General features: G+C 54.7%; 2 protein-coding genes, 1 long non-coding RNA gene and 1 other non-coding gene across 10 annotated transcripts; 1 reads left to right on the forward strand and 3 right to left on the reverse strand.

Annotated features, from left to right (window-relative positions):
* The first annotated feature begins 3,200 nt into the window (after window positions 1–3,200).
* On the forward strand, window positions 3,201–21,997 carry NELFA (negative elongation factor complex member A). Its single transcript, XM_055589280.1, has 11 exons — window positions 3,201–3,510; window positions 16,123–16,294; window positions 17,392–17,553; window positions 18,376–18,465; window positions 19,081–19,211; window positions 19,290–19,359; window positions 19,492–19,580; window positions 20,097–20,208; window positions 20,358–20,638; window positions 20,712–20,811; window positions 21,342–21,997. The coding sequence occupies exons 1-11, from the start codon at window positions 3,301–3,303 to the stop codon at window positions 21,524–21,526; spliced, it is 1,602 nt and encodes a 533-aa protein (XP_055445255.1). The 5' UTR covers window positions 3,201–3,300; the 3' UTR covers window positions 21,527–21,997.
* A 2,641-nt stretch (window positions 21,998–24,638) lies between these two features.
* On the reverse strand, window positions 24,639–101,598 carry NSD2 (nuclear receptor binding SET domain protein 2). Of its 6 annotated transcripts, XM_055589273.1 has the most exons (24): window positions 101,474–101,566; window positions 100,237–100,276; window positions 86,888–87,006; window positions 66,481–67,105; window positions 64,489–64,651; window positions 56,213–56,379; window positions 55,233–55,715; window positions 49,212–49,356; window positions 46,973–47,091; window positions 44,898–44,979; window positions 43,717–43,841; window positions 34,780–34,911; window positions 34,569–34,692; window positions 33,946–34,146; window positions 33,035–33,214; window positions 32,596–32,752; window positions 32,263–32,468; window positions 31,373–31,476; window positions 30,258–30,527; window positions 29,302–29,418; window positions 27,252–27,393; window positions 26,931–27,037; window positions 26,111–26,315; window positions 24,639–25,678 (listed from the first exon to the last, which is right to left on the reverse strand). In XM_055589273.1, exons 4-24 carry the CDS (start codon window positions 67,075–67,077, stop codon window positions 25,407–25,409), a joined length of 4,098 nt encoding a protein of 1,365 aa, XP_055445248.1. In that variant the 5' UTR covers window positions 67,078–67,105; window positions 86,888–87,006; window positions 100,237–100,276; window positions 101,474–101,566; the 3' UTR covers window positions 24,639–25,406. The 6 variants fall into 6 exon arrangements, with proteins under 6 accessions (XP_055445248.1, XP_055445250.1, XP_055445249.1 ...); XM_055589275.1 differs by lacking the exon at window positions 86,888–87,006 and having other exon boundaries at window positions 101,474–101,522; XM_055589274.1 differs by lacking the exons at window positions 86,888–87,006; window positions 100,237–100,276 and having other exon boundaries at window positions 101,474–101,598.
* Window positions 27,472–27,595, reverse strand: LOC129658216 (small Cajal body-specific RNA 23). Its single transcript, XR_008717316.1, has one exon. It is a non-coding gene; the product is annotated as a small Cajal body-specific RNA 23 (non-coding RNA).
* A 611-nt stretch (window positions 101,599–102,209) lies between the features above and the next one.
* Window positions 102,210–105,009, reverse strand: LOC129657342 (uncharacterized). 2 transcript variants are annotated; one of them, XR_008716693.1, is made up of 3 exons: window positions 104,833–105,009; window positions 103,055–103,288; window positions 102,210–102,900 (listed from the first exon to the last, which is right to left on the reverse strand). It is a non-coding gene; the product is annotated as an uncharacterized LOC129657342 (long non-coding RNA). The 2 variants fall into 2 exon arrangements; XR_008716694.1 differs by lacking the exon at window positions 104,833–105,009 and adding an exon at window positions 104,566–104,720.
* Between the last annotated feature and the right edge of the window lie 8,134 nt (window positions 105,010–113,143).

Raw genomic sequence — 113,143 nt, forward strand, 5'->3', positions numbered from 1 at the left:
TGAGGCAACCTGTAGTCAAGGGGACACAGGAAGGTTGTGTGTCCAGGAGCCCACAGGGCCCTGTTTGGTTTCAGAAGTACAGGATCTCTGTGGTATGAATCCACGTGTGTGTGTGCACTGCAGGCATGTGGTCCTGCCAAAATTAATTGGTAAAAGAGCTCTAATTGGCTAATACTGAAATGAACTTCAGGATCACATGATCCAGGATTTACTTCTGTTCTTGGCTGCCCCGGGTCTTTGTTGCCGCGTGTGGGTTTTCTCTGGCTGCGGTCACCGCGGCGCGCAGGCTTCTCACCACACTGCTGGTGCCTTACTCGCTCAGGCATGTCCAGCTCTTTGTGACCCTATGAACTGTTGCCCACCAGCCTCCTCTGTCCACGGGATTCTCCAGGCAAGAACACTGGAGTGGGTTGCCATTTCCTTTCCAAGGGATCTACCCGACCCAGGAATTGAACTTGAGTCTTCTGCCTTTCGGGCAGATTCTTTACCCACTGAGTTTCTCATCACACGAAGTTTCTCCTGTTGTGAAGCGCAGGCTCTAGGGCGTGCATGGGCTCAGCAGTCCTGGCACACCGGCTTAGTTACCCTGCAGCCTGTGGAATCTTCCCAAACCAGGGCTTGAATCCATGATCCCCCCGTTAGCTGGCAGATTCTTAACCACTGGGATCACTAGGGAAGTCCCTGGGATTAATTTTTAATGAATGAAAACAAACTTGGTTTAATCACTGTATCTCTAGACTCATTAACATTAATATTTTCATTGTACTTAGGTTTCAGTTCAGTTCAGTCGCTCAGTCGTGTCTGACTCTTTGCGACCCCATGAATTGAAGTACGCCAGGCTTCCCTGTCCATCACCAACTCCTGGAGTTCACCCAAATTCATGTCCATCGAGTCGATGATACCATCCAGCCATCTCATCCTCTGTTGTCCCCTTCTCCTCCTGCCCCCAATCCCTCCCAGCATTAGAGTATTTTCCAATGAGTCAACTCTTCGCATGAGGTGGCCAAAGTATTGGAGTTTCAGCTTCAGCATCAGTCCTTCCAAAGAACACCCAGGACCAATCTCCTTTAGAATGGACCGGTTGTATCTCCTTGCAGTCCAAGGGACTCTCAAGAGTCTTCTCCAACACCACAGTTCCAAAGCATCAACTCTTTGGTGCTCAGCTTTCTTCACAGTCCAACTCTCACATCCATACATGACCACTGGAAAAACCATAGCCTTGACTAGACGGCCCTTTGTTGGCAAAGTAATGTCTCTGCTTTTTACTATGCTATCTAGGTTGGTCATACCTTTCCTTCCAAGGAGTAAGTATCTTTTAATTTCATGGTTGGAGTCCCCATCTGTAGTGATTTTAGAGCCCCCAAAAATAAAGTCAGCCACTGTTTCCCCATCTAATTCCCATGAAATGATAGGACCAGATGCCATGATCTTAGTTTTCTGAATGTTGAGCTTTAAGCCAACTTTTTCACTCTCCTCTTTCACTCTCATCAAGAGACTTTTTAAGTTCTTCTTCACTTTCTGCCATAAGGACTTAGGTAGGTTTACTAGAAGTCAAATTTTAAGATCTGATAATTCCTGTTACAAAATTTGTCAGCAACAAAGATAACTTGAGATGATAAAACTCAAACTCAAATAGGGCAGGACCCATGCAAACTTCTCTTCTGGTGCGCAGAGGCAGAGTCAAAGCTTGTAAGTAAATGTCAATGAAGTAAGAGCTTTTAGATGAACTCTTTAGGAGTAATCGGCTTCCCTTGTGGCTCAGCTGGTAAAGAATCTGCCCGCCAAGGCGGGAGACCTGGGTTCGATCCCTGGGTTGGGAAGATCCCCTGGAGAAAGGAAAGGCTACCCACTCTAGTATTCTGGTCTGGAGAATTCCATATAGTTCATGAGGTTGCAAAGAGTCGGACACGACCCAGCGACTTTCACACACACACACTTTACGAGTAATTATGTTTTAGGACTGCCTACTTGAAATGGTTTCTCCAGATTTTTGGTAACTTGAAACAGCGCAAATAAGATGCAGGTGTGGAGTGGAGAAAAAAAAAAGTACAACTTGAAAGTTATGTTTTATTTGGTAGACAAAACTGAGGACTTAAGTCCAGGACACAGCATCTCAGCTAACCCTGAGACTGCTCTCAAGAGGTAAGGGAGGAGCCAGGATATACAGCAAGTTTTGTAACAGAGACTAGGTAGTTGGGACATCTGGTGACTCAGCGGCAGTCCGCCCGCAATGCAGGCGACCCGGAGGCCAGCTGGCCCTGATGGGAAGGGTGTGATGGGCCCGCTGCCCTCCCCACAGCCCGGGCTCCCTGACCCTCTGCCCCCAGGGGTCTGGGTGAAGGGGCAAGGCTGGAGCCTGTGGCCCAGAGGGGAGAGCTGGGGCGCTTGGGCCACAGGTTCCGGCGGGGCGGGGCAGACGGAAGGCAAGTCTGCGCGGTGAGGAGCTCTCCCCTACAGCAGCGCCCTCCCTCCCCGGGCCGTGGGCTGGAGCCCCAGGTCCGCCCAGCCCGAGGTCAGGCCCGAGGCTGGCTGGAGCCTAAGGGCGCTAAGAACCGCCCCCCTCAGCACCCACCAAGCAGGGCCGACTCCCTTTCAGATGGGGCTCCCACCGCCCGGAAGGGCACTTACGCTCGGGCCCCGGGGGTGCTCCCTGAGACTGGCCAGGAGCCCGCAGGCTGGACGTGTGGCGCGCAGGGCCCTGCGCACTGGGCCCCGCGCCGGCTCTCCGTCCGCAGCGCGCGCCCGGCGCAGCGCGACCCCCCACCCGAGGCCGCCAGGGCGAAGGCTCGGGCAGGACAAGCTCCCCCCGTGTCCCCAGCAGCTGGGGCAGCGCCAGGCCCGCGGCGGGGGGCGCGCGCGGACGCGCTGGACGGGCGCGGGCTGGACCCCAGCCGCCCTAGCTTGGCGAAGACTCCCGACCAGCACAGCCTGAGGGACCCGGGTCGCGGCCGCCCTCGGGCGCGCGTCCCGCGGGGAAGGGGCCGGTTCGCGCGGCCGCGCCCGCCGGCCACTCCACACCCTGGACTAGCGGCGCCGACGCCAGGCCGCCGTGCCCACGCCCCCATGACGTCATCTTCCGCGACCCGGGAGGCCGGGCCGCAGGCGCCGCCATGTTACCTTACGGCCGCCGCCGAGAGGACCTCGCACCGCCACGAAGCCACTCACCGAGGCCCCGCCCCCTCCGGTGACGTCACCGCGGCGCGCCGGGCGGGCGCCGCCATGTTGGGGGTCCTCGCCGCGGGCGCGTAGGTGTCCTCATAAGATGCCGGCTCGGCAGCGCTCAGCTTTTTTCCCCCCAAGATGGCGTCCATGCGGGAGAGCGACACAGGCCTGTGGCTGCACAACAAGCTGGGGGCCACGGACGAGCTGTGGGCGCCGCCCAGCATCGCGTCCCTGCTTACGGCCGCGGTCATCGACAACATCCGCCTCTGCTTCCACGGCCTCTCGTCGGCCGTGAAGCTCAAGCTGCTGCTCGGGACGCTGCACCTCCCGCGCCGCACGGTGGACGAGGTGAGGCGGGCGGCGGTGCGGACGCGAGAGCGCGGCGCTCGCGGCCCCCTCGCGCGCAGCCGCCTCTCCCCTCCGCTCGCGCCCCTCGTACCCTCTGCCGCCCGGGCCGCGCCCCCTCCTCGGCCCTCCCCGCGCTGGAGGGGCTCGGGCACCGGCCTCGCTCCCTCAGCTTCTGGGGTCTCCGCCCGGTTGGGTCACCTGGCGCTCCGGGGTCTTGCCACGCGCTCGCGTTTTTCGCCTCGTTCTCGTCAGTGGGTCTGTCCTCTTTTTTTTTTTTCTCCTTAACGGTACATTATGTCACTTTTTGCGCAAAATAAGGAGTTTTTCAACACGGTGAGGCACTGTCCTCGTTCACACGCGCTCCGGCTCCCGGCTCCGCGCCTCTGCCGCTCTCGTAGTTCGCGGGGGTTTCCTGCCCCGTCGTGTGCGGGACGTCTGACGCGTCCAGTCACTGCAGTCGCTCAGGCGTGTCCGGCTCTTGGCGACCCCATGGACTGCAGCACCCAGGCCTCCCCGGCCATCACCAGCTCCGGGAGTTTACTCGGACTCGTAGGTGATGCCATCCAGCCGTCTCGTCCTCTGTCGTCCCCTCTCCTCCTGCCCCCGGTCCCTCCCAGCATCAGGGGCTCTTCCCGAGAGTCAGGTCTTCGCATGAGGTGGCCACAGTATCGGAGCCTCAGCATCTGCCGTGCGCAGGAGTGCACAGTGGTCGGCTGACCGAGCCGCACGGCAACCCGCCCGTGCCCCTCACGCTGCTTAGGGAGCAGCAGGCTGCGTCCGGAGCCCCCGCCCCTGCGCCCGCTGCCGGGGGAGGGGACCGCCTCCCCGCCCCGCTTTGCGACGTGTCAGTCGGCTGTGCCTTTTCCAGCCGTCCACTGGGGTTTCCCCTGCTTTGAGCTGGACGTCACGGTGTGGTGTCGGGTGTTTTGTGTGAGGGGTGTGGGTGTGTCTGTCTGCTTCCGGGGACACCTTTGACAAAGGCATCCGGCAGGCGGCCCCCGCCGTGGTTTAATTTTCACCGCCGGATGGCATTCCGTTCCCTTAGTATGCGTGTGGTTGAGCACCTTTTCCCATGTTGGTTCAGTGTTCTTTTTTGTGAATTGTCCGTCCAAAAGTTGTTTTCCTCATTGTGGTTTTTTTTTCATTGTCTTGTAGGAGCTTTTGAAAGTTTATTTATGCGTTGGTGCAGCAGGTAGCTGGTAGGATCTTAGTTCCCTTCTTCCTGCAGTGGAAGCTTGGAGTCCTAACCACACCCACAGGGAGTCCCACTTTGTAGGAGTTTTTTTAAAACATAAATTTTGAATAGTAATCTTTTTTCCCACTTATTTATCTTACAAATGTCTTCCAGTTGTGTCTTGACCTAGCTTTCTTCGCAGAGTCTTTGGATCCTAGAAGCTCTTAGCTGTAACTAGGCAGCTGTACTTCTCCTAGGATATGCTTGTGGGGGGGGGCTCCCTGATGTCTGGTTTTGCCTTTCACTTCTGCAAAGCATTTCTTTGGTGCAGAGCCCTCCAGGAACCTGGCCTAGGGTGGGTGGAAGTTTGCACCACCACCCCACCCTCCACCAACCTATTTATTAACCATACTTGTCCTGAGTTCATGGCCAAACTTTAAGAAAAAGCGATTTGGGGCTTAGGCCATTTTGCCATCTAAGCCTGGCCACAAAGTTTGCCCTTGAGCAGGTCTTAGTAATTAATGATCTTGAGGGAAGTGACAGAAGGCAGGAGCAAAGGAAAAGCAGTCAAGGGACTGTTGTTCAGTCACGCAGTTGTATCCAACTTTTTGCAACCCCATGGACTGCAGCACACCAGGCCTCCCTGTTCCTCACTATCTCCCAGAGCTTGCTCAAACTCATGACCATGGAGTCTGTGATGCCATCCAACCATCATCCTCTGTCATCCTCTTCTCCCGCCTTCAGTCCTTCCCAGCATTAGGGTCTTTTCCAATGAGTCAGTTCTTCACATCAGATGGCCAAAGTATTGGAGTTTCAGCTTCATCATCAATCCTTCCAATGAATATTCAGGACTGATTTCCTTTAGGATGGACTGATTTGATCTTCTTGCTGTCCAAGGGACTCTCAAGAGTCTGGTCCAGCACCACAGTTCAAAAGCATCAATTCTTTGTTACTCAGCTTTCTTTATGATCCAACTCTCACATCCATACATGACCACTGGGAAAACCATAGCCTTGACTGTATGGACCTTTGTCAGCAAAGTAATGTCTCTGCAGTCGAGAAAGCGTAGTTGCCATAAAACACACTCCTAGTTCTTCCTCAAGGGCTATTCATAACAATCTGATACCTGTCTTTGAGTTCTGCAAGAACTAAGGCCCCCACCCAGGTAGAGGATGGAGTGGTAATCTTGACACCTGGGACTCAGTCAGCTAAAGGTTGCCCTTTCATGAATATGCAGGCAGCCTCGCTTAGGGTAGCTTTCTCCTCACTTGCTGCAAGTGATGAATCCCTCCTTTCCCACCGTTTAGCTTGGTTGTGTCTTTTGGCTCAGTGCCAACCAGGAAGTGACCCGGTTTTGTTAGCAGTTGTGGGAAGGGTGAACGTGAACGAATGTTGAATTTACCGAATGTTTTTAATGTCTGTTGGCATATTGGTCGCCACATTTACAAAGTAGCATTAATTGCTAGCCAGCCTAGCTTCCGTGAGGTAAACCTAACTTGGTCATTTTATGTGTAGGACTGTGTCATCCTGATGGGCTTCCCAGGTGGTGCAGTGGTGAAGAACCCGCCTGCCAGAACAGGAGACACTAGAGATGTGGGTTTGATCCCTGGGTCGGGAAGATCCCCTGGAGAAGGAAACGGCAACCCACTCCAGTGTTTTTGCCTGGAGAACCCCATGGGCAGAGGAGCCTGGCGGGCTGCAGTCCACGGGGTTGCAAAGAGTCAGACGTGACTGAGCGCACGTGCAGCGCAGTGCTTGTTGTCCTGACGTTTCGTGTAGGGATTTTGTGTCTGTGTTCATGAGTGAGATTAACTCTAGTTTTACTTGCCTGGGCGGTCTTCGTTAGATACTGGTATTGAATTTCTTTATAAACGCGGTGGTAATACGGCTTCTGTTTTCCTCTCTTTTAGAAATTTTGTTTAATAGTGGAATTATTTCTTCCTAAATGTTTGGTAGAACTTAAGTAATAAGCCAGCTAGGGGACTGGATTTTCCCTGTGGGAAGATATTTGAGTATTGATGTTTGGTTTGATGTTCTTCTTAACTTTTCTGGGTGCTGTATATTTTCTAGTGGTTTGGCAGTTTGTATTGAAACTGCAGCCTTGTTAGCATACAGTGGATGACAGCCCTTTTTCATCTTGGAATGTGAGAAGCATGCGCCCTGGGGTTTCCTCCCCCTGGTTTCCCCCGGGATTCATCTCAGCAGATGTTTGTCAGCCTCAGGAGACTTTGCCAAGTATCACCTTTTGACTTTGTTCATTGTTCTGTTATCTGTTCATTTTCTGTTCGCTCATCTTGGTTATTTCTTTATTTTTAAGGTTTAGTTTACTTACGCATTTTATTTTTCGGCTGTGGTGGGTCTTGTTGCTGCGCTCGGGCTTTTTCTGGCTGCGTGGAGAGGCGGCTCCTCTCCAGTGTGGCGCGTGGGCGCCCACTGCAGGGCCCTTCTCTTGTGTGGCCCACGGGCTCCGTCACCCTTCAGCGTGAGGGGTCTTCCTGGACCAGGGATCAAGCTGGTGTCCGCTGTGTTGCAAGGTGGGTTCTTAACCACTCGACCCCAGAGGAGCCCATGTTCACTAATTCTTGTACTTTAATTATTTTCTTCCTTTGTTTGGTATTTATGTTGTTCCTTTTCTGATCTCTTAATGTAGATATTGATCTCATTTTCCTTTTCTAAAATATTCATATTAAGTCAGGTTTTCTTCTCTTACGTCTTTAGCTGTGTCCTACAAATGTTGATAGTGTTATCATTACCAAGGCACACTATTTTGTAATTTCTATAATGATTTCCTCACTGACGTCTTTGTAATTTAAAATGTTTTTTAATTTTTGTACATTAGAGGGAGAGAGGTTTTACTTATGTTTTTACTAGTAATTTCTAGCTGGGATGAGTGCTTGTCAGAGAATATAGTCTGTTATTTCAGTCATTTGAAATGTAAGAGTTGCTTAATGGCAAAATATACGGTCAGTTTTCATAAGCATGGCAAGTGAGTTTGAGAAGCATTTTTTTCATCTAGTGTTGCAACCCATTGCCCAGTATATATTCAGTAGGTCAAATTTGTTTAATCGTCTGTATCAATGTGTATGCTTATCTCTGTTACGATTATACCTTTGTTTTTTTATCAGCTTCTGCTTTCTGCACTGTGAAGCCGTGTTACTAGGTGTGCACAAGTTGAGCACTGTAACTCTTGCCTTGTGAATGGACTACAGATCCTTGTGTGAAGGTCTCTGTAGCTGGCAATGTAGTGTCTGTGTTTTTTGGTCCAGCATTGATAGAAGTATACCAGCTTTCTTTGGTTGATTCCTCTGTAGTTTATTCTTGGAGTTTGCCTGTCATTACGAGAAATTATAATGAAAAATTTACTTAGCTAGATTGAAAGAACTAGGCCTTTCTGGATAATTTACTTTTCTGAAAGGCATTTTTATTTATATATTTAGTGTTAAACTTTTTATTCCAAAACATCCTAATTTACTTAGCTATCTTAGTTACTTTTCTTCAGTTATGTGAGGGTCTGATACCTTAGGGGACAGCTTTCTGTTCTTTTTTATGTGGGACCATAGATGAAGGGACACCAGGTAGCTGGGCTGCGTGTGCTCCACCCTGATGGCAGAAAGGGAAGAGACACTGAAGAGCCTCTTGATGAATGTGGAAGAGGAAACTGAAAAGGCTGGCTTAAAACTCGGCATTCAAAACGCCAAGATCATGGTATCTGATCCCATCATTTCCTGACAGATGGATGGGGGAACATTGGAAACAGTGATAGATTCTACTTTCCTGGGTTCCAGACTCAGTGTGGACTATGATTACAGTCATGAAATTAAAAGACACTTGCTCCTTGGAAGGAAAGCAATGACAAACCTAGACAACGTATTAAAAAGAAAAGACATCACTTTGCTAAGAAAGGTCCCTCTAGTCAAGGCTATGGCTTTCCCAGTGGTCATGTATGGATGTGAGAGTTGGACTATAAAGAAAGCTGAGCGCAAAAGAATTGATGCTTTTGAACTGTGGTGCTGGAGAAGACTCTTGAGAGTCCCTTGGACTGCAAGGAGATCCAACCAGTCCATCCTAAAGGAGATCAGTCCTGGGTGTTCACTGGAAAGATTGATGCTGAAGCTCCAATACTTTGGCCACCTGGTGTGAAGAGCCGATTCACTGGAAAAGACTGATGCTAGGAAAGACTGAAAGAGAAGGAAGAAGCAGGCGGCAGAGATGAGATGGTTCAATAGCATCACCACCTCAGTGGACATGGGTTTGAGCAAACTCTGGGACATGGTGAGGGACAGGGAGGCCTGGCGTGCTGCAGTCCTTGAGTTTGCCAAGAGTCAGACATGACTGAGCCCCTGAACAGCAGCATGTGTCCCACGCTGGGTCAGGGTTCTCCAGAGAAACAGGGCCGACAGGACGCCCGTGTGCGCCGTGTGTGCGCTCTGTGCTCAGCTCAGTGTCCGACTCCCTGCGGCCCCACCGACTGCAGCCCGCCAGGCTCCTCTGTCCGTGGGATTCTCCAGCAAGAATCCTGGAGTGGGTTGCCATGCCCCACTCCAGGGGATCTTCCCAACCCAGAGATTGAACCCTGAGTTTCCTGCCTCTCTTGCATTGCAGGCAGATTCTTTACCATGGATCCATCAGGGAAGCCTTATGTGTACCTATATATGCCACGTAGAGGGGGAGAGAGAAAGAGGTCCTGGCTTTATTAAAAGGAATTGGCTTATGACAGCCTCCTGAAAAGGCCCAGGATCTGCAGCCAGCAAGTTTGAGACCAGTCTGAAAAACCAGCAGGCCAGAGAAGGGCCAGTATCTCAGTAAAGTCCCAGGGTTGGGAAAGATCAGTCTCAGCTTAGTAGTCAGGCTGGAGGAGTTCGATCTACTAGCCTGTCTGCTCTGTTCAGGTCTTCAGTTGATTGAATGAGGGGCAGCCACGTGGGGAGGGCGGTCCGCCTCACTCCCTGCAATTCCGGGGTTGATCTGATATAGGCACACCCTCAGACACATCCAGAACAGCTTTGGACCCCTTGGCCCAGGCCTGTGAGTGTAAACATTATATGCAGCATCTGCTCCAGCTTGTGTTTCTTAATGAAATCTTCAAACCATTCCACGTGTTTTGTGATGTATCTGTTTCTCTTTAAAGCTAAGTAAACCAAATAGGAAAAGGAGTATGTCAAGGCTATATATTGTCACCCTGCTTATTTAACTTCTATGCAGAGTACATCATGAGAAACGCTGGGCTGGAAGAAGCACAAGCTGGAATCAAAATTGCTGGGAGAAATATCAATAACCTCAGATATGCAGATGACACCACCCTTATGGCAGAAAGTGAAGAGGAACTAAAAAGCCTCTTGATGAAAGTGAAAGAGGAGAGAGAAAAAGTTGGCTTAAAGCTCAACATTCACAAAACTAAGATCATGGCATCTGGTCCCATCACTTCGTGGGAAATAGATGGGGAAACAGTGGAAACAGTGTCAGACTTTATTTTGGGGGTTCCAAAATCACTGCAGATGGTGACTGCAGCCATGAAATTAAAAGACGCTTACTCCTTGGAAGAAAAATTATGACCAACCTAGATAGCATATTCAAAAGCAGACATTACTGTGCCAACAAAGGTCCATCTAGTCAAGGCTATGGTTTCTCCTGTGGTCATGTATGGATGTGAGAGTTGGACTGTGAAGAAGGCTGAGCGCCGAAGAATTGATGCTTTTGAACTGTGGTGTTGGAGGAGACTCTTGAGAGTCCCTTGGACTGCAAGGAGATCCAACCAGTCCATCCTAAAGGAGACCAGTCCTGGGATTTCTTTGGAAGGACTGATGCTGAAGCTGAAACTCCAATACTTAGGCCACCTCATGCAAAGAGTTGACTCATTGGAAAAGACTCTGATGCTGGGAGGGATTGGAGGCAGGAGGAGAAGGGGACGCCAGAGGATGAGATGGCTGGATGGCATCACCGACTCGATGGACATGAGTTTGGGTGAACTCTGGGAGTTGGTGATGGACAGGGAGGCCTGGCGTGCTGCGATTCATGGGGTCATGAAGAATCAGACACGACTGAGTGACTGAACTGAACTGAATCAAGAGTTCTTAACTAATGCCAGGGAGGTAGAAAAGGTAGTCTGATAACCCAGTATTTTAGGTTTATTCATTGAAGTGGGTACAGAAGTGATTTAGGGCCCCTTCCTCTAAGAATTTTGAAATTGGTTCAGGAAGTCAGAAAGACGTCAGGAGGCAGTGTCCATAGGTGTCTGGCTAACTGCCAAGTGTCAAAAAGCATAAATACTGACTTCATGATGTTTTAGCTGAATTTGAAAGGGCTTTGAGGAAACGAGATGCTCTGCTAATAAAACCAGGGATGGCTCTTGTCTGAGCCCTTATCATTGCCACCATAGGAGATTTGAGGGATGGTTTTAGGGATGACTGATATAATGCTTTAAATCGTAAAGTTATCCCGCTTGCAAGACTTCCGTGGGATCCCTGTAATCCCCGACAGGGTCAGCTGTGGTTCGTCGCCTGGGAAACCAGGCCAGACGCCCAGTGAAGGAGAGACTGTTCTGCCCACACGCGCACCACCGCTGACTGCAGCCAGGATGCGTTTTGGGGAAGACGTTTTGTAAAAGGGATCCTCCAGAGTCCGCTGGGCTTCCTGAAACTGCGCTTGTCTTTCCCCTGATGATCGGGAGCAGGTGTCGCTCCGGACCTGGCCTGTCGCCCGGGGCCTGTCCTTGCTGTGGCCGCAGTCGGCTGTGAGGCTCCCCTCCGTGTGCTCTGCAGCCACTTCGGTGTTTTCTGACGGCTTCTTCCTCTCTTGGGATCTGGGCAGCCTCTGAGTTACCGTCTCTTCCTTCTCCTATTGTTAAGCTGATATACTGCCAAAAATAAATAAGTTAAGAAGATTTTTTAACTTTACATTCCCATTTCCCTCCATAGTCTCATCAGTTCACTTCTCTCTCACCCCCATTCCTACTCGCACTTCCCCCACAGGCAGCAGCTTTCCCTGTTCTTCTTGTGCAGACATTTTAAAAAATTGATCCTGCAAAGTCTGTTGGGCTTCCTGAAATTATGTCTTTCAACATGTGTATTGTTTTTAGGGACTTTTTCGCAGTCTAAGTGCAGCTGATGTAAACGTGGTTTTTGATCTGGCTTTCACTCGGCAGCAGCGTTGCAGACCCACGTGTGTGTGATGTGTGTGAGCGGCTCGTAACTTTCTGCTGACGGGCGTCCTCCGGAGCGGACACGTTCCACGTGTGCACTGTGGCCGACTCTAGAGGCAGAGCCCGGGGCGGACGGCCAGGTTTGGTGGCAGAAACCGCCAGACTGCTTTCCGAGGCATTGGTCTCATTTATTTCACTGTCCCGCTTGGCGCGTGAAGGCCGTGAGTAGATTTCAGATTCAGTTTTTCTGTCGTCCCTAACGATGTTGAGCATGTCTGGCAGAGTGTTCAAACTGAAGAGAGGTGGCATCTATTTTTAAATGATTTAAATTAATTGTCTTCTGTAGCTCGCTCAGCTTTTTTGCACAAAACCTATTTTTAATATTCATCCATGTTGCTGTTCATCTAATCCAGGGGTTGACAGACTGAGGCCTGCGACTTGTTTTCTGTGTGATCTTTGAACAGACTGTTTTGAACCTTATTAAAGGGTTGGTTAAAAAAGACAGCAGAGCCTGGGTGGCCCCAAGGCCTCAGGCAGTCCCTGTCCAGCTGGCCACTGTCACCGCTGTGCGTCGCCCTCCAGCCCAGGTGGCGACAGGCCGAGACCCGGGGCTCCTTAGTTACCATGCATGCCTGGCTGCAGCCGCAGAGGCGGCGAGGTGCACCTCTGCTCGGTGCCCCACCCAGCTGTGCGCCGAGCCTGCCTCTGGAAAGCTGCTGGCGGGAGGCGCCGCCTTGTGTGCCTTTGCGGGCCTCTGGCCACATGTGCCCCCTTCTCTGGTGTCTGCTTTGTTCGTTGCCCCTTAGTAACGCCCGCCTGTGTTTCTGCCGTCCTGTTGTGGGTCGGCGGGGGCTCTTTGTGCATTTTGACGTTAAACGCTGCTGGGTTTGAACGTTACAAATCTGCCATCTTGCTACCGCCTGCTACATTTTCCTTTTGCTCATCACTTAGGCACCCGAATTAAAAGACGCTTACTCCTTGGAAGGAAAGTTATGACCAACCTAGATAGCATATTGAAAAGCAGAGACATTACTTTGCCAACAAAGGTCCATCTAGTCAAGGCTATGGTTTTTCCTGTGGTCATGTATGGATGTGAGAGTTGGACTGTGAAGAAGGCTGAGCACTGAAGAATTGATGCTCCGGCGAGGGCCGCGGGCCTGTGCCGCCAGCCCTTCTCCGCCCGCCTGTGCTCCTGGGGCCGAAGTGGCCCCTGCCCCGCCCTCCCCCACGGGGAACTGTCTGCTTCTGCGTTTATTTTACACTTCTTTTATGTTGAATGAGGGCGAGTATCCTTTGCAATTTTAAGAGTTTTAAATCATTTTTCTAATGGTAAAGTTTTAAAAATTGGCATGTAGAATCAGTCTCTTTGTTTGTTCTTTATGTATAGTAGAGACATCTATACAATATAATACGTGTGTGTGTGTTTAATTAATTGCCTGTGATAGGAGTTACAAATTTTTTCCACTCAGTGTGACATTCCTCTTGATTTCATTTATGGGATTGGATTTTTTTGTGTAATATTTCATAGAAAAAATACTTAAGTGGTAAACTTCAAGCTCTTGTCTTTTATGGCTCCTCAGTTTAGAATCGTAACTCCAGAGGACTTGCCCTCACCAGTCACACAAAAGAGAGACTTCTATGGTCCTTCCAGGGCCTTTATGTCTCATTTCTGAAATTGAAATGCGATTCGTTTGAAGTTTATCTGGGAATGCAGTGAGAGGTGAGGGCCGTGTCTAGCCCACGTGGCATTTGTAACTGCGGCGTCTGGCAGGACCGACCTTTCTCGCCTTAGCTGCTTTTACAACTTCTTACTTGTACTGCTTTTCTCACAGGAAGGTAGAATCAGACTGTAGTTTTGTGAAGGAAATATTCCTGCAGCTTGAGTGGGGCCCCCCGGACTTAGAGGTTACTGAAGGACAGCGCCCATCCATACGGTACTGGGGGCACCACGCACTTCGTCTCTGTTGTCCATTCCGGCTCTGGGGGCTCCTGGCCATTGGAGGGTGTTCTTAGACATTGCGTGATGCCTTAAGTCTATTTCTTGGTACGGTCTTCTTATTGCTTTTGTTACCTCCTGTTGTCTTGCTGTGTCTAAACTCATTTCTCTGCTTTATCTCCTCATTTTGTAGAGTTTAAAAGTTCTTGGCACTGTAAGCAGTCAGAGACGCTGTGTGCTCGGTGGGGGCGCACCCCGTGGACACTGGTGTTTTCCGCCCTTTGCTCTTCCCGTGTGACTCTGGCTGCCCCTCTCCTGGTTCCTCCCTGACTGTGACTCCGCTCGACTGAAGCAGGCGCTCGCGAGTGTGGCTCTTCCAGGAGCTCCGTGTCGGGGGGCCGGGCCGAGGACCGTCCTTGCCCCTGCCGGCTTCCTCTCCACAGAGCCCAGCTCTGTCGCCCAGAACTGACACCTGGGCACGTGACGCGCAGCCAGGCCGGGGACATGCCGCCTCCAGGCGGGAGCCCAGGTGTGCCGCCAGTTTTGGGGACGGCTGCGGGCTCTGGCTCCGCTGCAGCCCCCTGTTCTTTGCTCATAGTTTTTCAGACTGAGATACTCAGGTTAGATTCACTCTTGAAACGCATAGACCAGTGGTTCGGGCGCCTCACAACGCTGTCTGAGACCAGAACACTTGTGCCGCCTGGAGGAGCGACGCCGAGCTCGCCGGCAGTCTGTCCCCGCGCCACCTGCAGCCCTGGGACTGCCGTCCGCCGCCCGCGCCTGCGGGGTAACCTGTCCTGGTGCGTCACCTGCGCAGAGCCGCGCGGCGTGTGCGCTCAAGTCTGGCTGCCTTCACAGAGCTTCCGTGGCTCGCCCGTGTTACCATGTGTGTCCTTGAGCTGCCAGGCCAGTGTTCCCTTGTGCGGATGAAGCTTTCGTCAGATGATGGCCTTGGAGTTGCTGCTGCTCTGGGGGTGCTATGAATACAGCTGTCTGCCTGCAAACTTGGGAGGACGGGTGCTCCAGTCTCCGGGTCTGGGCCCCAGCATGGAGCTGCTGGCCCTCGTGCTCCACGGGGTCTGTCTTTTTCTTTAATTTTGGTTGTGCCTTGCAGCCTGTGGGATCTTGGTTCCCCGGGCAGGGGTGAACCCGGCCCTCCACAGTGAGAGCACGGCCTCCTCGCGGGAGGCCTCCAAGGGGCCCTGTGTCGGTCTTCTTGAGGAGCGGCCAGGTGGTTCTCCAAACGCTGCGCCATGTGCCTGGCCCGCCGCCCCGGCCCCCTCTTGTGATCCTGGGCCTGGGCGCGGGGCGGCCGCCCTGCCATCCGCCCGCCTGGGTTCCGCGGTCCCGACGGTGCCCAGGGCCCAGCCTGCCTATGGAGCCCCTGGTGAGCCAGGGTGTGAGGCGGGGCGTTCTTGTTCTGCGTTTTCTAGATTTAGTTTGTCGCGGACACGTTCTTACCGTCTAACTCATTCTAGTAAGTGACAGATGAAAGTGTTTTTCATTTCATAGCTTTTGTTTTTAACGGAGGAAAGAGTGAAGCTCAGCTAAATCAAAGGGGCAGGGTAGCAGACGCCGTAATAGCCCCACCACCAGCATTAAATGAAAAAAAGGACGCTTACCGTTTAGTCACATGGTGAGAGAACACGTTTCCGGGTATTTCAGGGTGCAGCCCTTGAGAGCTGGGTCAGCTGGCCCTCGACCCTGCCCGCGGCCAGCAGGAGGGACCGGTGTCGGGCACCAAGGCCGGGCCTCGTGCTCTGAGCCCTGGACACCGGCAGGCAGCCAGGCGTGCTGAACAGGGGCTGGGCCCAGGTGGGAGGGCCCCCTGTTCCCGAGGGCCGTGCTGGGGGGTTTGGTCTGCGGGGTGGGGCCAGGGGTCGGGCGAGTCTGGCTCTGTCTGGGCCCCAAGCTGCAGGGAGTGGGGACACTCAGCCGCTGGCGGCCTGGGGAGGTGGCTGGGGCCTCAGCAGACGCAGCCACAGCCCAGGCCCAGGACCCTGTCACCGGGGCCTCGGGAGGCCGGCCTCCCCAGGTACTGCTCCGTCCCAGGAGCCCAGTTGTGGCCTCGGCCCGGGCCTCCCGGCAGCCCCTGCCCGCTCCCTGCCCGCCAGGACCGCGCTCCACTGCCTACCCTGGCCAGCTCCCGCACCTGCTGCCCCATCTGCCGGCTCCCGTTCTGCCTGCCGCGCGCTGGGAGGCCCCCTTGAGACTGGCCCCTCAGCGCCCCCTGGAGCCCCGCAGGTCTGACGCGGGCCCACGTGTGAGACGGCCAGGCGCTCAGAGGCCCAGCTCGGCGCCTGCCCTCAGACCCGCGCGGGCAGCACGGGGTGGGCCCAGACACGCGCCTGTGCTCTCTCGCAGATGAAGGGCGCGCTCACGGAGATCATCCAGCTCGCCACCCTGGACTCGGACCCCTGGGTGCTCATGGTGGCTGACATCCTGAAGTCCTTTCCTGACACCGGGGCCCTTAACCTGGATCTGGAGGAGCAGAACCCCAACGTCCAAGACATCTTAGGAGAGCTCAGAGAGAAGGGTAGGTCGGGTGTGTGGTCTGCGGGGGAGGGGGGCCTGCCCTGACAGCGCTCCTGAGGTGATTGTCGGTCTCCCCCTCCCCGGCTTGGGCGCCGTGGTGACCTGTCCTCGCCCCACACAGCCCTCCCCTCAGCTCCGGGCGGGCTGTACCCCGGAGCCTGGGTGCTCCCTGGCACCGGCTGGCCGCTTCTGAGCGCGTGCTGAAAACACCTGCAACGCATCTGTTTAGAACACGAACTCCAAACCACTTATGCACTGCTTGCAAACAGACAGGGGAGCACGTGGAGGCGGGAGGCCTGTCCCTCCCCGAAGCCTCTAGTTTGGAGAACTAGCACCGCAGCCCCGGGAAGGCAGGCCCGCGCCCCGGGGCTGCTGCAGGGCCGGCAGCCTGGGCGTCCGGGGTGGCTGCCCGCGCCTGCTCCCAGCCCTGAGGTGGCCGCTCCCACTCTGCAGCCTTGCGCTTGCTCAGTGGCCGCCCCAGAGCACCGGAGCCCACACCCGGGTGTCTGTGTCCCAGGGACCAGCTCGTCCAGGCCTCCCGGGTGTGCGCCCGGGGGGGAGGGGCCCACTCTGTCTGTAGCCCTGGGGAGATTTGGAGTGCTCCCCCGGGGCCGGGAGCATGGGGCCGTCTGCTTTCTGCTTTCCCCGGGCCTTGCTCTTGAGCTCTCGGCCCCAGCTTACACACGGGCCAGGACACGGGCCTGGGTGCTGCTCCCGGGGGCCAGGGGCCAGCAGGGCCCAGGAGCGTCCCCCAACGGGGTGGGCGGGGGGAGACCCGGGACGGCCGCGGGCGCCCTCTGCTTGCTCTGGGCGTGCACGGAGCGCCGTCCAGACACAGCCATGAGGACGCCAGCTGTGCTGGGCCAGGGGCTCTGGCCTTCAAGCCGCTCCCAGGGGATTCTGGTGCCCTTGGGCCCAGGTCGGTGGCCCTGACTGCTGGGTGAGGGCAGGCGTGCGGTCAGCAGGTACTTGTTCTCTGTTTTGAGTTCAAAGCAGAAGCTCCATGAACATAAATAGGAAACTGCGCCTCTACATTGGCTGTGGAAATGGGGCCTGCGTGTGGAGGTGCACCTCCTGACACGCCGGCTCTCCGAGCAGTGAACGAGTGTGAGGCGTCCGCCATGCTCCCGCTGGAGTGCCAGTACCTGAACAAAAACGCCCTGACGACACTCGCGGGCCCCCTCACCCCCCCGGTGAAGCACTTTCAGCTGAAACGGAAGCCGAAGAGCGCCACGCTGAGGGCCGAGCTGCTGCAAAAGTGTGAGTGCCGGGCCTCTGTCTGCCCGGGGCTGGGGGTACCCGGGGCCTCTGTCCGCCCGGGGCTGGGGGTACCCGGGGCCTCTGTCCGCCCGGGGCTGCGGCCAGCCTGCGCAGCCAGGCCTGGGAGGTCCTGCAGGCTTTGGGAGACTGGCTGCTGGCAAACCACGCCTTTTGTCCCATGTCAGTAGTTTTTGTTCTGAAGTTTCCTTCAGGTTTTACGGTTCCTAATTATCTTTTAAAGACAGTGTCCTACATCGTTTTTTCTATTAGAAATTCATTGATTGCTGTGCTAAACTGCATGTTCTAAAAATCTCCTGTAGAAACTTGCTAGTTTTCAGGTGAAAGTATTTATAATCTTTGTTCCAAAAATGATGTCTGAACCAGCTGAATCACCCAGGTGATGAGACAGTTACTCCCTTGACTGTTCTGGAGTTGCAAATGGCCTGAATTTGACTATAAAGATGTTTGGTCATTTTCTTAAACGTTTCCATAAGTAGCAGCTATAAAATGTACGTAGAAGGTGCTTGTTGGAAAAGAGGCTAGGATATTGATTCTTTCAACCGATAGCAGACTTCATTTTAAGTGGTTCTGGTATTGGTGTCAATAAGTGTGTAAGTGGCCTGTTTTCAAAGAATCAGATAAAGCACCGCCACCATGGCTCCCCTGGACAGCATCCAGGGTCCGCAGTGGTCTGCAGCCTTGTGGAGCTGGGGCCTCGACCCCGCTCCCCAACCAGGGAGGAGCCCCCGCTGTCCGCTCCCCTGTGAGCCCACGGTCAGAGGCGCTGCCCTTGGGAGCGCTGACACAGCACTTGTCTTCCAGCCACCGAGACAGCCCAGCAGCTCAAGAGGAGCGCGGGCGTGCCCTTCCACGCCAAAGGCCGGGGGCTGCTCCGCAAGATGGACACCACGAGTAAGGCCACCACCCAGGGCGGGGGGTCTGGGAAGGCGCGGCCGTCTGCAGCCGACAGGGCCCTGCCGTGTGGACTGGGGGGCTCTTCCGCCCTGCCGAGGAGGGACCTGGCTGGCCCGGGACGGCCCGGCTTCTCCGTGCGAAGCTCCGACGGCCCCCTGGCCTACCTCGGGGCTGGAGCTCCCCCTGTGCTGTCTGCCTGGCCCGGCTGGGGGCTAGCCCATAGGCGGGGGCCGGAGAGGGCAGTAGCCGTGCTGCAGGGGGCCCGCCCCGCCCCCTGGGGCCCCGTCTTCCTGTCCAGCCCAGGCTGGGCCTGACCTCCACAGGGGCTCGGGGGCTCCCCGCTGCCCGCTGGGCCTGCTGAGGACCCGCGAGCACTGGTGTCCGCTGATGGGTGCTGGGCCGGGCCCAGCGGCGGGAAGGCACCGTCCCTCGTGCGTCAGGGACCCCGCGGGGGATGGGGGCGGTGCTGGTGCAGCTGGGACGGCCCCGCCTTGGGGTCTGCACGCCCCCTGCCCTCACGGATACCTAGGACCCTGGGGGCGTGGAGGAGGGTGCGGGGACTCACCGGGCAGCACCTGAAGCCCCTAACAGCCGCCGCCGCCCCCCCCCAAGCTCCACTCAAAGGCATCCCGAAGCAGGCACCCTTCAGGAGCCCCACCGCCCCCAGCGTCTTCAGCCCCGCCGGGAACCGCACGCCCATCCCACCGTCCAGGACGCCCCTGCGGAAGGAGAGGGGTGTGAAGGTGGGCACAGGCCCCACGCGGCCCCGGGCTGGCCTGGTGCGCCTTCGCCAAGGCTGAGGGGCTTCTGTTTGTCTGCAGCTCCTGGACATCTCCGAGCTGGATGTGGTTGGTGCCGGCCGGGAGGCCAAGAGGCGCAGGAGGGCCCTGGGTGCGTACTTGGCCGCCTGTGCCCACGGGCGGCCTCGTCTCCTGAGACCGGCCCGGCTGCCCCTTGAGGCAGCCGTGTCTTTGGGGGCCCATCGCCCCGGCTGGGGGTGCTGAGGCCATGCTCTGCCCGCAGACACGGAGGCGGTGGAGAAGCCTGCCAAGGAGGAGACGGTCGTGGAGAATGCCACCCCCGACTACGCGGCCGGCCTGGTGTCCACGCAGGTAGGGCTGCGGGCCCTGGGTGGCGGAGCGGGTTCCCTGTCCTAGCGTTAGCCGCTGGGGCGTGTCCACGGGGACACACGCAGGAGATTGGGGGCCTAGGGGGCCCTGGTTGGACACTGGCACAGAGCGGGGGGCTCCTTGGCGTCCCCTCAGTCCCGTGGCACGGCCAGTTAGCCTCACAGGAGGGCGTCCCTGCGCCGAGGCCCCCCTGTTGTGGGGGCCGCACAGGCGGGCACCGGGTGTCACCTTGTCCGTCAGTCTCCTCCGTGGAGCGTTGCAGAGCTGTGTGTTCTCACGGTCTTGAAAGGTCTGGGTTTATCACATGCTTGTGGTAAGAAAAGCATCATTGGATTCTTTACTCAAAGATGGCTCGTTTGAGGGGCGGGGGGTGTCCCTGACCAGACGGGACGGCCCGGCCAGGCCCCCAGCCCACGGGGAGGCTCCAGGCTGGGGGTCAGGCCCTGAGGGGTCAGGGCCCAGGGCTCCTCTGGGAGGAACGTGGCCTCTGTGTTCCAGAAACTCGGGTCTCTGAATAGTGAGCCCGCGCTGCCCTCCACGAGCTACCTGCCGGCGACGCCCAGCGTGGTCCCGGCCTCATCCTACGTTCCCAGCTCCGAGACGCCGCCAGGTGAGCGGCCCGCCGCCCTTCCCCGGGACCTGCGGCTCGCTTTGGGGGCAGGGGGCCGGGCCGTGGACCAGAGCGCGTCCACTTCTCGTTCGGGGGCTGGACGCAGAGCGGGGGATCTCGGGCCTCAGCAGGCTCCGCTCTGCTCGCAGCCCCGTCTTCGCGGGACGCCAGCCTGCAGGCCAGCCGCCCCCCCGAGGAGCCCGGCGCGCCGAGCCCAGCGCTCCCGGCGCAGTTTAAGCAGCGGGCGCCCCTGTACAACAGCGGGCCCAGCCCCGCGGTGCCCCCGCCCGCCGCGCCCCCCTCGCCCCTGACGCCCACCACGCCCCCAGCCGCCGCCCCTGCCGCCCAGACGCCTCCGGTGGCCATGGTGGCCCCCCAGGCCCAGCAGGCCCCCGCCCAGCAGCAGCCCAAAAAGAACCTGTCGCTCACGGTAGGTGGGGGGGCTGGGGTGCTGGCGGCGCCCGGGGAGGGGGTACCCAGTGCCCACACCAGCCTCCCCACAGAGGGAGCAGATGTTCGCGGCGCAGGAGATGTTCAAGACGGCCAACAAGGTCACGCGGCCAGAGAAGGCGCTCATCCTGGGCTTCATGGCGGGCTCCCGAGGTGGGTCAGGGGCGGGGCCAGGTCCTGCGTGGGGGGGGGCGGGGTGGAGCCGGTGGGCTGGAGGCGGGGCCTGGCCCTGCGGGGGCGGGGTGGAGCCGGTGGGCTGGAGGCGGGGCCTGGCCCTGCGGGGGGCGGGGTGGAGCCGGTGGGCTGGAGGCGGGGCCTGGCCCTGCGGGGGGCGGGGTGGAGCCGGTGGGCTGGAGGCGGGGCCTGGCCCTGCGGGGGCGGGGTGGAGCCGGTGGGCTGGAGGCGGGGCCTGGCCCTGCGGGGGCGGGGTGGAGCCGGTGGGCTGGAGGCGGGGCCTGGCCCTGCGGGGGCGGGGTGGAGGCGGGGCCTGGTCCGGCGGGGGCGGGGTGGAGCCGGTGGGCTGGAGGCGGGGCCTGGCCCTGCGGGGGCGGGGTGGAGGCGGGGCCTGGTCCGGCGGGGGCGGGGTGGAGCCGGTGGGCTGGAGGCGGGGCCTGGCCCTGCGGGGGCGGGGCCGGCCCTGTGGCCCCGGGTCCCCGCCCAGCGGCCCCCGCCCGCCCCCACAGAGAACCCGTGCCAGGAGCAGGGCGACGTGATCCAGATCAAGCTGAGCGAGCACACGGAGGACCTGCCCAAGTCGGACGGCCAGGGCAGCACCACCATGCTGGTGGACACGGTCTTCGAGATGAACTACGCCACCGGCCAGTGGACGCGCTTCAAGAAGTACAAGCCCATGGCCAACGTGTCCTAGGGCCGCCGGGCGCGTCCCCGCCCACTTACGCTTTAGATCCGGTTTCTCTGGGGCGTCCTGGACTTGTTTTCTAAATTTTAATATGGGTCCTTTTTGTGTGATTTAAGACACTTTTGGATTCAATATTACATTTTTGAATGTTAAACTTAGCCAAAAAAAAGTAACTTCTTAATCTTGGCCACAGCTCCTCCTGTTAGACTTGGGCCTTTTCTTAGTTTTTCTTAAATCCCGCTGACCTGGAGGGCTTTCCTGCTAGGGCAGCACGGGCCCCCCGCAGGGTTGAGGGACCAAAGGTGGCGCCCGCGGTGGTTGGGAGCTGGGTGGGGCCGGCCCGGGACCCAGGGTGGGCCGTGCTCACGCTCACAGGTTTTGTGTTTGCCTTTTGTACGGCTGTGAGCATGTAAGACCAGTCCTTGGGCACCTGTTTTCATTGTAAAGACGACCTAATTAAAGTTTAGCTTTTCTAAAGAACCACCATCAGAGCTGTTTCCAGCCAGCTCGACCTCTCTGCTTCGGGGAGGGGGGACGGGGGTGGGGGATGCACACCAGAGGCTCTGAGTCAGGAGACCCAGGGGCCTTGGGGCTGAGGCGCGCGAAGCCTCCTCTTCTGACTCGGCCACGTTTGGGGGGGCAGGGGCAGAATCAGAGCCCCCCCCCCCCCCCCCGCCACCACCACTTCCAGGGCCACCGTGGCCTCTCCCCGGACGTCAGGACGGTGTCAGATGCTCAGAGCAACAGACGATTCCGGGGTGGGGCGGGACGGCCCGGAGTCCAGGCTTAGTACCCCTGCTTCTGCTGAAGGGGGGTGCGGCTTCAATCCTGGACGGGACCTAGGACTCCACATGTGCAGCGCGACCCCCCCCCCCCCCCGCAAAAAAATTGGGAAAATTGGAAAAAAAAAACTTAAAACACAATCCCACATAAAATAAGTTTAAGAAAAAAGCCTTTAAATTTTTTTTAATACAAAAATACTCATACAATCTTTCAGACACAATTTCCGACCTTAAAACGCTATTTCCCCCCAAACAGCGAATCTACATTTCAGTATATCCCCCAGAAGTGAAGTTCAAGTTCTTAAGTCTGTCAGAACTGGCGGTAGCACCGGGTACCCCAGAGCTGGAGCCTGGCCCCCTTGCGGGCGACCGACACTGACACAGTGTGCTGCTCGAGTTGTCTCGGCTCCCTTCTCGGCAGGGCGGTGGGCACCGTGCCGCCCGCAGACAGCGTTGTACGTGAGCGTGTCCTCGTTCGCTACACGTCTCGTAGGGTCAAGAATTTGGCACCTGACAGTCTCTGTACTGAGTGGTAAGAACAGGCTTGTCTTACTCCCGAACGTGAGGTGGCTGGAGAAGGGGCTGCACACATGTGGCCGTTCGCCAGCTGGGGGGGTGGGTCCTGGGATGGTGGCGGGCTGACCCCCACCCCCTGGGAGGACAGGATAGGGGCCGGGAGGCTGTCAGCACCCGGGGAGCCTGTCCACCCCTGTGCTGAGTCCCGAGGCCCTCAGGCAGCTTTCTTTTGTTTCGGCCTCACATTAACACCAAGAACGGAGACTGAGGTTCAGAGCAGACTGAATTCCCCACGTCCAGCGCCCCTCTGATTCGGGGCAGAGGCCTCAACAGAGGGAGGCCGGGGCCCCGCCGGGAGGGCCCTTCTCCGCTGCTCTTCCAGGCCCGGGTTCTGCTCAGAGCTGTGAATTGGCTTCTTAGAGACTCAGAACTTAGTGTTATTTGCTCATTAGTTTATAATAATTTTTGGAAAAAGGGCAACCACATCTAAAGTAAGTTTTCCAGTATTTCCTTCAGAAAAATCATAAAAGAATTTGGAAATATCAGTGATTCAAAGATCACAAAACTTGACTACTGTCAAATATAAAAATAAGTTAACCTGCACCCACCTGTGCCCAAAGTGCAACAGCAGCTGCAAGAGCAGCGGCAGTGCTCTGGTGGGCAGAGGCCCTCCTGGCAGGAGAGGATGGGGGCCACTCCCCGGGCCTGGCTCTGCAGGGCAGGGCTACGCCCGGCCCCCCGAGCACAGGGCCTCAGGAGGTGACCTACGTCCTCCCAGTACTCTCCGGACGGAGTCTGAGAGACAAAGCTCTGCACAGAAATGCCCCCAGTCCCCCCAGAGATGGCGGGGCCGCTGAGGACGAGCTGCTTTTGCCTCTGGTCCCATGCGGTCACTCGTCCCAGGGTCACTAGAAAAGGGCCAGTGGGACGGCCTTGGTCAGCAGCACCCCAACCACCCCGGTCTGTGCTCAGGAGGCCGCGGGAGCCTCAGACCCAGAACAGATTCTTCCCAGGGGTCAGGGATGCAGAGACCCCCCCCCCCCCCAACCCTGACGGCTCAGCACTGCATCACACACCCCGTGATTCTGCGGCGGGATGGCAAGACGAACGGGGCCTCAGGCGCGGTTTTCCGGGGCAGGTGTGTAAACCGCAGGATGTACGTCATCCAGGCAGTTTCAGTGAAAGGGTCAGAGAACAGCACCTGCTGAGTGGCCGCTCCCCTCATGTGGAGACGGGCAGGCAGGGGGGCTCCTGCTGGGATTGTGCCCGGGCCCAGGTCCACGCGGCGCCCCAGGGCGTCAGCCGGCTGTCGCAAGGCCAGGTGCCCACGCCCGGCGGCCCGGCCTGAGTGCCCCCACCGAGCCTGTCCGCCCAGCCCGGCTCCCGCTACCCCTGCCCAGGCAGCCTCTCCTCGGCCCGAAAGGGCTGTCCGGACACAGGTTCCCCTCAAGCTCCGAGCACAGCGGGGGCACCGGGCAGCCCAGGCTCCTCAGCAGGGCGCACGCCCGCTGCTCCATCCTGTGGCCGCGGGAACTCGGGGCGCACGGCGGGGGCACCGGGCAGCCCAGGCTCCTCAGCAGGGCGCACGCCCGCTGCTCCGGCCTGTGGCCGCGGGAACTCGGGGCGCACGGCGGGGGCACCGGGCAGCCCAGGCTCCTCAGCAGGGCGCACGCCCGCTGCTCCGGCCTGTGGCCGCGGGAACTCGGGGTGCACGGCGGGGGCACCGGGCAGCCTAGGCTCCTCCGCAGGGCGCACGCCCGCCGCTCCGGCCTGTGGCCGCGGGAACTCGGGACGCGTCAGTAAACAAGCACTGCACTCGGTGCTACTTTGTGAAACAAGTTTAGCAAAAATATATTGAGAGTAAAAGCCAGAAACTGGTAAAGAAAAACCAATCAAAACTATCCACAAATGCTTCCGTGTGAGGGCCCCTCGGGGAGCTGCCCAGGCCTGGGGTGCAGGCCTGCTGTGAGGCCAGATCCACAGCCAGAGCCGCGCCAGGGCTCACACACTATACTATCGGCTTCTCACTAGGATGGAAAAGAAGCACTTTGAGGAAAAACTTCACATTAGTACAAAAAAAAAAAACCATACAGCTGTTTCATAAGCGCAATAGTCAAAACCACGTTCCCAAGGCATCCTGGGTCCCGGTGCTTGCCAGGCCCCACCCTGGGCTCCTCTCCTGAGTGACGCGGGCGGGCAACGTCATGAAGACTGGGGATGAGAGACCCTCAGGGAAACACTATACCCCTCGGGTGAGAGAAATGCATTTCATGTGCCAGTTAATCTTCAGTCCTAAGTTCGGCCTAGAAGGACAGCGGGGCAGGGACGGCTGAGGTTCGAGTGTAGCTGTGATGCTGTGTAGTGAGGCTGTCTGTCCTGGGACGTCGGCGCCTCGCGGGGCGCCCACGTGGCTCGGACGGTCAGTGCGGGCGCAGCGGGCGCTGCTGAGATGGCTCAGTGGCAGGACGCTCCTCCGCGGGGAGGCCTGTGCGTCTGTGCCGGGGGCCAGGGGCGGGGTCCTCTGACACTGCCAGGCCCGGCCCCCCGCCCGCCCGCGGCCACCCCTGGTCGGACCCAGCCCCAGCCAGGCGCTATTTGCCTTCCATGACCCTGCGCCAACACCGCCGCCGCCGCCGCCGCCCCTTGGCCTTGCTGGGCCCCGGGCAGGGCTGCTCGGTCTTGGCGCTCCGGGCCGGCTCCGCCCGGAAGTCGTGCTCGCTGCAGTACAACCGCCCGTCCTGGGTGGAGCTGAAGGCCGCTGTGTCCTGGTGGTCCTTGCAGAAGGAGTTGGGGCAGAAGTGGCAGAAGGCAGTGGAGGGCTTGCCACACACGTCGCAGTGGTGCCAAGGGCACTCCCACTTCCCTGCAAGGACAGCGAGTGTCACGGGGACTCAGGGTGGGGACTCACTTCAGCTCTCACTCCAGTGAGACGGGCCCTGCTTTGCACACGACTCGCAAAACATAAAAAAAGCTAAAGCTGGGGCTCAGAGACCTGGCGGGCAAGTGGGCCTGTGTCCATGGCCAGGCCACTGGCCGGCACGGCTGCTCCCAGGACCGAGAGTGGCTGGATCGAGCTTCCGGGGGCCCCACCTCGGATGTGCCCATGAAGGTGCTCTGTTTACCACCTGCCTGCCGGCCTGTCCTCCGCCCCCAGCTTCCTGTCCAGGCTCGTGTGTCCGCCTCCCTCCGGTCTGGGGCCAGGGCCTTGGGGCTCCCTCCTGACAGCAGCTGGCAGTGTCCCTCTCGAGAGCCCAGCGTCCTCCCCGCAGAGACTGGGGCACCACCCCCGACCCACCGAAGGGCCGCTTGCCCAAGCCCAGGCAGGGCAGGTGGTAGGCCTTGGTGCAGGACTTGCGGTCGCACAGCACCAGCTGGCCGCCGTCACCGCAGCGGAAGCACTCGTCCTCGGACGGCTTCTTCCCCTCGCCTCTCGTGCGGCGCCTCCTGGCCTTCTTCTTGGTCTTCTTGCCCTTCTCCTCCGAGGACGAGGCTGCTGACGTCTGCAACGGGGAAGCAGCACAGTCACCGCGGGCGCTGGGAGCCCAGGTGGGGCTGCAGGGGCCACCAAGGCCGCGGGCGTGCTGGTCCGTCCGCCTGGGGACCACGTGGCGCGTCCAGGCCCCGAAGGACCTCCTTCAGGATGCGAGAACACAGCCGAGCTGGGCAAGGCAGAGCAGGCAGGCACGCTGCAGCTCCAGGCCCGACGCCTGCGGCGACCCATGTCCTCGGGAGGACGCCGCTGTCCCCGCCCCCACCCCTGCTGGCACCGCAGGGAGCAGGGCTGTTGCCGGCATCACGCAGCTGGGACGCAGGCCTGGGGAGGTGGATCTGCAGACATGGGACACTGCAGACACAGGCGCGGGCAGCAGGCCCGGGCACAGACCCACCCTGACGGCCCTCGGCCTCGGCTCGTGGCCCCAGACCATGAGCCCCGTGAAGCCGCGGCGGCCTCACTGCGCCCGCGGCCCGCGCCCGCCGCCACTCGCCCGCGGCGGCCTCACCGCGCCCGCGGCCTGCGCCCGCCACTCGCCCGCGGCGGCCTCACCGCGCCCGCGCCCGCCCCCGCCACTCGCCTTCGGCGGCCTCACCGCGCCCCGCCCGCCCCCGCCACTCGCCTTCGGCCTGTCGCCCAGGAAGCCGCTGCAGTTGGAGGCTCCGCAGCGGCACACCGTCTTCTCGTTGCCCAGACAGTCGAGGTTGTAGTTGAAGGTCAGCTCTGTCCCTGCGAGGGGACACGGCACTGGGGGCGCGGCCTCCCGTCCTCCCCGCCGAGAGCCTCGTGGCCGCGCAGGCAGCCCCGGAGCCTCCCAGCCCCCTCCGTGAAGGGGACGCTCCCAGCAAGACACACCTGCCCTACCACCCGCCCTCCTGGCCCACCACGCGGCCTGGGACGGGTCCTCAGAGTGCTGCCCCGCGTGCAGCCCGAGGCAGCGTACCTGCGGGGATGTCACACACGGCGAACAGGCCCACGCGCGTGTCCCCGTTCACCGTCCACTTGAGGGTCTCGCAGTTGGGCTGGCAGCTGTGGTTCATGAACCGGGAGTAGTTCCCCTTGGGGCCGGCGTCGATGATGCGGTCCTGCAAGGCACAACTCGGGCGTCACGGGCCCCGCGGTGCGGCCAGCGCCCCCCCGAGGCTCTGCCCCGCGGAGAGCCGTGTCGAACTGGAAACCGTGGGCTCCCGTGGCTGCTCGGATGGGAGACCCCCAAACCAGTCCTGTTTCTCTGGCTCACGGAGGGCAGGTCAGCACCACAAGGAGAGACCGAGCGCTGGTGAGCGGGCGGCAGGGAGGGAGAGGTCAGGCGTCACCCCACCACCTAGAGGCATGCGCCGATGGGGGCGAGACAGACCCGCTGAAGACACGGACAAGCCTGCAGGTCCAGCCAGACCAGCAGCGGGGCAGACGAGTCAGGAGGACACGGGACTGCACTCGGGGGGAGGCCGGCCGTCCCACCACTGCTCCGAGAACCGCCCTTCTCTTCTCCGCTGTCCTGGGGAAGGGCCCTCACTGCCCGACGTGTGGGGTCTCAGTTCCGAGGCCAGGGATGGATCCCAGGCCCACGGCAGCGCCAGCGCCAGCCCCAGGCGCAGGGCCCCCAGGAAGCCCTCTCGCTCGCTTCCCAAGTCTTCACAACGTTGGGCATCTTACAGTTTTGTTTTGCTTTTTTAAAATTGTATAAAGGTGTAGGTTTTTATTTACCCCGTTCAAAAACTTGGTCAGCTTCATCCATGAAACGATCCGTGCCGCACGGATCCCAGACACCTCTGTCCGCACGGCCTCTCCGTGAAACGATCCGTGCCGCACGGATCCCAGAGACCTCTGTCCGCACGGCCTCTCCCCCAGGCCTCCTGCCTCTCCTGTCGCGCCTACTGAACATCCCTCTCCCGCCTCCCCACCTCTCCCGCCCGGTCTTGGCACGTCTGCTGCATCTGGGCAGTTTCTTGGGAGCTTCTTCAGCGGCAGAAACTTCCTCTGTCACCATCTAATTTTTCTTAACCCATCCAATGGGTTGACTTCAGTGAATTTATGGTAACTCCCAGTTTTGACCGTTTTATCAAATCTGCCTGATTTATTCCTCCGTATCTTGTTTTTCTGTCTCTAAATCTCACTTCATGGTTTTAACTGTTTTGTAACGTATCTAATACTTCTTTTCAGATCTGGGCTTCTTATCTCAGATTCTCACCACAGTGAAGCGTGTGTGAGGGTCTTCTCACAGAGACCTTGCTCTACTGCAAGGGAGGCACACTTAGGGAGGCAGGGCTTTTTCTTTGATTCTTGCAGGAAAAAGATGGAGGAGGAACCATTTCATGGGCTTTCTCTTTGCTTCGGCCAGGGCCCTCGGTGAATTATCATTTCAGGGACTGATTTGTGTGTTAAGTGATCAAACTGGCATTTCTCACAAGACAAGTAGTTCAAGTTTAGACTCTGAAACACAGGAAGGCACAGGCCTCGGGTTTTCATTTCTTATAAAATAACCTCCTTCACGACCACACCCCCAAGGAAGTGCGGGATGGCAGGGGGTGCAGACATTGGCCATCTCCTGGGGTGGCTGTGTCCCCTAGAGCCCCTGGAGAGGGCTGGTCAGCAGGGCGCTGTGTCCTGACGACCCTGCTCTCCTCCACCTCACCTATGACAGTCCAGCTCAGCACCGCTGAGAACACTGGTCCCCGCAGAGGACACACGTGCCAAACTGCTGACGGACGTGGGCTTCAGACAAGGAACAGATACCTCAGGAGTCTCCCCGTGTCCCTGAGGGCGGCCTCCCGAGCCCCCTTCTCTGACCCTGGGAGGACTGAGCGCATCAGGGATGCACGGGGCTCCCAGAAGCCCTTCACGGGCTGCACGGCGCTGGTCCCAGCCCCCAGGCAGTGGCCGCAGGCGTGTGAGACACAGCCGCGCTCACGGCACAGCAGCATCACGTGGCGTGCGGCCCGATGCCAGACGGCGCGCTCCTGTGCGGGGACGGCCTGGGCCGCGCGCGTTACCTTGTCTATGGTGAGCATGTAGAAGTGGGTGATGTCGTTCTCGTGCGCACGCTTGATCCTCGCCATGCACTCCTCCTCGTCAATCAGCTCGCCCACATACTCGTTCACAAACTCGCCCTGGAGGCCAGAGGGCGCGGTGGGGTGAGCAGCAGACCCTGCCGGGCACAGCCCGGAGCCCCACGTCCCCGCCCATCAGTCAGTCAGGTGACCACATACGCTCTGAAGGCTGTGGGTGAGGAGCTTCCCTCAGCACCCCGGAAGGAGCGACACGCCAGCCCCTGCCCCCCAGCGCCCATGGCCGGCACTGCAACACTCGCCCTCCCCAGCAGAGAGCAGGGTGGAGACCACCAAGCTCTCCCGCGAGAGCCCCTAAACCGGCCGTCAGGGCAAGACGAACGGGGCCGGGGCACGCGTCCTTCAAGCGCCTCTCAACTCCTCTGTCCTTCTCGACACTGCTGGGGTCAGCCGCGACAGGCAGCCTGAACGCGGATGCCGTGTGGTCCGTGTCTCCCCGGTAGCCTGGCCCCGCCTGCCCGGTCCTGGGACGGCCTCGTGAGAGCGACTCCACAGCACTGCTCAACGACACTCCGGCCACCCATCTCAGTAAACCTTTCACTTCCCAACGGCTGCCGTCAGAATTCTGACAGAAGGCCCGACTCGTGGAATTTCAGAGTTTTACTTCGGTAGACATCTTCCATTCAATGTTTTATAATATTCAATCGTAACAATTCATAACCCTTTTTTGAAATCCTGTTCTCAATGAGTGCAAAAGCAACATGAGCTAGGGAGTCTAGGAGGAGGAAGAGGCGAGTGAGCCCTCGATTTACACACACACGCTGTACACATTCACACATCAACGTTCATGCATGTGCTCACGCACACGTGCACGCACACACATTCACACACATGTACACGCACGCACACGTGCACACACATTTAACACTGCACGCACGCACCTTCCTGATGTCCCGCTTGGCCACCAGGCCCCAGCCCTTGCCGTCCGTCCTGACGATCTTGGTCTCGGGGTACTGGCGCTTGGTGAAGCACTGGTTCTGGCAGGACTCCCCCGCGGGGCAGACCTGCGGGTGGCACTCGAACATGAGCATGCGGTTCAGACACTGCGAGTCCGAGCCGCACGGGTTCTCGTCGGTGGGCTTGCAGTTGCACTTGGGGATCTCAGAGATGTCCGCCGTGTGGACCTGCACCTTCCCGTAGGGCTTGTTCACCTGCGGGCGAGAGCCGAGCTCAGCCTCCTGTGAGCCCTCCTCTGGGCTGCCCCATAGCAGCAGTGTGCTCGCGAGAACCCCCAGGCGGGGCGCGCAGCCGCCGGGCCCTCTCCTCACAGGGGCAGGGCAGCCCCGGCCTCCTGAGCTCAGGGCAAACGCACAGGAAAGCGGCAGGGGAGCAGCGGCTGGGCGCAGGAAGAGCAGCCGGGAGGCTGTGGTGAGAGGCACCTGCTCACCGGTGCCCGGGTGGGGCGGAGGGGCTGGAACAGCCTCGGGAACCCCAGCACCACGTCACATCCCCTGTAGTTCCGTTCCAGGGGACTCATCCCAAAGCGAAGGCTAAATGCACGTTAGTCACAGACGCTGACCACGGCCCAGGTATGGGGAGCCAAGACGGAGCCCCTGACCTGCCTCGAGGCACAGCACGGGCGCCCACCCTGGCGGCACGGACCCACCCGGGGCCCCGGCTGGCAGCACGTGGGAACATGGCCCCTGCCCCGCCGCCTCGCTCCCCGCACCATCTGAAGAAGGTCCTCCTGGGTCGGGGGGCCTGGGCTGACCACCTCTCATCTGGGCTTATGTCTAGCGCTCGGCGGCAGCGAGTGGGGTTCAGGAGGATGGCCTGTCGTTCGCGCCCTGCTCTGGGCAGCCGGGCCAGCGCTGCAGTTCCACGGCTGACCACTGGGCTGAGCGCAGGCCTCCTGTGGGAAAGCCCTGCCCGCACCCTGGCCTTGAGCCAGAGGACACATGGCCAGTGGCAGCACCCACTCCCGCCTAGCACACCCGGCGCAGCTGTCCAGGAGGGACGCCTGCCGGGAGCAGCCCAGCCCCGCCGGAGCGGTCACCTTGATGTGCTTGTAGGGCGGGGGCCTGCGCTCGCTCTCCTGCGTCTCTCGGGCTTCCCTCTGAAGTTTGATTTCACGGAAACGCGCTTCAGCTTCTTGCAGTGCTAAAAGTCAACGAAGTGCCAGTAAAAGATTTTAGCAAATAGATACGTCCACCCATTACGGTCTGTACGTTAATGACTTTGTCTAGACTTTCATCTCACTGCCAAGTGTTGTCTCTGGTCTCCTTAAACCAGGAGGAGGCCACACGGCACCCACACAGACAGGGGCGCAGGACTGCCAGCCAGCAGCCAGCTTAAGAACCAGGGGGGCTCTGCAGGGCCTCCGGGCAAGGGGCGCTGACCCTGCCCTTGCCCAGCCGCCCGCCCGGACCACCTCTCCTCGAGAAACCTGGGTGGGCCGTGTGCAGGAGCAGGGGCGGGTGCGCGGGGGGGGCAGGCTGCCTCCCCAGGGGGCGAGTGCCCAGGCCCCCTCACGTGCTGCCCTTCCTGACCCCTGCGTCCCCCAAACGAGGCCAGCCCTCTGTGCCCTCTGCCCCCACCCGGCTGTGGGGAGGAGCCCCCGTGACTGCTGACGGGGCAGCCCCGACAGCTGGTGCAGCAGCCACAGACTGCAGTGCACTCCCCGCACAGGAAGGGCGGGGAGAAACCCCTGCAGGCCAGTACTGAAGAGAGCTCTAATGCATGCTGGTGGCGGTCACCACAATGTTAGGAGACTTATTAGATGTCACGTCTTATCCTCTGCTTCAACAAACCTAGCCACAAGCATGGAAGCTACAGCTAGAAGAGAATGCTGCATCCAGCGTTTCCCACAGAAACCAAACACTGGAAACGAACTCAGCATTAGCAGAGGCCCCCAAGCACCGTGCCCGACCCCGCGGAGCCCCGTACCGTTTTTGAAGACTCTTCCGATCCCTCTGACCCCCTGGTAGCGGCTGCCCCGGTCCCCCTCCATGTACGGGAACACTCGCGCCTGATGCGTCCAGTAATAATCTTTAGACCCAAAGAAAAACACAGGGAATTCTCCAACCTCGTGCTTCATTTTCTGAATATTTGGGGGGACATTTTTGGGATGGCAAACTTCTGCCGGCCACCATCTATTATAAATATTAAAAACAGGGTTCACAGACTCTTCAGAGAGAGTGACAGAATTTCACTGCGTTCAGCTCTGTAAAGGAAAAGAAGACAGTGACCGCGGCGGCGGGCGGGCGCTTCCTCCCCCACCTGTAGTTCCCGAGCTTCACCCAGATGATGTCCTGGAAGTGCAGCTTCTTCCCAGCCCTGCAGTCGTTGCAGAACCAGCTGCCGTCCGGCATCTCGATGCTCAGGCAGTCGGGGTGGAAGGCCGCCGGGCAGGACTCGCAGCACAGCAGGCTCCCCCCTGCAACAAGGGTGCCCTTAGCCCCCCCGCCGCAGCCCCCCACCCCAATTCCCGGGATCTGCGTCACACAGGAGCACGCTTTCTTTTTAGCACGAAAGCCATCCCCCGAGTCTGTGGCACAACCGTGGTTAACTCAGAGACCACGAATGCGACTACGTGGGCAAACACGGACCGAAAGCGGGTGGACAGAGCTGGAGAAGGGCCACGGCTGGCTGGCCCTCGGCGCGCGGCCCCGGGACCGCCCGGGCCAGCCACGAGCGAGCGCGGGGCTGGGAGGCTCACCTTTGGAGCACACGAAGCACCAGCTCACGTTGACGTGCGCGTGGTGCCTCTTGCCCTTCCGGGCGGTGAAGTGGTTCGTGCAGATGATGCTGTTGGATGCGATCACCGAGCAGCCCGCGGCCAGACACGCATCCCCTCCATGGTAGGCGACGGGGCACCGGACACACCGCAGCATCTTACCTGGAGTGGACATGCCCACACCCCACACCTCAGCGGGGCAGCCGGGGGGGCCGGGCCTCCGCAGGCTCACAGCGCTGCTGCAGAAATACCCCGGGGGCAGCAGAAGAAAACAGGGACTCGGGTGGGAGGGTAAGAATACCGTTAGGCGTTGTGAAGACACATTTCCTTAAGGCAATGGTGATTCAACAAGGTATCAGAAACCATCAAGCATTTAATGCTGTTTTCTAAAAGGAGGTCAACCAGGGTTTCTCAGCCTGGGCACTGCGGCCCAATAGGGGCCCATGGGGGCTGCCCTGTGCACGCCAGCAGGGACCCCCAACACCTCTAGACACGGCCTTATGCCCCCTGGAGTGCAGGCCCCTGGTTGAGGACCACTGGTGTCAGGAAGCAGACACCAGCTGCCCTTGAGTCCCACAGACTCCACACTGTACGATACAGATGGGACTGGACTTGAAAATATGGTTCTCACACATGAAGGACCATCAAAGCCTGAACAAATAGAATCTGTCAAAAGGGCTCAGGCCCTCCTTCCTCAAGTCAGCAATCATTAGGATGACATTTAAGGCAGGAAGAAGGAAAATCAGGAGGAAAAACCCTAACCCCCACCGCGTCCAGTCAGTGACAGAAGATATCTAAACCTACGTGGGGCAAAGCTCTCCGGGACAAGCCTGCCACCCCGTGCCCCCTCGATGGCTCGGATCTGGTCACACCCGCATGGAGCTTCTCTGTACCTTTCGATGGCCTTGGGTTCGAGGGGTTGGAGGCGTGGCAACTCAGGCAGCTGTGAAGCGGGCATCGGAAGCCCCGGCTCTCGAACACCGTCAGGGGGAACCTGCGCACGCAGGCCTCGTGGTAGAACTTCCCACACTGCGACACCACGCAGCGCTTGACGTCACTCTTGCTCTCCTTACACACGAAGCAGGAGTGGATCCCTGGCGGCCGGGGGGAGAAGGGGCGCGGAGCAGGGCTGAGCCGCCGCGCCTCGGGCGGGGCACCGGCTCCTCCTCCAGCCCGCCGGCCCTCGAGGGGCCCTGCCCGCGGGGGTCTGACCAGGCTGCCCGGGAGGGGCTGCGCCCTCCAACAGGCGAGCAGCTGCAGGGAGGGGCTCCTCCAATTAACACCCCCTCTCCTTCCGTGGGGACGGCGCCCCACAGCCGGCGCCGCGATCTCCTCCTCCAACTGGACCCGTTCCGACGAGTCCGGACGCCCTCGGCCCGGATAGGGAAGAGGAGGTGGGCGGTGACCGCAGCCGCATGGGCCGTCCACGCCCCTCCCCAGACCGTGCAGCGAACCGGGAGGCAGAGACTGTGCGGTGCGGAGAAAGGGGCGGGGAAAGGGGCGGGGCGGGACGTACCTGAGGTGCACTCTCCGCACAGGAGCCGCCCCTCCGGCCTGCGGGAGAGGCCTAGGCAGGCCAGGTGGAAGGCGCCGCAGCAGGGGCCCTCGCACAGCACCAGGCTGCCCGGCTCCTCGCACAGCTGTGGGGAGAGGGCCAGAGGCTCAGGGGGTCCCCGCGCCCACCGGCCTGGTGGAGGGAGGCCGCCCCGGCCCGGCCCGCCCCTCACCTGGCACACGTGCTCCTTCCTGGCGGTGGCTCCGCGTTCCGACCTCTTAGAGGAGACGGACGCCTCGGTCTGGGTTTCGTCAGCGCTCTCGTCCGGGGACTCCGGGGGCTCGTCTCCGGGGCCGTCCGAGACCTGGGAGGAAGGAGGCGGACGACAGTTCACAGTGGCCGCCAGCAGCCCCGCCGGCTCCCCCTCGGCGTGGGCCCGCTGCGCGCGTGCACACACGGGGAGCGGCTCCCCGCCTGGTGTGCAGGTCACGGTGCGCGTGGGCACACGCGCCACCTCTCGCCATGTTCCTTAAAAATGAAGCAACTTTTGTGAAAACCCAGTTTGCTCTTGCAGGTGAGTTAGGACAGGCATGGGGCCGACGAGCTTGACTTTTCTTACCCGATCAATAAAGGGTCAATGATCTTAGGCTAAGAGAGACGTGTCCACACCCAACGCGGTGTGTCAGATGCGGGCCTCTGGTCGGATGGGCAGCGGCTCCGCACGCGTGGCTACAACGCGTGCTCCGCCAAGGGCAGGGGCCGTCGTCCGGACATGCGGCCCAGTAACTGCCCAAGAGCCCCGCCCACCCAGTCCCACAGCCTCCTCCCTGCGGAGGGGCGGGGGGGGGGGGGGGGGGGGGGAAGGGCAGTGTCTGGGAGAGGCGGGCAAAGGCCCCTTCCTGCTGCTGGACACAGCCTTTCCCTCACAAGACCAGCAACAGTAAATCTTTATGGATAGAAACCAATAAATGTTTAATCAGAAACCTTAAATTCAAATTTTTTAAAGCCTAAAAAATACATTTAGTATTTACCGGATGTTAGGCAAATAAACACTGAAAACTGAATTTTCAGCACAGCAGAAGTAATAAGCTAATTTCCTGGACACCTCAATAACCACACCAACAAGTAATTATGACCCAGGCTTGCTGTTTACCAAGAACACAGAACTAGAAACTCAATTGGGCCACGTTTCTTTTTAAAAAAAAAACCAACAAAATAAACCCCGCAGCCAGTTCATCCAATTCTGGTTATCAGTGGCACTCCCCCAGGTTTACCTCCCTGAAATGACAGGGAGAAGTGGAAGGAAAAACCCCTGACGAACAAGGGGCTTCTGCTGACTTGAAATCCGGAGTTAAGGCGTGCCCTCTCTGGGGTGTGCAGGCTGCCTGGCGTCTGCGGGCGGCTGACGGACGTGGGCCCCCGTGCCAGCCTGGCCACGCGCCTAGGCCTGACGGAGCCCCATCTCCAGAGAAAGCAGCCTGTACCTTTGACTTCCCCACCTTCTCCCACAGGAAGGAGACGGCGTGGACGGCCACTGTCGCCCGAGGCCCTCCCTACGGCTCACCGCCGCCTCCTCCACACTGCTGCCCCAGAGAAGGCAGCCGGGAGAACGCCCGGAGTGCAAACCCTGTTTGACGTGTGTGTCCGAGGCACAAACAGGGCGAGCCCCAGGAGGGTCTGCACTGGTGCCAGGCAGCAGGCAGGCAGCAGGCGGGCAGCGGCCCCCCGGCCCTGGCCCCACACGGCCACTGGAGAACCGACCCACGGGAGGGCCTTCACGGGGACTCCCGGGACAAACCCGGCGCCTGACCCACCACCCAGGTCCTCCCCTCGACAAGGCTGCAACAAATCTAAAAGCTAAAAAAAAAAAAGAAAAAGAAAAAATGCACGGAGAGAAAGACAGAAAACACAGACCAGTCCAGGGTCAGAGGAAGGAACAGCACCTTTTATTTAAGATTTACAGAAAAAGTGAGCACGTTTCCACTTGGAGATATTCCTAAGTTAACAAAGTCTGGTTTGAGGAAATAAACACGGAGTACATATTTTTGAATGGAAATATAAATGTTCAAGACACACAGGAGGCGCGTTTTCTGCCGGGCTCTAAGATACACGTACAGCAGCAGACCTCACAACAGTGCAGTCCGTGGCGGGTGGGGAGGGTCCGCTGGCATCCCAGCGCGCCCCTGCCCGGGCCAGAGGCCGCCCGAGGCCCCCCGCGCGCCGGCCAGGGTCTGACGCGCGAGGGCGGAGCGCAGGCCGGGGTTGACGCACGAGGGCGGGGCGGGGCGGGGCGGGCGGCACCGGCTCCGGCTGCAGCTCCACCTCCGGGGCACCAGGGCCGGGCTTACTCGGAGACACATTCACCTGCACGGTCCCAACACAGTCCCAACTCTCAGGCTACGACCTCTAGGGAGGCCTCCACATCCGACAGGAGGCCCCGGGAGAGACGCCCAGGGCCGGGCGGGGGCGCAGCTGCCCCCCACGCACACCCGCTACCTACGCGCCCCGCGGCCCGCGGCGGCAGGGACACGCTCCTGCAGGCTGGCGCGGTCTCCGGAGCGTGCCAGGGCCTTGTCAGCGAGACACCAACGGACACGTGCGCCTAGGGAACAGGCGACCCGACTGCTAGAAGCGACTCGGGACTCCCAGCAGGCCCTACGCTCGGACAGTGTTACACAGTGAGGTTCACATCTTTAACAAACATCCCTTCACAAGGGGACACTACATCAGTTTAGATACAATTACAGACCTTGAGCAACACAGTTCCATAACCGACATCACGTTTTTGTTCGAGTTGCGCTTTTGTAAAGGGGAATCAGATCACCAGACGCACGTTCACAGAGGGTGGGGTTGACAAATGATGCAACGCCTGTGCCTGGGAGCTTTAATAAGCTTAAAACCAAAAGACTAATCTCAAACAGGTCTTCCAAGTTGACATCACAGTGAAGTATCAGGGTGGAATGAAAATAATTCGTTAGTCATTCATCACCTGAAGTGCTACAATGCAAACAAAAGTTATTGGACATGTGTTACAGCGACCGTTCCTGGCTGCCCCAAGCCCGGGTCTGAGTCGGGAGAGCACAGCCTGGCCCTGTCCTCACACCATCTGACCAGGCGGCCCCCAGAACCCCAACAGCCCCCGGAGGCGCCCCAGCAGGTCGTGGGGCTGCTGCTCCACATTCAAGGCCGGCCCTCGTCACAGGTGAAAACGAGTCTCTACAACGTCCTGTGAACCCAGCGTGGTCCCAGCTGCGTCCCCAGCCGCTGCCACCTGCAGAGTGGGCTGGGGAGGGCCGCTGGGGAGGCCCCGCTGGCGGCTGTCAGCAGAGGCTGAGCCACCGAGCCCTCCCCACTGTTGCCCCCCATCCACTTCAGTCATTTCTGCAAGGTTCAAGATGCCCTGAATAAGCGGTTAGCACACGCTTCCAAACACGCACTAAAGAATAATGCGAAAGACCCCACACCTACACCAAGGCCAGAGAGAACCGTACACGTGGACCTAACACGGTTAGCTGCCTGTGGGAGATGGTCAACCTCTCGTCACTGGCAAGTCAACCAGTAGTAACTTCTACTATTCTAGGTGAAACAGCAAAAACAGTACTTAAGAGGGTGAAAATCAACTTTACTGACCAAAAACCTAAAATATACAGGAGTCAACATACTTCTTGGGAAAAACAATGAAAACCAATCACAAGTTTGACAGCACTTTGAGAAGCCTTTTGTAATAAGACAGTAGTATTTCAACTCTTTTAGCAAAAAAACTGTAATTTAGCTTCATAATCTAATAGATAAACTGGGTCCTCAGAAATTACTTCTGTTCACAGATTTTTAAAAGCTGAGGTGATAAAACTATTGATTTTAAAAGCATAAACGCTAGTTTCACACTGAGTCAAGGCAGCTCTCATCCAGTCTGACACACGTGCATCCCTACCGAACAAGCTGAGCAGTGCACTGACAGGTGAAGGACGCGCCTCAGAAGCGGGAGCCGGACGGCTAGGAAAGCAAGGCAATCCAGTCAACTCGCGAAGCCACAGTGACCGTGTCCGCCGCCCCCTCTCCTCCGGGGAAGGGCTGCTCTCTTGCCCAGCTGGGCCACACTCCCCTGCCCGAGCCCTCCAGAAGTGCCCGCCAAGCTGGCACTGCCTGACCAACAGAGGACACGCCACACTTAAAGCGCTCACACCGCTACTGAAAGGGACAAAGTCCCAGCACTCCGTCTGCCACAGCGGGGCCAACGTCCACTCACAGCCATCTTTGGGGAGAGAACCCTAATTTTAAGCTCATACGTGGGCACCTTTTATGTTTCTGGATCTAGATACTAACCGACAGCCTGAGTTTTCTTCTTTACACCATCTCTGAGACTCGCTGGGCGTGAGAGCTGCCCCGGTCTGGCCAGGCTCACGCGCTCCCGGTCCTGCGCCGAGGCGAGCAGCTGGGCCCAGAGACCCAGGGGTGGCAGGCCTCCCCCTCCTCCACCCTTCCTCCGCTGTGTCCAGCTGCTCCCATCCAAGACCTGACCACCAGACCTTTTCAACTGGCCACCCTTGTCCCCCATCCTGGACCTGAAGCACTCCGCCCGGAACATTCCTATGGTTCTGCATGGACTTCCATGAAGACCACAGCGCTGGGCCTCCCAGAGACCACTTGGGGGGCAGTCTAACCCCCAAGCCTGTGGGGTGGGGGTGGGGCGGACACGCCGAGCGCGAGACACCCTCTGCTGGGTGTTTACTCTCAGCTGGGAGGCACAGCGACGCGAGATGCTGGAGAGTGAGATGCAACCTCCCCTGACCCTCACGAGGACGCCTCACAGAAAGGCAGCGAGGCGAGGCAGCCTGTGGATGCCGGGGCCGCTGCGCTACAGTCTCAGGGCCCCTGCGTTTCTGGAATGGCCACCACCTCAACTTCTGGACATCCAGACACACATCCACCTATGGCCTCCTACTCTGCCAACACAGGTGTGGCGAGTGGAAGGGGTGGTCACGGCAGGGTACGCAGTGTAACCAGATTCACCTCAGCAACAGGCAGAAACAAACAGCAGAACTGACTTCAGGAGTGAGGACCGCCCACGTCACACAGCACGCCGTCCACCTGCACTCCTGCACACACTACTGCTCATCTCTAAGCCCTCTCCAACCTGGAGCCCCTTCCACTCAGCTCCTCCAGAAGCCAGAACGCCCTCTGGGGAGCTCGGCTCCCCCAGCACCCCAAAGTGAGACGCCACTGTGTCCGGAGCAGAACGATGCAGACACAGCTGCCCTTCCCACTGGCCACCCTCCCGACGTCCCAGCCTCTCTGCCCAGCCGAGGCTCTCCGTGTGGCCTCACGCCTGCTCTGCGCACCCTCCCCACTCCGCTGATGCAGACTGCGTGCTGCTCGTGGGGCACACTGAGTCCTCCCCATCAGAGGAAGGCTCGTCCGTGGCCGACTGTGGTGGCAGCTGGTGGGCTGGCCACAACTCAAACTTCCTCAAGCTATCATCTCACACGAGCCTCTTAACTCTGGTCACAGGCCTTCCACGGGGGAGTTTTACTCTGGGTAGTGGCTTTTTGGACTAGGTCATGTTTACCCTGCTGTTTTTTGACATTTTACAATTTAGTGACTGGTTTTGGGGAATCCTCCACCGTTCCTCTAGGAGCCACGTGACCGCGACCATCCTGGAGGCCCACGTCCCGCTATGTCCGAGCAGGGTCACCGGCCAGCCGCAGGCAGCGCCGGAAGCGGGGCCATGCCCAGCACGTGCCGCCTCTGGGTCTACTTTAGCCCCATGAGCATCGTGCAGTCCCAAGGACCACTTTGCATGCCAAAGCAAAATGTATACTTTTGGATAAAAATGGAATGATGATGGTTTTATTGTTTTTATTGTTATAACCATTATTGTCACAATAGCGAACCACTAAGTCCTTGCAAGGCGCCAGGCAGCCCGAGCGCTTTACATGCGGTACATCACTTAATGGTTTAGAATACAAGTGTCAGTGAGAAACTCGCGTTAAACGTAAAACACATCTGAAGCGTCTACTCAGCTTGAGTCGAGTGCTACGCGCCTGGTAGCATGAAGAGCCCCCCGCCTCTGTGAGCTGATGGGCACGGAGGCCTCTCCCCACCATGCAGACACATGGGCCCCTGGGGCACACCAGGTGGCCACCCAAGACTGAGACATTTAATGTGATGGCTCATGTTCTACAAAAGCAACCGAGGGAGAGGTGGGTGTGAGTAACCTGGTGACGGGACTCCTGGAGAACCGCTGCTGCAGCAGGAGGCTGAGCGGCTCACGGCGACAGTGCAGGCGGCGGCTCCACACGCCCACTACACCTGGCGCCACAGCAAAGCTGCTCAGTGAGAAAGGCAGAACCAAAAGCCTGCCTGCCTTTTATGCTGGAGGTTAGTTTGCTATCTACAGGGCTGGGCACACTCCATCAGCAATGGCAGCAGCCACCAGGACTCTCAAGTGTGCTGCCTGTTCTTTGTGTTGAAGGTACAGATGCTGACATTTTTTTCAATAAAAATTCAGAAAGTTATGAACTAGAGAAGAAAAACGACCTCTAACAGAGTGAACCCCTTCAGTGTCCTGTCCTTGTCTCAGGCCCAGGACAGCCCCTGACCAAGGGCACCCTTTCGACCACTGGATATGAACGTGTTTCTGTTATGAGATGAATGTGACTGGTTAAATGGCCTTGATTAGGTATCTTACCTTGGTCTTAAAATTTATGTTTTCTTCATTGTATGTGTTATTAATACCAGTAAAAACAGATTATCACACATCTTCCGTAACTGCCTGTGAAAGGAGTACCACTGAGTGTGCATGACGACACGCCGCCTGCAGCAGACATCTCGGAAAATTACGTCATGTTAAGTGCAGCACAGAGCAGCCGAGTTCAAATCCAGCTTGGCTGATGTGGCTCCCACAAAAGCTGTTACCATGAAGGCGAAAAAAATAAGAATTTGCTCTACTAAGGGAATAAGAAACGAAATTACAAAACACTCATATCCCATTAACTCTTCCCAGGCCTCTGCCATGCAAGCGCGTGACTCCCATCTGTCCTCCTCGCAGACGCAGCGCTGCCACGGAAGGACCACTCTGCCGTGAGCTTGACTGGCCACACACCCCTGTTTGAGAGGTGTTCAGACCGCAGCATGACCTGCAACACCTGCAGATACCAACCCTGTGAAAGTGCCTTATTCTAACAATGGCAGTGAAAGGAGAAACTACAAACATGCAAAGGGCACGTGACCCACCCCGCACGGGGCCAGGCGAGCCCTGCCAATAGCAGCCCAGTGGTCACCCACGGCCTACTGGAACCGGAGCTGGTTGTTTAGAGGGTTTCTTCTCACACTACACTGCCTCTCGTGCTCAAAAAAGGCACTTAGCCTGGCAGACACTGTGGCCGCACAATGGAGTGCAGTGGTGTTAACACAGACACAGACGAGCCTTCTAGCTCACCTAAAGTGAGTTTTAATAAACAATACAATTCTGTAAAAATGAATGCGAGATTTATATATGCTGCACAGAAGTGGCTAACAGAAAAAGCCTGGTAATCTAAACGTTTTTATGTGAGAGACAGAGCGCACACTGTGGAATCTATGTATCACCTTCAAAATGCAGAACGGTGTCTGCGTGTATCATCTCAATGTATTTAATACATGATATATAGGTATTCAATAACCTATCTACTTCTGAAGTTCCAAAAAATTAAAAATCAATTAAGTCTAATGACTGTAAAATGCTCCATCAGTCTTCCCAAGCTGAGACCAGATGTCTCAGCCAGGGAGACAAGGATCGCCCTGGTCCGAAGCAACCCGGGGCCCCGATGGACGTCCTCCCCTCCGCCCACCGGCCTGGGGCGCTGCTCCAGGTCCGCACCTCTGACCCACATGCCTCATGACAAGGAACAGGAGACGAGACCTCGGTGGCCTCGTGAGTTTCTGTTGATGGTATCTGTCAACAGTAGAACTAAAAAAACTCTACCAAATAAGTGAGCCAAAGTATGGAACCAGAAAAATTCATTAAAAAGTTCTTTACCAAAATAGCTAACTGAAGAGAAACGGTCTACAGAACTGAAGCTTATGCTCCTCTTCTTCACAACTGCAGATCACCTTTCACTTAGCGTTAGGATACTTGGACAAGAAATACAGGAAAAAGCTTTGTACGGAGCCTGCCTTTTCACGTGTCAGTCAGCTCCAGGGGCCCAGAGAGGCAGGCTACTGCCACGTCTGGAGAAAGACTGCGTCACCTGCGCTGGCTCAACGACAGGGAGCCACACAGGCCTGCGGGCACCGTCCCAGCCCTGCACTCCCCCGGCTGCCCACCAGCCTGAATGCACGCAGAGCCCTCGCCCCAGAAGGCCTGCCCACCTCTAATGGGCACGGGCACCAGAGTGTCCCCAGCACAGCCCGCGCTGGAGGCCACGTCAGCAGTGCCCCCTGCTGACCTGCCTGCTGCCTCAGAGCCCTGTGCCAAACAGCCCACAGTGAGCGTCTCTTCAAAGACGTTCTAGAGACAGGACTCACGTCCACCACGAGGAAAGGACCACAGGGACCAAGGTAACTGCATGCTTCTACCTGAAAATAAGCTCCTTGGGCAGTCCTGAAACTGGGAATCCCAAACTCCCTCTGCACAAAAAAAGACCAGACCTCCATCTGGAGGCTGCCTCCGTTTTGCTTTTGGTCACACAGAGAGGCAGGCTTGATGGTGCTCGTGGTGCCGCAGCCCACGGGTGTGAGAGCCTCCAGCAGCTCTGTCCACAGTGCAGACCACCAGGCCCACAAAGGAGGGCCACGGCCACGGCAGTCCTGACTCACCTCACCATCAAGCACTGAAGAACACTCCAAGCTAAGTATGAAGCTGGAGGCCCGCGGCCACGGACGCACAGGGCCTGGGCACAGCGGCCCGCCCTCCTGGGGGTGGCTGCCCTAGGCCCACGGGGTCAGGTCAGGCCCGTGTGGAACATCACAGACCAACATCTTGAAGACAGGTTCCAAGCACAATGAAATGCACCCGTCCTGAAGTGCAGCCACACACGTGCACCACACGCCGGGCGTGCTTCCACATGGAGCACACGCAGCCCACAGAACCTATCTCCCACTATCAGCTCTGACCTCTACCCCACTTCAACGTGGGCAACTACACAGCCTCCGTGTGAGTGCGTGCTGACCACCCTCATTAAGATTTTACCTCGTTCTCAGTTAAGGACGCGGAAGGAGACGAGCTTTTGCTAAAGGTGAGGGTGGTGGCGGCCGCTGCGGGGGCCCGGTGGCGCTTCTTCAGGGGCTTGCAGGCATCAGACAGGTGTTTCGTGGCTGTAAGATAATTTTGGTTTATAAAATAAAGTTTGAAACCTTAAACCTTCAATCTCCTTCCTGCTTTCAAAGTACCCCTTTAATAACCGAATTTCTAAAGATGAATTTTCTGGGCATTAACTCTTCGCTATAGGACGATGAGGGCTGGCGAGCTGGGTGGTGAACGGCCCGAAGCTCAGCCTGGGCCTCGCCAGCCCACCCACGCCTGGTGCCAGCGCCCTTGCCCGTTTCTCTGCAGCCAAGCCCCGACAGATCATCTCCCCTACAAGCAGCTCAGAACATCCCTGAGCACAGGGCAGTCAGGGTAACCACAGTACCACTCTCACACTCAAAAGTATCCACTCCATCAGCAAATGTCCACTCTGTTCAAACTACTTACAAATACCCGTTTTGCTTTTGTAAAAAAAGTCTGTTCAATTAACTTTTAAAAACCAGTATAGTTCTTTATGGAAAATAAGGAAAAGAGTCACTTTCAATCTTCTCTTACTCTGAATTTTATTTTCCTTTTAAATTAAGATTTGGAGATGGTAAGTATTCTTCAGACAGATACATCAAAAACATAATTAATGAAAAGGTTAAAAAAAAGTGGTGTGGTGGCCTGTTCCCCTTTATTGCTTTGACAGCTATTTTCCCCAAATATTTTAAGCTAGTTTTTTCAACACATAAAACAGAGATAATTAGTCATCACTTTCACTGTAGCAAATACACATGGAGAACTCGGTACTAAACACAGTGGAATTTACCGCAACAACTCGTACCATCAAGTCACAAGCCTTGACATTTCTGATTTGAATCACTTTTCAAGTATAACTTGAAACTGAAGACAATAAAGCCGGGTAGAAGTCAGAAGAGCAACTTGGGTGAGCAGCAGCCGAGCACTGCAGCGACTTCCCACCAAAGCAAGGACCCTGTCGGCACGGGCGCCTCCTCCCAGCTCAGCCTGCAGGCCCGGCCTCCCGCTCACCCGCCGCCCGCGCCCGCAGGGAGGCTCCCTGAGGACGGGGCCGGTGCTGCACCCCCAGCCCGCGGGCCTGGCAGCTGTGCTGACCGCATTACCTGCCTGGCTCTTCAGCGAGGACGCTGCCTCAAGGGCCTTGCACGAGGTCGTGCGGGCTGTTTTGTCAGTGATCGTCTCTCTCTGTTACAAAAAAAACGAGAGAAAGGGAAGAAGGAGGGAAGAACAAAGAAAAAGCAAAGAATGAAAGAAAGTCTCCAATGGGAACCAACACGGGGCTGGAAAGCCGTACCGCAGAAACGCTCCTGGGGACACGGGCTCCGCACAGCCGTCCTGCAGCTGCACATCGACCCCTCTCCATTCACAGGGGCCAATCTGCCCCCCCGGCCACCCCACGCACATGGAGAGCCTCCCGTGGGGCCTCCTCGGTGCACTGCCCACCCTGCCCTCAGACTGGAGCGGACTGACTCAGAGGCAGCCACCCTCCTGCTTGAGGCCAAGCCCGGGATAACTCCACCCTCTCTCTCACTGATGGTTTCCAGTTCTGAGACCAGCTCCAGATAAAGCTCACACACAGAGACCATGAAAAAGCACATTTCACAATGGAATAGCAAAAAAGAATGAACATGCGTCTAGTGTTCAAATTCAAACACTGTGGTCTGGACAGCACTGTGGCGCCGCTGCCCCAGGCCACCTGCCGCCCAGGAGGCTGCCGATTCCTGGGCACACCGCCTGGGGCCCAGCGACAGGCACAGCACACAGCACGCGCCCTGGCCACCCGTGCTCAGGGCACACTGGGGATGACGCGCGATGCGGCTCAGTGAGCTTCGTACAAACCGAACCAGCACCACCACTCTTCTCAAAATCATGCACTATTTCCTGAGCTACTAGTTAGTAAATTTCTATCTAGCTACTTCATATGAATTTTGATATTTCAAATGTCTGGGGTCACACTTTTAGGTAAATGATTTACACGAAGATTCCAAAGCAACCAGTGTCTGCATGGCGGCCAGTAAAGGACCACTTCCAAGGCAGCAGCCGGAGGAGACCCTCAGCCCAGGCCCCGGTCACTGGACACAGGCGGCTCAGCGCGGGGGTCACCTGGCTCATTAGCTGGCTCACTGCTGGAGCCGACAAGGGCCCTGGAACAACGCTCTCCGGGCCAGAAGAACAGGGCGGGACCTGACTGCTCCCCTGAACTGCAAATACACCTTTAAAAAAATAAGGCAGATGATGGGGTGGCTACACTTCTGTGTTTGAGCAACATATGAGGTTTATTTTCCATTCTTTGAAATAAAGCAATTAAAAAAAAAAAGGCAATAAAAAGAACAACTTCTCAATTCACATCAGTGAAAGACAGTTTGGGAAATTCCCTGGCAGTCCGCTGGTTCTTCCACTGCAGGGGCCTGGGTTCAATCCGTGGTCAGGGACTAAGATCTCACATCCCACCACAAAAAGACCCCACAAGGCGCACAGCACAGTCAAAAAAGACAGGTTGCAGCGGCACTCAGAGCGATGAGTCCGAGTCCAGCCAGCCTGGAAGAGCCGCCCCTAGATATGCACGCGCTCGGCCGTGAGGCACGAAGCCTCATCTCGCTTCGTGACGACACGACCCAGGTCCGTCACAGAGGGCCCGGCAAAGCCCGCGTGCTCCTCACACACGGGCACCAACGCCGGGCACACAGGCCCGGCTCCCTGAGTCCCTGAGCCTCGGTCAGCTCCGTGTTCCTGCAGGCCCAGGCCAGCCCTGCCCTGGACACCACCGGCCCCTGCTAGAGCAGGTCCTGGGGCTGCCTTTGCATCGGTGCCTTCTTGGCGCATCAAACTGGTCTGCACAGCCCGCTTAGTATCCCTAATCACACAAACAATTGTATGCATTACTCATAAATGGGATGGGTTCATAAAACCTATTTATAATGGATATTTCAACCTCTTGAAAAATAACATAGATAGTGGACTTTGACGTTCACCTGTCAACTCAGTATTTACACACAGACTGATATAGTCTTCACTGAAGAGTCACTTTAAACACGCGATTCTGCTGACTCAGAAACACCCAGTGGTACTCAGTGTTCAGACCTGCTAAATCCCCTGGCAGACAAACCCGTGCTCTGCTCAGCGGCCTCCGGGAAGGAGCTCCCCAAGGACCCCCCACGGCCCGGCCCGGCGCGATTACCTTCCGCAGGCCGTGCCTGTCAGTCCTGAGCCTCTTCCTGGGAGCCTCCTCAACTTCAGCGTCTCCGCTCAGGCCCTGTGTCCTCTTCGTGTGGCTCCTTTTCTTCCCATTTAAGTTACCTTGGGATGAGGATGGGGAAGCTGACGTGAAACCCTCCCACAAGCCGCCCCGGGGGCGCCAAGCAGCCGCTCAGCGCGCGCAGGTGCAGGTCCGGCTGTGACGGGCCCCCCGAAACCCTGCTCGTTTCCGGGCCCCAGGATCACAGGTGGAGCTCTGGGCACGTCCCACATGGCGAGCAGAAGCCCCGATCGCGCCCAGGGGCGAGCACCCTGCTATCGTTACACAGCGTGAATGTACCCAGGATTTTCACAAAATCCTTCGCTTATGTTCAAAGACTAGTGGAATTTAAGTCGAACTTAAAAAATATAAACGACTTGCTACTTTTAACACATTTCCTTAAAGAGGCATCTTAAGGAAAACGCTCCACGTCCATCTGCAAACTAAGCACTTTCTAAGCACATCACAAACTAAGCACATTTGTGGACTGTGCACATTAGGTGTCCCCAGGGAGACCACCTGACCCAAAACTTAAGGGGTCCAAACAGCATTGACAGAAAGGCAAGACGTAAGCTAAGAGTACAGGTCTAGAGAGAGGGCTGATCTGAGCACGCCAAGGTCTATTCAATGCAAACCCAGGACCTGCCTGTGCAGGACCGCATTACAGAGGTTCAGGGTTTCCTCCTGGGCTGTGCGCCTCCCACCAGCATCCCGTGGGAGGGCGCTGTCGCCCTCAAGCCCTGCCGGGGCCGCAGGGTGCAGTGGCCAGAGGCTCAGGCCCCTGCGTCCGGAGGCCCTGCTCAACGTACAGGCCCGACAGTGCTCGCGGAGAGCCACGCTGGAGCGCTGGCCTCTCCAGCGCTGGACCCAGACCGGCTGAACTGGCCAGAGTGGCCTCCACTGAGCTCTGGGCCAGCACAGCACCAGGTGGCCTCAGGGAACACCAGGAGAGGCCCACAGAGCCGTGGCTGGTGGGGCCCACCGAGCTGCTGCCTGACCGTAACCAGCAAGGACCAAGGTTGGCCTGAGCTGCCAGGACCCCCTCAGGACCTGCATGCCAGGCAGAGAGCCCCCAGGGAGGTGAAGTCACTGTCCTTCCCCTCGCCAGGTCGTCTCTCACAGAAACAAGCAGGAGGGGCACCTGTGAGCCCGGCACTGACAGGCCGGGACCACAGGCACCGCATCCTGGGCGTCAGCCCCGCGGCCCCTGCGGGAGGGCTCGAGGCTGGCAGAACAAACACACCAGACATCCCAGGGGCAGGGACCGCACCTGCCAATCACTCAGGCGGTCCTCGGTGACAGAGCGGACAATCAGGTCACACTCTTCAGGGGTGAGGAGACTCTGGCTTCAATAAAGCCCACCTATTCTTACATCAGCAGTCACTGAAAAGGGACCCTTTCCTAGATTTACATACTGATGAACTATCTGGTAAACTTTCTGCTTTTTAAAAAAAATACACAAATCCTAAACACCCTGCTATTCTGAATTATAGCATTTGCAACCAGCCCTGCACACACGAGTGAAGTTTCCTACTGGTGTCACTGGACGGTGCGTGGGGTCGAGAGTCCGCCAGCCAGGGTGGGGTCACTGGGGCACACGGGAGGGCGGCGCCCTCCTCCTGAGCTGGCCTCCGGCCCCCACGCGCACGCCCTGCACCTGGCCTCTCCAAAGTGCCTCAGGGGCGAGCCTCAAGAGATGTAGGCCTCTTCTCCATTTTCAACTGACGCCCAAACACGCCTACTTATGTCCACATCGTGGGCGTCAGTCCCCACCATGGGCGTCCAGCACGCGGATGGCACGGCTGAGGCTGTCACGTGTCCCCAAGCTCAGTGTGAAGCCCCCCTCCTATCAGTGCCCGGGGCGAAGGGGCACCATGTTTTTTCACAATGACAACCAGAGGCTGCCCACACCCACTGCCAGGCCATGGCCAGCCTCCTCACCCGGTGAGCTTCCAAGCCCACAGCCCTGCCCCCAGGAGTGTGAGGGGCGGGAGCAGGACCTGCCAGGAGGCCTGACCCCGGCCCGTCAGGCGTGCCCCCGGCCCTGGAGGCCACACGGGCTGCCTGCCTCCCTCACACGTCCACCACGTGGCTCTGGCGACACCACGCTCAGGTGGCTTTATCGCGACCGCGGCACGCTGGGCAGGCCTGGCAGAGGATGCGGGCACAGAGGCGCCGTTACCAGAGTCTTCCTCGGACTGAGGAGGAGCCACGAGCGCAAACTTGGTGTGATAGCGCGCCTTCTGCTTCTCATTCAGCATGTTCCACTGCGACGCGAGCAGCTCCTCGATCTCCTCGGCAGAGGCGTCCGGGTGCTCAGCAACCACCTGCGGGCACAGGAGAGGGTAGGAAGAACCACGGGCACACTCATCTCCACGTCCTGGAACCTCGTCCCAGAAGAGCTCCAAAGGAAAGCGGCGTCTCCCTGCCGTCGTAACCCACTGAAATCGGGGCTGGTGGGAGTGAGCCAACTGTATCTGTATAAACGCAGGAAATGATAAATGATGAAAGAGAAGAGTGCACTTTCCCCACATCAGCCGACGACGGGCGCCTTACGACTTCCCAGTGCCCTGCAGAAGCCGGCAGCAGGGTCGCAGAGCACTCTGGCCCTGCAGGGCCCCGGGGAGCCCCTTCCCAAGGCCTTCAGGAGCCCCCACCCGCACTGTGCGCCCCGGGCGGGGAGGAGGCCCCGCCGCCCGGTGACGAGGGGTGGGGCGGGTGGGCAGGGCCACGGCCCCTCCACCCCGCGGGCCCCACTCTGCTCCTCAGAGGTTCCGTGCGTGTCTGTGCGCCCCATGCTGAGGACCACACGAGAGGCCACTCACTGCGGCCAGAGCAGCCCCAGCCCACCTGGTACGGACAGCTCAGGAGCCGAGAACTGACTGCACACTATTAAGCGCTGACACTGACCGGGTGTCCCTGGCAGGCCGGCTGCCAGGCCTCGCCACAGGTCAGTGAAGCGAAGCCTGCCCACTCTGCCCACGGGCTCACGAGGACGCCACCCCGCACAGCTGCCACAGGAGCGACGGCATCGGTCAAGCTGGTGCCAGTCTGCTACCCCTGCCGCCCTGCACCCCCCACCGCTGTGGGGCCCGGCCACGCGAGAAGGGGTCACCGTGCCAGCCTCACCAAACACGGTTGCTAGTGAAAACTACTGGCAGTGGGCCTGAAGTGTGGTGCGCGCTCCACAGTGACCACCGCCCTGCTGGAATAAATGACCTCAGACACACAAGGATTCACAAAACCAGCAGTCACAACCTCCCCAGCGAGCCAGCCACGTGGGGCAGGTGGCCAGGCCGGGAGCGCAGCGGGCGGAGTCCGAGAGCGGGGTGAGGAGGGAGCCACTGGGCAGAGCCCGGCCCGGGCCACATGCCCTTAGGGAGGAGGCGGGCAGCGAAGGCAGGCCCCACCCGGAGCTGGGAAGGCAGCAGTCGTCCCGGAGGAAGACCTCTACAGCCTGGTCAAGACCAAGTTCAGCGGGAGCAGGCTCCAGAAGATGCCTCAGGAAGGGCTCAACCATACACTGACGGACTCGGGGAACTGAAGGGCTGCCGACAAGCTCGATGGGAGGCGGCAACACTGGCCTGCCCTCGCCGCCCGCGGAGCAGCAGCAGAGCACACAGCCCGCCGCCCCTGCCCTCAGCCTCCTCCCAGCCTGCTCTGCCCCCCAGGCCCTGCCCTCTCTGCTCCCTCCAGACCTTCTAGAGGAAGGAGGGCGCCCCCCATGAGCATCTCAGGCCGGGGAGCCTCCCTGAGGGTCTCACCCCCGGAGCCGGGCAGCCCATCAGCCCCTGAGACAGTGCCCACCCGCCCTCCGAGGCTCCTGCCCACGCACGTCCCCCCACTGCAGAGGCCAGCGGGCGGCTTCAGGGTGCCCCTCCCGGCGAGGCTCGGCCCCCTGCTGCCTGGGTCCCTGCATGGTCAGCAGGGCGGAGCACTCCCTGGCCCTCCTCAGCACCCAGACAGGCAACAAGGGCGGGGTCTGCAGCTCGTGTCCCCTCGCCCAGCCCCTCCATCACAGTCATGGAAACCTTCCCCTCCTTGGAAAAAGGAAACATGGAAAGCCAGGTACCCACGAGCCCACAGCACAACTCGAGACCCCAGAAGTCCCTTGGAGAGGCTCTCCCGTCCTCGGCCTCCACACATGTGTACCCTGGAGAGCCTCCTGCTGTCTCAGACTCACAAAAACACTCCAGGGGCCCCCAAGACTTCGTGTCCAGGGTGTGGAGGGCCTCCGCCCTGGCCCGGGGACCACCTGCTGGGGGGCTGGCCTCCTGCTGTGATGGGGACCCCCCCGGCCACACACACACACACACACACACACACACACACCTACTGGAGAGGCCACCCGGCGAGGAACGGAGGCCCCGTGGGCACCAGGATGTGGCACCTTGGGGAGGGTTCTCGGCCCCAGTCCAGCCCTCAGGTGACGCAGCCCCATCAGGCTGACATCTGAAAGCGACCTCACAAGAGACGCTGAGGCGGAACCGCCTGGCCAAGCTGCTCCCGAAGTCCCGACCCACAGCCTGAGGCTGTCAGTGCAGGTGCCTGTTTCAGGCCCCTGCGCTCAGAGGTGACCTGTTACAAAGCAACAGGCGCCCAACACAAATGTGCAAAGAACCGAGGCAGAAGCACCGCCACCCTCTAAAGCAGCTGTAAAAACCAGGGCAGATAAAGTGGGAAAATACCCTTTAAAAATCAGAAACTGTGCTGAAAACATCTGCTAATAAAACTGCTCCTGGGGACTCGCAGGTAGCCCAGAGGTTCAGAATCCACCTTCCAATGCAGGGGCAGGGGCTCAGTCCCCGGGGACTCGGCCGGTGGTCTGGCGGCTCAGAACCTGCCATCCAGCGCAGGGGCCAGGGGCTCAGGCCCCGGTCTGGGCGCTGAGGCCCCGCAGGCCACAGGGCAGCTAAGCCCGAGCAGCACAACTACTGAGCGTGCACCACAGCCAGGGACGCCCACGCACAACTCAGGCCCCACACGGCCAAACAAGCAGATCCAAGCGCCACGGACACTGGCGCCCTAAGCCAACGCTCCTCGCGGGAGGCCTGGAAGCCACGTGCGGGCGCCGCCCGGCTGCTGGGGGCCACGCCCCCGGCCTAGTCCCGGCAGGAGCCTCGGCCCTGGGGACCCGCGTCCTGCACGCTCCTGTCCCTGGCCTCAGGGGGAGCTGGACTCGGGGAGTCCTTAGCCCAGGAGCTGGACTCCAGGAGGAGCCAGGGCTGCACGGCCAACCCGAGCCTGCTGTACAAAGACTAACGGGCACAGCGTGTAACAAAGAACGAAAGCCAATGCAAGGAGCACGGCCTCTTCTTCACCTGCAAGAACAAAGTTGGAAATTGCTTTTTTAAAAAAGCAGCAAGTGGCGACCAGATGTCCTTGATGGGCACAGTGACTCCAGAAAAGGAGACTCCACCCACTCCATTCCTCCAGGGCCGGCCACTGGTTCATTAACAACCAAATAAAAACCACCCTGGGGTGCACGGCCACTCTCCACAGGAAAAGAGCACCTAGAAAAAACCACCCTGGGGTGCACGGCCCCTCTCCACAGGAAAAGAGCACCTAGAAAAGCCAGATCCTTCTACAGGCTGCAGTCAGCAGTTTGGTGCACTCAAGACCAGCGTCACTCACTACAGAAGCAGCGCAGCACACCTGCAGGGACCGGCAGCACCGCGCTGACAGCGCCAGGCCCCACCCGCAGGAGGGCAGGCCCGCGGCCCACCGGCAGAGGCAGGCCAGGCGGGCGTCTGGGTCTGCCGCGGGCCTGACTGTAGCCGCGCACCTGCAGTCTGGGCTGAGGGTGCACTAGGGTGCCCACAGCAAAGCTCTGGAGGGACGCTCAGACCAGAAAGGCTGTGCAGGGAGCTGCAGGGCTCCCTCACAGGAGCTGCAGGGCTGCGCCCATCGGCACCTGCTGGAGTGGTCGGCCTGCTTGCTCTCAGCACATACCTTAGTGCCAGAAGAGTTGACTAAGAGCAATTTGGGTCCCCACAGCAAAAAGGGTGTCCTCTGGAAAGCAGCCTGAGGTCTCCCTCATAAACTCAGATGAGTGCACATTCTAGGGAGATGCAGACTGGGAAGCGGCGCAAGCACAGCTGGGGGGCAGGCTGTCACGGCGGCACCGCCTGGCACCTGAGCAGGCACAGGTCTGGATACGCCCAGCCTCTGTGGACAGAGGCGGGAGGCAGGGAGGCACAAGCGGGCAGCGGGCGAGCAGGCTACACTTTCACGCTTCGGCGATGGGATCTGAGGGTCCCTATCCTGGACGTGCAGCAAGGCCACCTTCACGACTGAGGAACGCTGCAGGAGCGGACCACAGCCTGCCGGGCCTGCCAGAACGTCTTACAGCTTTGAACATTGTGCTAGGGCGAAATTTCTCTAGGGCAAATCCCTAGGGGTGAAATTTTAAGACAAAAAGAACACGCATCTTCAGGCTCACTAGGTACTGCCAATTTTCTCTTGAAACTAGATGTAAGCAATGACCCTCCACAGCCTTGCACGTGGATTCCCACTGCAGCCCCGGGCCCTTGGCCACAGAGGTGCTGGCCGTGCAGTGGCCGTGATGTGTGGTCCCTGCCGCCCCAGGCTCGGCAGCCGGTCAGCTCACTGGCACCTGGGGTCTCCTATGACCTGCTCTTCGCAAAGCCTCTCCCCTTCCTCCTCCAGGACTGTCCTGAGCTCTGCACACGCAGCTCTCGTTTCATTTTAACAACGTTCCTTTCCGGTTTGTGAACTGTTTGGCTGAAGAAGCCCTCCCTCTCCTAGACTGACAGAACTCTCCTCCTGGAGCCGCTGAGTTCTGAAGCCAGCAGTGTGGGCCAGCGCCGGCCCTGAGCGGCAGGCCCACTGCTGGCAGTAGGAGCGCTGCCTCTGTGCAGGGCCAGTCCTCGGGCCGAGCTTCCTGTCCAACGTGGCCATGCTAGCACCTGCTTAAAAAGGCAGACATTCCTGCTGGGAGCTTCCCTGGAGGACTCTGGAGTTAGGAGTTAACAGAGGGGGATGACAACTTTAGCTTCAGGACAGTGAGCCTTCCCATTAATCTCTACTTAGGCCGGCTGAAACATCGGTCATTTTTCTCCAAAGTCACACCTATTTTGTTACCTTCCCTCCTTGCGGCCTCACAGACAGGAGCCCGTGAGGCTCCGGGTCCCGGTGCTGGGCCGCTCCGTGTCGCCGCCTCCCGAAGGGCCGGGGCTCTGCCGCGGGCGTCCTCTCGCTGCTCGGCCTTCGCTGCGTCCAGCAGCGGCGGCGGCACAAGGGCGCCCCGTCCACGCCCGAGGGGCTCCCGCAGTGCCCTCAGCCGGCATGACGCTGACTGCTGCCGAGAATCACCCCTCAGCAGACCCCGTCTACTCCTGCCTGCTAACTTTGTACCAAAAAGCAATCACGACGAAGGGCCTCCCCAGGGGTCCAGGGGTGAGGAGTCAATGCTCCCACTGCCAGCCACTCAGGTTCAACCCCTGGTCACGGAACTAAGACCACAAAAGCCACACGGCGTGACCAAAAAAGCAATGACTTTTATCAAATGCTTTTTCTCCACCTACTGAGATGATTATTTAATCTGCAATGAGGAATCATAACAGGCGTTCTAATATCACACCTGCCTTGCAATCCTGAGAAGAGTCCCACCAACCCACTCATTTCAAGTAACAGCGAAGAACCAACAACACCGGCCTGAGAGCCCTTAAAGTGGAACCGAGACTTGACAATGTCCAAATAAGCTCAGCTCACTCTACGACAAGTGATTAAGAAGACTAGTCAAATGTTTAGCCACTGGCACCGGGCCGCCCTTCACACACCACAGCAGCAGTGCCAGCACGCGCAGGCCCGTGGCAGCGTCAGGTTCCGTAAACCCAATCTCGCACCACCTCCTGGGGAAGGTGCTAACCTGGGCTGGAGGTCAGGGTAAGGCCAAGCTTCTAGCAAAGAGCAGCCCACCTCCCGCTGTCCCTGGACCTTCCCACCATAGTCAGGAGGAATATTCTAGAGCACAAAGGCAAAGATCTCTGCCCCCAAGGGTTGCACTGGCTGCCCCCTAATGACACTTGCCCCTGAGACCCGCGTGTACAGAAGGCGCGCGACGGCCTGGCCGGCAGTGCTGGGGGCCGGGGCCGGGACCGGGGCCGGGCGCTGCAAGGATGGGCCTCACAGGCAGACCCCCGCATGAAGCACAACCCCTTAGAGCCATCCTTACACCGACCTCGTCCCTGTGCTTCTGACAGAAGACCAGAAACTGGGACGCCGCGTCGCCCCTCCGGCTCCTTGGGGTCGAGGCCGCGGCCTTCTTCCTGCCGAGGGGGGATCCCGCGCCCCTCCTGGAGTCGGCCTCGGCCACCTTCTGCGGCGTGGCCCGCCCCAGCCCCGGGTCGCCAGGGAGGTTCTCGGTGGAGCTGGACAGCTTGGCCCTCCTTCTCCTCTTGACAGGCGCGCCCTCCTCCCCTGAGGACTTAGGGCTGTCTGCAGCTTCTTCCTCGACTCCTGAGGGCTCTGCCGCTTCTCCCAGTGACTCTACAGCCACGCCCGCCTCCTTGGCCACGTGGGGGTTGAGGCGGAGCTGGTCCCCCACGTAGAGGAAGGTGAACTTGGCTTTCCGCTCCTCCACCGCCATGCGTGCGGCAGCCTCTGCCTGAACGAGGCCCATTTCCCACTGGGCCCTCAACTTCCCTGAAATGGGTTTCAACAGCTGCAAAGAAAACATGAGACACATGTAAGTTTCATCAAACAAACATTAAAGATTAACCCACTTTAAAGAAGGATACTTTTAGAATTTCAGGTAAATTTAGAAACCAAAAACTATAAAAACCAATTAACTTGAAGGTTTTAGAGTTCAGACCAGTATAACTGTTTCTTGAAATTAGAAATCAATTGCAATTACAACAAATACTTATATATAATATCATATATAGATATGTGTGTGTGTGTGTGTGTGTGCGCGTACATAAAGGAAAACAAAACTTAGAAAAACTATCTCTGGGAGTCATCAAAGGAGTAAACAGGATAAACCATGTGTCTAAACAAAGTTGCCGTACTGTGTAACACAGTGCGCTGGGCAGAGAGAGCAGTGACAGACATAAGAGGCCATTACAGTGTTTCAAGCAACCACAAGTTCAAAACAAGATAAATAATTAAGAATAAAAATAAAAGTTTCGTCTAAAATTGTACTTAAGGAACATCTGTCACCTTAATTTTCTCAGCTTTCGTGGGTGCCTGCTTGGCACTTTCCTGGCATAATTTTTCAAACTGTCCTTCTCCTTCAAAAGCTACAAGGCTCTTCTCAAATATCCAAGCTCTTTCTGGGGCATCACCAAAGAACTGTACGTGATACTGGCGTGCACTCTTTTTCTGACCTAGTTTTTAAAATAAAATGTTAGAACTTGAAAATTAGAATTTGGGATGAAATTAGGCAAATGTATTAATAATTACTGATATCAAGTTAGGAGTGGCTTTGAAGTCATTTTACTTGGTGCTGTTAGAATCCATTAACCACAAAATAAATCCTTTTTTTTCCCGACCACACTCTACAGCAAAAGGAGAAATGCGTTCGGGAGACTCAGGGCTCAAAGCTGGCCAGGAAAGACCACTAACCAGGTTCACAACTCATCTCCCTCCAAGAGCCACCGAAGAAGACACTCCATCAGTCAGAGCAGAGAGGACACCAGCCAGGAGGCCGGGCAGCCATGGGCTCACATCCCAGCCCCGCCCTCCCCACACTGGGGGCTGGGGCAGCGCAAGGCCGCCAAGTGCCCCGGTGCTGAAGAAGCCACACCCCCGGCCCCTGCCCCGCACACAGGACACGACACGAGGCAGCAGAGCGCACTCCCCAGGGAACCAGCACACCACAGGAAACCCTGCCCGTGTTGTCTCTGCCCCAAAAGCTGGAGACTCCCTCAACCAGGCGACCACCAGCCAGCCAGCGCCTCTAAGACAAGCCAACAGCTCCCCCTACGGGCCGCAGGCAGCTGACTGCCATCCTCTGGAAAAAGGCCCAGCGCAGGCACCCCAGACCCAGAGTCCAAAGCACACAGAAGCCAACAGTCTCTGCAGGGCCACAGACACCACACCAGGAGGACGTGGCGCTCGACAGAGAAGAACTCGAGTTTGCTGTCAGAAGAGAAGAACGAGAGAAAGCGCCATTTGAAATTTAACAATACCACCATGAAAATAAGTAACTGGCCTTCCAAAGAGAAAAACAGAGAAACTCATCAGAGAATTTACCAAACACAGGAACACGTGTCAGAACTAACCCCTCCCAGCACCTCACCCAACACCCAGGTCCGGGCACATCTTTGGGACAGTCGAGCTGCTGAGGGAAGGAGAGGCAGCTCCATGTTCATGAAATGACAAAGAGAACAGCAACTCTGGATGCTCGAAGGAAATGCAGTAATACCTTCAAAATTCTGAGAACTACGTTCAACATGAAACCCCACACCCAGTCAGACCGAAACGCGAGCGTGGCGGCAGCTGCACCCTGAGCCCGGGTCTCAAAGCGGCCCCAGCCTTCCTCAGGACGCAAAGCCACGCTGCAGCAAGACAGGAGAGCTGACCGCGAGAGAGCAAGCGTGGAGCCCAGGAACGATCGGTAACCAAGGAAAAGCATCTCACAGAGTCTCAGGTGCCTGCCGGCCAGTGACAGCAAAACAGGGGGAAGTGGGGCCCAGGAGCGCGAGGAAGGGGAGAGAGAAGGGGGGAACGGCCGCATGGGCTCTCCACGGAAGGAGAAGGCAGGCGAACACGAGATCCAAGCGGCAGAGGGGAGGCGGGACTCACACACAGCGGCCCATTTTTACCCCCAATCAGTGAAACTCACCACATGACAGGATGAGTTTTAAAGACAGAAGAATAAATACTTGAAAAAATTTAAGCTAAATGGCAGTGAACTATACAATTTCACAAGAAATGCAATAGTTATCTCCAGAAAAAAGACAAAAGGCTGTACAAGAAATAAAATGCAATTACAGAACACAGCTCTTTTTCACTGAATGATATTTACATGGTCAAAATTAAATGAACACTTATGTTTGATGTAATAAAAATAGTGAGTTAATTATATGGGAAGAATTGAAGGGAAAGAAACAGGAAATGATTGAAGAGATCAATCTTCATTTACCGTAACAGAAAGTCAACAGAAAATATCTAATGATAAAAGAGTAGCTAAAACCAAAAGAAAATGTTTAAAGAGTTAAAAATAATGACTTCTGGGGGGGCAGGGGACTATTTTTCACTATTAATCTCTCAGGACAATTTGACTTAAGTGTGTATACCTCTTTTGATTTTAAAATAGCTAAGATTCAAAACTATGTCAAGAGATTTGTGACTTCTTCCATTATTTTAGTATTTCGAAAGACCTCTTGATCATGAAAATGAATATAGATATATGCCATAGCATTTGCAGAATTAAGAAAAATGTTACAGTATATATGATGAAATAATATGAACGCACATAATTTTTTAAAATAAATAGCTAAAGACAGTAAAAATGCTCCTTACATGTCAGCTGGAAAAAAAAAAATCAGAGAATATGACAGGCTGATCCCAAGCTTATAAAATTAACATTTTTTAAGTTATTTTCTGCTCAGAAATGTCATAACAAACGTAACCCAACTTTCTCTTATTTTTAAGGTTTTTTTCTAAGCCATCTGAATCTCATTTTGGTCCAAATTGAGAGGAGAATCCCTTACTTTCTTTGACCACCATAACTAACCAACTGCCCCACCACCCGTTAGCAACCTTGGATTTTCATCCTGTGTAAGTTGGAGGAAAACATTGTTCACTGAGGCCCCACCCGCCCTCCGTCCTGAGAGAAGCTGGCCTCCACCACAAGCTCGGGCAGTTTAATGTTGTGCTGAGTTCGCTTCCTCCCCATCACGGCCCGTCAGGCGCAAGGTGGACCCTGAACCTGGGCGAGACCGAGCAGACCAGAGTCTGCTCCATGGGAAACAAAGGACAAGGGTGGCCAGGCCCACATTTCCTGGTTCGGTCCCTGGCGGGGGGTCACCGGAACCCCAGAACAGGTCAAGTAGAAACTGACAAAAACTCAAATAGGAAAGGGCATGTCCACCACCACAGCGGGAAACCCTAACTCACCTCTCTTCCTAGCTGACAGAACAAGCAGAAAGGAACAACCACAGTATCAACTCAGAAGGTGAGAAAGTCAGATTATCTGTACTATTTTCAGAAAATGCTGGAATTTACAAATACAGCAATGAGGACTCCTTTCTCTATAATAACACAGAAAAGGCAAGAATAAGAGCCTCCACACAGAGAAGAGGCGGACCCGACACCCCAGTGTCTGCAGGGAGACCAGCAGGACCCAACGGAAGAGAGTCGGACCCAACGCCCCAGTGTCTGCAGGGAGACCAGCAGGATCCAGGTACACCAGGGAGACGGTAACGTTCCCAGGCTCAAGAGAATCCAGTCTTCTTAGGTGTAATACCCAAAACACCAGTCATCTCCTGATTCCAACCTAGAGGGTCAGGCCTCAGAGCTGCTGGCTCGTCCACGCATGCCCTGGAAGACAGTCGCCGAGTTCTGCTGCTACAAATGACAGAAACACGGTTAGATGCGCAAAGGAAATCTGAACTCTCTAAACAGCCGTGCTCTCTTCTGCACATAGATTCTACTTCAGTTTTTACAGCTCAAGTGCGGGCTTCCCTGGTGGCTCAGTGGTAAAGAATCCCCCTGCCAACGTAAGAGACACAAGTTCGATCCCTGATCTGGAAAGATCCCACATGCTGTGCAGCAACTAAGCCCAGGCACCATAACTACTGAGCCTGTCCTCCGAGCCCACGCGCTGCAACTCCTGAGCCTGGGCCTCCAGGCCCGTGCACCACCGCAGTGAGAAGCCCGCATGCTGCCACCAGAGAGGAGGCCCCCTCCCCACACCTGGGGAGACGCCCGAGCAACAAGAAGACCCAGCACCGCCAAAAATAAATGAATAAAATTATTTTTTAAGTAAAGCTTAAATGAGTTGCTACCGATTCAGACTCAAGTACGCCTGTAATCCCAAGTATGATAAGTAAAAAGCAGCACATACAGAAAGAGAAAATCGGGGGTGGGAATCAGGAGCAGGCTGAGGGAGTTCCATCTTACAGGAATCAAAAGGCCTTGCTTCCCAAGCCCCTGCTCGGCCAGCTCTGCACCCGAAGCCACCCTCCTCCACGCCGTCTTCCCAGCAAGGACTCCTGAACCTCAGGCCCGCCATCCCAGGTGCTGCAGAGGGAGCGGGGGCAGCGTGCCAGCAGGCCCGCATCACCCTCCGTCCTCTGCCTTCCGGGCCTGAGACACAACCAGAGCCCAGACCTAGGCGGCCACACACCACTCGCTACTAAAAGGACCCAGGCTTCCTCCGAGGAATAGCTGGTTCAAGGACTGGGGCAAAGAAAGTGTAAAGGGAGCCCGCAGCGTGGTTAGTGCTTACACACGTAAGGAAGTGCTCCAAGACAGACGGAGCCAGGGCAGGAGCACACAGCTGAAAGGGCCCCGTGGGCTCCCAGGGGCCACATCTGGAACAACGGGAGCATTAAAGAGGGTAAAGACTGCAACGTTCAATATCTAAGGAATCTCTTAGGAGGGAGCTCACCTTCACAGGAAAGCGCCAGCTCCTTAACCATGAAAAGAGGATAAAATGGAAAGCAGCATTCAACAGGCCAGTGGATCCTCAGGGAGGACCAAACCTCAGAGGAAGGCGGTCAGGGAGCCAGGCCCCAAGTGCAGCACGGGTCAGCCACCGAGACAGCGGCCACAGCCCACTAGACACTCTGGTCCACACCTTGTGGGCGGGGGCCACGGCACAGGCCAGCCCCACAGTCTCACAGGTTCCTCTGACCCCTTCACTTTCCAAAGGTCATCTGACTCCCCTTGCAACTCATCCTGGCTCTCAGCCTTCTGAGATGCTTTCCAAATGCACACTGTCAGTCCGCTGAAGCTGGCCTGTGCTGACCAAGGCTGCTCCCCCTGCAACCCAAGACAGTTCCTAGTGAAGCACACTGTTGGACTGAACCCCTTCTTTCAAGAAGGTCTCAGTGAAGGGCCAGGTCTGGGCCCTACCTGCATGGTGCTCGCCTGACTCTGTGGGCCTGAGTCTGCTCACAAGGCCAGGGCTGGGGGTCTGCTCTCACCCACAGGGACTGGGAGGGCACCCTGACTCAACCTCAGGGTGAAAAAAAGATCAAGCGCATGGCCACACTGGAGCTTCCCGGGAGATCTAAGCAAGGCCCCAAGAGACAAAGGGTCAGTTACTGATGGGCCGCTTTCTCACATGCAGGTGGGGTACTGGCCTTGTTCCAGGAGGACTCCCACTGACAAGTCAGGGTGAAGTGTCAGAATGGGTACAGCACCCACTCAGATGAGCTGGCAAAGGGGAATGTATTTATACACAAAAGAGAGAGAGAGAGCAGGTGAAACAAAGCATTTAAGGGTTGGCAAGTCTAGCTGAGAGTAGATGACATCCACAGCACTGTTCCACTCTGAACGGCGGGCTTGAAAAACTTCTAAATGGAAAAAATAATAATAATAAACAAAATATTTCACATGAAAACCAAGACAAGACAGAATCCAACTGTAACCACTTGGCATTGGGAAAGTTGGGGGGATACCTGGCAACATAAACATTGGAAGTTGGCACAAAATTATTAAAATTAAATCACCAAACACAAGGATTGTGCAGGGGAAATAACTGCTCAAACAGCAATGTTTTCAGGAAGAAGCCCAGAGGTGATCAGGGGAGAGGGGGTAGACACATTACAAACTCTGGCTTTAAAAGTTTCAAAAACAAGAGGACGATAATAACATCTGAGCTCACTATCTCTGGGCTAAGATCTTTCCCCAAAAGTAGTGTTATCATCACCTTTGTCTTTCATACTCAGGAAAGACACCCTAATCATCTCTGGAGCTTAACAACGCTGCGTAGCAGCTTACTACAGGCTGAGCCGGGCCCCGGCAGCCGACTCTCCAGAGTCTGCACCTCAACCAGGAGGACACGGCTGCCGTTCCTTAAGCAAACGTGCACAAGTGCTGAGCCAGAGCACGCACACCAGTGGAGGTGTGTCAGTCTCACTCAGAGACGCTGCTCTCAGTTCAGTTCAGTCCAGTCATGGCTGACTCTTTGCGACCCCACAGACTGCAGCACATCAGGTCTCCCTGTCCATCACCAACTCCCAGAGCTTGCTCAAACTCAGGTCCACTGAGTCGGTGATGCCATCCAACCATCTCATCCTCTGTCGTCCCCTTCTCCTCCTGCCTTCAATCTTTCCCAGCATCAGGGTCTTTTCCAATGAGTCAGTTCTTTGCATCAGGTGGCCAAAGTATTAGAGCTTCATCTTCAGCATCAGTCTTTCCAATGAATATTCAGGGTTGATTTCCTTTAGGATGGACTGGTTGGATCTCCTTGCAATCCAAGGGACTCTCAAGAGTCTTCTTCAACACCACAGTTCAAAAGCATCGATTCTTTGGTGATCAGCTTTCTTAGTCCAACTCTCACATCCATACATGACCACTGGAAAAACCATAGGCTTGACTAGACGGACCTTTGTTGGCAAAGTAATGTCTCTGCTTTTTAATATGCTGTCTAGGTTTGTCATAGCTTTTCTTCCAAGGAGCAAGCGTCTTTTTTTAATTTCATGGCTGCAGTCACCATCTGCAGTGATTCTGGAGCCCCCCCAAAATAAAGTCTCTCACTGCTTCCACTGTTTCCCCATCTATTTGCCATGAAGTAATGAAGCTGCTGCAGACTACAGAAATGACTCAACCCTAAACCGGGGGACTGTGTAATGAAGTTAATTAAGCCCTGCAGCTGGAACAGAGAGACATGGAAAGACGCCTTCGGTTAGTACGGTCTGAGACACTGGGAGGCTGAAATGAGGCAGAAACCCCAGTGCTAAAGAGGCCCCCAAGAGACTGCACGTGATGCACTCTGCAGACAAGTGGTGTGGAGTCGAGGGGCCCGGAGGCTCTGCCTGGGCCACCAGGAGCTGGGAGGGAGGGCTGCCACCGAGACAGAAGGCCCACCCCAACCACAGCAGGGTAACCTGGCTTCTGCCTCAACTGGTATTTCTGTCGTACTCTGACCAAATCCAGAGGCCTCTGCGGTGCATCCTGGGGCCCCGGAAGCCCCGACAGGGACTCCGTGATGCTGGCAAGCTGAGGAAGCAACACATCCTGCACCAAGTCAGAACCGGAACCAGCCCACCGGCTCCTCCGCAGCCCCAGCATCCGGCACACCTGCACCGCACACACGCGTGCCGGGGTCTCGGGACACAGGAGAGGGCCTCATCCCCGTCTGCACCTCCCAAGTCTGCCTGCCAGGGGCACCGCTGTGCTCCACTCCCAGCAGCAAGGCCCCGGCAAGGCTCAGGCCTCCAGCCAGAGGCCAAGAGGGGCCACTGGGGCAGGCCCCCTCCTACCTGCCCACACCTCTGGAGGGCACAGCCACCTGGGCCCCAACATGGTCAGCTCCAGCCCTGCATCACCACATCTCAACTTCCTCACACCAAACTCAAAGTTTACTCTAGAAGAACTGTTTATGAGACACTCAAACCACTCGATTTTTTTTTTTTTCTCCAAAACCACATGAGATCTTACGTTTCATTGTCCAATTATTATTTCAGCATGTGCTCTAATCCGTATCATGACACATTACGTTCTTCATACTAGCTCTACCTTCTCTGATTTATAACTCAAATTTCATGACACCAAAGATGATTATTTCTAGTCTTTTTTCCTTTTTTCCCACCTAATAAAATAAACTGGGACATTTTTTAAACTAAAATGCAATATAAAATACTAATTTCTGAAAATCATGCTGACATAAGTAATTACTATATATCTAAATAATAATAAATTATCCTAAAACCTGAAAAACAAATGACAAGGCAAAGACCATTCTCCTTTAGTACTAATTCAATCAGATAAAGTACATACTAAGTTGGATATAAAAATAAAAACAATATGTCATGTCTGAATCACTAACTTCAAAGTTGCAAAATGAACCACAAAAAAAGTGTAACAATCCAACCCATCTCCACCAACAAGCCGGCTGAAATGATGTACGAATGGCCAATAAGCATGTGAGACGACGCCCCCGTCACTAGTCACTAGGGAGATGCACATCCACACCGCAGACAGCTCCGAAGCAGAGCAGGGCCATCAGGGTGTGGGGTGGGCCCTGAGGACCTGCCGCCTCGCGGGGACCGAGTTCCAGCTCTACAGAGCAAGCGGAGCTCTGGGCACAGGTGGCGGGGCCACTGCACAGCAGTGTGAATGTACTTCATACCACTCGTTTGAGCGCTCGGTTAAGATGGTAAATCTTATGTTTGTGCGTTAAAGCACAATAAAAAGGGGGAAATAAAGAACCGCAGTAGGGCTGCTGAAGGAAGAGGAAGAAAGAAGTTGGGAGATGAGAACAATGAAGTGCAGAAGACGAAGACGGAGAAGCAGCCCCCGGTATGCCCCCATGGTACCTTTCAGTCTGGTGTGGCTGTGCAGGAGCGGGTCGGCAGAGACCATGCAGGGCCACCACGGGTAGCCAGACACCTTGGACCACACCAGGTCCCCGACATCGTACTTCAGCAGCTGGCCTTTGTCTCTGCTGCTATTCGGACAGGATTCTCTCTTAGCTGGAATCTGAAAATGAACATGAGATACATTGAGTACCTAGCCCTAAATCCAGCTTCCTATCCACAGAAGACCAAGGGTGAGTCAGACCAGGGATCCCACACACACATGTGCACACACACACCTAAGCAGAAGTGTGCCTTCCCGCACGGTTCCCTCACTGTTTTTAGGTAACAGCCTTGACAGCACCTCATCAAAGCCGTTCCTCTCCTGCCCTCGGTTAAAAGGTCAGCAAGTACCTGGCACACAGAGGAGCCCACATCACAAAGGTCTCGCAGAAACCCTGTTCCTTGGCCTGGGGGAGGCCTTCAGTGGAGCTTTATTCACAGGCTGGACAAGAATTCTCATGGAATTCATCCTCTGGCCCTCCGCCCCTCTGACCCCTTGTCTGACAGTCAGTCCTCGGGAGAGAGGACCCCAGGAGGGCCAGGACACGGGGGCTCGGCAGAAGGCCCAGCCCCACCTCCACCACCCAAGGCCTGGGCTCTCGGAGCCTCAGCCTCTGCACCTCAGAACCCAGGCCAGGAGGAGGCTGAAGGCCTGGCAAGAGTGGCGCCCTCGCCAGGGGGCTGAGCACAGTCGAATCGCTGACCGGCTTTAAGCCTCTGTCCTACACACGTGCATGGAGGAGAGCGCGGTCGCCACGCCCCATCAGGGGGTAAGGGCTGGCACAGAGCCGGCCCATCACACAGTCCTACAAAGATGCCAGCTCTCAAGCTGCGTCACAACATCCCAGCATCACACTGAGCGTCACCTCGGCCTCATGCCCATGCCCTCAAGAGGCAAAGTATTGTCCCCACTCGGAGGGTGCAGTCAGACTCAGAGAGACAAAAGCAGGTGACTTGCCCAAGTTTTAACAAAATCAACCAGCAGCCTCTTCCCTATAAAGGAGCACGGATCCATCAGGGGGCTTCAAGCAGGGCCGTATCAGCCCAGGCCACCACCACTGTGAGCCGCCCCGCACCCCCCACCCCAGCACTCAGCAGACACTTTTAAACCCTGAAGGTCTTCATTATTTCAACTCCTCCAGAGAAATGTCGGTCCTTTCCCATCGTATCTGTGGGACCGTAAACAAGATTCCTCACTATAATTTTACAGTGATTACTCCAGCCTTGGTGCCCCTACTCCTGAAAGCGGGCCTGGAGTTTCACCTGGCCAGCGCACAGAGGCCTGCCAGACCCTGTTTATGCAGACCACCAGCTCAGGAACAGGGGCGCCACAAAGCCCTCTGCAGCTCCTCTGCCAGGGTCAAGGTTCCCGCGTGTCATTGAAGACTTGTGGCATAAACACCATGTTTTCGTCCCACATTCCCACCCCAGCCTTCAAATGAATGCATGCATTCATTCAAATGAACATGCGTTCACGCGCACTCCAGCACCGCGCTCCACGCTGGGGACCAAGAGCATGCAGGCGGAAGGCAGGCCCCGTGCTCACTGGGGCGAGCCGTTTGCAGGGCCCCTGCAGGGGGCAGTGACCCCCGGATGGACAGTGACCGAGGGGAAGCCAGCAGGAGCACTCCTCAGACAGCACAGACCGAGGAAGCCCCACAGGGTCCCCCACTGACCGCCATCAGGCGGAGAGGAGCTCTGTGAAACAGGACCGCCTGAAGGCCGAGGGCTCTGGAATGGCCAGGCCCAGATTCAGAACCTCATGCGGTCCTCACACTTCGTCTCCAGGCCTTGGTGCTGCTCAACAGGATGTGAATGTCCCCACCGCAAGCCCTCAGGGCAAGTGGAGAGCAGGCAGCGGGGGCCGCGCCTACCTCCTATTGCTTCTCACATGTCGCGTGTCCTCCGAGGCCCCCTGCCACCCGCCCAGAGCCCCTCGTTCACAAATACCTTTTTGTCCACGGGACTGGAGACCCTGGACACCAGGGCAGCCTCCCCGAGGCTGTGCTCCAGCACAGGGCCACGCTGTGCGCTCCTCTTGCGGCTCCTCCGGGCCTTGTGCTCTGGTCTCTGTCCATCTGCTTCCGAAAGGGACACGGCGGCCGCACCATCGCCACATATGGAGGACTCAAAGAGAGGTTTCCCATTCATGTAGGTTTTGGTGATTTTCAGCTTAATTTCTGGAGAGCCATTTTTGACGGGGGTAGTGTGAGGTGGGGTCCCAAGTCCCTTCACTTCCTGGGATTCAAAACGCAGTTTAGCATCGTGAGCACCAGGCTCTCCATTGAAGACGCGGGAGGTGAGGTCTTTCAGCCTCTCGGCCGGGATGAACGGCAGCGCGTCGTGGCCGTTGAACTTCTGCACGACCCCATCCTGCAGGCCGGCCGAGAGCTGGGCTTTGCTCAGGAACACAGAGCACTCACGGCTCACGTCGCAGCTCGGGGTCTTCCCGTTGGCACTGCCCAGGACTTCCGGGGCCTGCTTCATCTTCACGCACTTCACCACCTTTGGAGCAGAAAGAGGGCTTTTCCTGACGCTGAATTCCATTCAGCCTAGGTGCCTCCGTCTCAGAACACTGCAGCGTTAGAAAAAGAGGAGAAAAGAAAAATCTTAATTTCAAACCTAAGATGAGTACGCCAATGGAACTCTATACATTTGGGGAGTTTCGGGGATTTTGAGGCAATTTATGGTGTTTCCTGTGATTTCGGTCCCAACACGCAGTTCTAATATCACAGAAATGACAGGAGTCACAAAACCACAAAGTGAAAGGATGAGGACCAGTTTTTTGCGGCAGAACACAAAAGTCAGGCGCGGAAAGGAAGTCACGCCACTGCCCCCAGAGCCCTCGGGAAACGGAGGCTGCCCCTCCACCTGCCGCCAAGGCAGCACTGGAGGCGGCCAGTGCAAAGCCAGGCCTGAGCAGAGGACAAGAGGAGGGACCCGAGAGACAGCTGAAAGCAGGGCCGGGCAGGGCTCCGGGCCTGCCCACAGCCACTGGGCAGCAAAGCTTAAGCCCAGACGGACAGGGAAGGTGGCGGCAGGCCCCCTGCCATCGGCCTGGCCCACGCTAACTGTGGGGACGAGGAGGGGGCGCAACATCAAGGACACTCAGCTCTCCTTGGACGGGGCGCACCAAGGACCGCACACGGCACCCAGGGCCAGACGGGCTGCCTGAGCCCCACGGGCAGAGGGGCTTCCCCGGGAGCCGCCGCCCCTCACTCAGGACACCCAGTGAAGGCAGCTCACAGGGAACAGGCCAGCGCCCACTCCGCTGGGAAGACCCCCCCGCAAGAGCACACCACGACGGCAGCAAGGAGGCCCTCCAGGATGAGCTACCGGGGAGAAGCAGAGCACCAAGACGGAGTGCCCCCATCGGGGTGCCCTCGATGGACAGCACTGCACCGGAGCTCAGCCCTGCCACCACCAAGAGACCACCACACCGAGACACCCCCTGGGGGGCCAAGCGCGCAGCTGGGCCAGCTCTGTGGGAGCCGGGCAGTGGGGGGCCGCCCCCACACCGAGCACAGGCCAGGACCGTTCACTGTAACCCACATGGGGTTTTTAAGGCAAGTCTGAGTGGGTTCCCAGTCCCGCTCACATCAGGTTGACTGGACAGAAAGAGAAGCCGACGACCTCGAGGCACAGCAGGGCGCGTGTGGCCGGTGAGCAGGGGACACGGACCCCGCCCAGCCCCAGGGTCCACACGGCCTGCGCACAGGGCTGCAAGCCCACTCTTACAGACAAACCGCAGCTCTGGCAGCCCAGTGGCCAGGACTCCGCGCTTTCACTTTTGGGAGCCTGGGTTCAGTCCCTACTTGGGAACCGGGATCCCACAAGTCACGCAGTGAGGGCCTTCCCCCACCAAAAAACAAGAGAAAATATCAAAACCCCAAAAGAAATGCCACCTCACACAGCACCTATGAGGATGGCTACCCACTATCAAAACACGGAAAGCAGGGCCTCGGGGGGACACGAGGAGCCTGGAGCCCTGTGCACGGGGGCGGGGACAGGAAGGAAAACAGCGGGGCTTCCTCAGAGCACCCACAGGACCAACGAGCCCACCCGACACACTAGGGAACGGAAGGCAGGCACGGGGGGTATCGCTGCCCTGTGTCCATCCACAGGGCGGGGCGTGCTGCAGCCTCGGACAGGAAGGGGAGGCGGCTACCTGCCACACGCGGATCCTGAGGACGTTACGCTGAGTGAGCAGTACGCCAGTCACAAAAGGCTAACAAATGCTGTGTGGCTGCATTCTCATGCGTAGTCAAATCCACAGACAGAAAGCAGGAAGGCGGATGCCAGGACCTGAGGGAGGGCAGGACAGGGAGCTGGTGTTTTAATGGGGGCCAAGTTCCAGGCTCACAAGACGAAACCGTTCTGGTGGCGATGGCTGCAACACCGTGCATGTACTTAACACCCTCAACTGCACATTTAAACATGGTTAGGAGGGGGGACTTGCCTGTGGTCCAGCGGCTAAGACTCCGTATTTGCAACGCAGGGGACCTGGGTTCGATCCCTGGTCAAAGAACTAGATTCTACACGCTACAACGAAGAGCTCCTGTGCAACAACTGAAAGATCACACGTGCCTCAGCTAAGACCCAGCACAGCCGAGTAATTCGCTCAGATGGTTAAGACAGTAAATGTTACGAGAATTTTAACACAACTGAAAGAAAAAGACTACTCAAGAAGAACATAATGGGAAAAAAGAGTGTCTCCAGGCGCATCACTCACAATATACAGGATAAAACCAGGACGCGTGCTCATCTCCTGCCAAAGTACTAAAATTGCAACTAGCTGTTAAAAACCATCAACAGGAGGATGCTGGAACCCACCAAAAAAAAGATACCCGACATCCAAAGACAAAGAAGCAGCCATAGCAAGACGGCAGGAGGAGCTCATTCAGGATAAAATCAACACTACACTCGGGGGGGCGGGTGACCCACAGACTGGAAAACAGGAACACCAAAGAAGCGCAAGCACTGCTGTGAAGGCTCTGGGCCCCACGTGAGGCTTCCCAGCCTGGGGAGCCAACAAAGGGGCGGGGCATCCAGCCTTGAGGGCCAGTGGAACTTGATTACAGGCCTTCCAGAGGACTGGGGGAAACAGAGATTCCACCAGATCAGTTCAGTCACTCAATCGTGTCTGACTCTTTGCGACCCCATGAACCGCAGCACACCAGGCCTCCCTGTCCATCACCAACTCCCAGAGCTTCCTCAAACCCACGTCCATGGAGTCGGTGATGCCATCCAACCATCTCATCCTCTGTCGTCCCCTTCTCCTCCTGCCTTCAATCTTTCCCAGCATCAGGGTCTTTTCCAATGAGTCAGTTCTTTGCATCAGGTGGCCAAAGTGCTGGAGTTTCAGCTTCAGCATCAGTCCTTCCAATGAATATTCAGGACTGATTTCCTTTACGATGGACTGGTTTGATCTCCTTGCAGTCCAAGAGACTCTCAAGAGTCTTCTCCAGCACCGCAGTTCAAAAGCATCAATTCTTCAGTGCCCAGCTTTCTTTATGGTCCAGCTCTCACATCCATACATGACTACTGGGAAAACCATAGCCTTGACTAGACGGACCTTTGTGGGTTGGTCACGGTTTTTCTTCCAAGGAGCAAGCGTCTTTTAATTTCATGGCTGCTGTCACTGTCCCCAGTGATTTTGGAGTCCAAGAAAACAAAGTCTCTCACTGTTTCCATTGTTTCCCCATCTATCTGCCATGAAGTGATGGGACTGGATGCCATGAACTTCGTTTTTTGAATGCTGAGCTTCAAGCCAGCTTTCTCCCTCTCCTCTTTCACTTTAATCAAGAAGCTCTCCAGTTCCTCTTTGCTTTCTTCCCTTTCATAAGGGTGGTGTCAAATGCGTATCTGAGGTTACTGATATTTCTCCTGGAAATCTTGATTCCAGCTTGTGCTTCATCCAGTCTGGCATTTTGCATGATGTACTCTGCATATAAGTTAAATAAGCAGGGTGACAATATACACACTTGATGTACTCCTTTCCCAATTTGGAACCAGTCTGTTCCACGTCCAGTTCTAACTGTTGCTTCTTGACCTGCATACAGATTTCTCAGGAGGCAGGTCAGGTGGTCTGGTATTCCCATCTCTTTCAGAATTTTCCAGTTTGTTGTGATCCACCCAGTCAAAAGCTTTGGCATGGTCAATAAAGCAGAAGCAGATGTTTTTCTGGAACTCTCTTGCTTTTTCTATGATCCAACTGATGTTGGCAATTTGATCTCTGGTTCCTCTGCCTTTTCTAAATCCAGCTTGAACATCTGGAAATTCTCGGTTCATGTACTGTTGAAGCCTTGCCTGGAGAATTTTGAGCATTACTTTTGTTAGCATGTGAAATGAGTGCAATTGTGCGGTAGTTTGAACATTCTTTGGCATTGCCTATGTTTAGGATTGGAATGAAAATTGACATTTTCCAGTACTGTGGTCACTGCTGAGTTTTCCAAATTTGCTGGCGTATTAGGGACAGCACTTTCACAGCATCATCTTTTAGGATTTGAAGTAGCTCAGCTGGAATTCCATCACCTCCGCTAGCTTTGCTTGTAGTGATGCTTCCTAAGACCCACTTGACTTCGCATTCCAGGATGTCTGGCTCTAAGTGAGCGATCACACCATCGTGATTATCTGGGTCATGAAGATCTTTTTTGGATAGTTCTTCCGTGTATTCTTGCCACCTCTTAATATCTTCTGCTTAAGATATCTTAATATCTTTTGCTTAATATCTTCTGTTAGGTCCCTACCATTTCTGTCCTTTATTGAGCCCATCTTTGCATGAAATGTTCCCTTAGTATCTCTGATTTTCTTGAAGAGATCTCTAGTCTTTCCCATTCTGTTGTTTTCCTCTATTTCTTTGCATTGATTGCTGAGGAAGGCTTTCTTATCTCTCCTTGCTGTTCTATGGAGCTCTGCGTTCAGATGGATGTATCGCCCCTTTTTTCCTCTGCCTTTCACTTGTTTTCTCAGCTAGTAAGGCCTCCTCAGACGACCATTCTGCCTTCTTGCATTTCTTTTTCTTGGGGATGGTTTTGATTACCGCCTCCTGTACAATGTCATGAACCTCTGTCCATGGTTCTTCAGGCACTCTATCAGATCTAATCCCTTGACTCTATTTGTCACTGTGTGCTGTATAATTGTAAGGGATTTGATTTAGGTCACACCTGAATGGTCCAGTGGTTTTCCCTACTTTCTTCAATTTAAGTCTGAATTTGGCAATAAGGAATTCATGCTCTGAGCCACAGACAGCTCCCCGTCTTATTTTCGCTGACTGTACAGACGTTCTCCATCTTTGGCTGCAAAGAATATAATCTGTCTGATTTCAGTATTGACCATGTGGTGATGTCCATGTGTAGAGTCATCTCTTGTGTTACTGGAAAAGAGTGTTTGCTATACCAGTGCACTCTCTTGGCGAAACTCTGTCAGCCTTTGCCCTGCTTCATTTTGGACTCCAAGGTCAAACCTGCCTGTTACTCCGGCCACCTCTTAACTTCCTACTTTCGCATTCCAGTCCCCTATGATGAAAAGGACATCTTTTTTCTGGTGTTAGTTCTAGAAGGTCTTGAAGGTCATCACTAAACTGTTCAGTTTCTTTGGCATTAGTGGTTGGGGCATAGATTTGGATTACTGTGATACTGAATGGTTTGCCTTGGAAATGAACAGAGATCATTCTGTCATTTTTGAGATTACACCCAAGTACTGCATTTTGGATTCTTCTGTTGACTGTAAGGGCTACCCGATTTCTTCTAAGAGATTCTATTCTTGCCCACAGTGTAGATATAATGGTCATCTGAGTTAAATTCACCCATTCCAGTCCATTTCAGTTCACTGATTCCTAAAATGTCAATGTTCACTCTTGCCATCTCCTGTCTGACCACTTCCAATTTCCCTTGATTCATGGACCTAACATTCCAGGTTCCTATGTAATACTGTTTTTTATAGCACTGGACTTTACTTCTATCACCAGTCATGTCCACAACTGGGCGCTGTTTTCAGTTTGGTTGTGTCTTCATTCTTTCTGGAGCTGTTTCTCCATTGATCTCTAGTAGCATATTGGGCAACTACCGACCTGGGAGTTCATCTTTCAGCGTCCTATCTTTTTGCCTTTTCATGCTGTCCATGGGGTTCTCAAGGCAGGAATGCTGAAGTGGCTTTCCATTGCCTTCTCCAGTGGACCACGTTTGTCAGAACTCTCCACCGTGACCTGCCCATCTCAGGTGGCCCCACACGGCACAGCTCACAGTTTCACTGAGTTAGACAAGGCTGTGGTCCACGTGTTCAGTTTGGTTAGTTTTCTGTGACTGTGGTTTTCATTCTGTCTGCCCTCTGATGGATAAGGATAAGAGGCTTGTGGAAGCTTCCTGATGGAAGAGACTGACTGTGGGGGAATCTGGGTCTTGTTCTGATGGGCGGGGCTGAGTTCCCTCCCTGTTGTTTGGCCTGAGCCCAAACTATGCTAGGGATAATGCCAGTAATGGTGACCTTCTAGAAAAGGACTTACACCCACACTGCTGTATTCAGTGCCCCTGACCCCACAGGCCACTGTCAGCCCACGCCTCCACCGGAGGCTCCTGGACGCTCCCAGGCACGGCTGGCTCGGTCTCTTGTGGGGCACTGCTCCTCTTTCCTGGCTCCTGGTGCGCAAGCTTTTGCCTGTGCCCTGCAATGGCCTGTCTCCCCGGTCCTGTGGAAGCTCCACAGTCAAGCCCCACTGGCCTCCAAAGTCAAATTCCCTGGATGTTCTCAGTGCCCGCCAGAGGAAGACCCAGTTTCTCCCTTTTTCAGTCCCTCTCATCAAAAAGCTTACATAAGCTTCTTAGCCTCAGCCATCAGAGGCCAGACAGAAGAAGCACTCTCAGAGCAGCTAAAACAAAAACAGATTACAGAAAGTTAACCATAACAAAAAAGCAGAAAGTTATGTCCCAGGTGAAGGGACAAAATAAAACCCCAGAAAAACAACAAAATGAAGTGGAGACAGGCAACCTTCCAGAAAAAGAATTCAGAATAATTATAATGAAGATGATCCAGGATCTCGAGAAAATGATGGAGGCAAAGACTTAGAAAATTCAAGAAATGTTTACCAAAGACCTAGAAGAACTAAAGAACAAACAAACAGAGATTAATAACACACTGGAAGGAATCATCAGCAGAATAACTGAGGCAGAAGGACAGATAAATGACCTGGAGGACAGAATGGTGGAAGTCACTGCCACAGAACGGAATATAGAAAAAAGAACGAAAAGAAATGAAGACAGCCTAAGAGACTGCTGGGACAACATTAAATGCAGCAACATTGGCATTACAGGGGTCCCAGAAGGAGAAGAGAAAGGACCTGAGAAAATATTTGAAGAGATAATAGCTGAAAACTTCCTGAACATGGGAAAGGAAAGAGTCAACCAAGTCCAGGAAGCACAGAGTCCCAGGAAGGATAAACTCAGAGAGGAATACACCGAGACACATAGCAACCAAGCTGACAAAAATTAAAGACAGAGATAAAGCATTAAAAGCAACAAGGGAAAAACAATAAATAACATACAAGGGAACTCCCATCAGGCTGATTTCCTAAGAGAAACTCTACAAGTCAGAAGGGAATGGCATGCTACATTTTAAATGATGAAAGGGAATCACCTATAACCAAGAATACTCTACCCAGCAAGACTCTCCTTCAGATTCGATGGAGAAATCAAAAGCTTTCCAGACAAGCAAAAGTTAAGAGAATTCAGCACCACCAAACCAGCTTTACAACAAATGCAAAAGGAATTTCTCTAGACGGGAAATACAGAGAAGGAAAAGACCTACAGAAAATAAACCCAAACAATGAGAAAACAGTAATAGGATCACACCTATCAATCATTCCCTTAAATGCAAATGGAGTAAATGCACCAACCGAAAGACAGACTGGCTGAGTGGATGAAAACACATGCACGCACGCACCTTCACTTATCACAACACTCTGCCTGACCCCCAAACTGTACGTAACTATTTTATATTGTTAAGTTAATCATGTTCCCATTATGGCTTGCAATTGTAATTATCTTTTACTTTTTGTCTGGTTATTGATTGAGAAAACCTATGACCAACCTAGACAGCATATTAAAAAGCAGAGACATTAACTTTACCAACAAAGGTCCATCTAGTCAAAGCTATGGTTTTTCCAGTAGTCAGGTATGGATGCGAGAGTTGGACTATAAAGAAAGCTGAGCACGGAAGAATGATGCTTCTGAACTGTGGTGTTGGAGAAGACTCTTGAGAGTCCCTTGGACTGCAAGGAGATCCAACCAGTCCATCCTAAAGGAGATCAGTTCTGAATATTCACTGGAAGGACTGATGCTGAAGCTGAAGCTCCAATACTTTGGCCATTTGATGCGAAGAGCTGACTCATTGGAAAAGACCCTGATGCTGGGAAAGATTGAAGGTAGGAGGAGATGGGGACAACAGAGGATGAGATGGCTGGATGGCATTACTGACTCGATGGATATGAGTTTCAGCAAGCTCCAGGAGTTGGTGATGGACAGGGAGGCCTGGCGTGCTGAAGTCCATGGGGTAGCAAAGAGTTGAATATGACTGAGTGACTGAACTGAACTGATTGTGAAACCCGATTGTGAAAACCAATAAACATCTTTTACTATTGTGATTATGTAATTATTATTCAATACCATTGTATCATGATTGGTCAACAGAAAAACAAAAGAACTCTATATCACCAAAACTAGGATCTAACAGAAAAACCTGTTATCACTTTTTAAAATCCAGATGTGTTACAGAAGTATCTTGAAGTTCTTTTCAAAAATACAAATGCTCAGCTATTGCTTTTTCCTCCAGACATGTTCCTAATGAGCAGCCATGTTTAAAAACAACCCAACTATATGATGCTCTTTTACTTCTGTCTAGTTTGTTTCACTTTTTCTATTTCATATGCATCTGAAACATAGTAAGCTAACTACACTTCAGTAAAATACATATATTATTAAAAAAAGAAACTTGAAAATGGATCAGTAGAAATGATCTTTTAAAAAGAGTAAAATTATTAAAAAAAAAAAAGAAGAAGAAGAAACAGAGCCTCCGTGATCTGTTTTGTTGTTCAGTCGCTCAGTCGTGTCCGACTCCTTGCGACCCCACGGACTGCAGCACGCCGGGCCTCCCTGTCTATCACCAACTCCCGGAGTTTCCTCAAACTCATGTCCATCGAGTCGGTGATGCCATCCAGCCATCTCATCCTCTGTCTTCCCTTCTCCTCCCGCCTTCAATCTTTCCCAGTATCAGGGTCTTTTCAAATGAGTCAGCTGTTTGCATCAGGTGGCCAAAGTATTGAAGCTTCAGCATCAGTCCTTCCAATGAATATTCAGGACTGATCTCCTTTAGGATGGACTAGTTTGATCTCCTTGCAGTCCAAGGGATTATCAAGAATCTTCTCCAACACCACAGTTCAAAAGCATCAATTTTTCAGTGCTCAGCCTTTCTTTCTGTCCAGCTCTCACATCCATCCATGACTACTGAAAAAAATCATGGCTCTGACTATACAGACCTTTGTAGGTAATATCTCTAGTACTGTCTATAGAGGATGTCAGAGTTTCAATACTCTGTCTAGGTTTGTCATTGCTTTTCTCCCAAGGAGCAAGCATCTTTTAATCTCATGGCTGTAGTAACCATCTGCAGTGATTTTGGAGCCCAAGAAAATAAAATCTGTCACTGTTTCCATTGTTTCCCCATCTATTTGCCATGAAGTGATGGGACTGGATGCCATGATCTTCATTTTTTGAATGTTGAGTTTTAAGCCAGCTTTTTCACTCTCCTCATTCACATTCATCAAGAGGCTCTTCAATTCCCCTTCATTTTCTGCCATAAGGGTGGTGTCATCTGCATATCTGAGGTTATTGATATTTCTCCCAGCAAGCTTGTGCTATAGACCAACATCAAAGGGTCTGGATTCCCACTCCTACCCAGAGGAGAGGGAAGAAACAATGAGATAGAAAAAAACATTTGGGAAAAATTAAACAGAAAACTTTTCCGATTCAGTGAGACATAAATTCAGAGATTCAAGAAGCTCACCAAATCTCAGCAGAAGTGAAGTGAACTGAAAGTCACTGAGTCGTGCCTGACTCTTTGCAACCCCATGAACTATATATATATATAGTCCATGGAATTCTTTAGGCCAGAATACTGGAGTGGGGAGCCTTTCCCTTCTCCAGCGGATCTTCCCAACCCAGGGATCGAACCCAGGTCTCCTGCATTACAGGTGGATTCTTTACCAGTTGAGCCACAAGGGAAGCCCAAATCTCAGCAGGATATATGTAAAAGAACCCACACCCAGGTATAGTCAGTTCAGTTCAGTTCAGTCGCTCAATCGTGTCTGACTCTTTGCAACCCCATGAATTGCAGCACACCAGGCCTCCCTGTCCATCACCAACTCCCGGAGTTCACTCAGATTCACGTCCATCGAGTCAGTGATGCCATCCAGCCATCTCATCCTCTGTCATCCCCTTCTCCTCCTGCCCCCAATCCCTCCCAGCATCAGAGTCTTTTCCAATGAGTCAACTCTTCGCATGAGGTGGCCAAAGTACTGGAGTTTCAGCTTTAGCATCATTCCTTCCAAAGAGATCCCAGGGCTGATCTCCTTCAGAATGGACTGGTTGGATCTCCTTGTAGTCTAAGGGATTCTCAAGAGTCTCCTCCAACACCACAGTTCAAAAGCATCAATTCTTTGGTGCTCAGCTTTCTTCATAGTCCAACTCTCACATCCACACGTGACCACTGGAAAAACCAAAGCCTTGACTAGACGGACCTTTATTGGCAAAGTAATGTCTTTGCTTTTCAATATGCTATCTAGGTTGGTCATAACTTTTCTTGCAAGGAGTAAGCGTCTTTTAATTTCATGGCTGCAGTCACCATCTGCAGTGATTTTGGAGCCCCCCAAAATAAAGTCTGACACTGTTTCCACTGTTTCCCCATGTATTTCCAATGAAGTGATGGGACCAGATCCCATGATCTTTGTTTTCTGAATGTTGACCTTTAAGCCAACTTTTCCACTCTCCTCTTTCACTCTCATCAAGAGGCTTTTTAGTTCCTCTTCACGTTCTGCCATAAGGGTGGTGTCATCTGCATATCTGAAGTTATTGATATTTCTCCCGGCAATCTTGATTCCAGCTTGTGCTTCTTCCAGCCCAGCACTTCTCATGATGTACTCTGCATATAAGTTAAATAAGCAGGGTGACAATATACAGCCTTGACGTACTCCTTTTCCTATTTGGAACCAGTCTGTTGTTCCATGTCCAGTTCTAACTGTTGCTTCCTGACCTGCATATAGGTTTCTCAAGAGGCAGGTCAGGTGGTCTGGTATTCCCATTTCTTTCAGAATTTTCCACAGTTTATTGTGATCCACACAGTCAAAGGCTTTGGCATAGTCGATAAAGCAGAAATAGATGTTTTTCTGGAACTCTCTTGCTTTTTCCATGATCCAGCAGATGTTGGCAATTTGGTCTCTGGTTCCTCTGCCTTTTCTAAAACAAGCTTGAACAACTGGAAGTTCACTGTTCACGTATTGCTGAAGCCTGGCTTGGAGAATTTTGAACATTACTTTACTGGTGTGTGAGATGAGTGCAATTGTGCGGTAGTTTGAGCATTCTTTGGCATTGCCTTTCTTTGGGACTGGAATGAAAATTGACCTTTTCCAGTCCTGTGGCCACTGCTGAGTTTTCCAATTTGCTGGCGTATTGAGTGCAGCACTTTCACAGCATCATCTTTCAGGATTTGAAATAGCTCAACTGGAATTCCATCACCTCCACTAGCTTTGTTCGTAGTGATGCTTTCTAAGGCCCACTTGACTTCACATTCCAGGATGTCTGGCTCTAGGTCAGTGATCACACCATCGTGATTATCTGGGTCGTGAAGATCTTTTTGGTACAGTTCTTCTGTGTATTCTTGCCACCTCTTCTTAGTATCTTCTGCTTCTGTTAGGTCCATACCATTTCTGTCCTTTATCGAGCCCATCTTTGCATGAAATGTTCCCTTGGTATCTCTAATTTTCTTGATAATTTTCTAATTATCTCCAGTCTTTCCCATTCTGTTGTTTTCTTCTATATAGTCAGTGGAAACATTTAAACCAAGATAAAGAAAAACCCTGAAGAGCAGAGGGGGAAAAAAGGTCCATTAAATACAAAACAATGACATGGATGGTCATTCAACTTCTCATGAGAAATAGAAGCCAGCCATGATTAGAGTAATGGGGAGAAGAAAAAAAAACTGTCCCCCGGCATCTGATATCCAGAAAAAATATTCTGCAAGAATGATGACTAAATATATTTTAAAAGAAATACCAATTAAGAAGTTGTTGCCATCAGATCTTCACTATGAGAAATGCTAACAGAAGTTAGCATTCTCGAGGTTGATGAGAAATGAGACCAGACTGACATGGGACCTTTAGGAAGAAATGAAGGACACCGTTTCACCAGAAACGGTGAACGAGAGTGAGGCTACCTGTTCCTCAGCTTCTTAACATTCAGGTGACTACAGCAGAAGACGCAACGCCGCGCTACACCCTCACAGACACGACACAGGCAACAGCCGCAGCACCCGTGCTTGCTGCCCAGAGGCTCCGCGAGCTCCAAGGAGCCTGTGCAAGTGAAGGATGTGAACGGCAGCCCCGGTCAGAGCAACAGCTAAGACCACGACGCTAAGAGACAGAGCCGACAGACGGGTAACCAAGAGGCCAGTCCCAACACTGAAGTCTGGAATACTTACACAAAGATTCAGATTTCTGGCTCCCCTGGATTTAATGCCAGGCGTAGGTGATTGTTATCTACATGTGAACCACATTTTCAAGATTGCCTGTTCCTGTTGGAATTTTCAAGTTTCTTTTAAATCTTTGCATATATCAGACACAACTATTAAATATCTGGTCTTTGCAGACCTGTGTCTACTGCTGGTGCTTTATTTTCACTCAAGGTACTGTTTCTCTGTGCATCTGGTCTGTTTCCCTCCCTCAACTTGAAACTGTGGGCTGCTCACTACTTTTCAGGATTCCATCTGGGACAACGCTTGAAGGCATGGCCCCCTAGAGAGGGTCCACTCTCACTTCCAAATGGCACTGACCATTGACTTGATCTTTCAAGGAGCTTTCATTTTTTACCAAGATTATACCAATAAGTTAGAAAATCTTTCATTCTATCTAGCACTCCGAGAAAAACATAAAACCCAACCAAGAGGTAGAAAACCTGCAAAGCCCACAAAAATCACGGAAGAACGGTCCAGAGGGCTTCACTGGCTCAGTGACCCTCAATCGGGGGAGAGGGATGAGTTTTAGAAGCAGAACAGTACAAAGAACGACAGGGCACATGTGCACGCCCACCAGTCCAAAGTGACAGCTTTCAGCACCTCGCCACATTTGCTTCAAGCTTTTCTGACATAAAAGAAGACCTCTGGACAATGTGCGCCTCCAGCCGAGGACAGGCAAGACGGGCTCAGGGCACCCAGAGCCCTAGGCGAGAAAAGCCAGGCTCAGCCTAGCAGGCTGCCTACCGCCCACCACACACCCACAGCAGTGTCCTGGGGCTCTGGTTCTTCGTGCCCACAGCACCCATTGGGAGCCCCAAGTCCAACAGCTAGAAGCCAAACACAAGCTCCCAGCGCAGCGCCACCTCCCACAGGCCTTGGACAGGGTGACTAAGGAAAACAAAGATGGCATCTGCCTGTTCAGGAAGCCCAAGTCCCACTCAGTCCCCCACCATCGGTTCACAAACCACCCTTCCAGGCTATGGAACACACCCAGGAATGGAGAACTGCTGCATGGGGTTTGCATGCCAAGAAATGCTACCACACCGGACCTGCGATTCGATCAACACATGCTGATTTCCACTGTGTTGATATAAAAAACAAGCACAACTCAGTCTTTCCAACTGCTGTGTATTAGTCATCACGTAAACGCAGCATTCCTATTGTTTAAATTGCTCCACAGCATGGAAAGTGACGGAGAGCTTCCCAAACATTACTACGTAAGGCCGGCATACCTCTCCCACCAAAGCCAGAGAAGTAGTACAAAAGAAAGCTATCGACCAAGATCAGTAGAGTAGGACCGTAAAAAAAATATGACATAACAGAAGCAAATCAAACCCAGTTATTGCCATACGTAGTAAAATAAGGTATCACAGCTACAGAGCGTTTATTCACAAATGATGGCTCAACATTAGGATGAACTCCGTTACCATTTTAACACGTTTCAGGAGATTTCTGGTGAAGATGGCCAAATTATTATTTTTTTTAAAGAAAAAAAAAAAGTGAGCTATATATATCACCTGATTCAAAACAAGAGAGGGAAATCTCCAGATCCAGAAATGAGATGGGAAGAGCAATGAGCCTCCGGGCACGGCAGCAAGGGACAGGACACAGGCCTCCGAGCCAGGCCTGGAGCAGCGGGCAGGGCCAGGTGGGCGCCCGGGCCCCAGAGAGCTGCGGGCTCAGAGGGCGCAGAGTGCGGGACTGTGGCCTGGGCCAGCCTTGGGCTCCACCACTGCCTCCTCTCAGCAAGTGGCCGCCCCCACGCTGCAGCTCCTGGGGACTGAGCACCAGCCTCGCCACAGGTCAGCGGTCAGAGCGCTGTGTGCTGAGCCGCTCCTCCAGCAGCCCGGGGCTGGGCCCACAGCAAACACCCCCAGAGGCCCCTGGAGAGACAGTCACCCTCAAAAACTGCCTCGGAAGGCGGTGGGGGCCCAAACCCCGAGCCAAGAAACAAACGGTGGTCCTGGGAGGAATGATGCTGCATAGCCCTGCCAGGCAGCTGGGACTGCTCAGGGGCTTCTCCATTCCAGAGCCGGCCTGGGGCATGCCCCGTGGAGGACCGCAGGGAGAGCAGTCAGTCCACGCCGCTCAGCACGGCCAGAATCCACCACACTGACGGCACCAGCTGCCCGAGCGGATGCGGAGCAGCAGGAAGTCTCCTCACTGCTGCTGGGAACACAGTTTGGTGGTTGCTCACAACACTGAACATACTCTCATCATATGATCCAGCAATCCCACTCCTTGGAATTTACCCAAGGAAGCTGAAAACTTACATCCACAGAAAAACCTGCATATGGAGGTTTATATCAGTTTTATTTCATCACTGCCGAAAGCTGGGAGCAATCAAGGTGTCCTTCAGCAGGTGAATGAACTGATAAACCGAGATCCTCAGACAATGGAATGTTATTCTGCCTTAAAGAGGAATGAAGCATTGAGACACGTCACAGCGCGCGCTCACCCGCATGCACTGCACTAGGCGGAAGCTGCTGCTCACTGAAGGGCAGCGCTGACGGCTGCACTGTGTCGCACCACGGCCGCCGCGGCTCAGCTGGTAAAGCGCCTGCGACGTGGGGGCCTGCGCTCGAGCCCTCAGCTGGAAAGATCCCCTGGAGAAGGGAACAGCTATCCACTCCAATATTCTGGTCTGGAGAATTCCACGACTATATAGTCCATGAGGTCACAAAGAGTCGGACGCAACTTTCACTTTTTCACACAGCTTGCAGGATATTAAGTTCCCCGACCAGAGGTTGAACCCATGCCCTCAGCAGTGAAATTGCAGAGTCCTAACCAGGGGACTTCCTCAGTGATCAATGCAAAGAAATACAGGAAAACAACAGAATGGGAAAGACTAGAGATCTCTTCAAGAAAATGAGAGATACCAAGGGAACATTTCCTGCAAAGATGGGCACAATAAAGGAGAGAAACAGTATGGGTCTAACAGAAGCAGAAGATAGTAAGAAAAGGTGGCAAGAATACACAGAAGAACTATCCAAAAAAGATCTTCATGACCCAGATAACCACAATGGCGTGATCACTCACCTAGAGCCAGACATCCTGCAGTGCGAAGTCAAGTGGGCCTTAGGAAGCATCACTACGAACAAAGCTAGTGGAAGTGATGGAATTCCAGCTGAGCTACTTCAAATCCTGAAAGATGATGCTGTGAAAGTGCTGCACTCAATACGCCAGCAAATTTGGAAAACTGAGGAGTGGCCACAGGACTGGAAAAGGTCAGTTTTCATTCCAATACCAAAGAAAGGCAATGCCAAAGAATGTTTAAACTACCTCACAACTGCACTCATCTCACACACTAGCAAAGTAATGCTCAAAATTTTCCAATCCAGGCATCAACTGTCCGTGAACCATGAACTTCCAGATGTTCAAGCTGGATTTAGAAAAGGCAGAGGAACCAAACTGCCAACATCCACTGGATCATAGAAAAAGCAAGCGAGTTCCAGAAAAACATCTATTTCTGCTTTATTGACTACACCAAAGTCTTTGACTGTGTGGATCAGAACAAACTGTGGAAAATTCTTCAAGAGATGGGAATACCAGACCACCTGACCTGCCTCTTGAGAAATCTGTATGCAGGCCAAGAAGCAACAGTTGGAACTGCTTATGGAATAACAGACTGGTTCCAAATAGGAAAAGGAGTACGTCAAGGCTGTATACTGTTACCCTGCTTGTTTAACTTACGTGCAGAGTACATCATGAGAAATGCTGGGCTAGATGAAGCACAAGCTGGAATCAAGATTGCCAGGAGAAATATCTATAACCTCAGAAATGCAGATGACACCACCCTTATGGCAGAAAGTGAAGAACTAAAGAGCCTCTTGATGAAAGTGAAAGAGAGTGAAAAAGTTGGCTTAAAACTCAACATTCAGAAAACTAAGATCATGGCATCCAGTCCCATCACTTCGTGGCAAATAGATGGGGAAACAATGGAAACAGTGACATATTTTATTTTCTTGGGCTCCAGAATCACTGCAGATGGTGAATGCAGCCATAAAATTAAAAGACGCTTGCCCCTTGGAAGAAAAGCTATGACCAACCTAGACAGCATATTAAAAAGCAGAGACATTACTTTGCCAACAAAGGACCATCTAGTCAAAGCTATGGTTTTTCCAGTGGTCATGTATGGATGTGAGAGTTGAACTGTAAGGAAAGCTGAGCACAAGAATTGATGCTTTTGAACTGTGGTGTTGGAGAAGACTCTTGAGAGTTGCTTGGACTGCAAGGAGATCAAACCAGTCAATCCTGAAGGAAATCAACCCTGAATATTCATAGGAAGGACTGATGCTGAAGCTGAAACTGCAATACTTTGGCCACCTGATGCAAAGAACTGACTCATTTGAAAAGGCTCTGATGCTGGGAAAGATTGGAGGCAGGAGGAAAAGGGGACGACAAAAGATGAGATGGTTGGATGGCATCACTGACTCCATGGACATGAGTTTGAGGAAGCTCTGGGAGTTGGTGATAGACAGGGAGGCCTGGCGTGCTGAAGTCCATGGAGTCGCAAAGAGTCAGACACGACTGAGCGACTGAACTGAACTGAACCACTGGACCACCAGGGAACTCCCTGACTGCATTTATATGAGGTCCCGAGAGTAATCAAATTCATAGAGACAGGAAGTACTGATAGAAAGGCAGCTTGCAAGGGAATGGGGAAAAGAGAATGAAGAGCTGGTGTTCAACTGGAAAACAGTTTCTGTCTCACAAGATGGAAAAGCTCTGAAGCAGGTGGCAGTAATGGGTGCACAATAATGCGGATGTACTTAATACCCCTGAACTGTGCATGTAATGATGGTTAAGATGCCAATTTTTTGCACACATACACATGTGAAGAACATTCTGCTTTCAGGGAGTTTACACTCCCCTGGAGTTCCAGGAGAAACTAGGAAGGATCTGGGAAAGGAAGTTTACAAAAAGATGATGATGGAAATTTTTCCAGAGATGAAAAAAAACCTAAGTATTCAGATTAAAAAGGGCACCCAGGGTTCTGAGCAAGATAAAGAGAAACAAATCAATACCTAAACACACACTTTTGTGAATATGAAGGACAAAAAAGAAAATCTTCACACCTAAGTCCCCATAAAGAATAAGTTAATGGACAGACTTCAGCACGAGAGGAACCGAAACACAGGCTTTGTGTGGCCTCAACTGAGAGAAGCAGATGGCGGAGCCTCTGCAAAGTGCTCAGGGAAGAGAGAATTTCTCCTCTAAATTATTACTAAGCATGAGCCAAAGTGTATATTCAGACATGCGAAAACTAAGGGAGTTTAATATACATATTCCTTTCACAAAAGAAATGCTAAAAGATATACTAGAGCAAAAATACAAACCCAGAGGAAAAACACAGGACGCAGAAAATAGGGGGGAGTGGTAATTCTAAAACCACTTTTGTATTTAAAAAAATGTGAGGCTTCCTTTCTCACATTTACTTACACTCCTTATAGAAACCCCAACTAAAATGACAGCCAAGAATCTCAGGGACTTCCCTGGTGGTCCAGCAGTTAAGAGTCTGCCGTGCAATGCAGGGGATGAGGGCTTGATCCCCGGTCGGGGAACTAACACCCAGCATGCCGCGGGCCAACTAAGCTCACACAGCTGAGCCGCGCAGCCCACGTGCCGCAGCCGGGGTCTGTGCGCCAAGACAAAAGACCCCCACGACGCAGCAAAGATCTGACGCAGCCAGGTAAATAAGTAAGTACTTTCAAAAAAGAATTACAAACGAAGGGTCAATCCACAAGGACAAAGACAACAGAGGAGTGGGTCAGGAGAGCGAACGTGGGGTAGCTGAAGGGAAGAGTCACCTCTCCAAGAGGCAAGCTGCTGCTGCTGCTGCTGCTGCAGGGAGGCTGGCGGCTTAGGGCACCTTTTGTCTACAAAGCCTTTCCCTTTTAAAATGTCTAAAAATGCAACATACAGTCGTTATAAAAGGAAAGAAAACCCTGATGCCCTTACAGTGAAAACGGAAAACGTGTCAGTTAAAGCAGAAACTAACAGCTCAGAGTGACGCATGGTTTTCCACGGGGAGCCAAGCGTCACCGTGCAGCCTCATGGAACAAGCTCTGAAGACGGCGTAACCCACTCCATGCACGTCACAGACGCTCCACTGCCGGCGCTGGCATGGCAAGCAGCTGGGGAGGCCACGGGGAACAGAGGAGGGGTGTCCACGATGAAGGGAAAAGCACCACTCTCCCAAGAAGTGCCCGGATGACACGACATGGTTTAGAACCAGCCAGTGCGCATAGGCCCGTTTCCAACATGCGGAAGCAGGGCAGTAAACAGAGCACACACCTTGCTCCTGGGGAGCTGATATTCCAGAGGGGGAGACGAAGGGTCTAAGGTACAGACGGGCAGAGGGGAAGGGAAGGCCTGGGGGAGGGTGGAAGGGTGGCAGAAGAGCGTCCTCCCTGCGCTCAGGAGGCCGCCGCGCCCGCCCTCCCGGAGCTCCAGGTGTAGCTGCAGCCTGCGGAGCCCAGGCTGCAATGCTGAGCCGAGTCCCCAGGGGCAGGCTCAGTCCGGACAGCAGGCAGGCCTCGCCCAGAGCCCAGAGAGGCACCAAGCTCGTCACTCGTCCGGAAGCAGAAGAGAGACTTAAATGGAAAAGTCAAGTCTGCAAGCATGACGGAAGCGTGCACACACACTCCCTAACACTGCCTTGCTTTCCAACAATTTGCACACGTCTCCCTGGAACAGACTGGTGCTGCCTTCGCAGAATGACCATAGGACCTCCAGTCTCAGGGCAAAAAACTCCGTGTGGAGCAGCGGGATCAGCATGGAGTCTGCTACAGAACAGGGGCTGAGGACCCAACAGCTCGTCACTCTGCCAGACTCTCTACTGAGAGGCTTTAGTTTACAGAATGGAGAACTCACTCACAGCAAAAGTTTTGCTCCTTCTGCAGACAGTAAGGCCTTTGTAACGGACCTGCTCCTCATTTTGTGCTCACTTCAGAGAAGCTCGAGGCCAGCCCCGGGCACAGCCACCCGGGTGCTCTCTGCCTGTGGCCCGTCCCTAGCCTTGTGCGGACACTCAGGCTGGTGCCACCCCCGGCCCCAGGCCTGCTTGTCCTCTCGTCTCTGTGCAGAGCGGCAAATCTCGGGACCCCTCGCACTCTGCCAGGGATGGAAAATGGAGCAGCTGCAGCTGGGAACAATCAAGAAGTCCCTCAACTGCCACGCGAACCAGCAATCCCACTCCTAGAACCTACCCAAGAGAGAACTAAAAACATATATTCATACAAAAACTTGTACAAGAATTTTCACAAAATTATTTTTCAAAAGGAAAAAAAAACAACCCAATGTCCTAACAACTGATAAACAGATGAGATCAGAAGTGATCTGGACTCTGCTGGCATCCAGTGGTTAGGACCCCATGCTTCTCCTGCCGGGGGCCCAGGTGTGACCCCTGGCTGGGGGAACTGAGATCCCACAAGCCACCTGGCGGGGGAAAAAGTGGACCCTGCCATACAATGGGACATTCAGTCATAAAAATGAAATACTGACACATGCCATAACACGGACAAACCTCAAGGCTTCAGAAACACCGCTGAGCTGAAGAAGCCAGTCACAGAAAGCCACTTACCACACGACTCTGTCTCTACAGCACGTCTAGAACAGGAGAGTCCAGAGACAGAAAGGAGAGTGGTGGCTGGGGACACGCAGGAAGGAGGGGTGACTGCTCAGCAGGCACCGGGCTTCCTACTGGGGTGACAAAAATATTCAGGATTTAGATAGTGGTGATGGTTGCATTAACACTGTACCAACAATGTACTAAAAAAACCACCCAATTATATACTTCACAAGAGCTTAACTGATTAATTTTATGTTAATTTTTAAACTATCAAATCTTTTGTTGAGTAGGAAAGGCGTCATCATATTAAGATGTATCATTCACATATCTGTAAGGTATTTCCTATTTTCCCTCTAAAATATGCCTTACAAGGCATAATAGCAGGGGCATGTGCTACACGACACTGGGAGCCCGAAGTCTGAAGACCAAAGTCCCAACCGCCCCACCCATAGCCTGGCAGCCAGCGGGAGAAGTGGCGCGCACTCAAAGGACGGGGGCGCCAGAGCGGGCGCTCCAGGCAGCAGACTGCAAAACAGCCCGCTGAGGCCACCTGCCAGGACACTGCCGGTGGGTCCCAACCCATCGGCCCTCGGCGAAGCCCCCACCCAGAGCCCCGTCGTCAGCTCCGGGACCTCCATCTCAACAGCGGGCCTGCAACGAGGGCCATTAGGCATCTGGGGAGAATTTAACTTGAGAGATAAAAATGTAAAAGCAAAAGAAAGCTAGGAATCTAGAGGAACACACCAGAGGGAAAGAGAAAACCCGCCAAGCACACACACTTGTCCTCGGCTCGCTCGGGCCACCCTGGAGCCTGGGCGCCTCCAGGAGGAGGTTAGGTGGCTGGGGACACGGCAGTGGAGAGACTTTTCACACTAAACTTTTCAACTCTGAAGCATGTGAACATATTATCTATTTATAGTTTTTCTTTCGATTTTTAAAGGAACATTGTGAAAATGTAAAAATATTTCCAAAATAATTAAAAAATCACTGCTCTCTTTGTAACTGCATTCCACAACCACTAAGGGGACAAACAGAGAGACCCAGATATCATGGTCCCTACAGAACTGCCAGAGCAGGAGAAAGGAGGGGTGGAGGCAGGAAAGGAGACAGAAGGAGAAGAAAGACGAGGGGAGGAGGAAGAGGAAACCTAAGGAAAAAGGAAAGTAAATGAGGAAGGGGCAGGAAGGAAGCAGCACGGGGCAGAAAAAGGAAAAAATCTGAAGACCACGCTAACGAAACATCCATGTGGCACAAGTTCCAGAAACACAAGATTTTTAAAATTCTGTAAGAGACCTGAACTGACATTCCTCCACAGAAGGCATACAGATGGGCAACAGGCACAGGAGAAGATGCTCAGGAAGCGCAAATGAAACCATGATGAGCCTCCACCTCATACCTGTCAGGATGGCTATCATCAGAAAGAGATCACAAGCGCTGGTGAGGCCACAGGGAAAAGGGAGCCCTTGCGCACTGCTGGTGGGCGTGTAAGCCGGCACAGCGACTGCGAGGAGAGAGCAGACTCCTCAGGAATGGAAACCGGAGCTGCTGTGGGACGCAGAAAGCCCACCTCTGAGGACGCACCAGACGGAAACGAGCCCAGACACTGAAGACGCGTCCGCAGATTCACGTTCTGCATCATCACTCCCAACAGTCCACGCGTGGAGACAAATGGAAAAAGAAGATGGGCTTTAGGGACTTCCCTGGTGGTCCAGCGGCTAAGGCTCCATGCTCCCAATGCAGGTGGCCAGGGCGCAATCCCTGGTGGGAGAACTAAGATCCTGCACGTCACACAGAGTGGCCAAAAAAAAGGGAGGGGCTTATGCATATGGTGGAATATTATTCAGGCATTAAAAACGAATTCTGCCATTTGCACATGGATCAGCCCAGAGGACGTTCTATTAAACTGTTGCATGCTCTCACTTATACGTGAAATCTAAAATAAAAGTCACACTCGTAGAAGCAGAGAGTAGAATGGGCGGTTGGTTGCCAGAAGCTGAGGGGCAGGAGAGACCGAGAGGTACTGCCAAAGGGACAGACGTTCGTTTGTGAGATGAGCAAGTTCTAAAGACACACAGTCCAGGGACTATAATCAGAACAGCGGGCTTCGTACTCGAAACTTGCTGGGAGAGAAAATGTGATGCATGCTCACCCCCCACACACAAAAGGGAACTAAGGGAGGAGACAGATGTGTTAACTTGATTAGAGTGACCACTTTACGGTGCATATGATGGATCGAATCCTTACATTGTACACAATTTTTTCAGTCCTAATTCCTTTTCTTTTCCAGTTTTATTGAGATGCATGCAGTCATGCAGCACTGTATAAATTTCAGGCCTTCCCATATGGCACAGTTGTAAAGAATCCACCTGCCAATTCAGGAGACACAAGAGACTTTGGGAAGATCCCCTGGAGCAGGAAATGGCACCCTAATCCAGTATTCTGGGCCAGAAAATGCCATGGATGAAGAAGCCTGGTGGGCTACAGTCCAGGGGTCACAAAGAGTGGGACGCGACTGAGCACGCACACACGCTGTGTAAGTTGAAGGTGTATGGCACGATGATTCTGATGTACACAAGGAAATGATTTCCACGCTAAGTTCAGTGAACATCCATCACCTCACAGACACATGATGAGAATTCTGAGGGCTCACTCTCAACCCCCACGGAGAGCTGCCTGTCACACCCCTAGACACTGCACACTGAAAACTGAAGATTTTACTTGTCAATTACACCGTAATAAAGCTGGGGGAAATATAAACAAGTGCAGTCAAGATTTATAAACATCAGGAAAGAAATAAGATGCCCAGAATCAAGAGGTTGAAGAGACCCACTGAGCACTCCACAGGATGAACACAAAAGAGACCACGTGGTTTGGGGTGAAGGTAGGTGACAAGCCAGCATCAGTTATCTTAAAAAAGGAAACACTCATGAAAAACCCCCGAATAACAAAGCAGTATCGTCAGATTTTTCCGCTATTTTCATTTTTGGCCACATCGCTCAGCTTGTGGGATCTTATTTCCCTGACCAGGGATTGAACTCATGCCCTCAGCAGTGAAAGGAAGGCGTCCTAACCACTACACCAACAGGGAATTCCCATCTTCAGTTTTTTGAGAGAAGCTATTTTCAATCTAAATTACGTATCTAGACAAGCTATCATCAAGTTTAAGCACAGAACAGATCATTTTGGCAGGCAAGGTCTCTAAAATTTAACACTGCCTCCCACACTTTCTGAGATAACCCCCCAAAAGACGTACCACCAAAACATGAAGGCAAACCTTGGAAGACATGAGACCTAAGGGGTGAGTGGTCTCCCGCAGAAGACGAAGCGCCTGCAGCCGTGCCACAGGTCTAGGAAGCCCCGTCTGGAGCAGGAAGACAAACAGTTCCAGCAGACAGGCTCCCTGAGGGAAAAACGCGTAACTGACCATCTCAAAAGGCTTTTTACACAACTCATCTGGAAAACCTGAGCCTGCATTAGTAACAGATGCATGGAAAACTAAGCAAATAGACAAAAAAAAAAAAAAAAATTTTCACTAGGAAAATAGTGTTCAGCTAAACAATGTAACAATTAATAAATATCCATTCAAACCAAAAATTGTTGGAACTCCCTGGTGGTCCAGCGATTAGGAATCTGCACTTTCACTGCCAGGTTTAATCCTTGGTCGGAGAACTAAGATCCCACAAGTCTTGCAGTGCAGCCAAAACACAAAACAAAATTTTTAAAATAAATAAATAAAAACTGTTAAAACTGTGGTATATTAGGTGGGAGAGGGATTATGGGGGGGGCACATGTATACCCATGGCTGATTCATGTCAACGTATGGCAAAAAAAAAATCACAATATTGTAAAATAATTAATCTCCAATTAAAATAAATTTTTTTAAATTAAAAAAAAAAAGAGTCAAACAAAACCTGTGGCATATTAAAGATGGCCAAAAATTCTTTGTCATCCCCCCACCAAGAGATAAAGTCTGTTTCTCCACATCCTTGATCCTGGCCCAGGCCTGTGGCTGCTCCCAACTGCACACAGCAAGATCAATGTCAAGCCAGAGCTGGCCTCACCTCCGAAAGGACTGGCAGGGCTTCCCTGGTGGCCCAGGGGTTACGCCTCTGGGCTTCCCCTGCGGGTCACAGGTCCAATCCTTGGCTGGGGAAACTAAGATCCTGCATGCCACACGGTCGAAAAACAAATAAATCAAACACATCCTTTTTTTTTTAAGTGTTTTTATAAATAAATAAAAGGCTTGTCCGCAGGGAAGCTCCTTGACGGCTGAGTGGTTAGGACTCCGGGCTTCCACTGTCGTGGGCCAGTTTCAAGCCCAGGCAGCGGACCTGAGATCCCACAAGCCGCGTGGTGCAGCCAAGACACAAGCAAAAAGCAAGAGGACCGGCAGCTTCACTTCCTGCGGCAGGAAGCAGCCACCATGCTGTGAGGAGGCCCAAGCTGCCTCAAGGGCGGCCCAAGCCGGGGAGCATGGCGGACCCGGGCCAACAGCCCCCAGCACCGGGCACCTGGGGAGGGACGCAGACCGACAGCACGTGGGCAGTGACAGGTGAGCCCTGGCACACAAGGCCACACTGCGAGACTAAACACACACACCGCTGTGCTCTCAGCCACGGCGCTCTGGAACAGCTCATCAGGAAGGCGCAGACAGCCGGACACCACTGGACTCGGAAGACCGGGGAAGGGGAAGTGGGGCGGAAAGAACACTAAATTCTTATCTCTTGAAGATAGAACTGAACACATAACACACAAAACTCAAAGTTCTCAACTCTGTAAAATAGGCAAGTTTTTTTTTTAATAGATAGATATAAGAAACAGTTGAAAGAGCAAAGCAGCTGTCTCCTTGGAATAGTCACCTAGACTGCTGCATCTCATTCTGACCCTCACAGAGGGAACTGTCTTTAGGGCACCTGGTTCAGTCTGATGAATGAAAATCAAACAGGAAATATATCCCTAAACATGTGGTTGGTAAGATTACAGTTATCTCAGTTTCCTCCCACTTTTCTGATTCATACAAATTTTTCATGAAATGTATTCTGATTACAAGAGATAAATGTTCTGGCTGCAGCAGCTCTGCTGCCGCAGGCGGCTCTCCGGGGCCGGCGTGTGGGGGGCCGCTCCGGACCAGGAGCGGCCGCGGCCCCGGCACTGGGCGGGCCGAGTCCGAGCCCCTGGCCCCCAGGGGCGTCCTGATCAAAACACCAGTTGCTGCTTGAGCTCACTGTTCACCTTGACAATCCGTCAAGGAACCACACGCCCTTGAAAAGCAGCTTTCCACAAACTCTACGCTGGAATCCACAACTGTTTCTGCTACCTCATTCCCGTGCTGGGAACTCACAGAGGGAGGGGAGGGGAGGGGGTGCCAGGCCTCGGACACCGGCCGAAGACCAGCAGCTCGGGCCCTCTGCCGACAGGGCTGCTGTGAGCACCCGGGGCCTGAGACATGCACACGGGCTCAGCCTCTGCGCTGCACAAACAGAACACCGGTCACGTCTTCAAAGAAGTTATAAGAAGCTGAACTTAAATAAATACTTTTTTATACAGATTTCAGAACTCAACAGAAGAGAATCCATAAACTGTCAACATGAGGCCTAATCCCAAGGAGTCTTCCGCAATCAGGGACAATTTCCGATGCAGAATAAAGAGGGGAACCCTCAGGGGCGCGCCCTTGGGGTCTCCCTGAGCTCCCCTGCGGGCGCTGCTCCCCCAGGCCCCCGCCTCGCACCTGAGGAAGAGCAAAGAGTCTGAAGCCAGCCAGTGCTCCCGCCCCAGGACCCCAGCCACAGAGCAGTCAGAGATCTTGGCACCCCACACTGGGCAGGGCCCAGGCTCCAAGTCACACAGACGGGACCCCTGCGGGCCCGGAGCAAGCTGCTCCACACGGACGTGCCCAGGGTCCTCAGTGCCCACTAAAGGCATGCAGGTGGTGCTGTCCTTGGGGCACCGTGGGGAGCAGGGGCGAGGGCCGCCAGCAAGGAGCCTCCACTCACAGGGAGGACAGGTGGGGGACAGCAAGCCGGGAGTCCAGAGAGAAAGGGCAGTGACAGTGTGGGCGCCCCGGAGAAACTGACCTGGGGGTGAAGGCATCGACGACAGTTTTAAAAATTCCTCTTTAACCTTGTCCTTGTTTCTAAACCTCGAAACCCAAGTAAATGAAATCTCACAAGAATAGATCTTGTTTGGACAGTGAATGGGCTTCTGTCTGGCTTTGTCAGACAGAAACTCAGGGGTCACTGACACCCTCCCCACAACCCACGGGCCTCATGGCTTGACTGTAGGCCCTTCCCGCTGACTCCTCTGCGGAACCCGCGCCCCTCAGCAGGGCCGCGCCAGGCCTGAGCGCTGGGCCTTCGGGGAACTCCAGGCACAGTTCTCAGCGCGGCGGGCTCAGGCACCCTGCAAAGGCGGCCACCTGCCCTGGAGCTCAGGCCTCGGGAGGCAGAAGGTGGGCCCCAGCCCGTGCTTCTAAGACGGTCCGGGGTGGCCCACACGGCCAGTCTGGGAACCAGGTCTGGAGGACCAGGTTACCGGGCAGCGACCTGGCTCACCCCGAGGCTTCCTTCTCGCTCGGAGCGTGTACCTGTGCGCTGCCACCAGGAGCAGGGGCGCGGGAACGTACCAAGCACTCGGCTCTCAGGTCTCCAGTCAAAGGTTATGTGCCCCTTTCCACTGTCCAAAGCAAACCACGAAGCCACACCCAATTTCAAGGGGGGCAGTCTGCCCAGTCCTATGGGGCACTCAGAGAGACAGCTGGGGAGACTAACGCAGACAGCCAGCACACACAGGCCACCTCCCATGGCCTCGCCCCAATCCTCCCCACACCAGCTCAGACAACCCTGAGAAACGCGCTTTCCAAAGCAAACAGACGCGCATCGCCCACCCTCACACGCCCGCCTGAACCCGCAAGGCCTCACGCTCCTCTGCAGATGAAAGTGCTCCGTGCAGCCTCCACAGCCTGCTCTGCACTCAGTGCCCTCCCCTTTGACCTTCGGCCCTCTCCTGCCACGGGCTCTCCGCCGGCGTGCCCTCTTCTAGAGCCCTCACCACCCGACGCGGGCCCTCTTCCGCGCTCTGTACCCGCCTCAGCCCCCAGGCAGGCATGACGCCCTGTGGATGTACAGATGGACCAAGTGCAGCAGAGTCTGCAGCAAGTCTCCTTCACGACTTTCCCCCTCTGTCATGGAGACCACGAATGCACGAACCTGCTCCGTGTGCCGCCGCACCCAGGCCAGCCCGCCCAGCCGCTCCCTCGCCACACAACTGGGAAGCAAGCCCCAGACGGTGGGGCACTTTTTGACAAATTCTGTATGCGGCTCTACAAGACACAAATTCCTTTCTTAAACAAAACTACTGTAACAGCTGAAAGCAGGAAAGCTCCCGAATGAGAACCGAGGCCGTGTCCCACTGTCACAAACACACAAGTCGCGCTCCGCCTCACCCCCACCTAACTGGCCTGCCCGGGAGACACACAGCCCCGCTGCGGGTGGGCGACCGGCCGGGGTGCCTCCAGGAGCCTGCATGGCCCACACTCCCCTTCTTCTCCGGTGGAGGAGGCCTGTCGCCAGTCCTGCAGGGCCGCGCGTCCTCAGCCAACGGCGACCCTGCAGCGCAGCCTCCTGTGCTCCTTTCCCCACCCCGGATCTCCTGGTGAATGCTTATGGGACCAAAGGCCTGATCAGTTTTCAGGTTCGGTTATTGAGCAAGACAGTTTCACGGATTTTTCAAAGATGTAATCTTCTGTCCACCATCTCTCCCGTTACAGCCCCCTCACAGGTCCGTCAAGTCCAGGGGACCAAGGACACGAGTTCTGGCTCATCAATGGAACACAGCTAATTTCCTAATTCTCCATGAATGGAGGAATGCCACCAGAAGTACATGGCCATACTAACGAAATATAACGGCCCATCCTCCTATTCCTGTCTAGACGGTCTGATGTTCAAATGTCCCCTGAGAGGCAGAACAATGAGTTCCCAGAGCACAGAAGCAGAGGTCAGGCCCTGCAGGAGGTCCAGCACTTACAGCCTGTGACTCTGGGTCAGTACTTAACATCTCTGGGATTCAGCTTCCTGCTGTGAGGATTCAGTGAGAGGAGGGAACGAAGATTTGCTGCTCTAAGACACAGGGGGAGCCACTCTGCACAGATGGCACCGACTTCCCATCTTTGGGGGGATGCAAACGGGGGGCTGTTATTTCTTCTTTTCTTTTTCTGCTGTGCGCCCTGGGGGATCTTGGTTCCCCAGGAAGGACTGGACCCAGGCCCTCAGCAGGGCAACCAGGCAGTCCTAACCACCACACCACCAGGGAATTTCCAGGAAGCTCTTATTTCTAACACATACTTTTATCGTAAAAACCCAGGAATTCAATTTTTATTAAATAAAAATCTTTAGGGAACTTCCCCGGTGGTCTAGTGGCTAAGACTCCGAGCTCCCAATGCAGGGGGCCTGGGTTTGATCCCTTGTCAGGGAACTAGATTCCATATGCCACAACTTAAAAAAAAAAATTCCCCCCGGCACAACTAAGATCCAGCACAGCCATATACACACACATACACACACACACACACACACACACACACACACACACACACACACACACATATATATATCTTTGGGAAAACAGAAGACTCAAAAGTATGAACATCTCCACGAGTTAACTCTCAGTTAACACTGGGCGCCGCTTGAAGCCCAGAAGACAACTTAGAGCTCACCCTGAAAAACTCAGAACCTGGAGACGTGAAGGGTGAGAGCCCAAGCCATGTGCTGCCAGGACAGGGCCTGGCGCTCAGAGGAACAGCCAACCTGGGAGCATCCCAAGTGCCGTGGATACAGCGCTGGCAGCACCGGCGGGGAAAGGGGACGGAGGGAGCCACGCGGCAGAGCGCGGCTCATCCTGGGGGCAGCAGCATGGCGATGAGACCTCAGAGCAGCTGCAAGAGGCCCGCCAGTGAAGACCTCAGGAAAACACAGGGCCCTCACACCATGCCCAAGACCAAGGGCTTCCTCCTCTATGAATAGGAAGGCACCAGGGACACCTCTCAGCTGGTAGGTGAGATCAGTTTCTTTTTGAAGGTACCAAGGTAAATCAGAAATGAGGCCCACTTTCCATTTTACTAGCTTGCAGTGAGATGAAAATGGTGCCCTCTCAAATCTTTCGAAATGTCAATGTTAGGGTCACTCAGCCGTCCCCCCTTACCCTCAGCGCCATGCGCTGCCCCAGCCCATCAGGGCCACGCCGGCCCTCTCTCCTGCATCGGTCCACCCTTCCTGGAGACTCCCTGGGTCTGGGGAAGGCCATCGTCCTCAAGCACTGGCTTACCAGCTTCCTCTCTGGCCTCTCTCACCTGCCCTGGGCCTCCTCCACCTTTGCCACCTCACACCAGGGCAGCAAGCACAGTCACACCACTGCCCTCGATCCACACCACTTCTCACGCACTGGCCAGCACACAAGGGGCTGAGAGTCTTCATACAGTCACTGAAGGACTGACATTCACTCAAGTACTGTTCAAGGCACTGGGAGCCTGACAGTAGTTAAAGCCAAAAGGAGAAAAATCTCCACTGTTATAGACCTCTTGATGCAGTCTGGCACACAGACAAATAAGGAAAACACCCGGAATGTCAGAGGATACAAGCTAGGCAAAAGAAGTGGAGGCAGACGGGTAGGGCCAGACAGCAAAAGGATATCATAAATCAGGGGTCAAGGTGGTGCCTGAGAAGGGAAGTTTAAGCAAAGACGTAAAGGCAGGTAAAGAGCCAGCCAGGCAGGTGTCTGAGTAGAAGGAACTGCAGATGCAGGGGCCAGGGGCCAAGCGTGGCTGCAGTGCCTGACACAGGCCAGAGGCGAGCGCGGCTGAGACAGAGGCCGGGCGGGCCGGGAGGGGGCCAGCCAAGCACCAGAGCTCAAGACACACTCCTGAGGGCTCCCAAGGCAGGCTGGGGTCTGGGGCCACTTTCTAGGAGTGAGGTGCACGATGAGAGCTGAACGAGAAGGAATGCATAGGAAAGCCAGTGGTGCCCACATAGGCACTGGAGTCTCTGTGTGTGTGTGAGGGTCACAGGGGAATGCGGAGGTAAAACTGACCGAGCAGAGGCCCAAGGAAAAGCTCAGCCACAACAAAGGGCTGAAAAGACCAGGTGAGATCAAGCTAAGGAGTGCAGTGAGGGAACTCCCACTGCCATCCAGCGGTTAGGACTGCAAGCTTGCACCGCGGAGGACCCAGGTTCAATTCCCGGTTGGGGAACTGAGACCCCACAAGTTGCACAGCACAGCCAAAAAAAAAAAAAAGTGCAGTGAGAGGCAGAAAGAGCAGTGAGAGATTGGTCTTGAACCCCAAAGGGCCCTGAGATCCCTGAAAAGTGGGCTCTCACAGAACCACACGCGCATTTCAGAAAGACAGGCAGAGCACGGAGAGATGACTGAGGGGAGGAAAGCTGGAGTCAGAAACACTTTTCCTGACCTGTCAGCCTCCGTAACACAACAGCAAACACAAGTGAAAAATCAATTAAAATGTGAAACGCTGCTGATAGAAACATACCCTTAACAGCATAACAAACTTATTTCATACCATTGATTCTTTCTGTGACAACCCAGTTAACTTAAAAATTGAGCTCCCAACTCCTTCCAAGAAGACAAAACATTCTTCTCTCCACATCCACCAGGGAAGTTTCACCACTAGGGCTGTTGGGCACCAGGCTGGCACTCAGCTCAACCACCACTTAGCCGTTTCCATCCTTGTATACCTTGTTGAAAGTATTAAGTATTACAGACATTCAGGCGCTCTGAAAAATTCATCTTTGGCCCTTTGCTTTCTGGAAGACAGACTCAAGAACAATACTAATTTGAGATATCTTGAATTTTTTAACTGGCAAAGCAAATCTCATCAAATCAATCAGCTCCTTCAAACGCTATACTGTAACCAACAGACAAGTGCAAAATGCTGACCAATCGCTGGGGTAACTCATTTGAGTCTTTTTCTCCCCAAAGTGCTTACCCTAAATAACAATTCCTAAAAACAAAATTAACAAATCACATAAAGACAGTTTGCAAAGTATAAACATAATCCTCTGGAACTTCCATGTCACCTCCTGCTTCTGTATATTTTATATTTTTACTTTGCCCAGGGACAGGGAGAGAGGTACGGTAGAAACATCACTGCTTGATTCATCCTGGTGGTACATACAGGTCTGTTCTGTTACTTGTTGTACTTATATGCTTGCAATATTTCACAGTTAATTTTTATTTAACATTTGAGTTAGCTACAAAGACAAAAGGAAAAGAAAAGAAACAGGCCTTCCTGGCAAACAGTGTCTTGGCTCCCTGATTAAAGCAGGGAGACCTTAAGCCAGCCCCTTACTTTCCATATTCAGTTACTTCCAGAAGGGCCCTTTCTGCTTCACCAGGACTTAAAAAAAGAGAAGCAAACAGGCCACATGCTGGCATTAAAATGGGTTGTTTGTCCCAAGTCATAAGCCCATTTACTCAGCACTCACTGAGTGCCTGCCATAGGAAGGCATGAGCAGAGGCCAGATCGCCCGAGACTGTAAGAATCCTACCTCCAAGAGCTCATCCAACAGGGAAAAAGGTAACATAAGGCCACTGAAGGGCTGAGTCCTCTGTGTTCAAAATGGGAGGACAGGGCTCCCCAGTGGTTAGGAACCTACCTGCCAGTGCAGGAGATACAGGTCTGATCCCTGGTCCGGGAAGACTCCACATGCCTCGGAGAAATTACGTGACAAACTACGAAAGCCTGAGCACGCACAGCCCGTACTCTGCAAAGAGAGTAGCCCCTGCAAGCCACAACTAGAGACAGCCTGTGCAAGTGCAAGGAGGACTCAGCACAGCCAAAAATAAAAATAAAATTCAAATAATAAAAAAAACTTTAAGGAAAAGACAAGCAGTGGTCCACACACAACACCAGTCCATGCAGAGGCCTGGATCAAGACAGGGCACCACATATTTGAGGAACAAGGACCCAATTACTGCAGCCGGGCAAGGAGTGAAGCTTAGAAGACTAAGAGGCTTATCCAAAATTGCATACATTCTATAGCCAAGCATTATATCCAAACAAAAAACAAAAATCAACCAACCAAAAACCATATACCAGAATATGTAAGTAAAAAGCTTAATAACTTCAACTCCCACTGATTAAATGTTTACTTAGAATTGTTTACTGAGAAAGGTTGTCTAGATTAAAAATGGCAGGAGAAAATAAATTTGGAACTTTAGCTTCACCTTAGCACATGCTTGTATGTGCTCAAGGACAACCCCAATCTCATATAGCAACATTTTATTAGTGTTTTCTATCCCCTCACCAGCACTTCTTAGTAAATATAACTTCACCTACTTTTACCTGTTTTAAACTGAAGCGTCAAGCCATAAAAAAGGAAGTAACTAGTTAGTTTACATTATGCCATATGAGTAAGCCTTTTAAAACTGGACTACTTGTAGGGGCTTCCCTGGTGGCTCAGTGGTACAGAATTTGCCTGCCAAAGCAGGAGACATGGGTTCCATCCCTGGTCTGGGAAGATCCCACGTGCTGCAGAGCAACTAAGCCCGTGCGCCACGAGTGACCCTCGGACCTGTGCTGCACAAGCGGAGCCACTTCAAGAAGAAGCCCACGAACCACAACTAGAGAGTAGCCCCCACTCTCCACAACCAGAGAAGGGCCTGAGCAGCAACAAGGACCCAGCATGCCCAAAAGTAAATATTTTTTTTTAATTGGACTACTTGCAGGAGGAGAGGTCATTTGAATAGGTGGCAGGCTTGACCCACTCTTCCCTAAGTCACAAGATCTCTAATTCCTAACGTGTAAGTCTAGCAATTCCGACTTATTCCTCATTTGAGTCCTCACATTTAAGCAGGTACTATTTTAACAGCCCTGTTTAAATCGGTGGAATAAAACCCATAAACCTAGTAGTCACATATGGTAACCTGTTTAACTCACTGTTTTGTTCTGTTGTGTCTCCATAAATTTCAAATTATGTTAGTTTAGACATAACATATATCACAAATGTGCACACAGAATAATAAACTGCCCATCATTTTTTTTTTGGTAGTGCCACACAGCATGTGGGATCTTAGTTCCCTGACCAGGGATCAAACCCATGGCCCTGCACTGGAAGCGAAGAGTCTTAACCACTGGACCACCAGGGAATATCAAGCCCATCACTTTTTGAAATTCAGAAAGTTATTTTTCTGATACTTTTAAATTGGAATGTTCACCACTGGAATCCCAGCCCAGCCTGATCTGCAGTAATGCAGTTAGGAGGCGAGGATTTTTGTATTATATAGATCAGAGTTCTTAAAAAAAAAAAAAAAAAAAAAAGCTTACAGAAACTCATAAACGTGCAGAAAGTACTCACTTTACCAACCACTGGCCCAAAACTGAAGGCTGCGGAGCGTCTGAGAAAATGGAAGAAAAGAAAAGGAAATGACTCAAAGTAATCGTGCTTAAGGCCTGAGTCCTCTTCACTTCCAGGCGGCAGTTTAGATTTGAACTCCGGTCGGTGGTGGGGCGCCGGAGCACGCACGGAGCACACCAGGAAAGGGCTGCGCTCCCACGACTGGTTTCCTCCGAGCTACTGGTTGGAGTGGTGCTTTTTCATGTTGCTCTGGTCACACTTACACATGTAACGAGGACATGGGAAACATTTGGGAAAATGAAAGCGCTGCATAAATGAGATGGCTCCTAACTATCTTCCATCTCGACCATCTCATTTTAAAATACATAAATATGACGGTCCGTGTTATCAACGCGCAGTGGCAACGTTAACTTTTTAAGTCGTTGGGCGATTAGGGAACACGTATCTCGGCGTTTAAGTCATTTAAAAGTCAAGGCCTTAGAGCGCGGGGTTGTCAGTCCTCAAGAACTTCCCTAACCTCGCTCTGAAGTCCCCCGAACCGAGGGGGTCCCCGGTTCTGGGACGCGCGCACACGCGCCCCGAGCCCTCATCACCTGCCTAAGCAGCACTAACTTGTCAAGCCTGTGGCCGCTCACGTCCCGGCACCGGCGCGGACACCGGGGGAGCAGACGCCGGCGGCACCGGCTCCTGTGCCCTCTGCCCGGGCTCGAGACCCGCGTGTCTTCAACGCCGAGATTTTTTCTAACTGCCCTCTGGCGAGCGGGGCAGAGCCTGCCGGGCGGCCCCGGCCGCTCCATCGCGCGCGCCCCCGGGGCCCCGTGAGGGAACCACCGTCCGGCCGAGCGCGGGCGGCCGAAGGCCGGCAGCCCCCGGGCGGGGTCCCCGCGCCGCCACCTGCCAGGCCTGGGGCTCCCGGCGCCCGCGCTGACCAACGGCCGGCAGCCCGAGTGTCAACCGGGGCCTTGGCGGACAAAAAAGCGCCTCCCCGCGGCCCCGGCCGCCCCTCCCGCCGCCGCCCGGCCCCGGCCCCGACCCGCGCCTCACAAAGGCCGGCCCGGCCCGCTCGGCGCCGCAGCGAACAAAGGCCGCCGGCCCGCGTCGGGCCGGCACAGGTGCAGCCGCCGGCCGCCGGGCCCAACATGGCCGCGCCCGCCCGGCCCCTCAGCCCCTCAGCCCCTCAGCCCCTCAGCCCTCCGCCCCTCAGGCCCGCGGCGGTTGGGCCAGCGGCGCCAGTGACCTGTTGTGCGGCGCATCCTCAGGCGGCGGCGGCTCTCCGGCGCGGCGGCTCCGGCGGCGGCGGCGGCCGGGAAGGGGGCCGGGGCCGGGACCGCGCGGGGGAGGGAGGCAGGGCCGAGGGAGGGGAGGGGAGGGGGCGGCGGCGGCGGCGGCGGCGGCGGGCGCAGCGCGGCCAGGCCGAGGCTCTCCGCGCGCGGCGCCGACCCCGCCCCCGCGCCTCCCGCCCGCCGCCGCCGCCGCCGGGCCGCCGCCGCCTCGCAGAAGCCGCGGGAAAGTGCGCGCCGCTGATTGGCTGCGGCGCCCGCGGGGCTGCGGCCGGGCTTTTCAAATCCGCGCGGGGCGGGGCGGCGGCGGCGGCCCGGCGGGCGGGCGGGGGCCCCGGGGCCGGGGGTCTGGGACAACGGCCGGCCGCTGGGGTGCCGAGGGCGCGGGCCGCGGAAGGGGGCGCGGGAACCCCGCGAGCCGCCTCAGCCTGGCGCCGGGCGCGCGCCCCGCTCCCGCTACTCGGCACGGGCGCGCGCCAGGCGGCGGCTCAACCGAAAGCCCGGAGCCCGGAGCCAGACCCCTGAGCGCGCGCGCGCGCGGTGACGTCACGGCCGCGCGCCCAATCGCCGCTGGCGAGGTCGCCCCGCGCGAGCGCGGCCCCGGCGGCCCTCCAGCCGGGACATGGGAGGTGGCGCCCTCCCAGCCGCCCCGCGCGCCGTGCGCAGGGGGTCCGCCCGTGCTGGCCGCGGGGCTCGCGCCCCAACAGTCATTCGCGCCAGTGGCTCGGGGTCCCAGGCCAGCAGGAGCCCTGGCGGGGATGGGTACCTGGTCTGGTCGTGCCGCCGCGATCCGGGAGGGCGGAGGTCAGGCTCCAGCCGGCCCCGCCGGCGAATCCCAGCCGGAACTCGCAGGGGAGCTTTGTGGAGGGGGCTCCCAGTGCAGAGGTCCTCGCCGTGCCTGCGCTCCTGGATCCCACATTACAAACTGGGCATAGATGGTCACAAACGACAGGGCGGCTGGCGCGGTGGAGAGGAGGCGGGTGGCTCCTTCTGCAGAATATCTGCAGGGCGAGGATTCAGCCCGTTTCCCCCACCGCCCAGGCTCCTGTCTGGCTGGTCTGGATCTGGGGGTGGTGGGGAAATCCGTGGTCAGAAACAGGTCTCGTCTCAGGCCCCCAAACTGCTGGGGGCTTGTGCCATTCTAGTGAGGCTGGGGCGGGGAAGAACGGCAGGGCAGGCCCAGGAGTGCCAGCCCATGGTCAGGGGCCAGCTTTGGGAAGATCACTGTAGCATGCCGTGAGGACAGTGGGCTGGTGCATAGGGTGGACAGAGTGTGCCAATCGGGGCCCTGTTCAAGGACGGTCTTCCTATCCAGCCTCAGCTCCAGAGAGCCACCTCATCGCTGGTCTCCCCCGTCCCAGGGGCAGCCACTCGCGGTGTCCAGCTGAAAGGGATTACAGGGATTACAGGATTGTTCATCCTTCCGTCCAAGAGCCATATGGTGAGGTCCTACTGTGTGCTGCCCCCTTGCAGCGTGCTGGGGAGCCTCAGCTGCCAGAAAAGACACCCCTCCCCCATCTGGCACTGCCAGGACTCACCTCTGGCCTCCAGGAGCCCCTGGAAGGTGTTTGCTAGGCGCTGGCCCGTTCACATTTGCACTTTGCCGTATCTCTAGGCTGTAGGGAGAAGACTAGTTGCCTCTCTGGCTCTGGAATCCCTATGGGGCACAAGCCTGAAAACTGCTTGCCTCCTCAGTAGCTTTAAATCACGGCAGTACAAGACAGATACCACCACATCTCTTTTGATTTCACAGATTTGGAATTAGGGCTCCTCTTAAAAAAAAAAAAAAATTGCATTTAGAATAGTGCGATCAACATGTAAATTTATTCAAAACATGAAAGCGTGTGTTTGGATTTTCTTGAAAGTTATTTGGGGCTGGCTGATCTTTTCCCGCCCAGCGCAGGCCTCCCTGGGCCAGCCCTGCTGTCTTGTGGGGGTCCCGAGCCCTTTTCATCGAATCTGGCCAGCTGGACAGCCCCAGCCCTGCACACTCTGGGGCCTCTGCCGTGGAGAGTGTATTTCCCACAATTGGGTCTCCATCCGTGCAGAGGAGAAAGAGGCCCTCACAGGACTGACAGGTAGGCTTCTGGTTGGGGAGGCCCAGGGCAGTGGGAGCCCCAAGGCCAGTGGGCCCAGAGGGCTGCGGGGCACTCAAGGACGTCAGCAGCTGGGGCTGAAGCTTGTTTTCGGCCTCTTGGAGACTCAGTCACTTCTCCAAATGAAAGCGCCACACTCGGAGAGGAGAGATTACAGAAGACCAAGGGACTGCGAGTCTGCTCCCGATGTGAAGTAGTGACCACACAGGAGAGGATTTCAGAGGGCAAATCCAGCCTTGCTCTGACCTTTTGGGGTTCAGCGGTCCTCCATCTCAGCCCCCAGCTGCTGCCCCCCACCCAGCCTCTCCGACCAAGGCCACGCTGGCAAGGCATTTAGGACCAGGGTACCCCAGGCCTGGCTGCTAGCTCTGGGACCAGCCCAGCCGACAGAACAAGGGGTCAAACGGAGCTGGGCATTCCCTGGCCACGAGGTCTGCAGCCAGGCCACCTCTGGCTGCCTGCTGTCTGTTACCACCCACCAGGGCATACAGCTCTAGGAGGCCCGACCCGCTCCATGATTTTCATGTGACCCGGGCTGGAGCCCACTCTGCCTCCCTGCTCCCCATCGACCCAGGCCCAGGCCTCCCTGTCAGAGCTGCTACCAGAGGCCAAGCCCAGGCCCCTTAGCTAAAAGAGTCCCTGAGCCCCGGTTTGGCCACCCCATCCCCCATCAGAGCCAGGGTCCCCCAGAGGCCAGGCTCATTGCTGTTTCCATGGGGATGTGTGCACTCTGACCCCAGCCTTTCTCCATCCCTGGCCAAAGAAAGAGGGCTTCCAAGTGGAAACCAGTGGTCTCAAGCTGCCCCTCCTCCCGTGCCCCAGGTGGCCCCTGCCTCCAAGGAGGGGAGGGGAGAGACCCTCCTTTCTCAGCCCAGGGCAGACCAGAACCCAGGCCTAACGGGCAGGGGGCCTCACACCCCAGGCCTTCTCTGCGGCCCCTTCCCAGCTCGGACCTGTGTTCCCTAGGCTAACAGCCTGCCCTTCCAAAGGCCCAGCTCGCCTCAGCTCCTGCCAGGCCCAAGCACCACTTCAGCTCCCTGGGCCAGCCCACAGAGCCAGCAGGGCGTAAGGCCCCTGGGTCACGTGGGCCAACCCGCCATTGAGCAGGGCCCCCGGCAGGCCAGGAGATGGACATGGAGACTGAAGCCCTGCTGAGAAGCCCCCCGCCCAAGTCCTGGCTGGGAGGCCTGAGCCAGAGGCCTCCCAGCTTCCCTGCCCACCTCCTCTCCAGCCGCCTCGGGGCTGACTTCTAGGAGCCCTGAGAAGCCTGCAGTGTCTGTCCTAAGCCTCCAGGAGGAAACCGCAGCCCAGGACAGTGGGCCACTCCTGAGGGCAACCTCAGAACCATCTTCCCCACCCCCACCAAAGTCCCCTTCCGGCCGAGGGCTCACCCCTCCTCCTAAGTCCTCCACTGAGCCGGCCGCTCCTTCCCTGCCACTCTGCCCCTCCCCCACAGGCCCTTAGTTCAGCTTCTTACTAGGAATTAGGAGGCAGCTTTCAACCCACCGATTTCTCTTCCTTTAGTTTATTCTCTGCACCCAGCCAGGGGAACTTTTCTAAACCACAGTATGTCACCCACCTGCGTAAAATCCTGCTATGGCTCCCCAGCGCCCTTAACACAAAGCCCACTCCTCAGTGAGACTTGAATCCTACATTCAGGAATGGGGAAGACGTGGAGCTGTGCCTCTCCAGCCCACCCCTCTCCCCAGAGCTTGTTGTTCAGTTGCTCAGTCGTGTCCAACTCTGCAACCCCATGGACTGTAGCACACCAGGCTTCCCTGTCCTTCACTGTTTCCCAGAGTTTGCACAAACTCATGTCCATTGAGTCAGTGATAAATCCAACCATCTCATTCTCTGTCGTCCCCTTCTGCCTTCAATTTTTCCCAGCATCAGGGTCTTTTCCAATGAGTCAGCTCTTAGCATCAGGTGGCCAAAGTACTGGAGCTTCAGCTTCAGCTTCAGCATTAATCCTTCCAATGAATATTCAGTGTTGATTTTCTTTAGGATGGACTGGTTGGATCTTGCAGTCCAAGGGCAGGGGGCCTCCCACCCCAGGCCTTCTCTGCGGCCCCTTCCCAGCTCGGACCTGTGTTCCCTAGGCTAACAACCTGCCCTTCCAAAGGCCCAGCTTGCCTCAGCTCCTGCCAGGCCCAATCTTCTCCAATACTACAGTTAAAAAGCATCAATTTTTCAACGCTCAGCTTTCTTTATGGTCCAACTCTCATATCCATACAAGACTAATGGAAAAACCATAGCTTTTACTAGATGGACGTTTGTCAGCAAAGTAATGTCGCTGCTTTTTAATATGCTGTCTAGGTTTGTCATAGCTTTTCTTCCAAGGAGCAACTGCTTTTTAATTTCATGGCTGCCGTCACTGTCCACAGTGATTTTGGAGCCCAAGAAAATAAAGTCTGTCACTGTTTCCATAGTTTCCCCAGCTATTTGCCATAAAGTGATGGGACTAGATGCCATGAGCTTAGTTTTTTGGAGAGCTCCTCACCAACAAAGTTGACTCCCCACTGGATATGCCCCTTGGACAGCCACATGGACCCACCCCTGGACATGTACCAAACTGAACTTCTCCCCTTCCCATCCCCATGCCAGCTCTCAGTGGGGACACTACTCTCTCCAGAAGCCTCCCCCATCCCTGCTTCATCTGCTTGAGTCCCCTGGGGTTTATCTCCAGGTGCCAGTGCTGCCTGGGGACAGACTGCTGGGCCTCCAGTCCTGGTTCCCCCTGTGGGGGCACCTGAGGACCGCTGATAAGGTGCCACAGGACAACACAAAGTTGTTCTCTAAGATCTGGAGGCCAGAAGCCTGAAACCAAGGTGCCTGGCCCTAGCTTCTGGTGGGGCCGCAGTCCTTGTGCTCTTTGGTCTGTGTCTGCATCACTCCACTCCCAGGCTCTATCTTCACAGGGCCTCCTCCCTGCATCATCACCTGACTCTGGTTTCTCTTCCTGCAAGGTCACCAGTGATTGGATTAGGGCCACCTAATGACCCCATTTTGACGACATCCACAAAGACCCTGTTTCCAAATCAGGTTGCATTCACAGGGTGGGAGTTTATACTCGCACATGCCTTTTGTGGGGACACAGTTCAAACTACAGCCCCTCTCTAGCTGCATAAACTTGGCAGGTTGTGAGGCGTGTGTGTGTGTGTGTGTGTGTGTGTGTGTCTGTGACAGAGAGAGCGCGAGAGAGAAATGGTAACACCAATAGCGCATTGCCCGCAGCCCGCCTCCCTGGAGGGTGCCAGCTCGCGCGTGCCGGGCTGCCCTTCTCCGAAACCGCTGGGCTGGGGACGGTGGGAGCCGGACGCTGCGGCGGCAGGAACCCAGAGCTTAGAGACCTGTCGGGAGAGTAGGCCGAAACGGTCCTGCCGCCCCGGCCCCGCCCCCCAGTCCCGCTCCCGCATTGGCCACGCGCCTCCAGGCCCCGCCCATCACTCGGGGCCCGCCCACCGCCCCGACCGCCTTCCACCCCGCGGCCCGCAGGGCTGCGTGGTTTTCGCGTCTGTTGAGAGTCTCTGGGAAGGAAGGGAAGGCCGCCAGAGAACCGAAAGCAATGGTGGGAAGACGGGGATCTCCACCTTGCCCTCAGCCCCGCCTGCGAACCCTGTACCCCCAATCTCCACGGGGACTGCCCTGATCCAGGACCAGCCAGGGCAGCGCCTCTTCACTTTCGGCCAGTTAGTTCAGTGGCTCAGTCGTCTCCGACTCTTTGCGACCCCCTGGACTGCAGCACGCCAGGCTTCCCTGTCCATCACAACTCTGGGAGCTTGCTCAAACTCATATCCATCCAGTCGGTGATGCCATCCAACCATCTCATCTTCTGTCGTCCCCTTCTCCCACCATCAATCTTTCCCAGCATCAGGGTCTTTTCTAATGAGTCAGTTCTTCACAACAGGTGGCCAAAGTATTGGAGCTTTAGCTTCAGTATCAGTCCTTCCAATGAATGTTCAGGGTTAATTTCCTCAGGACTGACTGGTTTGATCTCCTTGCAGTCCAAGGGACTCTCAAGAGTCTTCTCCAACACCACAGTCAAAAGCATCAGTTCTTCGATGCTCAGCTTTCTTCATGGTCCAATTCTCACATCCATCCATGACTACTGGAAAAACCATACATAGCTTTGACTAGATGGACCTTTGTTGGCAAAATAATGTCTTTGCGTTTTAACATGCTGTCTAGGTTGGTAATAGCTTTTCTTCCAAGGAGCAGGCGTCTTTTAATTTCATGGCTGCAGTCACCATCTGCAGTGATTTTCGCGCCCCCCAAAATAAAGTCTGTCACTCTTTCCATTGTTTCCCCATCTATTTGCCATGAAGTGATGGGACCGCATGCCATGATCTTTGTTTTTTGAATGTTGAATTTTAAGCGAGCTTTTTCACTCTCCCCTTTCACTTTCATCAAGAAGCTCTTCAGTTCCTCTTCACTTTCAGCCATAAGGGTAGTGTCATATGCATATATGAGGTTATTGATATTTCTCCCGGCAATCCTGATTCCAGCTTGTGCTTCATCCAGCCCTGCGTTTCGCATGATGTACTCTGCACATAAGTTAAATAAGCAGGGTGACAATATACAGCCTTGACGTATTCCTTTCCCAATATGGAACCAGTCTGTTGTTCCATGTCCATTTCTAACTGTTGCTTCCTGACCTACATATAGATTCCTCAGGAGGCATTAAGGTGGTCTGGTATTCCCATCTCTTAAAGAATTTTCCACAGTTTGTTGTGATCTACACAGTCAAAAGCTTTGGCGTAGTCAATAAAGCAATAAAGAGGTAGACGTTTTTCTGGAATTCTCTTGCTTTTTCAATGATCCAGCAGATGTTGGCAATGTGATCTCTGGTTCCTCTGCCTTTTCTAAATCCAGCTTGAACATCTGGAAGTTCTCGGTTCACGGACTGTGGCCAGCACTCACCCGTGTCCCCTAGTGTGGACGCCTTACATTTCCCCAGTAGCTGTGTCAAAACTAGGAAACCGGGGCTTCACTGGTGGCTTTGTGGTAAAGAATCCACCTGCCAGTGCAGAGACACGGGGTGGATCCATGGTCTGGGAGGACATTGCGTGATACGAGCAACTGAGCCTGTGCTCCAGAGCCCAGGAACTGCAACTACTGAGAACTGAGTGCCCTAGAACCCATGCTCTGCAACAAGAGACGCCACTGCAATGTTCTAGAAGCCCACACACCACAACTAGAGAAAAGCTTGCATAGCAACACAAACTCAGCGCAGCCAAAATTAAATAACAACAACAACAAACTAGGAAACCAACATTGATCTGTTACCATTAACTAATTCCCAGACTTGATTCAGAGCTCACCGGTTTTCCCACAAATGTAGACTCTCAGGCAAATCTGACAGAGACTTCTGCTGTAAGAGAGACGATGGGACCAGACTGCCCCTCCCACTGTAAACAACTTGGAGGAAACAGATGAGGCACCCATTTTCAGGTGGTGGGGAAAGGGACGAGCAGGACTCAGCTCCCTGGACAAGGGAAGTTTATGAGGTATACCTTGAGCCCCGCCCCCTGCCCGCCCAGCTTTCTATCTCCCATGGCACAGAGGAACAGAATCCACGCAGGACAGCCTGTACCGCTGAGTGGAGAGACAGAGATGTGGCTGGAGTCTATGGGGAAGACACTGGAGGAGAGGCCGGTGTGCAGAGGGGAGTCCAAGATGTCCCACTGTCCTTGGCTGGGGTAAGGGCCCCAGATTGACCAAAAAACTGCTATGGGAGCTGGGGCCTGGCCCAGTGGGGGCCCTGTCATGAACGTGCCCGGCTGAACAGCCGAGACACCGGGATCCTGCCCTGGGAACTGGGGCTGCACCTTTAGTAAGACATTCCCAGTCCTACCCTGTCCTGCTACCTACTACTGTGTGACCTTAGACCCGGTGGTTCAAAACCACAGTGCACATCGCCTGCTGCTTGCCATTGTGCTGTCAGGAACTCGGGAGTGGGGAGCTGGATAACTAAGGCTCAAGGTCTCTCGTGAGGCCACAAACTGTCACCCAGGGCTGCCGTCATCCAAAGGCTTGAACGGGGGTGTTCCCTGCTGGTCCAGTGGTTAAGGCTCTGCGCCATCACTGCAGGAAGCAGATTCCATCCCTGGTCGGGGAACCAGGATCCTGCATGACTTGCAGTGCAGCCAAAAAAAAATTAATTTGATTTTTAAAAGCAAAAAAATAAAGGCTTCACTGGATGGACTGCTTTAGTCATATGTGTTGGAACCTGATAAGGAGAAAAAGAGAAATGGGACAGAAAAAAAACATTGACAAGATAATGCCAAGTTTTTCCCAAAGTTGACAAAAACACTGACTTACATATCCAAGAAGCTCAGCTAACCCCAAGCAGGAGTCAGTCTGTCGGGATGTGAACCACAGGCAAACCCTTCACAGTCAAACCAGAGGGGCCGGCAGGGAGGAGAGAGACAGCAGTCTCAGGACCTCCCTGTGGCCCAGTGGCTGAGAGTCAGTTCTCCCAATGCAGGGGGCCGGGGTTCGACCCCTGGTCAGGGCACTAGATCCCACAGCTAACAAATATCCCTCATGCTGCAACTAAAGGCCCAGCACAACCAGATAAATACTTTGGAAAGAGAGACACTGGTCTTGAACAACGGCAGTCCAAATGTCACTCTTTTACCAAGTCTGTCCAAAAAAGAAAAGAGCACTGTGAAAACAATGACTTGTCCGAGTCTCATATAGGGAACTCCTTAGCCTCTGGGTGGCTGTGCCTCTGAGGGGGACCCACCAGGAGTGAGGTGGCAGTACAGGGAACAGCTGACCGAGGAATGACAAGGACAGATGGAACTTGGACACGTGGCAGAGGGCCGTGGCAGACTTGGGGAAAAGAGACCATTCAGTAAGGAGGCCTGGGGCCTTCCTTGGCAGCTCCGTGGTAAGGAACCCGCCTGCCAGCGCAGGAGATGCGGGTTCAATTCCTGATCTGGGAGGATACCACACGCCACAGAGCAACTCCCGAAGCCAGTGTGCCCTAGAGCCCTTGCTCCCCAACAAGAAAAGCCACCACGAGAAGTCCGTGAATCGCAACTGGAGAGTAGCCCCGCTCCCTGAAACTAGAGAAAAAGCCCAGCAGAGCCAAAATAAATAAATAAATACAATTTTAAAAAAATAAGGAAGCCTGGGAAAATAAATTATCCATAAGGCGAAAAAATGAAGCTGGGCTTGTACCTCACACTACATGCAAGAAGGCCTGGAAACTCTAAATGGATCAAGATCTTAAACAGGAAAAGGAAATGTTCAAATCTTTTGGTAGGGGATATAAGTGAATACACTTTCGACCTTCAGTCAGGAAAAGATTTTGCCCTAAGCGCAGGGGAGAATCTGTTAGTTGTCAAAGGGACCACGTTACTGTACTACAGCGAGGGACTTCTGCTGCATCAGGAACATCCAGAGTAAGCTTGAAGAGCAAGCCAGTGGCCACCTAATTTATGACAAAATCACCCCTGCAATTCAGTGGGATAGGTTAGTTATCTGCTTCTGTAACGAATTCTTTAAAACTCAGTGGCTTAAAACCACCCAAATTTATCATCGTAAAGTTCTGTAGGTCAGAAGTCTGACACAAGTCTCACTGTGGTAAAATCAAGTGTCGTCATTCCTTTGGGGTGGGGGCGGCTAGGAAAGGATTCATTTCCTTGTCTTTCCAGCTTCGAGAGGCTGCTTGCTTCCCTGGCTCAAGGCCCCTTCTTTCTCCACTGAAGCAGGCACTGCTGCCTGAAAGCCCTCACACCCATCACCCCGGTCCTCTCCTTTGTGGTCAGGCCGCCCTGCCCCCTCACTTCTGTCTCTCTCTTGCATTTCTAAGAAAGCTGATGGTTACACTGGGCCCAGTGGAATAATCCAGAGGAAACTCGCATCTGAAGATCCTTCACATAATCCCCTTTTCTGCAAAATCCCTTTTTCTGTACAAAGTAGCATAATTGCAAGTCCCAGAATTAGGATGGAATGCAGACGTCTTCGGGGACCGCTACTCTGCCTACGGAAGGTGAAGGGAGAAGGTCTTTTCCATAAGCGGTGCTGGATCCATTCTGTACCCACAGGGGAAAAATCATCCTTGATCCCTGCCTCGCAACACACAAAACAAAGAAACACCATTCAAATGATCACAAGCCTAAATGTGAAAGAGAACAATTGGGGCTTCACCCAGTGGTCTAGGGGTTAAGGATTCCCCTGGCAATGCAGGAAACACTGGTTTGATCCCTGGTCCAGGAAGATCCCACATGCCTCAGGGCAACTAATCCCGTGGCCACAACTGCTGAGCCAAGAGCAGCAACTCGTGACGCCCGAGAGCCTGCGCTCTTCACCCAGAAGCCACTGCAAGCAGAAGCCTATACGCCGCAACTCGAGAGCAAGCCCCATTCTCTACAACTAGAGAAAGCCCGAACACCATGAAGATCCAGCACAGCCAAAAATAAACACTTTTCTTAAAAAAAAAAAAAGAACAATTAGGTTTCTAGAATAAAACATGAGAATATCTTCAGGACCTTCGGGTAGCAAAGATTTCTTCAATCACAAAAAGCAGTCACCAAAAAAAAAAAAATTAAAGCATTAAAATCAAGAAATTTTCTTCATCAAAAGACACCATTAGGAGCTGAAAAGGTAATCCTGAGTGAGAAAATGCTTGAAATACATATAACCTAAGGGCCCATATCTAGAATATACAAAGAACTCTCACAAGCCAGAATGAAAAAGGCAGATGACCAATGGGGAAATGGACAAGAAAGCAGCCTTACACAGGCACTCCATCAAAGAAGAGGGCAAAATGCTCAGATGTATATGAAAAAGTGCCTAAAGATCCTTACTCATGAGAGGAATCCAAGACGGAGCCACGCTGTGCCCCCACCTTCGAGAGTGACTGGAACTCTGGGGACCTGGGCTCCTGCTCCGCTGGTGGCCAGGTAAGCTGGTAGGAACATTCTGGAAACCAGCTGTCAGTACTTAGTAATGCTGAGCTTAAGCACAGCCTCCGACCAGCAGTTCTTCTATCAGAGGCATTAACTGCATGCAGCAAAGCCACACACGAGAATATTAACGGTGTCATTCGTTAGAACGGCTGAATATGGAGAATCCATCAACCACAGCGCTGATAAATCAACTGTATGTTCATATAAGCGGGCTTCCCTGGTGGCTCAGACAGTAAAGAATCCACCTGAAATGCAGGAGCCCCAGGTTGAATCCCTGGGTCAGGAAGATCCCCAGAGAAGTCAATGGCAACCCACCCCAGTATTCTTGCCTGGAGAATCCCATGGACAGAGGAGCCTGGAGGGCTGCAGTCCATGGGTTGCAAAGAGTCAGACACGACTGAGCGACTAAGCAGGCATATTCATATGATGGGACACTGCCTAACAATGAAAAACAGCAAACTAACGTTACCATTGGTTTGTTATGCTGACGACAAAACACTACGTGCGAGCAGCTGGGTTTCCTTTAAGTACTAACAGGCACACTAGTTGGTTCCATTTATGTAAAGTAAAAGAACAGGCAAAAGTTCCTTTCTTATAACGTTGGGCTTTT

This window comes from Bubalus kerabau, chromosome 7, assembly GCF_029407905.1.
Source record: "Bubalus kerabau isolate K-KA32 ecotype Philippines breed swamp buffalo chromosome 7, PCC_UOA_SB_1v2, whole genome shotgun sequence".
Classification (NCBI taxonomy): domain Eukaryota; kingdom Metazoa; phylum Chordata; class Mammalia; order Artiodactyla; family Bovidae; genus Bubalus; species Bubalus kerabau.

What these genes read in the sequence shown, in the direction of transcription:
- NELFA (XM_055589280.1), top strand. Translation starts at nt 3,301, where the DNA reads ATGGCGTCCATGCGGGAGAGCGACACAGGCCTGTGGCTGCACAACAAG. An exon ending in GAGGCGCAGGAGGGCCCTGG is followed by an intron (nt 19,360 to 19,491) that starts GTGCGTACTTGG and finishes CTCTGCCCGCAG; the next exon opens with ACACGGAGGCGGTGGAGAAG. An exon ending in CAGCTCCGAGACGCCGCCAG is followed by an intron (nt 20,209 to 20,357) that starts GTGAGCGGCCCG and finishes CTCTGCTCGCAG; the next exon opens with CCCCGTCTTCGCGGGACGCC.
- NSD2 (XM_055589274.1), bottom strand. Translation starts at nt 67,077, where the DNA reads ATGGAATTCAGCGTCAGGAAAAGCCCTCTTTCTGCTCCAAAGGTGGTG. An exon ending in GTCAGAAGCACAGGGACGAG is followed by an intron (nt 49,357 to 55,232) that starts GTCGGTGTAAGG and finishes CTGTGCCCGCAG; the next exon opens with GTGGTTGCTGAGCACCCGGA. An exon ending in GGAAGGAGCACGTGTGCCAG is followed by an intron (nt 34,693 to 34,779) that starts GTGAGGGGCGGG and finishes CTCTCCCCACAG; the next exon opens with CTGTGCGAGGAGCCGGGCAG.